Here is a 139226-nt window from a genome sequence, read left to right as displayed (position 1 = left end):
ACACTTGTCCTAATGACCGTTGGATGCTTCAAGGTATGAAGTGACTTCTTGTCCTTCTTTAATTGCCGACCAAATGGCCTTATTGCTTTTGATATTTTCAGTAGTTTTTTAAATGCCTCTATTGACACTTGTATAGTTTTAATAATGTATGTCGAACGATCATTATGACTAAGATCCATTAGATGTCGCTCGGGCTTTTGAATTGCTTTACAATGTTGAACGTATGCTTGAATAAATATAACTTAAATAAGTTCAGTCTTTAACAGATTGAACGTCGACCTGATACCTGGATCAATATGATTTAAATAAGTTGTGTCGAGCTTTAGATAGGTTGAACATTAACTAGGCATTGAGGATTGTTGTTTTAAGACAGTTTCCTTATTCGAAGCAAACTTTATTTTAACCGTTCAGGAGGGACTGGCTCAGGGATGAAGCTTCATGATGTGAGTTAATTTTAGGATTGTTCATTTTATGGTGTGACACTTTACTTAGATTGAGATTTTAGGAATTTAAGAGTAAAGACCTTAGGAAAATCCCCACTGGACATTAACTTAACCAAGTGGTTAAGTAGATGTGAAGGTTCATTTCACAAAGGCAAAAGGAAAAGATAATAATTATAAGGTGAAAATGATGGTAGAAGGTGGAATTAAAGAACAAGGAGAAGAAACCAAAATAGAATTGCTGAATGGAAACAAGGAAAACCAAACAAGAACATGATACAAAGAGTAAAAATGGAATGACAATGGAAGAATAGATGAAGGAAGGAGAAAGCTTATGTGGTGGATTTGAGAAGTGGAACATGCCACTTGGAGTGTGATTGGCCTCTAAGATAAGTGAAGATAGCCGCCACTTGAGAGCTCTCAATACTCACAAGATAAGACCTAAATGCTAAGAGGAATTCAAACCCCACTAACACCTCACACAATTTGTGCAGAGTAACTATTTTTCTATTAATTTCAACTTGTAAAATACAATGGGTAGACCTCTTATTTATAGGGAAAGGAGCCTTGGAAACAAGCAAGAGGGGTAGGATGGGAAAAGGGAAAAAGGGGGTTGCCTTAGGGTTTGACTAAGTCAATCCTGCATCCTAGGCTTGTCCTTCTAGAAACTAGGTCAAAATATCTTCCTAAAGGGCTAGGAACAAGCTAAAATGATACCTACACGCCCTATTATGCTAAAGGCACCTTATTTTAGCCTATGTTTGCTATTTAGACCCCTAAAGTGAGCCTAATTTATTTACATAATTTTTCTCTTGTGGAAAAGACTAGAAGGAAGAACTTCTGATGTTATGGTTTATAGCTTCTTCTTCCGTTGATGCTTTCTCGAGGTTTGGTGGGGCCTAAATTTGTATACTGAGATGACTAACATTTTTGTGAGGTGCTTGATATGTCCTTAGTCATCTACCGGTTGCTTTGGTTTGTATCACTTCCTTAGCTAAAGGGTGTAGATTTAGGATATCGGTAGGGATTGTTGTTTTAAGGCAAAACTTCCTTAATCGTATTGGCGCATTACGCATTCGTTCGGGAAGGTTGGCCGAAGAGTTCGTTCGAGAAAGGCTGTTAATTGTTAAGCAAGCTGACTAAGCCGAAGAGTTGCATGTAATGTGGCGTTCCTTCGGGAAGGGCTGCTAATTGTTAAGCAAGCTACTTTATGTGATGGCCAATTTGAAGGCAATATCTGAGTATGTGAACTCGTGGTTGGTAAGGGTTGTTTAAGCGAATCGTCTTGATCGAGTAGTTGTTCAATTTGGTAAGGGCTGCTAGTTGTTAAGCGAACTGCCTTATCCAAATAAGTGACGATCGGTAAGGGTTGCTAGTTATTCAACAGCTGCCTTAACCAATTTGTTGTGTGTTTTGTAAGGGCTGCTAATTGTTAGGCAAACTGCCTTGGCCGAAGAGTTCGGTCGATAAGGGTCGCTAGTTGTTAAGTGACTACCTTAACCGAGTTGTCTTTCGGTCGATAAGGGTTGCTAGTTGTTAAGCGACTGCCTTAACTGAGTGATCTTTCGGTCGGTAAGAATCGCTAGTTGTTAAGCGGCTGCCTTAACCGAGTTGTCTTACGATCGTAAGGGTCACTAGTTGTTAAGTGAGTGCCTTAACCGAGTGACCTTTCAGTCAGTAAGGGTCGCTAGTTGTTAAGCGGTTGCCTTTACCGAGTTGTCTTTCAATCGTTAAGGATCGCTAGTTGTTAAGCAATTGCCTTAACTGAGTGATCTTTCGGTCGGTAAGAATCGCTAGTTGTTAAGTGGTTGCCTTAACCGAGTTGTCTTTCGGTCGTAAGGGTCGCTAGTTGTTAAGCAGTTGCCTTAACCGAGTTGTCTTTCGGTCGGTAAGGGTCACTAATTGTTAAACAGTTGCCTTAATCGAGTTGTCTTTCGGTCGGTAAGGCTTGCTAGCTGTTATGCGACTGCCTTAACCGAGTGATCTTTCAGTCGGTAAGGGTCGCTAGTTGTTAAGCGGTTGTGTTTAACCGAGTTGTTGCGTGTAGTGACTCGTTCGTTCGACAATGGCTGCTAATTGTTAAGCAAGTTGCCTTGGATGAAGAGTCTTTGCGCATCGGGAGGGATTGTCATGTTAAGGCAAAGGTTACTTGACCGAATGGTGTTCAAAATTTTGTCATAATTGAAAACTTTCTAGATGTGTGATAGTCACAATGAGAGGGGGGTTTGACCTGTTTCCAATACTCCAACAATCAAGTGGGTAAGAGCATAAAATACATTAGTATTGCATAGAATAATACTTATCTTATTTTTTAGAGTCATCCTCTATTTACATAGTTTTGTCTTATGTCCTCTCATTTGTCTATTTTGACGAGAATAATATCACAACAAATTTAAATAAAACAATCATATATGTGATGAGGCAATTCCACCTTTTGTCAATACTCCAACGATCAAGTGGGTAAGAACATAAAATACATCAGTGTATTATGTATTGCATAGAATAATACTTATCTTAATTTTGGGAGTCATCCTTTAGAGTTTGGCCTGATCTCTTCTCATTTGTCTTTTTTGACGAGAATACACAACATATTTAAATAATAATAATTATATATGTTTTCTTTAGAATAATATGATAACATATTTAAATAACAATAATTATATTTGTTATCTACATAATAAGATCACACAATTCTAAATTATAATAATCATATATGTTATCTTCAGAATAATATAATAACATATTTAAATAATAACCATTATATTTGTTATCTTCATATGTCCCAATAGATTTAAATGATAATAATAATGTATGTTATCTTCAGAATAATATGATAACAAATTTAAATCATAACAATTATATTTATTTTTAGAATAATATCACAACAAATTTAAATGATAATAAATTTATATTATCTTCAAAATAAGATCACACAATTCTAAATTATAATACTCATATATATGTTATCTTCATAATAATATGATAACATATTTAAATAACAATCATTATATTTGTTATCTTCAGAGATCCCAATAGATTTAAATGATAATAATAATATATGTTATCTTCAGAATAATATGATAACAAATTTAAATCATAACAATTATATTTGTTATTTTCATAATAATATATATCACAACAGATTTAAATGATAATAATCATTTATATTATCTTCATAATAATATGATAACATATTTAAATACTAACAATTATATCTCAACATATTTAAATGATAATAATTATATATGTTATATTCAAAATAATATGATAACAAATCTAAATACTAACAATTATATTTGTTATTTCCATATTTGTCAATGTTCAAACCTTTTCAATTAGGAGGGAATTGTGCTTCCATGATTTGATCAGTAAAGGAATGTCCCTTAAAGTTCCTCCTCTAAAATAATAGTTTGTGTTCCCATTGCTCTATTTGATAATTCTATTCTCAGAAGATTCGTATCTCCTCCTCGTTCTTATGGCGCATCTTCGTCATATCTTTTTGTAAGGTCTGGAACATAGTCATTCGCTCAACCTTTGTCATTCTCTCTGTCTTGTTGATACCATTTGTTTGTACCTGTATAGACACAATTATATTTGTTATTTTCATAATAATATCACAACAGATTTAAATGACAATAATCATTTATATTATCTTCACAATAATATGATAACAGATTTAAATACTAATAGTTATATTTGTTATTTTCATAATAATATCTCAACATATTTAAATGATAATAATTATATATGTTATATTCAAAATAATATGATAACAGATCTAAATACTAACAATTATATTTGTTATTTTCATATTTTTCAATGTTCAAACCTTTCCAATTAGGAGGAAATTGTGCTTCCATGATTTGATCAGTAAAGGAATGTTCCTTAAGTTCCTCCTCTAAAATAATAGTTTGTGTTCCCATTGCTCTATTTGAAAATTCTATTATCGGAGGATTCGTATCTCCTCCTCATTCTTCTGGCGCATCTTCGTCATATCTTTCTGTCAGGTCTGGAACATAGTCATTTGCTCAGCCTTTGTCATTCTCTCTGTCTTGTTGATACCATTTGTTTGCTTTGACTTTATCTTGATCTTACGGTGGACGCCAATTGTATCTGTATAGATAAAGTGGGCCTAGAAAATATGTCAGTCGCCTTCTCGCTCCTTACTTCAAGTCTCCTCTTTTAATTGTTGGTGCTCGATCGAGGTTGACTTAAAAAAGGTACTTTGATGATCAAGTAAGTACACTTAGTGTTTAGTTATAGGTCTTTGTTGTAATGGATTGAATTTATTAAATATTAGTGTTAACTAATTTCTAGCATGATCACTGCGTTATAAGGAGGTATATTGATATATTGGTATATTGGGTGTCTTTAATGTATATTAATGCAGTCGGGTCAGTTATCGAGACCGAATGACATGACTTATCTGGTACCAATCAGATACTTAAACTTTATCTAGAATACAAAATACTTTTAAAATTGACAATATAATCACATAAATCAGAATATAAAATTTGTTAACTCTTATTTTAAGATAAAAAATAAAATAATTAATATGATATTTAAAAATATGATATTACCATCTCATTACAATATCCTTAAGAAAATTACTTGAGAAATCTTATGTGATATAAACTTCATCTAGAACAAATTTTACAAACAAATTTCAAATAATTTTAAAATATAATTCAATTTTTTGTTTGTTTTAACAATATCTTTTTATAAAGATATTTAGAATCTATTCCAATGCTATTATTAGCTTATAAACTAATTTAACTATCAAAAAAGTATTTACAAAGTATTCAAAGTGATTTATTTTTGAAATTTTAAACTTTATAACCTTAATTTAAGGTATTTAATTTTCTTACATTACTATCGTTATATTTTAATATATATTTGTATTATTCTTACTATTTGTTTAGAAAAATTTTAAATATATTTTTATTTTGTATGTAGTTCACTGATTTGACTATACAAATTGAAAGAAGTTAATATTTCATTACATAATTGTAAAAATTACACAGAACGAAAATTATAATTTTTTAATATAAAATAGTTTAAATTAAAAAATAAAATAAAGTATATAAAATTTAAATTTAATATTTATTATATCAATTAGTTTAAATAATTCAAAATTGTACAGATATAAATAGTAGTAATAAAAAAATTTAATAAAAATATGCCTTTTTTAGTTTCAAATTATAATGATAAAACTATTTATTTATTTTTCTAGAAAATAGAAATTTGATTTATATGAAAAAATTTATATAATAACATATTTTTTTATGTCATTAAGATTTCGTTTCATAAAAAAATATATAACAAGATAAAAAGGGTAAAAAAACAAAGCATGTGCAGTAAAGCATAAAGGAAACCTTAAAAAAAAGTATGTTCTTTACTTAAATCAATCACAAATAGTAAGTTTTAAAAGAATATAAATAGTTTTATAACAGCGACTTTTGCAGAAATGACATTAACTAATGATGGTTTTCAAAATTCATTATTCTAAAAAATTAAATATGTTACTTAAAATCAAGAAAGGTAGAAAAAGTAAAAATACTTGTATTAAGACTTTTGTTAACTAGTAAGAAAGGCTAGAAGTGTAATTTTATATACATAGTATACCATAATTCATTGTAATTTATCCCTGTCGTGTACCTCACTCCCCTTTTCTTAACAGAGTAAAAGACAAATTGGCATGAGTGTAGATGGTCAAGAATACCCTTTTCCTCGTTTTCGCAGCCAATGGTATTATTTCATCAGAAAAGTTTTTCTGGTATTCTCGGGATAGGTGAAGCATAGCAGTGTTGGGTGAATCCCCTCGATGGTAACATAGCATCAAACTACCACGAATAGTAACCACCGCAGCTGTTTTCAGACAGTTATCTCCAAAGTGAGTAAAATTAGTCTCTGAGCTCACCATTTTCAACATCTTGTGTCCGAAACAACTATTGTTGGCGAATTAGGGTTAGTGATTTGGGCTTAAATACTAGGAAATGGCGCACGATACCGGCTCCAGTCACGTACCGGAGAAAAGACCGATGACGAGGTCTTCGAGAGAGACATTGTCGAAGAAAGTCGCTGCGACTTCCTCCACCACTCCAAATCGCAAGTCGGAGCGTCTCGAGAAGAGGACTCCACCGTCGTCCGTGGGCTGGATGGATCCGAAGAGGAAGACGGAGACGCCAAGTCCGTTGAGGAGATCTGAGAGAACGAAGCATGTTTCTCCTTCGTCGGCTTCCAGGGATTCGGGTTCGAGGACGCGGCAGAAGAGGCATTGCAGTGGGAAACAGTTGTCGTTTGAAGCCAGCGAGGATGGACACGATGAAAATGAGGAACGTGGCGTGGAAGCTTCTTCGAGACCCAGAACTAGGAGAGTGACTGAGCGTAAGTATCTTGCTCTATCCGTTCTTAGTTCTTAAGCTAAACTGAAGAACTCTTTTAAATTGGACGATTTGAGGAATTTCATTTCTTGAAGAGAGAGTGGTTATGAATCGGTTTCAGATCAGTCGCAGTGTTATTAAAACTCGTGCAGTCAGTTAGAGTTTAGTGGGGTGGTTATGAGATGGTTCATATCAGTTACACTTTTATTCTAAAATATGGTGAGCTAGGTGGAGTTCTATTATTGGATTTTACTAGTACCAATCAATTTTAATTTATACTAAAAAAATGAAGAGCTAGGGGATTCTGTTATTGGATTTTACCAGTTTCAATCAATTATCAATGCCATAATTCCCTCCTAAATTTTCTGTATAAAAAAATATCAATCACATGCAGTTTTCTATCTCTCATACTCATTCACTCAGTTCACTTTGGCTGTTATAGATGAAGATGGGACTTAAAGCTAGTCTCTCAATAGTTTGTATTGTTATTAAAATTTGGATAGTTGAAAATGTGGCTGAGTGAGGTGTGCTAGTGTTAGTTAGTATATTTTTCATGTTAATATTTTAACTTTTGACTGGCAGATTGCCACGTGAAGACAAATGGGATGGATAGGTCAACTGAAGAAGGTGATGATGGGGTTGGGGGCAAGATTGATGGCTGTCTTAAAGGGAACTGTTTAGATTCTGCCAGGGATGATAAGGATATTGGGCTGCCTGCAGGTGCCACCGGTAAAGAGATGAAAGCTGAGCCTAAGTTGAGTGAGCCAGTGAAAGAACTATCAGATTATGATGTGACTGTAAATCCATTGGTACTGTCTAATACTGCAAGTTGTGAGCCCAGTGAAGCACGTGAAAAGGTTCAGTTTGATTCATGCAAAGAGGAGAGATCACAAATTTTAGGATCAAAGGATTTCATATCAAATGAAAATCTGATTAGGAAACGTATTGAGCATGTTAAGGATGAAAAATCAATATCTTCTAAGAGAAAAAGAACAATGATGGACAAGCATTCAGATGCTTCTGCTATGTTGGTGGAGAATAACAATAACAGTAACTTGTTTGAGGATACTCGCCCGTCAAGGATATGCAGCAATGTTGTGGAGACCAGTGGGTCATGTTCCAAAAGGATAAGGTACTTTATTTTTTAGCTAATGCTAGGGAATTAATCAATCTTATTCCTGAATTAATACAAACTAAGAATTTTAATCCATTCAATGCTCGTGCCTATTGGCAATTTGGCATGTTTTATTGCTTTTATTAAGTTTAACTTTCACATAATTTCCTTTTTTTCTTTCTTAGAAGATATCTTTCTCTGTATATTGAAAATACATATTTGGTTTTATGTCTAGGAAGATGTGAGATGCCAAGTAGGATTTTTCTACACATTGTTAAGAAACTCCCTGACCATTATAACAACCTAAAGTTTAGTTTGTCTGTGAAGATTGTATTGTTTCTGGGAAATGGGTCACATCCCATCAACACCTCAGATACCATTGATAATAATAAAATTTGACATGCAACTGAAAAGGGATAAGCTTATTTCGTTATCTCCTAAGCGGGTTTGAGTTTTGTTTTTTAGGCAGATCTCCTTATCAGATGTAAAAAAGGATTGGAGGAAATCGACCAATAATGTTGATCAGCCTTCTTCAAAGTTATCTACTAGGAACAAGGAAGGTTAGTTGTCCCCATCATTATTAAGTTTCAGTTTGTTCTGAGTTTTCGCAGTTCAATGACATTGATAAATAACAAGAGTTAAGAGAGAAAGATAGAGAAAATTGAATTTCTGAAAGAAAAATGTGATTTGGATGACTGTATTGAATCTATCTATTACATCAGATATAACTACTCTTAGAGTGCTGAGCAAGCAACAGAAACAATTAGTGAGAGCTGTCTATTTTGACTGCTGTCACAACTAACTTCTAACTATCCACACTAAGGACAGCTAAACAGCTGTTTACAACATATCACTCACACAGCAAGAGTTGTTGCAAGCTCATTGGTGATCAAAATGATACCTAAATTCTTACTGAATTAATCTTATCCTAGTGAGTGTGAAATAAGTTGTAGAGTAGTCAATCTGGTTTATCTGAGGGAAGATATAGGAACCAATCAAAGGAGAAAAGTTCTTCAGAGTTCAAATAGTGCCAAAGGAGGGAGTAATATAGGTGGCTTTTCCCATCTTTGGTGAAGATTCTTATCTATTTCTATGGGTTTCCACTCATCATAGCCAAGATACATTCTGCTCTTTTCTTTTTCTCATCTTCAAACTGAAGGAAATACGTACTAACTCCTGCTATACAGTGCTTGTTTCCTCCGTCCCCAACTTTTAAGATTTGAGTTAACTTGCCTTTCCTTATTCTTTTTGTCACAGCCCTAGAAATAATTTGCTTGATTCCCACCCTCACACACAAAACCAGGTTTCCTTACTGTCTCAAAGTGACAGTTTTTGGGCGTGCTGCCTCAACTGTCTTTTGTCCTTATCCCAGCATTGTTTGGTAATGTGAATTGCAGTTCCTAGTTCTTATCATTTGTTTGTTTGATCAAATGTCAGACTCAGCGAGATCTCAAGGAAACACTGTCGAAACTGACAAAATAAGGAAACAGCAGAGGAGCTTACATCTTTTACTGAAGCCAGAGATAGCAAATCTTTGTGAAATTCTGCATCTCCCTGTATGCTCTTGTTTTCTCTTTGCCATGTTTTACTTGCTGTTTGTTTGTCCTGCTATGGTCTTTTGTTGATAGTATTGCAATTTATTTACCAGTTTTTTTATTGATGAAATGCATTTATGAGACTATAAAAACATGTGCTCTTCAGTAATATTGATTTATGCATTCATAATTTTGTTGATTTGATACTATCCTTTCATTAAGTTCTGGATGTTATGATAAATTACTTATCATGTCACGTAAGTTTGCAATGCTGTAGTGTGAATCTTGTGAAGGCTGTCTTACAATGATGCGGGAATGTCGTCGGTTTTGGAAATGTGAAGTCCAAGTTTAAAAGGGTAGATCCAGGTTATGTTGAAGAACACCTGTTGACATGGAATTCGGATTTTGGTTGATATTGTAACATTATGTTTAGAAATTTAAGAGGGATGTCTGAAATAGGAAAAGTATTAGGTTGAAACTTAATAGTAGGTGTAGGCCTATATTACTTGTTTTAAACTGAGACAGTTACCATAAAGATCCACTAAGAAAACAACAATCAGTATATATTTCAACATAGCCAGGGGGGAGGGAGCTGGAAATAATTAATAATAACATTTCTCTGCCATGATGCCATTCTTTTGGTTTCTCCAAGGGTTTGTTGTTGATATTTTGATTTTATTGGAGTAGGGAAATGTGTTGGTGTTGCATTACATTTTGGTGAGTTACTGAACAGATTCAAATAGTTGTATGATGGTTAGATTCAAGGAACGTGGATCTATTTTTTCATAATATATTTTATTGTCTCTGACTTTGACTTATTAAAAATATAGCTTTGAATTCTTCGAATCCAACCCTGCATCCCCAGGGACTCATTTTTAAAACCTGTATGCTTGTACGAGTTTCACGATAGTTGATTTAGTATACTTCAATCTGGGTTCTAGTATCAGTTTGAATTTTGTTGTATTTTGACATTTTCTTTTCATGCAGGATGATGTCAAGAGTATGGTTCAAAATTGTCTTGAATATACTATGAACAATTACCAGATCTGTACAGAACCATTGCCAATATTACAGGCTTTTCAACTATCTCTGGTCAGAATATTTTCTCACATTTTTTTTTCTTTTTCCTTATTTTTTCCCTTTCAGTTTTCTTTGGCTGAGTCCTCTTGCTTGCTTAAAAAACTTCTTTTTAGCCTTTTTATAAATAACTGTTTGTAATCCCAAATCCAACTAAATCATAGAAGTGCACCATTCTTACAATTTCTTAGAAATAAGAATAACATAATAAATTAATAATCATTAGCATCCTTTATTCTGCATCAGTTAGCCTTTCTCTTTGGGAAGATCTAATACTCCATTGATGCTTGTTTTTTTCGTCCATTGATATTTTATCTGTTGCTGCAACCTAATGGCAGAAATTTTTTAGTCTGCACTTGATCTAACCAGTCAATTTCAACCTGTTTCTTATGGATGCCTTTTTGTATTTTATAAGTTGAGATTCTGATATGAGTAGCACAGTCAGCTGGTCAAATGAAGCTAGATTTAAGCTTCAATCTTAACCTGTTAAATTAAATGTAGAAAATTTAGTTTCTTAGGGTTTTCAGACTCTAAATTAAATGTGTTGTTCTCTTGGTTGCCTTTAATACGTACAATTGACAAGCTTTTGTGTACTTTTAAAATTTCAGTGTTTGACTGCTGCTGCTTTGCTAAATCACAAACTCAACTTTCAAGCTTCCCTTTTGCTTGCAAAGAAGCACTTGAATTTTGACTGCAAGAAAGAAGTTGTAGATGAAATCAATTCAAGACTTTGGGATCTGAGGGAAAGTTTTTTATCGCTCAAACGAAACTCTAATTTTGCTGGCTATGCAAATGCTTCTGAATCATCAAGTGGGGTTCATCCATATACTGAAGTGACACCTGAGGCTGAATTGGTAAAAACTGATAATTCTATAAATATTAGAGCCGTCCAGAAGCGTAAAAGCCAGTGGAACAAGCTACTTCTGATGCATCGGGAAGAGAAGATAAAGTTGAAAAAAGATATTGAGAATGAAAATGCTGAAATTCAGAGAAGGCACCAGATAGAGTGGGAAGCTGTTCGATCATGTTCTCCCAATGATTTGGTTAACGATGGAAAGCTTCTGGCTTTCAAAAGTGCTTACATGAAAAGAACTAGAGAATTGAATAGGCAGCAAGAAATACGTCTCAAGGATCTTGAGGTCAAGCAATTAAAAACAAGGCTGATGTTCCAAGAGTCTTCAGCGCCAGATGAATTGTTTAACTCAATTGATTTGGACAAACTTGGGACCATGGTCGAATCCTTACAGATTTGTTATCAAGCTCAGCATCATAATGCTCTGAAAGTCCTTGTGTCTGATCATGTTGCTGAAGGAAAGGGTTTCAATGATACAGTGGAAGTCACGGCAAGGACTGAATCTGTTGTTGGATTCTCTGAAGCTCCCGATGTCAATGCCTCAGTTGTTGCACCATTCGGTAGCACAGTTGAACTGCAAACTCGTCATGGGGAAGGGTGTGTAAATTTTAATCATGAATCCGATAATGATTTTGGGCAGGATGCTATAATACAAGTTCTGCCTTCACATAATGAAGACATATGTCACGGGGAAACACTAGATGTTCTTAGTGCAGAGGTGGCTCCTTCAGTCTGTAACACCAGCAGTTCTGAGAATGATCTTGTTGAAATTCCTTCTTCTAGGCTAGGGGAACTTGACGGGACTATACAGATCAAGCCTGTTTGTGGATCATCGATAGAAGTTGACGCTAATGGTTCCAATGATGGTGCAAAGAATATGACCCTCTTGAATTCTCAATCATCCAACGAACATATTCCAAGTGTAAATGCCATGTGCACACCATATTGTGAGAATACTGCACAAATCCATGACGCTGATAACAATAATGGTTCACATAATGCTGACACTCTGAACTCATCTTTTTATGATGAAAGAATTTCCTTGAGGAATTCAAAGTCACCTCAACATCGTGTCCATAATGAAAATAGCATGCTCACTCTAGATTGTGAAAAATTTGCACTTGATGGCAGTGGTTCAGATAATTTTATTCTTAATTCTCCTTTGGTTGATGAGAGAAATGCTGATAGGACCATAGTATTAAATAGAGATGAAAATGTGGGAATACATGAGTCTGTCAATTTGACTTCATCCACTGAGCAAATATCTGGAGGTGCAGTAGATGTCTCAGTTTTAGATAGTGTGTTGTCAAAACCATGTGGAGCCGATAGTTCCAGTAATAATAGCTCTGATGCTAATGCTATTCTTTCAAATCAATCTTCTATAGAGAAACAAAGTCACGATGGAGTATCATCAAGCATACCTGTTGGACAAATTCCAGGTGGAGTGTCAGAAACTAATGATAGAGCCATTGTAAATGTATTAGATGGGGAGGAAGCTAATTGGATGCCTGACGCAGTTAATTACCCTGACAATGTGATTCCTCAGAATTCTTCATCCATGGATCAATTAGCTAATGGAGGTCCAGTATTTGATGGCAATTTATCATCAGGGACTTGTACTACAAGCCCAAGCAATAGCCAGACCCTACCTGATGAACATGTTTCTGTCTTGATGCCAGAAAATAGCCTTGTAGAGGTTGAATTTCAATTAACACACAATGTGGTGGTGGATAAAAGTGCCACATTGGACCAGCAGGAAGGAGTATGTACAACCATGACTGAAAATAGTTTGTACCAGGAGACTCCAGTATCTAGACCAGTTGATTTTATGGAGCCTCTAGAAGTAGAGTCTCCACCTGACCTGGATGCTGCTAGAGAAGTGCAGAATTATGTAGTATTTAGTCTTGTTGATGTTGTACAAGCTAATCAATCCACTAATGATTCACTGGTCATGGAGACTCCAGAGGAGGGGCAATTTCCTTCTGCAGGTTTCCTCTCTTCCAACTGCGACCTATCCAACATGCCTTTGATGACTAGAACTGAAGATCAGCCATACAATGAAGATGATCTCCTCGACCACATTCCTGGAACATTAATTGAGATTCAAAATCAAGCTGTTGTGCAACATCCCTCAAATTCAGACCAGCAGGAAGGAGTGTGTAGTACTATGACTGAAAACAGTTTGTCCCAGGAGACTCCAGTATCTATATCAGTTGATGATCTCATGGAGCCTCTAGAACAAGTGCAACCACTATCATCTTTAGAGTCTCCACCTGACCAGAATACTACAATAGAAATGCAGAACAGTTTGGTACCAAGTTCTGTTGATACTGTACCAGCTAATGTATCTACGAATGATTCACTGGTCATGGAGCCTCCCGAGAAGGAGGGCCAGTTACCTTCTGCTGGTATCCTTTCTTCCAGTGATGGAGACCTATCTAACTTGCCTACGGTGACTGGAACTGAAGACCAGCCATCCAATGAAAATAATTTCCCCAACCACGTTCCTGAGACATCAACAATGGAGATTCAAAATCAAGTTGTTGTGCAATGTACCTCAAATGTGGAACTTGATTCTTCATGTTTTAGTCAAGATGTACATCCAGCCTCAAATGTGGACTTGGTTTCGCTTCTGCATTCTGGAGTTAGACAACAGTCTTCAAACACAAGAAATTTGTCTACTCTCGCAGCGATTAATAATCATCCTATACAACCTGCAAGCCAATCAGATCCCAGGATTATTCAACGGTTGGGCCGTGATCCGCTTAATTATGAAGTGGAAAGACTACATGTACTGACAGAGAAAAATAGGAAAGGCTTTGAAGAAAGGGTTAGCTTTTGGTTTACTGTTACTATGATGATTCTTATATTAGGTTATATACCCTCAATCTTTTCTTTACATTAACTACGTTATTTCTACTTGTTGGAGCAGAAATTGCAGTTGAAATCTGATTTTGAGGCAGAACTCGAGGAACTTTACAGGAAGTTTGACATTAAACATAAGGAGAATGAAGTTGAATTACAGAAAGTAAGGAAGGACTTGGATAGACAACATAGCATAGTTCATGTAAATATGAAATTGGCTGAGGCTTTTAAGGCTAAATCCATGGATTTTAAACTATCTGGTGCTCCAAGCATGCAAAAAGGTATATTTCTCTTTATACTAACTCTAGTGATGGTGGAAATTTCCATGCCCTTTATTGTTCTCCTTTTGACTGTACAAGTTTCTGCCGAAGTATATCTGCTGCTTACAAACATATCTAAACTGCTGATACGATTAATATTTTGCTAAGACTTCTTAACATGACAGTTTTGTGTTTCTTTTCTTCCATTCGTTATGTTCTTCTATAATTTAACCCCCAAATGGAAAAAAAAGAATCTGCACAAACGCAAATGTTAATGGACAGAGGGCTTTCCCTTTTGGTGGGGTGGGCTTTGTAGGGCTTTTGGAACCAAGCTCTCAAACTGTGCTGGCGTTTTCTGTTTTCTTTCTTTATACATAGTCAAAAACTACCAGTGCGTTTGGCGAGTGCAGTTAAGGAAGGTTGTTTAGATTTTTGCAAACATCAGGAAAGGGTTTATTTGTTAAATATGCCATTTTTATGCACGTCTCGATCTGCCCCAATTATTGTTTGTCTATTCTAACCACATTTTATATAAATGTCAGATGCAAGTTCTGTACAGCAATTATTTCAAGTTGCAAGTCCGCAAAATGGCACTCGGCCCAATATGATTCCTAGTCCATCTTCTCGTGTGTATTCTGCAGCCAGCTTGCAGACTTCCTATGGGACAACTACCTCTCAGACTACGGTACCACCAATACAAGCCATGTACAGTACGCCTGTAACATTCTCTGTTGGTTCTTCAAGACTACAACATATCAATCCCCTCTCTTCACGCTTGGGAAATGTTCAAACTGATGGGGAGATACGTGCCCCTGCACCACATCTCCACCCTTATAGAACACCAACACCCGTCCCAGCCTCCAGTTTCTGTACAGTTATGCGTGGGAGACCTAGTCAGCCTGCATTCGGTAATATTCCTGTAACTTCTCTCCCATTTTCTCACCAGACACCCCGGCCAACACTGGCAACCTTTCCATCTGTTCTTCAGAGGGGAGTTTGGCCACCCATTTTACCTGCCATTAATCCTCGCACTGATCCTAACAGTCAACACGGCATATATCTGCCAAATGTTCGGCCACATATGCCAGATTTGCCTTCGATGAACCTATCTAAATGTGACAAAAGTAGTAGTATCACCCGGGAAACCTCGGCTCATCCAGCTACATCATCTGATTTAGTCTGTTTATCAGATGATGAATGACTTGAGGAAGTATTTATGTATTGGTCCAACACTAGGAAATTATAATATCTCTTTCTTTCCCCTCGTTGAGGGGTTTCTAACAAGAATTTAGGAGGGTAGAAATTGTTGCGGTGCCAGTGCTCACCTGTTTCTATTGTGTTGTAATTATTGTGATTTTAAAAATTTATATGCAATGTAATTAGTTCTATTAGTCTCCTGAATTACAGTGATGTTTTGTGCTACTTTGTTGGTGGGGCAGATGAACAAGTGTTCCTTGAAATGAAGCGATTTGTTGTTCATAACGTCGTATCATTTTTTATGTTCTATATAAATACTTGTTAATGTTTTATGTAAATAAGTGCTCCAACAGTCCTCTCTAAGCAAAGTAATTCATTAATAAACAAGTAAAGAGTACTTAGACTGTTTTTCAAATTTATATTACTCTTTTACAACGGGTTTGATTGGGGTGATTTAGTTAAGGGGAAGGGAGGGATGGGAGAGATGAAATAGGTGAGAAATAAGTTTAAGAGTGTGTTTGGAAGGATGGAAATGAGGAGAAGAAAGTAAAAAAATGTGGGGTTTACATCTTTTTAATTCCTTCTAACGTAATTAAATGTGAGAAAGAAAAATATTAGTAGTATTATATTTAAAGGCCTGAAAATTTCTTGTTCAATTTTTTTATTTCTTTTTTATTCATCAGTACCCATCTGGGTCAGGTGGTCCGGTTGGCTTTGATACCTGACCTTGAGATTAGTCTAAATAAGCATCAGTAGTAACATCCAATTAGACGATTCTCAAGCATATGTAAGAGACAAAAGAATCTTGAGTACCTTGCAAGATTGTGAGATCGAAGGGTTGAGGATTGAGATAAACATATACACGTTAAAAGAAGTAATAGAGCTTAATAAGACATTCACTTAAGTGTACTAGTAGACATTATTCTTGTTAAAGTAAAAGTTTAATATCCTATGATTCTGATTAAGCGTTAAAAATAATACTATAAAACAAGATAATGTATTATCAGTATGATGAATATTGATGTTTCTAACAATAGATAGTGTAAGAAGCAAATATTTCATCTATCCGTTGATACAATACAATATAGTCTCCCTTTACGTTTTATAAAGAATCTATATGCTCAGACGATAAGTGCATAGTCTAAGTTAACCTTGTACTACAACGAACATACATATGTTTATTTTATGTTGTAAAAAATTCTGTCTAATTAAAGAGATTTGTTCAAAAGACTAGTCACATTAAGTAGTCTCTTGGATAAAGAATTGTTTAATTCAATTTTGTAAAATGGACTTGTAAAGTGATATTTGCATCCAATTATACATGAATTTTCTTTATCTCTAATCAATGTGAGAGACACATCCTCTCATGTTGAAACCTGTCAACTCATGCGTGAAACTATATATTTATGAGTGATGTGTTGCACCATAGACCCAACAAATTCTCCATAGGATAGATTCTAAATGACTTTGATACCATCTCGAGAAATATATTTTAAGCCTAAATCAACCTTATAAAACTTGTTTGTAAGATAAGGTTTGCACTCACTTAAATACTATGAATTATCCTTATCTTTATTCTATGTAAGATCTCCAACAATTATTATGTGAGTAATTTGATTAGTATTTAATTAAAATTTATTTGTTTATTTTAAAATAAAAATATGTGTTTTAAGTAATTAAGTGTGATTGGAAAGAAAAAAAATAGTGATAAATAAATAAAAGAAGTATTACTCAATAATGGTAAGTATAAAATCTTGCAATTTAAAATATGAATTTCTTTATAATTAATTATCTTTTTCTTGTTATTTATGTCTTGTATAAAACTAGGATCATGACGGAGAAATTTTATTTTTATCAATTAGAATAAATTTTATTATGCGAATTATATACTAAAGAACAAGCTTTATTGAGTGAATTATACGCAAACAAATTTTATTTTCCAAATTTTTCTCTCACTTTTTTTACTCTAATTCTTTAGGAAGGCTTCGAAACTCAAAGGAAATCATGCTCCAATTTTATCAAAACTTTTAGCCAAGCTTTTTATCTTGGAATTCAAAGTCAAGATAAGTTAAAAATGAAGTTCATCTTATGCCATATAAAATTATTCTCTTTGTTTTGGTTTGGTTATGATAGGACACTATTTTTTTATCAATTTTATATTTTTCTATTGTCTACAGAAAAATGTTTTTATGTATTGTTAAAATATATGATAGTATATGACAGGGTTTCAAACCTGTATCATAATCAAATTTTGGTTTTCATTTTCTATTTCTAAAAGTAATTCCGAGACATATAGATCATGTTTTCCTTTGTTTTTAAATGATCTTACAATAGAAATTAATGGAAAAGGTCAAAAAATTAAAGAAACCACAGTATTTTTTTTGTTTTTGATATTTATTTAGTAATTTTTTTTTAGTGTGTGTTTGGAATGCATCGTCCAACAACAACATCTTATTGGCTAATCAATATTCTCTCATAGCTAGTTCGATGCCAAATTATAAAACAACATAATAGTTTCAAATTGAGAACTACTGAAAGAAGAAAGGTGATGAAAAATGAATTACTTCACATCACAATTCAATATCATGCTCCCACAAATTACTATTATCACTAAGAGTTTTCTGAATAAGATTTTGATTCCAATAGTTGTTAGAGTGATGAATCAAAGTAATAACGGATAAATATGTTTTTCATCCATATACCTTTACATAAATTTGGTTTTCGTCATTAGTCTAAATTTGAGATCTCTTAGGTACTTATAAGTAAGAGAACTATTTGAATGAGTTCTTAATTACGAGTTTTTTACATGTGGCAAATAGATTTTCAAAGTAGATTATGATGTTAAAATATTTCATACAATTCATGGTTGATGTGGATGTTGTAATATTATAATACAATCCACACACTGGAAATTCGTTTGTTACTTAAAAAAAATACTCGTAAAGACTTATTCTAATAGTTGTCTAACTACAAATATCTAGGAGGTATAAAGTTTGGACAAAAGACAAAAACCAATTTCGTATTATAATATAAAGCGAAAAACATATTTAACCCAATATATTAGAGACCTTCCTAACTTGCTTCCAAAACTTGTGTATATAGAAAATTTACAAAGATAAACATTGTTTGTAAATTGTGATAAATTACATACTCAATTTTAGTAACTGTAACTTGTGTATTTAGGACATTTTATTGTATGGATGCATTATAAATTAAAAATCTATAATATTATAAGAGATTCTTATTATTGGAGTATGTTGATATTATATAAGATTTAATATTTTGAATCTTAAATAAGATTCTGATCATAAAAATAAAAAATATTTTTTTAGTATTAAAACATTTCTTTCTTAACAATGAAAAATAAAATATTGATTAGTATTGAAGTAAAAGTTCTGAAAAATAAAGTATCATATAATGGAGTTTGCATGCCTACTAGGTATTTACAAGGATACATGTTGAATTTTAATTTAAATTAAAGATAATGAAGTATGTATATGCCAAAAACTAATGAAGAATAACTTATATATCAAATGCAACAATGTTGAAATTAAACTTTATTCATACTCGTTTTGATTATATATTTTGCATTAGTTATTGATTCTAAAAGCATCTTGATTGCATAGGTAGGGTTATAAGATTTAAGACTTGGATCTTATAGAACTCCATTGGAATATATTAATATAATATAAAATTTAGGATTTCGAATCTTAAATAGGAACTTGAATCATAAAAATAAATTTTTTCATATATATATATATATTAACATTTTATAAGTCGGAGAATTTAATATTTTGAGAATAAGCTAACTTACTATAAGATTTTTTTAAAATTTTGAGTTTAATTTAGTAAATTAAAACACTTCGAAGAAATTGCAAGATGTACTAAAACATGTATTTTTTGTGATAATTGTAATAAATTGTACCATTTGTCTTTTATAAAATGATAGAGAGAGTTTAAACATATATGTATGACACCTCCAAATGTTCGATAATTCTTTGTGGTGGTAAATGCTACATTCTTAGGACTACAATGGAATGTGGATGTACATAACAATACAATTACCTTTAGAGGACATTATAAATTTTTCGCTATTTTTAGACGATAAGATTAAGAGAGGGATGATATCTAATCAAATGTTAGTTTCTATCATTTGATGAACAAAGTTTATCTAAATTGATGAGTTTAATTCATGAAATTATATAATGGATATAAATGAGAAAAGAAAAAATCTTAATTTGATGCCTATAGGTAACATTATTGAAGTATAGATTAAGTTCATACATATTATAATTTTGTTCAAAAAATTCTGATGTCCAAAATTGTAATGAAAAATTGAATAAATGAATGGTGACATTTCAAAAGAAATGATTAAAGGAATTTTGTGAGGAATAAATTTTCAATCTACATTTATCATATCAGATGAAATCCAAATAAAACTATGATAAATTAAATTCAAATAAGATTGTCCATTAGATAATAAACTTTTTAGTGTTTTCATTTTGCATTGATGATTAATTGGTTTGTGTTGTGTGTGTGATTAATTGGTCTGTGTGATTAATTGGTCTGTATTGTGTGAGAGAAACGATATTATGATCAATATAAACGATAAAAATTACTTGTCATTTTATATTAAATATAATATTTTATTATATTAATTACAAAATCTTACATTTCTTAACATATGAAGATAAGTAAGCAAAATGATGGGACATCAACTCAATTGAAAAATATCAAAACTTTGAAACTAGACCACAAAAGTTTAACAAAATACTCAATTAAAAATATTCAAATTTATTAGCATCTTGAAATTTAATTAAGTCAAAATATTAAACACAAAAATTAATCACTCACAAAGATAAAAAAAATACATAATAAAAAATAATACATGAGAGTTAGATGATTAAAGATTATAACTAAAAACATGATTATAAGGAATCAATTATGAAGACTACAAGAAACTTAATATAGAATTTTTTTTCAAGTTGTCTCGAAAACTTTAATGGAGTCTACTTTGTGTGTCCAAAATTTGTTCATTTTTTTAAAAAAAAAATTATATATTTAAATTTTAGGAATAGGAGAATTACATGTCAACACTTAACAATAATATATATGTACTTGTATAGATTGATAGGACTTAGATAGTATCCGGAACTATAACTGATAGTAACATTTGTCGTTGATGTCTCGGTCGCTCCTCGTTACTCGTTCTCTAGTACTCGATCACTTCTTCTTGGTGTTCGGTCAAGAGTTAACCTTCATAATATTCTTTGACGATCAAGTAAGTACTATATTAAGAGTATATGGTGTATTTGATAAAAACATATCTTACTTCTTTGTAAATTGTTTATTTATAGTATTTAATCATGAGTCCTCTGTTATGATGACCGAATCTATCAAAGATCAATGTTAACTTATTTTTAAAAAAGTTCCCTGATTTTCCAGGACATTATTCCAATTTGGTAAGATGTGTCTCTGATTATCAGAAAATCTCTACAATTGTCTTAACTTCTTTAAATATATTTTAACTCATCGATCGGACAGCAAAATCGAGTGAGATGATTTGTCTGGTACTAAAAAATAATATATATATATATATATATATAGATATATAGATATATATTTTGTAAAAGTTTCAAAATAAATTTATATGTTATCATTTTTTAAAGAAAATTTATTAAATAAAACAAGTATCATACAATCAGGTATACTTCTAAATTAAAGTTGTATTTTGTATAAAAGTATGTAGAGTAGTCATATAATATTCATAACATGCAGAGTTTTTATTAATCGTTTAATTAATTCTTGTAAATAACTTTACTTAATATTTTATACTCATAAAATAGAATCACAGTTGATGAAAAATGATTCGCTTAAATTCATTTTTATTTAGAGTTGTTAAAATTATAATAATTTTAAAATCATTTTCTTTTAATTAAGAATTACTTAATGCAAGGGGACAACTGTGACTTTTGCATTGTCGTATTTGTATTTGTATCTGTATTTAATGCTATTTAATGATCATCAATGAATATGAATGAAAGTATTTAATGAATATTTAATACTTTTTTTCTTCTATTCTATAATGAGTACAGTTTTATTTATCTAAACAAATATTAAATTTAATATTTTATTGAAGCAATATTTTTTTATAGTTTTCCTTAAATTGATTTTCTTTTTTATTCTATTTAAATTATTCTTTTACTAAAAAAAAGTAAACTATTTTGTAAAATTGCTTTTAAAATGATATATTTATTGTTGTTGTTAACATGACAAAAAAGTATTGAAATATAATCGCTGCAAAACAGATATAATAATATATGTTTTTAATTTATTATTTCTTGTTTCTAATTTGCAATTTAATATATGAATTTCTTGCATTAAACCACTATCTTTATCGATAGAGATTCAAACTATTTCAGTAAAACCTTTTTAATAAGTGATATATTTCTTATTATTTTGAATTTTTGTAAGAAAATCTAGTATTTATTGTTATTATTATAAAAATTCTATTGTAATGGTTTACTACATAAAATATATATTGAATTTTAATTTAAATTAAAGATAATGAAATATTTAGTTGTAAAAAACTAGTGTAGAATAACTTTAATATCAAATACAATAATTTTGGGATTAAACTTTACTCTTCCATACTTCTTTTATATTATATAAGTATTTTGAAAATAGTTGTAAGGTGAAAGATAAAACTAATTTATTTTATATATATATATATATATATAATAAATTAGTTTTATTTCTAATTGATGTCCATATGTTCAAGTTTGTACTCGTTCTAAGCAACAACCTAGATGTTTGAAGGACTATCACACGACTTTCTTCTTTTCAAAAATTGTTACCAATCATTCTTTAGGTACTAAATATCTTATTCAAAAATATTTACCATAATTCTTCTTTTACATATTCTTCTTTTTGTTATATTATTTCTTCTATCCAAGAATCTAACTCGTTTAAAAAGACAATAAAACATGATTTTTGGAAAGAAGTTATGCAACCTGGACTTGATGCTCATGAGTCTAATGAAACTTGATATTTGGTAGATCTTTCTCCTGAAAAACATCCTATTGGGTGTAAATGGATTTTTAGAGCTAATCATAAACAAAACAACATTCATATCTGCACCCACAACTCATCATCAGCAAGTTTGTCTCACGTCTTTTGCGTTACCTCAAGGGCACCCCTGGTGAAGGACTATATTTTTCTCACACTAGTTCACTTCACCTCTGTGGTTTTAGTGACTCTGACTGGGCAACATGTCCTACCACACGCAAATCTGTCACTGGATATTCCATCTACTTAAGAGACTCCCTAATATCATGGAAATCAAAGAAGCAGCCAACTATCTCTCGCAGCTCCTCTGAAGCCGAGTATAGAGCCATTGCCACCACCACATGTGAGTTACAATGGTTGTCTTACCTCCTTCAGGATTTACATCTTCCTCTCTCCCAGCCTGCAACCCTGTACTGTGACAACAAATCTGCCTTTCAAATAGCTTCCAATCAAGTTTTTTCATGAACGAACCAAACACATCGAAATTGATTGTCACCTAGTTCGTGAAAAACTTAACTCTGGTCTCCTCAAACTACTGCCCATTACTTCTGCAATGCAAGTTGCTGACATATTCACCAAGCTCCTTGCTTCCGCACAATTCTCTACTCTCAAATTTAAGCTGGGCCTGACAAATATCTATTCCCAGCTTGAGGGGGTGTTAATATATTTAATTTTCTATTTTAAATTATTGGGCTTTGTTTGTTTGGCCCAACTTTCCTTTTCTGTTTCAGCTAGGTCTGAATCTTTTTCTTATATATACACACCATGTATTTTACTCTCTAATATACAAGTGAATAAAAGTTTCTTTTATATTTATTTTTCTCTACAATTACAATTAGGGTTCATCAAAATCTCTTTTTCTTCATTACGATTATGTGCGATTACGTACGCTACATTAAAGCATCACATCAGACAAGGAATATTCATCTTTATTTACTGTAATAAAATCATTGATAGTTACAAGTCTCATTTGGTTGGGATATACTCAAAATGAAGGTATTGAGTATTGAGACTTTCTCATCCGTAGTTAAGATTACTATCATCCGGTTTATTCTATCTTTAGCAAGTGTTAGTTGATGGATTCTTCATCAACTAGATGTGAATAACGTCTTTTTTTCATAGTGATATTGATGAAGAAATTTACATAACTCCTCTTGCGAGCCTTAATCCTTCTCATACCGTACAAAGTTTGTAAACTTAAAAAATCTTTATATAGACTAAAGTAGACAAGTAAACAACGAAACTCAAAACTAACTCTAATTTGGTTATGTTCAAAGTGAAGCTAGTCATTCTTTATTTATTCGCATAATGATTCTTTCACAACTCTAATATTATCTAAGAAGTTAACTCAACTTTATAAAAATCAACTTGTAAACTGAAATTTACATTTACTTATACAATATAAATTGGTAATGGTCTTATCTCCATTAATCGATGTAAGATCTCTAAAAAAAATTATCTATGACCCTTCTATGAGATGAGATCAAAATTTAAAATAGATAAGATATGGAATGAAAAAATAATTAGAAAGAAGAAGGAAGAAATATGGGTGAGAGAGAGAAAGGGGTACGGGAGTTAAAAAGATAATTCTTCACCCTTAAGTTCGGTTCAAGATTCGTTAAATGAATTTCCTATAGCTCTATCACCAAATTTCGTAGCTCTGTTCTCACAATCTTCTTCATTTAGAATTCCTTGTTCTGTTTCCAATTTTCATATCCAATTTTATTGCGTGTGTATATATATTACTTCACATTTAAGGTGCACCAAATTAAGAAGTCTCGCAAGATTTATGTTCATCTCATAACATAAACCTAATTAATAATATATTTGAAATCACTAAGTTGATATAATCAATAAAGAGCTAATTAAAGCAGCACTCTAACATTATAGAAAAATAGAGCAGAAAATATGTCCAACTTTTTTTTCTTCACTTGATTACATTCTTATTGGCATCATGCATGAACATCATGCAGCTTTATTCATGAATATTTCAACAAGAAACTTCTAACTGGTTCGGCAGTTTTGTAAACAAGAATCCAGCACTTTAGTGACAGCACCGGTAGCATCTGACACAGAAAATGAATGATTAGAAAGATGAAAAAAGATATTAAGTGAATATGAAATATAGATATTAATGAGAGCAATGTTGTAAGAGTTTGAATACCAATATTGATGTTTATGGACTTGTTAATCCCACACTGACTAATGCAGTGGAAGGCATCTTTAGACATTTTAGGACAGTGTGCAACACAAGCGGCAAAACATATCGGATAAGCAATATTAGCCAAGAGACAATTTATCCCACATCTAGCAGGACATGTGAGTTGAGCCGACAAACCATAATCAGCTTCTGAGAAACCCAACATCATCATCATAACAATAACAACACCAATACTTTTCATCTCACTCTTTGCCATAACTTCTTTTCAACCACCTACTATATAGATATTCAATTTTTCTTCTATGTTTCAAGGGAAGACAAACACCAACTTATATATAGCCACAAAATAACTTTTAAGATCACAACCTTTGTAGCATATATATATATATATATATATATATATATATATATATATATATTAAAGTAAAGTGTTTAGATAGATCTAATTCGTATTGTTTAGAACTCGAGGTGAATTTATATATATTTTTCTTTTAATTTTTTAAAATATCTTTTAAAAATAAAATCATGATAGAGTTTTGATTTCCAAAAAGAATATCTTATTAATTTAATTTAATAAAAAAATTAAAAGAATAAAATATTTAAACTAAGAATATTGATTCATTTTTATTACACCGGTCATGTTTAAGTTATAAGTTTAAGATTTGTGTTTTATAAAAAAATTATTTTATTGGCCGTGCTAATACGATAAAATAAAAGTTAAAATCTTATACAAGATTATGAATTATAATAATACAGAATTATTGTTGACTTAATAGCAATTTTTCTCCTATTTTAAAAATAATATGATATAAAACTTACAAAAACTAAATTAAGGCATTATATCGTAACTTTTGAAAATCATCTTAACCATATAATTGTATATTCAAATGCAAGTAAATACTATACATTTTTTTAATATAAGAAATCTCATAAAATAATTGATATATATATATATATATATATTTATTTATTGATTCATCGTTAAGTGTTTAAGTTTAAGAATAAATGTATGTATTATCAAAATTGTTTATTAAATAAAAATAAGTATCATACAATTTAGTATATTTCTAAAAGTTGCATTCATTCTGTATAAAATTATGTACATTAGTTATATTCATGAGATACAGTGTTTTAATTGTTGGTATAATTATTTGTAGACATAATTTTACTTAATATTTTATATTCATAAAATAGAATCACAATCCCTGTCATTATATTAAATTCATTTTATTTGTAGTTATTAAAATTTGAATAATTTCAAAATCATAGTATTTTCTACTGATTAAGAATTATGCAAGGTGACAACGGTCACCGTTGCATTCTCATATTTTCTGAGTATTTATATATGTATTTAATGGTATTTAATGAACATCAATGAATTTAATGCATGAAAGTATTAAATGTATTGAATGAATATTTAATACTTCTTTCTTCTATTCTATAATGAGTAAAGTTTTATTTATCTAAATAAATATTAAATGCAATGTTTTATTTACTTAAATAATTCCTTTACTAAAAAAATAAAACTATTCGTAAAATTATTTTCAAAATGTTATATTTATTGTTGTTCTACTGTGAGAGAATAAAATATTACAATTGCTGCAAAACAGATAGAATAATATATGTTTTAATTAACATTATTTATTTTCCAAAATAAATACGGATTTAATTATATTAAAATTGATTATATTTATTATTAGAGAATAAAATATTAAATATTAAATTACCATCGCTGCAAAACAGATAGAATAATATATGTTTTAATTAATATTACTTTATTTTCCAAAAATAAAATACAGACTAAATTATTTTAAAATTGATTAATATTTTTTATTAATAATATTATCTTTTATTAGGTATCACTATGAAATATCATTTCTGGTTTCAATTTCCACTTTAACATATGAATTTCCAGCATTAGAAAGTACCGTATGTATATCAGAGATTCTATTTTAGCACTACAAGAAACTAGGTAAATAGTATGGGTTTGAAGCTGACACAAATAGTCAAAAATCTATGAAAATCATTATTAATGTAGGTCTAGCATTTTCCAAAATAATGGAAACTAATATTTTGGATTACGCAATTTGAGTAGGTTAAATCTACTCAATGTGAACGTAATTAAACTCATTGTCATTTTGGCCACCACAAAGTTAAAACTATTATTTTAAACTAGTGTAGGTTTAGCCTACACTTCTTAGATGCTAAACTAAAGTTATGAATGAGGTTGACCGACACTAAGTGGATATAATTTAAAATGTTAGTGTGAGCTAAGCCCACACAAAATGTGAAATAAAAGAAAATGTTAGTGTGGGTTAGACCTACACAAATTGTGAAATAAAAAGAAAATATTTAGACTAGGACATTTTGATTATTTGTACCATTAAATATATTTAAAAGTGAATTTAAATCTATTTTTCTAAATTAATACTAAATTAAATTTTAATCAATTTTCAATGAATCCAAATCCAATTTAAATGAATGTAATACCTCTAATTCATTGTAATAAAAATAAATAAATTTACAAATAACATTAAATTCAAAACTGAAATGAATATTAAAATAATTTTTTTTACAAATAACACTAAATTCCAAACTGAAATAAATATTAAAATTTTAAAATTAAATTATAACATATACTCACTAATTGAAATTCACATAAATCTGAATTAAACATAACACGAAATTAAGAAATAAATTTACAAACAACACCAAATTTACAAATTACACCAAATTAAATTTGGAACGTAGCTGGAAACATCAATTGGAATTTGAACGAATTTCAAGATCCTGCAAAAAAATAGCATTCCTGCCATTAAAACTAATGAATAAAATATTATATAAATCAAAATCGAAATATAGTTAAGTTAAAACTCACAATTCTTCTTACATTTATATTTTGTTAATATATAACATTTTTTTAATATAACACTTAAACTAAAACCTAATATTTAAAAAAAATTGATATCATTGGGAGCAACATGATGATAGTGTGTTTGACTAAGACATGTGTGCTCTCACTGTCTCTCACGTGTGTCCACTTTCACTCAACTCATGCAGTATATAACTCATTATCTTACCAATTTCTCTTAAAAAAAACATAATTATTTTATTCCACCACTTACCAAAAATTCCACAAATGTGTTCTCACTTTTCTTCTTTTCAACATAATTTGGCGCACTATATATAAGCAAATGTTTTCTTTCCAGATTTCTATGTCTGTATTTTTTTCTTTACAATATAATATAAAGCACCAGATTGATTAAGAGCAGATTGTGATTCTTTGGTGGAATCATCGTCTTCCTCATTCAACCAATTATTGGACAAAGATTGACCTTGACTGGATTCTGAATCGCCATTAGAGCATTCAAGTGAAGATGAATTTGATGCATTCACCTCTGACATTGCTTGCGGAAGAGAATTGTACTAAATACCCTCTTTATCAATTAGGTGAGTCTATAAATAAAACTGTATGACCGAAAGGACGACTAGACGACAAAACCGACTAGACGACAACAGGCGAAGCTAAACACGTAATTAGGTATAAACAACCCAACTTAAATGATAAGCACGGTTAAGGCACAATTGGACCTTCGTTTGGACCCTAAAGCAGGCCCACAGCAGCCATAGCCCACCTAGAGCAATATAAATAGCAGAAGAGGCACAACACCCAAGGTAATATTCACTCCCCACTCTTCTGGTACTTAACTTTCGGTCTGACTTGATCGTCGGAGTGTCTTTGCAGGTACTCCCCCTATCGTGTCCAGACCAAAGGAGATCCAACAGAAAGAAGACTAACCGAAAGGCCGGAAAGACGAGAAGAACCTCACAAGACATCACAAGAGGAAGTGTTCTACAGGGTTTAGATCTTGTAGGAACATTTTGGCGCCCATCGTGGGGCGAGAAGAAAAAACCCCACGAATTGTCCACATGGTGACTACGAGGAACATGACAGGTAACGATAGGAATGTGCAAGAAGAAATTAGTCATCCAGACCCTATGACGTTGATCTTGAAGATGTAGAAGGAGATGGAAGCTTTGAGGAAGGAGAATGCTCGGATGAAAGAAAGGCTTGCTGAGAAGCCAGAAATACCGGAAGCAGTGGATAATATCCCCTCGGGAGATCACGCGAACGCGGATACACATGAGGTCGGGAGCTCGTATCAAGAAAACATAAGACCGACCTCAAATAACGCGTTAGGCACAACACCTCGAAGAAGCCCCTTTACCGAAACCATCCTTGAAGTTCCTTTGCCGGGAACCTGGAACAATCCCACGTTGGATAAGTATGATGGATCTACGGATCCGGATGAGCATGTAAACGCGTACCTAACACAGGTCGGCTTGCATACGGCAGAAGACGCGTTATGGTGCCGAATATTCCCCACCTCACTTAAGGGAGCAGCCTTGAGCTGGTTCACTCGGCTACCAGCTCAATCCATAGATTGCTTTGACACGCTCGCGACTAAATTTGGAGCACAGTTCACTACCAGCCGACCACACCACCTCACTTCGATCGCCTTGGTGAATATTCGGCAAGAGAAGTCGGAGACCTTGAGGGCCTTCATGAATAGATTCAGCAAAACGGCGTTAGACATACGAAACCTAAGTCCCGAAGTGGCGATGCACCACATGATAACTGCGCTGAAGCCGGGACCGTTTTCGGATAGTTTATGCATGCAACCGACCACGACATTGGATGAGTTGCGCCAAAGAGCCACCAAATACATGTAGCTGGAGGAATTGAAAGTGTTCCGGAGCAGGGCTCAGGCACCCGACGAACCTGAGAGGAGGAGAGACAGAAGCAGACCAACACATTTTGGGAAGCCTGGAGACTTTCCCAAGGGACCGCGTTTCACCCGTTACACCCCCTTGACTGCCGAAAGGTCGAGGGTCTTAGAGGAAGCCCTCAATGCAGATCTCCTGAAGGCACCAAGTAGGACTCCCACCCCGTAGAGTGCCGATCAAACCAAGCATTGTCGATACCACCGCAATTTTGGGCACACAACGGAAGATTGTTGGGCACTGAAGGATAAAATCGAAGAGCTCATCCAAGCCGGTCATCTGCGACGTTTTGTCCAGACAAGCCGAGAAGACGGGAAAAATGAAGTTGACATAGAAAAGAGACAAGGGCGTAGAGACACACAGGTAAACGAATGGAGAGGCCAGAGAGGCCGGGAAGGCCGAGAAGGACGAGGAGGAAGAGATCGTCGAAGAACCATGCCGGTACGGGGAGTCATAAACACGATTGCTGGGGGTTTCGTGGGAGGAGGAACTACATCATCCTCCCGAAAAAGACACCTCCGAGCGGTCAATTTTGTGTACTCCATCAGCAGAAGCAACAGAAGAGACCTGCCTCCCATGCTCTTCACGAACTCGGACTTCAGAAACATAAACCTGAAGCATGATGACCCTATGGTAGTCACCATCGAAGTAGCCAACTTTGTCATCATGAAAATTCTGATAGATCAAGGAAGCTCTGTGGATATCTTGTACTGGAAGACCTTCCGAAAGATGGGCATGTCAGATGTGTTGGGTCTATTAGTGTCTAAGTTCAAGAGGGGAGGGGTGAATTGAGCTTATAAAATTTTCGCAAGAACACACAATTTTCAGTATATCAGAGGCAAAAGAACAAATTGTTTTTAAAAGAAACAGATTGATTCTTCAGAGCAGTCTAGCACAATTTGAATTTGTTCAGATTAAAATTGTAATCAACAGAGAGGTATAACAGAATCAGATTGGTTAGATTTTATGAGTTTGAAGAATACAGCTATGCCAAGAAATCAACCAAGTTCATCCAATACAAGGTTTTAAAGAGAATGAATTTTTCTCAGGTTTTAATGAGTAAACTATTTGTTCACAAACCAATTAAGACTTCATATACAACGACCTTGTTTGTGATTAGAGAACTTTGATAGATCAGGAAGAACAGTTTTTATTAAACCCAGAATTAACAGATTCAATTTCAAAAAAACAGATTTAGTTCTTGACAGAATTAAGCAAAACCAGAAATGAGTGCAAGGATGAGAAGAAAAGGCAAGCAAGTTTTTATATTGGTTCACTCATACAGAGCTACATCCAGTTTCACCTTACTCCAAGGTGGAATCCACTAAGAACAGTATCAAACACTTACAACCACAACAGTTCTTGAACACTACAAGAACAATACAACCAATGCTGAAAAACCCTATTTCAGCACACCTTGTACTCCAAGAAACCCTATCAAGGAGTGACTAACACTTACACCTTTACAAACCAGAATAAAGGAAAGATTACACCTGAAAAGAAGATGCAAGAACTCAAAACCAGTAGTTCAATTTGCTGCAGAACTGCACCAGCACCTTCACCTAGATCAAAGGTTTCCTAGAACAAGCACACTTGAAAATCCCTTTGGAAAACCTTTCAAAAATCTTTTCAATCCTTCTTCTCACATGGAAAGTGTTTGATCTCTATCAAAAACGTAATTGCTCAGCATCCTTTCATGTGAGAGAGGCTTTTCTTTATATAGAAAACAATTTCTAACTTCTTTTAAAAAGACCGTTGAAAAGCTGTTATGAAAACAACAGATTCAGTTTTGAACTTTAACAGATTTATTTTGTGAAAACTGTCAACTCAGCTAACTGAAATAACTGTCTGAGTTGTACCTTTGGTGCCCTAACTAACTTTCGAAAATCCTTTCAGCAGACCAAAGAATAAACCTGTTCTTTTACAGAGAAACAGATTTATTTTTGTGCAGTATCCTGATTTTAGGAGAAAACTCTAAAAAGCTTTTGGAAAAACTTTTAACCACTTCATGTGCTTATTCTAGGCTTGGTTAGGCATCTAGGATAGATCATGTAGCAAAAGGCAACCTTACACAACCACAAGCCTACATACAAGATCATCTAAACCTATTACAAACTTCAAAACAAACTAGCTATTTTCTACATCAAACACACACTAACACTAGGTAGAGAAGAGGCTTCATCCATCTTCAACAATCTCCCCCTGTTTGATGGAGACAAATCCCCTTTGCATAGCATGGTTTGATGATCAAAATATGTACTATACTAATTGCCAAAAACCTGCATGAAAATTTTTAGACATAAAACCAGAATTGAGCAGTTGTGATTTTTGTGCTACCTCCATGTAGCTTGAGTCAGAACATCAACTTTTATGAGCTTTCTGTGAGCTGTTCTTCTCCCCCTTTGGATTCATCAAACAGAATAAAGCATGGGATAAAACAAACCAAAACATAGACATTCATCACAGTTCAACCTATAAAGCCAGTATTGAGTTCTATTACAAACCAAAATAAAACCAACTAAAAAATAGTGCAGAATAAAGACAAACAGATTAAACCCAAATTGTTCAACAACATATAAAAGATAAAGACTTAGAAATAGGATCACTTGTTGTTGTAGTAAAGCTCAGCTAGCTGCACTTGAACTCCTTCAAGCTGGTCATCCAAGTGTTGAAACCTGACGTAAGTCATTTCATAGTGTGCCTTCTGTTCATATGTGAGTGTGTCCAGCCTGCTTAGTACTTGTCTTTTAAACATGGACAGAGGTTCACCTCTGTACTCAGGTTCCTCATATGCAACCATTGCATTTTGACTTGTAGCAGCAACATCTTCATGTCCAGCAGAGTGCACTGGTGATTCATCCATGTGCTGCACTCCATCAACATTTTCTTCTTCTTCATTTGCTGGATCAGCTGCTTCATTTTCAGCTCTGTTTGCAGCATTCCTTCTAAATACCTAGCTGTCATCCTCCTTTTGAAACCCCATCTTCAAGAGAGTAGAGTTGTCTATTTCACTTGCTGCCTTAATGATGTCATTTCTCTCATTTGTAGTGTCAACTTCAAAATAATCGATTAGCTTTGACACAAAAATAGCATATGGAAAACGATAGTATGGTAACCTTGTGGATTTGAGCATATGTTCCACCATTGTACTCACCCAATTTACCTTAAGTTGGTTCATGATACAATACAGCAGAATCAAGTCCTCTTCATGAAGAGTAGCATGATTACTTCCTCTTGGAGTAAGCTGCCAAGCAATGATGTAGGCTAGGAGTCTTGGAATGATTGTGAGATTTCCAGCATGGAATCTAGCTACTGGTTCAGTTGGGTTTCTAACACAACTTCTGTAAAACTGCATCTTGTTGAATCCCTAAATTCCAGCAGTATTCCCTTTGCTAACCTTCATTCCAGAGTACTTGATTCCTCCCACATTGCTCAATATTTCCCTTGTAATTTTCAGCTTCACACCTTTCACATGGGAGACCAAATTTTTGCCATCTTGAACCAAGTTGCTGTAGAATACTTTCACCAAGTCTGGATAGACATTTCCAGTCATTTCTAAGAAGTTCTTCAGCTTTTGATGCTTGAGCAAGGTTTTTGCTTCAGTCAGATTTTCTTCCCTCAACCAAGAGAATTCCAGCACTTTGTGCGCATTGACTTGTTTTCTGCTTGTCTCATGGATGAACCTTGTCATTGCTTCAGAATCTCCAGCAAACCATTTCTCCAGAATACCTTGGTTGCTGCTGGATTGCTCTCTGGATTTCTTCTTTCTGTGTGATGAGGATGCCATGCTCAATCTGTTGTTACCTGCACCTGTTTATTAATACACAATTCCAGCTAGAAAAAAAAATTGCAGTTCAGATTATCACTCAAAATAGAAACGAAACCTGTAGTGAAGCAAATGTGAACCTGGACAACTTATAGCACAGATGAGAAGGTGTGAGAGAAAAACTGATTTGTGCTAGGTTTATATAGAGTCTTTAAATCAGATTTCAAAAGATCACAAACTTTTAAAAGAAAATCAGCTTAAATCAGATTTCAGAAATTATTGATTATCAGAAAAATCAATTTGATATGCTTCAGATTTTATTCCTGTGGTGCAGCAGATGCAGGTGTTGATTTGCGCAAGAATATGTTGGAACCAGATTTTATTTTGATAAATCAAATCTATTGCACTTACACACAATCCAATCAGTTAGGATACCCATAAGCTAATTGGCATAGGCCTGCTGGTTAATAACCGTAAAAGCAGTCAAAGATAAAGTGAGAGAGAGAAAAGTAAATCTTTCTTTTTCCTAGTCACACCTGTGATTCTGAAACAGGGAGCAAAACATGTTAAAAGATAAAACAACAGATTGAAATTTCTACTGCAGAGGACAATTTAAGCTAATGATACCCAATTCATTTAGAAGAAAATAAAACTTGTCTTTAGCAAGAGGTTTAGTGAATAGATCAGCCAATTGAAATTCAGTGCCAATGAATTTTATATCACAAGTTCCATTAGCTATATGTTCTCTTAGAAAGTGATGTCTAATTTCAATATGTTTAGTTCTTGAGTGTATGACAGGATTCTTAGACATATTTATGGCACTAGTATTATCACAATTTATAGGTATCTTGTCTAACAAAATTCCAAAATCACTTAGTTGCTGCCTTAGCCATAAGGTTTGAGCACAACAACTTCCAGCAGCTATGTATTCTGCCTCTGCTATAGAGAGAGAGCAACACAAGCTTGTTTCTTGCAATGCCAAGAGATTAGGCTTGATCCAAGCATGTGACAAGTCCCACTTGTGCTTTTTCTGTCAACCTTGCAACCTGCAAAGTCAGAGTCTGAAAAACCAGTTAAATTTAAAGATACATTGTTAGGATACCATAATCCAACATCCTTAGATCCTTGCAAGTATTTCAGAATTCTCTTTGCTGCATTGTAGTGTGATTCCTTTGGAGCAGATTGATATCTAGCACATAAGCACACAGCAAACATAATGTCAGGCCTGCTGGCAGTTAAGTATAATAAGGAACCAATTAAGCCCCTATACTTGGTTTGATCCACTGATTTTCCTGCAGAATCTTGATCCAGCTGGCAGCTTGTTGAAATAGGAGTGTTGATTGCTTTGCGTTGATCCATATCAAACCTCTTAAGCAGCTCCTTGCAGTATTTTTCTTGGCTTATGAAAATTCCATCCTTGAGTTGTTTAACTTGTAGTCCAAGGAAGAAATTCATTTCTCCTAACATTGACATCTCAAACTCACTTTTCATTGTTTTCACAAAGTCTTCACACATCTCTTCATTTGTGGATCCAAAGATAATATCATCTACATAGACTTGCACAAGTATAATGTCTTCTCTTTTCTTCTTTATAAAGAGAGTTTTATCAGAATTGCCACGGCTATATCCTTGAGAGAGCAGAAATTCACTTAGCCTCTCATACCATTGCCTAGGTGCTTGCTTCAATCCATATAAGGCCTTCTTAAGCATGTACACATGTTCTGGATTTTTGTGATCTTCAAACCCTGGAGGCTGAGATACAAACACCTCTTCATTGATGTAACCATTTAGGAATGCACTCTTGACATCCATTTGAAACAGCTTGAAACCTTGTATGCTGGAAAATGCTAGAAGTAATCTGACAGCTTCAAGACGTGCTACTGGTGCATAGGTTTCACCAAAATCAATTCCCTCTTCTTGGTTATAACCTTTTAGCAACCAACCTTGCTTTATTTCTAGTGATAGCCCCATGTTCATCCATCTTGTTCCTGTACACCCACTTGGTTCCTATGATATTCATCTCATGCTTTCTTGGAACCAAGGTCCACACTTCATTGTATTCAAACTGGTTCAGTTCTTCCTGCATTGTTGTTATCCAATTGCTGTCTTGCAGTGCTTCTTCCAGACTTTTAGGCTCAATCTGTGAAACAAAAGCCACTGTTCTGCAGAAATTATTAAGTGAATTCCTTGTTGAGACTCCTTTCTCAATTTTACCAATTACATTATATAGTGTAAGATCCCTGGGTGTCTTCCATTCCTTAGGCAATCCTGCATTCACAGTAGATTCTTTGACAAAATTTTGATTAGTTGCATCAAGCTCAGTAGATTGATTCTTTTAAAATGGTTCTTAAATCATCCATACCAGGTTCATCCAGAACAGATTTGGACACAGAAAAATCTGTTTCATCAAATACAACATGTATAGATTCTTTTACTGCAAGCAATCTTTTGTTATACACTCTATAAGCATGACCATTTATAGCATAACCAATATGTATTCCTTCATCTGATTTAGGATCAAATTTCCCCAGATTGTCTTTACCATTATTTAGAACAAAGCATTTGCAGCCAAAAACCCTAAGATGACTAATGCTAGGCTTCCTACCTTTATACAGTTCATAGGGAGTTTTCTTAAGAATTGGTCTAATCAATGTTCTGTTAAGCACATAAGAAGCAGTGTATACAGCATCAGCCCAAAAATATTTAGGTAAACCAGATTCATTTAACATTGTCCTAGCTAACTCCTCTAATGATCTATTCTTTCTTTCAACAACACCATTTTGTTGGGGTGACCTAGGAGCAGAATAACTATGTGTGATTCCATGTTTTTCACAATATCTATCAAACTTTGCATTTTGAAATTCTCCCCCATGATCACTACTAATCTGTTTTATCCTATTTTCATTTTCATTATGCAGAACATTAGCAAGTTTCTTAAAGGCTTTATATGCATCATTTTTAGAAGCAAGAAACAAGGTCCATGTATATCTTGAAAAGTCATCAACAATCACCAAAGCATAATAATTTCCAGCTAAACTAGCAGTCCTAGATGGTCCAAACAAGTCCATATGCAAAACATCCAAAGCTTTATTTGTAGAAACCATATCTTTTGATTTAAAGGTAGTTCTAATCTGTTTACCCTTTACACAAGCATCACACAATCTGTTATTTTGAAATTTTATGTTTGGTAAACCAGAAACAAGTTCCTTAGACTTTAGCTTATACAAGTGATTTGTGTGAATATGAGCTAGCCTCCTATACCACAGCCATGACTCATCACTTTAGATAACAAACACTCATTTTCAGAACAGCTCTTTATAATATCTAAGAGATAGATGTTGTTTACCCTTTTTCCAGTGAACAGCACCTTACCAGAAATTTCATTTGAAATTGTACAAGTGTTGGCTTCGAAATTGACCTTGTATCCCTTGTCACACAGCTGGCTAATGCTTAGAAGACTATGTTTTAGCCCTTCAACATACAGTACATTTTCAATAGTGGTTGAGTCTTTAGTACCAACATCTCCTCTTCCAAGAATTTTTCCTCTATTGTTGTCCTCATATGTGACATGCCCTTCAGCTTTGAGTTTCAGGTTTATGAACTGAGTCACATCACCAGTCATGTGCTTTGAGCAGCCACTGTCCAGGTACCACTGGTTTTTCCTGCTGTTTTTCTGCAACAAAACAGATTTAGCACATATGGTACCCCTTTAGTCTAGGGTCCAGCATGATTAATACCTTTCCTTAGGAAGCCATTTGGCCAATCCTTTAGGAACAAGGTACCTCCTAGCTTTACATGTTTTAGATACATGACCAGACTTCATACAATAAAAACATGTTGCAGTATGCATTGTTTTTGAACAACTAAAAGAAGAAAAACATGTTTTGGAAGGAACAAAGAAACTGGACAGCTTTTTCACATTACTTTTCATTCCAGGATTATATCCTAGACCATTTTTATTGAAAACAGCATTCTGTGAACCTAATAAGGTTTCAAGATTTTCTCTTCCTTTAGTGAAATTTGAAAGTGTTTTTAACAAATATTCAACCTGTTTTTCCAGCTTTTTACAATTATCACAGGTTTTAATTGATGCATGCAAACATGTTAATTCAAGGCTAACCAATTCAGTTTTAGCTTTGTGCAGTTCTTCTTCAAGAGCTTTGACCTTAGGTTCAAGTACCCTATTTACTCTATTCAATCTGTTGCACATTATGGCCAACCTGTTTGCTTCATCATGTGTTTCCTTAAAAGCTATTAACAACTGATCATAGTTTTCAGAATCAGTGGAAAAATCACTTACTGAATCAGAGTTGGATCCTTCATCATTCACCATGAAGCATAGATTTGCTTCTTCACTTTCAGTTGAGGAATTACTAGATGAGGATACATCATTTTCTTCCCATGAGATGTATGCTCTTCTACCTTTGCCTTTGTCACTCTTCTTGCTTGCTGATTTTTCTTTATTTTGATTGTTTGGACAATCAGCTTTTATATGACCTGGTTTACCACATCCAAAGCACGTGTAATTGGAAGAATTTGAATCATTAGGTTGTTTGGAGTACCTCTTTCTTTGCTGAGTTCAGTCACGGTTTTTCTTTCTAAGAAACCTGCTGAATTTTCTTGTGAGCAGACTCACAGTCTCATCATGTTCAGGATCAACTTCTTCCTCACTTGTATCATGTTCCATGGTCGTTTTCAGAGCAATTCCTTTGGCCTTCTTCTCCACAGTTTCTTGTTCTTTCAATCTTTTCAGCTCTATTTCATGCTCTATCAGCTTTCCAAAAAGTGCAGCAGTGGACATCTTGGATAAATCTCTGGATTCTGAGATTGTTGTTACCTTAGGCTGCCAGCTCCTATCAAGGCATTTTAGCACCTTTATGTTAAACTCTTCCTTGTCAAAGACTTTACCAAGGCCAGTGAGGTGATTTACAATATGTGTAAATCGTTTCTGCACATCTGCAATACTTTCTTCTGATTGCATTCTGAAAAGCTCGTACTCCTGAATTAGTGAGTGCTTCCTTGCCCGTTTCACATCATCAGTCCCTTCATGAGTTACCTCTAGTACATCCCACATCTCCTTAGCTGAGTTACATTGAGAGACTCTAAAGAACTCATCCATATTCAGTGCAGAGGTGATGATATTCTTGGCTAAGGAGTCATATTGGGCCTTCTTCTTCTCGGTTTCACTCCATTCAGACTAAGACTTCTTTATTGTTTCATCTTTGACAACCTGCATAGGTATAAAAGGTCCACTGACCACTGCATCCCAGATTCCCATGTCAATAGACTCCATAAAGATCTTCATCCTCATTTTCCAGAAAGCATAGTTAACACCACCAAACATAGGAGGTCTATTAAAAGACGCACCTTCAGCAAAAGGCATTTTAAACTCAGACATCATGCATACACTTGAGCAAAATACAAGCCCTAGCTCTGATACCAATTGTTGGGTCTATTAGTGTCTAAGTTCAAGAGGGGAGGGGTGAATTGAGCTTATAAAATTTTCGCAAGAACACACAATTTTTAGTATATCAGAGGCAAAAGAACAAATTGTTTTTAAAAGAAACAGATTGATTCTTCAGAGCAGTCTAGCACAATTTGAATTTGTTCAGATTAAAATTGTAATCAACAGAGAGGTATAACAGAATCAGATTGGTTAGATTTTATGAGTTTGAAGAATACAGCTATGCCAAGAAATCAACCAAGTTCATCCAATAAAAGGTTTTAAAGAGAATGAATTTTTCTCAGGTTTTAATGAGTAAAATATTTGTTCACAAACCAATTAAGACATCATATACAACTACCTTGTTTGTGATTAGAGAACTTTGATAGATCAGGAAGAACAGTTTCTATTAAACCCAGAATTAACAGATTCAATTTCAAAAGAACAGATTTAGTTCTTGACAGAATTAAGCAAAACCAGAAATGAGTGCAAGGATGAGAAGAAAAGGCAAGCAAGTTTTTATATTGGTTCACTCATACATAGCTACATCCAGTTTCACCTTACTCCAAGGTGGAATCCACTAAGAACAGTATCAATCACTTACGACCACGACAGTTCTTGAACACTACAAGAACAATACAACCAATGCTGAAAAACCCTATTTCAGCACACCTTGCACTCCAAGAAACCCTATCAAGGAGTGACTAACACTTACACCTTTACAAACCAGAATAAAGGAAAGATTACACCTGAAAAGAAGATGCAAGAACTCAAAACAAGTAGTTCAATTTGCTGCAGAACTGCACCAACACCTGCACCAAGATCAAAGGTTTCCTAGAACAAGCACACTTGAAAATCCCTTTGGAAAACCTTTCAAAAATCTTTTCAATCCTTCTTCTCACATGGAAAGTGTTTGATCTCTGTCAAAAACGTAATTGCTCAGCATCCTTTCATGTGAGAGAGGCTTTTCTTTATATAGAAAACAGTTTCTAACTTCTTTTAAAAAAATAGTTGAAAAGCTGTTATGAAAACAATAGATTCAGTTTTGAACTTTAACAGATTAATTTTGTGAAAACTGCCAACTCAGCTAACTGAAATAACTGTCTGAGTTTTACCTTCGGTGCCCTAACTAACTTTCGAAAATCCTTTCAGCAGACCAAAGAATAAACCTGTTCTTTTACAGAGAAACAGATTTATTTTTGTGCAGTATCCTGATTTTAGGAGAAAACTCTAAAAAGCTTTTGGAAAAACTTTTAACCACTTCATGTGCTTATTCTAGGCTTGGTTAGGCATCTAGGATAGATCATGTAGCAAAAGGCAACCTTACACAATCACAAGCCTACATACAAGATCATCTAAACCTATTACAAACTTCAAAACAAACTAGCTATTTTCTACATCAAACACACACTAACACTAGGTAGAGAAGAGGCTTCATCCATCTTCAACAGGATGACGACATTGTCCAGTATGATGAACAAATCATTGGCTTCGCGGGGCAGAGAGTTAATACCAGAGGGTACATTGACCTGGACACCAAGTTTGGAGAAGGAAATCGACACTGTCGGACGATCAAAATCAGATACCTACTGGTCGACGCCGAAACGTCTTACAATATTTTGATCGGGCGATCCTCTCTCAACAAATTGGGAGCTATAGTCTCGACACCCCACCTGGCCATGAAGTTCCCAACCGACAACCCGAGTAGAGGCCGGGAGGTGGTCACCCTCCATGCCGACCAAAAAACCGCGAGAGAATGTTACGCAGCGAGTTTGAAGATTCTGCCACCGCGAACACCCACCCGGAGGGCCGAGGTTCATCATATATCCCTGAGTGATGACTTGGATCCAAGACCGAATAATGAACCTCAGGTGGAACCCAAGGAAGAGGTGGTGCTATGCCGGGTGGGCCGGGCAGGTCAGAATACACGTTTGGGAACGACTTTAGGAGAAGAGGGAAAGAACATTATTACAGCTGTCCTATACAAAAATACGGACTTATTCGCATGGTCAGCAGCCGACATGCCGGGAATAGATCCCTGAATAATCTCGCACAAGCTATCAGTCTGTAAGGAGGCTAGACCGGTAGCCCAGAAGAAGAGAAAGTTCGTGGGAGAAAAAGGACGGATAGTCGAGGAGGAAACCAGAAAACTCCTGGATGCTAGGTTTATCCGAGAAGTGCATTATACCACGTGGCTGGCAAACGTAGTCCTGGTGCAGAAGAACAATGGAAAATGACGAATGTGTACTGATTACACCCATCTTAACAGGGCTTGTCCAAAAGACGCATATCCATTGCCGAGCATTGACCGGCTAGTAGATGGTGCAGCCGGCCACAAAGTGTTAAGTTTTCTCGATGCATACTCCGGGTACAACCAAATACGCATGAATCCGACAGACCGAGAGAAGACAGGCTTCATTACCGACAATGCCAACTTTTGCTATGAGGTCATGCCTTTCGGACTCAAGAATTCTGGAGCGACCTATCAGAGGCTTATGGACCGAATGTTCCGAGACCAGATAGGAAAGACCATGGAAGTATATGTTGACGACATAATCGTGAAATCTGATAGCGTGGAACAGCATGCCAACGACTTGGTCGAGGTCTTCCAGCAGATAAGGAAGTATGACATGCGCCTTAACCCAGAAAAATGCGTGTTCGGAGTTGAGGGGGGCAAGTTCCTAGGTTTTATGTTGACAAGCCGAGGGATCGAAGCGAACCCGGACAAATGCCGAGCCTTGGAAACTATGAGAAGCCCGGATAACCTGAAGGAAGTTCAACGGCTGGTAGGGAGACTGACGTCCTTGTCCAGATTCATGCCCAGACTAGCGGACAAGATCAGCCCGATCTTGAGGCTCATGAAGAAAGCAGAGAAGTTCGCATGGAACGAAAGCTGCGAAGAAGCTTTTTAGATTATAAAAAAGGCGTTGGCCGAACCGCCCATTCTGAGCAAACCCGTCCATGGGACTCCTCTACTGGTCTACCTGGTCGTGTCGCCGGAAGCCGTAAGTGCCGCCATAGTACAAGGCGAAACATAACAAAAACCAGTCTACTTCGTTAGTCGAGTACTACAAGACGCCGAAACCCGGTATCAAATGATCGAGAAGGTAGCTCTGCCCTCGTCCATGGCTCCAGAAGGCTACGACAATATTTCCAAAGTCACGAGGTCATAGTGCAAACCGACTTCCCCATCAATAAGATTATGCAAAAACCCGAGTTGGCCGGAAGAATGATTGGCTGGTCAGTCGAGTTGTCCGAATTCAGCATTAAATACGAACCGCAAGGACCTATCAAGTCCCAATGCTTAGCGGACTTCACTTCAGAGTTGCAGCAATGCTAAGAACCTGAAACCATATAGATCCTGCATGTCGATGGCTCCTCGAGTAAGAAGGGTGGAGGAGCCAAAATTGTTCTGGAAGGGCCTGAAAATATACAGATTGAGCAATCTTTACGTTTTGGGTTCCCTACATCCAACAATCAAGCAGAATATGAAGCACTCATAGTCGGACCACTGCTTGCAAAAGATGTGGGAGCTCAGAAGGTGGAATGTCATACGGACTCGCAACTCATGGCCGAACATATCAATGGGAACTACCAAATCAAAGATCCTCTACTCCTGAAATACTACCACAGAGTGGTTAACATCATCATCCAGTTTCAGAATGTCAAGATAAGTCATGTGAAGCGACAAGATAACCTGAGGGTTGACACCTTGTCAAAACTGGCAACCACTAAGACGAAAGGCCGACATGCCTCTGTCATTCAGCAGATCTTATCGGCCCCGTCGGTCCCCATCGGGGAATGCATGGTCATCGAAAAAGGAGAAGAAGACTGGGTGTCCGACATGAAAAAAGTAGTCAGGGACCGCGAAGAAGGGAAAGACGGCCATGACTTGCCCCTGTCCAAGAAAGCGTCGCGGTTTGTCATAATAGGAGAAAACTTATATAAGCGAGGATTCTCAACCCCATTGCTCAAATGAGTGTCGAAAGCAGAGGCCGAGTACATTATGCAAGAATTACACCAAGGGGCGTATGGGTTACACTCCGGGGCCCGAACAATGGCAACGAGAGTCCTGAAGGCCGGATACTATTGGCCGACGCTAAGAACCGATTGCACCAACTTTGTGAAAAAATGTGTAAGCTGTCAAGAGCATGGCCCGCTAATACACCCACACCCTCACAACCTGCAAAGCAACAATTCTCCCTGGCCTTTTGCCCTGTGGGGAATGGACATAATAGGCCCCTTCCCCCAGGCAACCGGGCAAAGGAAGTTTCTACTGGTCGCAGTTGACTACTTTACAAAGTGGATTGAGGCGGAACCCCTCGCAAACATCACAGCTAGGCAAGTCCAGAACTTTGTATGGAAAGACATCATATGCAGGTTCGGAATCCCGCACACCATCATCACGGACAATGGGAGACAATTTACTGATCGCAAGTTGGCCGAATTCTATGAAAGCCTGGGTGTCCGACACAAGACAAGTTCTGTGGAGCACCCGCAAACCAATGGCCAAGCCGAATCTGCTAACAAAGTCATTCTAAACGAATTAAAGAAAAGACTTGGCAGTGCCAAAGGCAAGTGGGTAGAGGAGCTCGTAGAAGTTCTCTGGGCGTACCGGTGTACCCCCTACTCGGCAACTAGGGAAATCCCGTACAATCTCACTTACGGCACAGACGCCATGCTGCCCGTCGAAGTTGGAGAGCCGACAATCCGAAGAGAACTCCACAATCTGAAGATGAACGAAGAATGTCTAAGGGCAAAGTTGGATTTGCTTCAGGAAACACGCGACAAGGCCAAGATAAGGGAAGAAGCTTGCAAGCGAATAGTGGCAAGAAGATACAACTCGAAGACTAAACCAAGAGCGTTCCAAGAAGGAGACCTGGTTTGGAGGATGAAAGGAGAGGCTCGCAGGATCCCAGCGGAAGGAAAGTTCAATGCAAACTGGGAAGGCCCCTTCAAAATTAGAGAAAATCTCCAAAACGGCGCATATCGCCTAAAATACTTGGATGGCCGAGAAGTTCCCAGAACGTGGAACGCGAGCCATTTGAAAATGTATTATAGTTAACATGTATCATGGGTGTACTCTTTCCTACCTTCAATATTTTTTCCCAGAGGGCTCTCCCGAGGGTTTTTTATTGAAGAAGGTTTTAACGAGGCACCACAATCAATGAAATCATGTTTACCAACCAAAATTCTGACAGGTCATTAACACAAGAGTCAAATAAAAAACCTCTCGGCCAAGGAAGAATTCACCCAAGTGAATCCCTGCCGAGAGTCAAATAAAAAACCTCTCGGCCAAGGAAGAATTCACCCAAGTGAATCCCTTCCGAGAGTCAAATAAAAAACCTCTCAACCAAGGAAGAATTCACCCAAGTGAATCCCTGCCGAGAGTACGGGAGAAAAACCTCTCGGCCAAGAGAGTTGAAAGAAAACCTCTCGACCAAGGAAGAATTCACCTAAGTAAATCCCTGCCGAGAGTACAGAAGAAAAACCTCTCGGCCAATAGAGTTGAAAGAAAACCTCTCGACCAAGGAAGAATTCACCTAAGTGAATCCCTGCCAAGAGTACGGAAGAAAAACCTCTCGGCCAAGAGAGTTGAAAGAAAACCTCTCGGCCAAGGAAGAATTCACCTAAGTGAATCCCTGCCGAGAGTACGGAAGAAAAACCTCTCGGCCAAGAGAGTTGAAAGAAAACCTCTCGGTTAAGGAAGAATTCACCAAAGTGAATCCCTGCCGGGAGTACAAAAGAAAAACCTCTCGACTAAGAGAGGTCCCAAGAAAACCTCTCGGCCAAGAGGGTCAACTAGAAAACCTCTCGGCCAAAGAAGAATTCACTCAGGTTAACCCCGGCCGAGAACCGAAAAGAACACCTCCCAGCCAAGCGTACATACACCACCCAAAGAAAAAGTACAAGTGATATTGGCAAAAGATAATAATGATAACTTGTCATTTAATTAATCATAAGAATCGACAGGCCGGGTATGTGTACACAAAAAGGGGTCAAGTTCTTACAAAGCAAATCGCACATGATCTCAAAAGAGTAAAAGGTCTACAAAACAATTACATGACCTATTCATATCGGCAAACCTAGCTATCGAACTCAACAAGTTCAACATTAATGTTCTTCGTGGGAGTCGAGCCCGCCGCTTGAGTAGAACTCGGTATCTGGTCTATCGGCATGAGCTGACCCTCGTGAAAGTCCTTGTCCAAATCAAACTTCCCTTCGTCCAAGGGAACCTGATAAAAGAAGACCGCTTGTTGGAGAGCCTTTTTGAAACCATTCTCGTGTTCTTCTATAACACTATCCTCGGCCACTTCCAACTCCTTCAGCAACTTCTCTATCCTCTCTTCAGCTCGATGGTTGGTAAGGGTCATGTCCGAGAGACTCTCCTTCAAGCCTTTCACCTCGTTATCAGCCTTCTCGGCAATCTCTCTACCCGTCTTCTCGGCCAGCTTGAACTTCTCTTTCCATCTCATCACCTCGGCCTCTAAGTTTTCCTTTTGCGTCAAAAGTGCAGCATTCTCGGCCATATTTGTTTTCAAGCTAGCTGACGACTCGTTCAACTTGGCTCGAAGCCCCTCCACTTCGGCTGCATTCTTGTCCCTCTTCATCAAATCGGACGTCATCCGCTTGCCGAGTACCAAGGTCCTAGAACACAACTCCATGAAGGCATCATGTACTTGAGAAGGGCGTGCCGACAGATACGCATCTTGCTGGTAAGGATTCAGCATGATGCTCACCTTCTCGGCCACATTCAGATCGTGCCCGAGAAAGTCAGGCCCACTTGAACCCAGTCCCCCGGGCAATCGGCCCCTCTTGGGAGACCTTCCAGATGAAGAGTGCTCCCCATGGCGCCGAGAAGACTTGCCACGATCTTTGCCATGGTCTTCTTTTCGTTTCTTTGGGTTGGTTGGACGGTCGGCCTCGGCAGCCGGCACTACGGTAATGGGGATAGCGGCCTCGGCATCCGGTGTACCCGATCCTCCCGGCATATCCCCCCTTGCGGCCATTTGTGCTTGTCGCTTCAGGCGAAGCTCTCAGAAGTAGTCCTTCTTCCCACCTGGCGGCACCAAACTTGCCATTATACCTGAAGGACGAAAACAAAATCAGTCATAGTAAAGTGCGCGATAAGACAAGTAAAAACACATACCGTCAACATCGACACATCTATCAGGGGACAAGTAGGCACGGACAAGGGACCGGGTTGGAATCTTGCGAGGAAGGTGGTCCAACACCGATAACACTTCCAAGTCGTCATCGGTCATCAGGGACCTCGGCCATAAATTGAAATGTGTCGGATCCTTCGTCCAATAAAAAGGAAACTTGGGTGTCTCACCATCAAAGAAAAACTGTCGTCCTCCTTCCTCAATGACAACCTTAAAGAAACCCGTCTTAAAGTTCTTATAGGATGTCGTATAAGGAGCGAAAAGGCTATTTTTGGTTTGGCCGACAAGGGATAACCAACATATTCGGTCACCCGGCCTAGTGCCAAAGAAATGTAGAAAAGACCTAGCTGTCTGCCTAAGACTCAACACATCGTAAAGCAACCGAAAGGCCTGGATAGCTGCCCAGCTATTCGGATGCAGTTGCGTGGGGGCTACATTTAAAACACGCAGCACTTCCATGGTAAAACTATCAAGTGGAAAGCGGATATGCATATCCGAAAACAAACAAGAATAGAAATAGAAAAAATCCTTTCGCCCTTCCCCCCTACCCAAACAAACAGTCTCGAACTCTCGACACCTACGAAGAGCGAAAGCACCACTAGGCACACCATCTAATACAATATCTACGCTATCTACAAAATCCTGGAGCAACGAAACTTTGGTAAAATCGGAGAAGAACTCACGAACGCTACTATGTACCCATCTATACTCGGCCTCTCGGGTTTCCTCCCCTGCATAGCCACTCAATGATAACGACACTATGGGTTGCTCACTTTCCCGACTTAAAGGACCGACAGCCCGAGAAGAGCCTTCGGCATTCTCGGCATCTATGATAGGGATATCATCAGCCAATGGCCTCTCCCTATCAGACCCCCCAGACACAGACGGACATGAGGCACCAGCCGAAAGAAAAGACATTGTTACCTCCAGGAAACTCTTCATTCAATACACAAGGAATGCAGAAATATTACTCGGCTGTCGGACTCTCGGAGAAAGTTCACGGATCACCCGAAGAAATCAGAGCCCACTGTCACTCCTATTTATAGGTGAAAGAAATGAGAAGGCGAAGCGTCAGAACGCATGTCCACCGTTGGGTCCACATGCAATGAACACGTCAGATCTTACCCAGCGGTCACATCTCACAGTACCACGCACACACGCCTCGAGTACAAGCCAACGTACTCAACCTCAACCAACTGAGCGCTCACGTACACACTCGACTTACGAAGGCTCACGGCAATTCGACTCTACGTTACGTTTAAACCAACTCACTTGAGCCTGGGGGCATATGTACTACCAGATGACTGAAAGGACGACTAGACGACAAGATGACAAAACCGACTAGACGACAACAGGCGAAGCTAAACACGTAATTAGGTATAAACAACCCAACTTAAATGATAAGCACGGTTAAGGCACAATTGGGCCTTCGTTTGGACCCTAAAGCAGGCCCACAGCAGCCATAGCCCACCTAGAGCAGTATAAATAGCAGAAGAGGCACAACACCCAAGGTAACTATTCACTCCCCACTCTTCTGGTACTTAACTTTCGGTCTGACTTGATCATCGGAGTGTCTTCGCAGGTACTCCCCCATCGTGTCCAGACCAAAGGAGATCCAGCAGAAAGAAGACTAACCGAAAGGTCGGAAAGACGAGAAGAACCTCACAAGACATCACAAGAGGAAGTGTTCTACAGGGCTTAGATCTTGTAGGAACAAAAACTGTTTCTGCAGACAGTGAGCATGAGACTCCATAATGGTATTTTGAATGCCAAATCCTCATATTTTATCTTATAGAACCATTTTTTTTATATTCTTTTTAAGTGCAGAAAGCTCTGACCCCCTTATTTTGGTTGCTTAGTAAAAACTATATTGTAAGTGAACATCTTTTTAACACCAATACCCTTTTTATAAAAGCTTTCTGTGTTAATCATGGTTTTAATCATAGCCAGCAAATGTTTTCACTTTCTACCACCATATTCTACATCTTCATACATACATGTATATACATAACATACTACATAATAGAGTTTAACATATATGTGGTAAAAGATAGTTGTTATAAAAGTTAAAAAAAAAAATTACTTGTACAGAATTATATTAAGGATATATACTTAAATAGAATATATGTATATAGTAACTCCTAAAATTTGGTGTAAAAATTTAATAATGTATAAAGTGTGTTATGTTTATAAGAGTGACACCTGAAAACTTACTAGAGTAAAGCACATATATAGTTTGATAGAGTTGTTTACCTGATAGTGGAGAGAGTCACAGTGGCAAAAACAAGGTATGTGTATGTATAGATTGACACAATAGCTCATTGACTCAATGAGAGTGTTTGTATAATGTTGTGCAGGAACTGTTAATGTAATGTGTAGTTTTATAAAATTATGAGTTCAATGAAATTTTAAGCTTTGGTATGATTTAATTGTGTGATTTTGGATATTGTGAGATGTGGAATGTGAATTTTAATCAATACATAGTATTTTCGGGGAAGAAAATACCGTGTTAAGATTGTTTAGGATGTGCATTGACTAGGGATTCATCTAGAATGAGATATCATGACTCTCCTGAGATAATGGAATCATATAGATAAAGTTATTCAGGTGGTGAGAGTTGAAGAAGGTTCATATGAATGGGTAAGTTGTTTGAAAGACAAAATAACTTGACCTATTATATGAGTTAACCTTGTCATACTATGAGAGATGATATTGAGATTATTTATGAGCATAGCTGTGTGAATTTCACAGTGAGATAGTGTAACAGGTGCAAATCTCTGAGTCTAAGTCAACGTACAAGTCTTCCAGAAGTAGAGTCAAGTGTCTGAGTATGTTGGTCAGTAGAATTCTGACATGAGAAATGTGAATGATGATTTATGATAGACACTTGATGGTTTGAGAAATTTTATGAGACTTGATGAATTATGTTTGTTAAATTGAAATTGAAATTGAAATTTTATAGAACTATTTTATAGCTAGTTTACCCTATTGTTTTTTTGTATTTTTGTTTTCTTTATTTGTGATAATCGTGTTTTTACACGGGAGCATATGAGGTTGCAGGTAATAGAGCTTCTCAGTGAGCAGCTGAAAGATGAGATGACTTTATTTTGAATGCTCTATTTTTTTTTTAAACTGTTGTGTATATATTAAAATCCCTATGAAGAGGAATATCTTTTGAGATACAATTATGAGATAGTTGCATATATTCATAGGTTAATTAGTTACTACTTGCATTTTATTTTATTAAATATGGGTAAAATTAGGGGTGCTACACATAACCTGCATGCGGGTCAGGGACGGGATAGGGTAGGCTAGCTCAATAGCCCACTTAATAATAAAAAGTTTATTTTTCAACATCCCATCAAATTTCTTTCTGCATCCCATCAATTCCAGAAGTCAAAATAGTTATTCCAGATTCTGAAAGGTAAAATAGTTGTTTCGAAAAGCTTATTCTAGATTTTTTTTTTCTGTTCTAAATTTTCATTTATGAAATTCATTTTTATATTATAAAAATTAAATTTTAAAATTGATGAGGTGCACAGTTAAATATTTTACAGGTCAAATACGAGACAGACTAATATAAAACGGACCAACCCGTATTTTCACCCCTAACTCTAACCATACATTTTATAACCACCAAAACCAGAATTTCAATAATAAAAATGACACTCATAATTTTCACAAATAACATTAATATACATATATATATATATATATATGGGTTAAATGTAAATAAAATAATTTACTCTTAATCTTAATTTTTTATTTTAAATTAGTTTTTCAGATTTATTAGGGGATAGATGCACTTAATTCTCCTTTACCGAATGATTAATATATCTTGTAGGATGTGTTCCACCATACTTGTTACAATAAAATACTCTCTCTTTCTTTCGTTAATATATATATATATATATATATATAATTATAATTATAATTATATTCAATATGAAAAATATTGAGATCTAAAAGAATAATTTTTACAATAAATTACTTTAGTTAAAAAAATATATTTTTAATTAGATATAAATATATTATAATTATTTTAAAATTTAATTATAATAATTTTATAGATATACAAATTTAGATCTACTTATTTATAACATTGATACTATAATTAATATCATTCCAATAATTAAATATAAAATTTTAATGTAATCTTATGAATTTATTAAAATTATGAACATTTTTAATATTTATTTATATTTTTAATTAATTTTTAATAATATCAATTTAAATTTTTTATTAATTTAAATTGTAATTATGTAAAACAATAATTAGTTTTCACAAATAATTGTATAATAAATAATATATATATATATATATACAGTTTTTAACTTAATTTTTTTACAAGTATAGTAATTATTTACATAAACTGTGAATAAAAATATTATATTTATTAATTTAAATATTTCTGTTATAATTTTGATCTTATAGAGAAATACCAAACAAATTTATATTTTGATTAAAATAAATTTTAAATAAATATTTCAATATAATTATATAATTTAAAAATACATAAAGACATAATGAATAGAAACTAAAATAAATTTAAATATAGTTACGTTTAAATATTACTGTAGGTTTTGTTATTTATAATACAAAACTATAATATTTTAAAGAATTAAATTTAGATTATTAAAAAATCAATTTTATATTATTAAAAAAAATAATTAAAATATAAATAAATATTGGAGTCATTAATAATTTCAATTTCAATAAACTTATATCATTACATTAAAATTTCATAATACTTTTCTTTAATGTTATAATAATTATTAAATATATATTAACGAAGAGAAAAATTCCCATTAAAGATGTTAGTGATTACCTAAAAACGAATTAATAGCACCTAATAATTTAAATGCTTAATAAGGGAAGATTAAGGTTAAAAAATAAGTTATTTTACTTATTTATTTATTTATATATATATAACATTACAAGAAATATTATTGACTAAATCAAATATAACATTACAAGAAATAATAATTAATTACTATATTGACTAAATTAAAGATTATTTTATATACTAAAAGTATAATTAATTATTATATTGATTAAATTAAAGATTATTTTATATATTAAAAATTATTAATATTTTTAAAGTAGTTTCTAAATTTATAAATAGTTTTTAATTTGATATTTAAGTAGTTAGAAAGATTTTAACTACAAATTTTATAATTTAATTTAATTTAGAAACTACTTTAAATATTAATAATTTTTTAATCTTTAATTTTATAATAACTAATTATTTTTTGTCTTTAAAATTTACTTATATTTTTTTAATAGTGTAACAAACATGACATAATAAAAAATTTAGAAAAAAAAATCTAAAAGATTTTCATAATTTTGTAAACTAAATTCCTAGAATTTAGAAAAATGACTCAAAAATACCAAAAAAAAATAAAAAAACTTCTAGTAAATGAAGGAATGTTGGAGATTTTGGGCTCTAGTATCCTGTGGGTCTAACCAGCACTTTCATTTCTTTATTAGTTTCGATTCGAGTTTTCTATCAAGAATTTGATGTTTTTTTCTATCAATTTTTGTGTATATCAAAATTTATGATCATTCTAATTCTTACAACATCGGGTGAATAGTGAAATGAATACATTCATAAGAAAAATAAAATGGTAAAGAAAATATTCATACATTATCATAATTGAGATCTTAAAAACAACTGTGAAAAATATAGAGAACATCTGTTTTAACGATGACACACAACCATAATTCAGACCACAAAATGATCTCCAAAACATTCACAAACACTCATTCAACCACCATCAAAGAAAGAAAACAAGAAGGGAAGAGAAATCATATCAAAATCGTACGAAAAAGAAGAAATTAGAAATCTTAATTTAAATAAAAAAAATTTATGTTAGATCCCTAATAGTCTGAGATAAACAAATTCCAATTATCTCCCAAAATATTACCATACATCTTTTTATTTTTCTTTTAATTCAGATTTAAACATGTAAGGTGAAAGACTAATTTTACACTCCCAATCTTAATATTCATACACATTAACAAAAGTAATCATTTGTGTGAGTGAAAATTTATTATATGAAATGACGAAATTTAAAAAAAAAAACACAAGATTTTATTCATCACCATTATTATTTCTTTGATATAATGGAATATATATCCTCAAATTATTTCCTAATATCTCCTCAAAAGCTTTTTTTTTTCACACACTTTTGCAAGCAAGAATCCACGATATTGTTGACAACCCCACGAGCATCTGATGCACAAAATGAAATATTAAAGAAAATAAAATATATATGATAAAAAAAATGATAAAAACATAAAAAGAGATTAATGTTGTGTAAGAGTGAATACCGATATTGATGGTAATAGATTTGTTGAGGCCACAAGCACGAATGCAATCAGTGGGTGGATCGGGACATTTGGCTATACAAATAACTAAACATACTGGATATGCAAGGTTAGATAGTATACAACTTATGCTACAGTGTTGTTCGCATGTCAGTTTCGCAGGTTGAATGTTTGATACAACTTCCACACACAAAGCACTGTTATCACCCTGTCCCAAAATCATCATCATTATCATAACTCCAACTATTTTCATCTTATTATTTCTCATCATTTTTTCTATCAATCTCTCAAACCTATCTCAGCAACTTTCCTCAGGTGAAGCTTCTACTCTTGTCATGTCTAAGAAAAATAACCACCAATTTATAGATAACATAAACATATTGACTAATCAAATATAATAATACTTACAGATACAATATTCAAACAGATTCATATAGAAATTAAAAAGTAACAATTTATAACTCAATAATTAATTTATTGACCAAGGTTTTTTAATTTTCTATCATTGAATAGTAGAAATGTTATGTGCTTCTACGTTAATTATATATGTATTAATATATATATATATATATATATATTTAATAATGACATTTTTACATTCTAATTAAATTAATTGCAATTTATTGTTTAATTTATTAACGTGGTGTTATTTTTATGCAGTAATAATAAGTATTTTTATTATTATTTTAGTTTCCAAGTGTGAAGGAAATCACGACCAATAAGGGTGGATTAGTTGAAAAAAATCTCTTAATATTTAAAACCTGTCTTCTTAAAAACTATTGTATGAAAGGTTAAAACAATGAATTAACGTTGTCTACCACGAAACATGCAAATTTAAGATAATAGGATAGATTCTTCAATACATTTAATTAATCTTGTGCAAACAGAAAGTTACAACAGTTATTGGTCAAAGAATGTTGAAAGTGTATTACTTAGATAAATTAAATTTGAAGATTTTTTTTTTAAATAGGTTTGGAGATACTGATCGAAATAATCGAATATTATTAACTATAATTAATTATAATTAATCAATTATTTGTTAAATATAGTCTCACACATTTAGAGAGATTAAGACTAATTTTATATATTTCTTTCTTCCTTAATTCATTGAAGTGTCTTTTAAGGATAAAAGCATGACGAGCTTCAAATTCTAAGACAGATAATACTTCATATACGATAATTGATCGATGTTATCTCAACGGATTTAAAGTTAAAAAAGAAATATTTTACTCAACATAATTGATTTTTTTATGAGATAATCAATTATTTTTTAACTAATTTAAATTCAAATTTTGCTAAAAAAAATTTATTGAAAATTGAATCATATTTTAAATTTTTATCAATCTAAAACGGTCAATAATTAAGGAAGTAGGCATCTACTAAAAAAACATAGTGAGTACATCGATAAATGTTTCATTTTATAAGTATATAACTAAATATAAATATTCCATTTTATTTAACCTCCCATTTAAAGTATATAAATTATAATTTTCATTAATATACTAGTTTAATATTTTGATCTAAAGGTCAAAACTGAACCACTAACGTTCATGAAGATTCCTATGTTGATCATTTGTATTAGTAATTATAATGGCATTATTATATATTTAATAAATTTAAATTTCTATTTAATGTTTATTTTATTATTATATAATTTTATTTTTATATATTAATACATATAAAATAATTTTATTTATTCTAGTCTTCAATTTAAGGTATATAACTTACGAAGTTCACTAATATATTAATACAGTTTAGACTTGGGGTGAAAACTGATCACTACCATTTGTAATGGTTTTTTCTAACCTTCTATTGTTTTACATTTAAAGTGTTTTGTTCAATGATGAATATTCTTCTATGCTAATTATATGTATTAATATTTAATAATGATATTAATATTTATTAAATTTTTTGTTATTTAATGGTTAATTTTTTAAATATATAATAAATATAAATAATTAATTTTATTTTACTTTTCCTTTTTAAGGTATATAAATTATCATTTTCATTAATATACCAATATAATTTTGATGGCAGAATCACTAAATTTTAAAAAATAATAAAAGAATCACTAATATTTCATGAATTAAATATATATATATATATATATAACACTTAATCTAAATTATTTATAATAAATGAATAAAATGAATTTATTTATAAATCAGCTGTACAAATAATGATTAAATGGATTGTTTTGTCTTTTTCAACTATCATGTTGTTAATGATCTTGGGATAGGGTTTTTTTTATGTTATGTTATGTTTATATACTGCACTAAATCTTCCTTTATTCATTCTAATTTTATTGTATTGAATTGTTGTTTGAAATTTACTACATCCAATTTTGCCCATTGATTTATTTATATTTAATTCACGACTAATTCTCCCTACACCAGATCAATTGTAACTGCACCCAACAATTTTTTTAAAATTTCTAACTGTCCTTATCACTTTTATTTCAAAAAAAATTCTACAGAAGAGATCATTTGTTGTGGTGGTGGAGACCGAAGCATTACTGTTAGGAGGCATTACTATTAGGTGCGGTGGGATTGTGTTTTTATGTAAGTATTTTCGTTTTCATGTGGTGGATGCAGTGACAATGGTGCATGTCGTTTCTTTTTTCATTTTTCAGAAAATGGCTTACGGATGTATATAGGTAGTCAAAAGCATTCAATGTAAAATCTGAATATTCGTATCCGGAAGGTAAAAAATGTCTTCGGATCTCGACGTTTGAAATTTGAAATACATTATTTGTATTGCAGACATTAATATCCAAAATGTTAAAGGTAAAATAGTCATTTATTCTGAAGTTGTTCGATGAAAGTGATATGGTGCACGAAAATCAAGGTGGCACTGGTCGTGCGAGAACGAAGGTTGTTGGGTGTGTGATTGGGTTCACAATTAAGTTAACCTAATTTCATTTTTATTAAGGATATTTTCAGTACTTTCACATAAATAACTGGGTGTTAGTTTAATTTGATTGGGTGCAGGGAGAATCAGCCTCTAACAAGTCAGATTTGCAATTCTTTGATGGATTTATTATTGGGCTAGAACAAGCCCAACAAGTCTTATGATTCCTTTAGGGGTGTTTCTTCCTGCACCACTACACTTTTCTTCCTGCACCCTACATTCTTAAAAAATACCGAAATTACCTTTTACAGTTTTAGGTATTTTTGGAATAATGGTTCTGTAAGCAAAATATATTTTCAGACTAAAAAATCCAGAAGACAAAAAAATCATTATGGAACATCTTTTTTTAAACAATTTTATTTTAATTTCCGGATTAATAAATCTGAAATTCATAAAACATGTTCTGAAAAAACATAACAATCTGAGTCATTTTTTAAAGTGGGCAAAACAGTCTTTTCAGAAAGTGAGGGGGTGCAGAAAGAAATTTATAGAGGTGCAGGAAGAAGTTGCCTTCCTTTAGTCCGTCTCTCGAATTGAACATATAAAAGACACATGCAATAAATTGACTTTTGCTTCCTGCACCCCATGACTACTAACTGCATCCCATATTATAAGTAAAAAGACTAAAATATTTTTCCTCGTTACACTATGTCACCGTTATTGCCACCGTCGTCGTTGTACTCTTTAGGAGAAAAAAAAAAGAAGAAAAAAAAAAAAAAAGGTTTAGTTGGAAACTTGTTATGGAATTTTAGTTCCCAAAGGAATCATATATATTTTAAAAATTAAATCTCATTATTATTTCATAAGTTTTAGAGAGTTTATTCCAAAAAGTTCATAATAGAAAGTATTTCATATGTTTCAAAAAGTTTATTCTAAAAAATTTATTTCAGAATACATTTTGAAAATTTTGTTCTCCTGTTCTAGAAATTCGTATGGAAATCATGTTTCAGAAAACATATAGAAATTTCAGAAACCTTGTTTTGAAAGATTTCCAGAAAATATAATCTGGAAGTTACATTTGTAAAGACTAGAATGGTCATTGTAAACTATGGGAGTGTAATTAGAAATTATGGAAATGCAGAAAAAAAATTCAATAGATTTCTGAAAAGTAAAACAATAATAGAAAAAAAACAGTACGGGTAAAAACATTGGGAATTGCTTATTAAGAGTATATGATGTATTTGATAAAAACATACCTTACTCCTTTGTAAATGGTTTATTTATAGTATTTGATCATGGATCCTTTGTTATGATGATCGAATCTATTAAAGATCAATGTTAACTTATTTCTAGAAAGGTTTTTTGATCTTCCAGGATCTTATTTCAATTTGGTGGGATGTGTTCCTGATTCTCAAGAGTCTCTACAATTATCTTTAACTGCTATTTATTATAACTTCTTTAAATATATTTTTTTCTTAGTTTTTTAAAATGTCTTTTAAAATAAAATCGTGATGAAGTTTTTACCTCTAAAACAAAGAAAATCTTATCAATTTTAATTTAATAAAAAAATTTAAAAAAAATAAAATATTTAAACTAAGAATATTGATTCATTTTTATTACACCGATCATGTTTAAATTATAAGTTTAAGATTTGTGTTTTATAAAAATATTATTTTATTGGCCCTGCTAATACGATAAAATAAAAGTTAAAATCTTATACAAGATTATGAATTATAATAATACAGAATTATTGTTGACTTAATAGCAATTTTTCTCCTATTTTAAAAATAATATGATATAAAACTTACAAAAACTACATTAAGGCATTATATCGTAACTTTGAAAATCATCTTACCCATATAATTGTATATTTAAATGCAAGTAAATACTATACATTTTTTAATATAAGAAATTGTAAGTTATTAATTCTGAGTTTGTTATTATTAATTCTGATTTTATCATTCTTAAATTATTTTATTACCGTTATTATTGCATTAATGGTCAGTTTACAGACATGTTAGTATTCCTATTTTATAGCAGCTTCAGTTTTGCAATCTTGTGCAATTACGTTCCATCAGTTTCTACAAGCTTTTGTCTTCTCTTATTTATGTCGTTTGAGAGTGGAGTGTCTGCATTGAGTGATAATGCAACTGAGGCGCAAGGAGTAGCGCATCGTGACCAGAAGAAGAAGGACAATAAGACTTTGTATCTCATCCATCAAGGGATGAATGACGAGACGTTTGAACAGATAGAAGAAGCAACAACTGCAAATGAGGCTTGGACCATTTTGTCAACCAATTATAAAGGTGATGACAAGATCAAGAGGGTGCATCTTCAAACCCTAAGACGTCAATATGAATGGTTGCAGATGGAAACCACAAAGACTACTGATGTATATATAAATAAAGTTTTTGCCTTGACAAATCAGATGAAGACCAATGGTGAAACACATTCGGAACAGGCAAAGGTGGAAAAGATTTTAACATCTTTAACTCCCAGATTTGAACATGTTGTTGCCGCAATTGAAGAGACCAATGACATTTCAAAAATGACAGTAAGGTTATTGTATGGTTCCCTACGAGCACATGAGCAACGGATGAATGACAATAATATTGAAAAACCAATTGAACAGGCTTTACAAGCACAAGCCTCAATTAGTAGATCATATCATAAACACGGTAGTTCACGAGGCAGAGGACGGGGACATGGTGGTAGCTATTCTAGCAAAGGTTGTGGTGGCCAGAATCATGGAGGTGCTGAGCAAAACAACACTGGTTCCAATCGCAATTCAAGTTCAAATAACTCTTGGCGCGGAGGACAAGGAGGCATTTATAATAAATCAAATGTTGAGTGTTATAATTGCCATAAACATGGCCATTATGCAAATGAGTGCAGATCAAAAAGTGATAATCATGCTGTCAATTGTGCTCAAGAAGACAGTAATCATGTACAAGATGAAGAGGATCATGCAGTACTAATGACAACCACATCAAATGAAACACCAAACAATCAGACTTAGTATTTGGGATACAGGTTGCACGAATCATATGTGTGGTCAGAAGGAGCTGTTTGCATATTTGGATAACTCATTTCGCACAAAAGTGAAATTCGGTGATGGCAGATTAGTTCCGGTGACTGGAAAAGGGCGAATTCTTATTACATTGAAGAATGGTGATCAAAAGTACATCTATGATGTTTTCTATGTACCTGATATGAAAAGTAATTTGTTGAGTATGGGACAGCTAGCAGAAAAGGGTTACGTGATGCACATAGTTGAAAATAAATTCTCACTTTTTGATAAAAAGGGTAATTTCATTCTTAAAACATTTTTATAAAAAAATCGCAAGTTTCCAGTATATATTCATATGGATGATTTCAAATGTTTGAATGCAATAGTAAATAATGAATCGTGGTTATGGCATTTAAGCTTTGGGCACTTAAATTTTCAGAGTTTGGAATTTTTTTCCAAAAGAAATTTAGTGAATGGTTTACCCCATATTCATCACCCTGATCAATTGTGTGAGACTTGCATTTTTGGAAAGAATCGCAGGATACCATTTGTTAAGGAGCCTTGGCGTGCAAAATTTCCTTTGGAGCTTGTTCATACATATGTTTGTGGCCCGATGAACATATCATCAATTGGAGGTAATAAGTATTTTTTAACCTTTATTGATGATTTTTCTAGGAAAACCTGAATTTTTCTATTGAAAAACAAGGATGAGGTATTCCACTGCTTTAAAATATATTTAAAGCATTTGTTGAAAGACAGAGTGACAGACAAATTAAGATGATGCATAGTGATGGAGGGGGTGAGTACAAGTCTAGTGAGTTCAAGAGGCACTGTGAAGAACTTGGTTTGCAGCATAACATAATTTGTCCCTACACACCTCAACACAACGAAGTTGCTAAGAGAAAGAATAGAACAATCATGGACATGGCGAGGAGCATGCTTAAAGCGAAAGGTATGCCAAATTATTTTTGGGTTGAAGCCATAACATGTGCGGTATATTTGATAAACAGATCACCCACTTGGAGTGTTCCTAACACAACTCCGATTGAGGCATGGAGCGGATTCAAACCCAATGTGCAGCACTTGAAGGTATTTTGGTCAATCACTTATGCTCATGTCCCTAAGGCAGCAAGATCGAAGTTGGATGATAAGGCAGTGAAGACCATTTTCATTGGATATAAGCATGGAGGATACAAACTGTACAATCCAATGACAAAGAAGGAGGTGATTATCGGTCGTGATGTTACATTTGTTGAAGATGAGGAATGGCAATGGAATGCAGCAACTGAAATGGATTCGAAAAAACGATATATTTACGTTTTGAACGATGATGTGAAAGATGGAGTCACTCTTGAAGCACCTACAGTTCAAGTTGAAGCTGTAGTTCAACCTGAAGCTGTAATTCAATATGAAGTTGCAGCTCCAATTGCAACTATGATGGAGCGACCAAGAAGGCAACAACGACAACTTGTAGGCGAAGTAAATCTTGATGATGAAGTTGATGACAAAGGAGATTTGGTTCACTTTGCTTTTTTTTTTTGCAGATTCAGAACCTGTGAGACTTGCAAATGTCATTCAACACCCCAAATGGCAAGAGGCTATGAATGAAGAATTGATGGCGATTGAGAAAAACAATATCATGACTTTAATCTAGATGTTCTAATTAAGATTTATGTTGACAATGTCTCTGCAATTAATCTTGCAAAGAATTCGGTCTTCGATCAAGTTAAGACCGAATTAATAGTCAGTTTACAGGTCTGTTAGTATTCCTATTTTATAGCTTACACTAATTGTAATTTTATTATATATATTATTGAAGTAAATCAGTTTTGCAAGTGCAATTACCTTCAATCAGTTTCTACAACCTTTTGTCTTCTCTTATTTACTTCAATTACTTCCTAAAGAAATCTCATAAAATAAAATAATATATATATATATATATATATATTCATCGTTAAGTGTTTAAGTTTAAGAATAAATGTATGTATTATCAAAATTGTTTATTAAATAAAAATAAGTCTCATACAATTTAGTATATTTCTAAAAGTTGCATTCATTCTGTATAAAATTATGTACATTAGTTATATTCATGAGATGCAGTGTTTTAATTGTTGGTATAATTATTTGTAGACATAATTTTACTTAATATTTTATATTCATAAAATAGAATTACAATCCCTGTCATTATATTAAATTCATTTTATTTGTAGTTATTAAAATTTGAATAATTTCAAAATCATAGTATTTTCTACTGATTAAGAATTATGCAAGGTGACAACGGTCACCGTTGCATTCACATATTTTCTGAGTATTTATATATGTATTTAATGTTATTAATGAACATCAATGAATTTAATGCATGAAAGTATTAAATGTATTGAATGAATATTTAATACCTCTTTCTTCTATTCTATAATGAGTAAGGTTTTATTTATCTAAATAAATATTAAATGTAATGTTTTATTTATTGATTTTTATAGTTTGTTCTTAATTGCTTTTTTATTCTACTTAAATAATCCCTTTACTAAAAAAATAAAAATATGCGTAAAATTATTTTGAAAATGTTATATTTATTGTTGTTGTACTGTGTGAGAGAATAAAATATTAAATTACAGTCGCTGCAAAACAGATAGAATAATATATGTTTTAATTAATATTACGTTATTTTCCAAAAAAAAAAAATAGAGATTTAATTATTTTAAAATTGATTAATATTTTTTATTAAAAATATTATCTTTTATTAGGTCTAAGTATGAAATATTATTTCTACATGTCCGCTTTTAATATATGAATTTCCAGCATTAGAAGTACCATATTTATATAACTATTAAATATTAAGGTTAAACCACTATGATATGATATGAGGTGATTCTATTTTATTTATTTGTTATTGTCGATAAAAAAAAATTATTAAACTAATGTGAGGATAATTATTTTTTGTAAAAAATAGTTGAATATCTTAGGATTAAAAGTAATAGGTAAAAGATGGAAAGTTATTATGTAGTTTTTTTTTTCAATTTAAACTCCATATCACTATCAACAAATACAGAAGCAAATCAAATCATTTAAAGTTTAATTTTTGTATCAATTTCAAAATTATCTAACTTAATAGTATAATGATTACTTTTCACTAAATATATGTGAAACTTTAAAATTCATACCCACACCTCTTCAAGCATTTCTGTCATCTTTCACTAAGAGTCCAAGGAACATTAAGATGAAAAAGAAATAGCTTAATACACTAAATAAGAATTACCCTCTAACTAGAGCTAAATAAGAATTACACTCTAACTAGAGGTGACAATATGGGAGTGAGTCGTGCGAGATGTATGGATTCATGGGTCTACATGTCTATATAGATCATGTTCATGGATTAACGAAAATGTGCAAAAGCTCTATTTGCCTCTGTCATTCTATGAGACTCTTCCTTTTTGCGTATGGCATCGCCACTACCTTTGGCAACATCCACTAATTCGGAACTTAATTTGAAAGCCATATTTCGACCCGGACGTTTTCGGGATGCCCCCAATAACCCTCTTTCACTAAGAGTCCAAGGAACATTAAGATGAAAAAGAAATAGCTTAATACACTAAATAAGAATTACCCTCTAACTAGAGCTAAATAAGAATTACACTCTAACTAGAGGTGACAATATGGGAGTGAGTCGTGCGGGCTAGTCCACAATCCGTTACAAAGAATTACACTCTTAGGTTCCCTATTTTGATTCGCAAACCTACTTAGGTATCCTGCATATTGTAAGGATCTAGAAAATAATCTTAAAGTAGAAGTCGTATATTTTAAATGACACCTAAATATTTTATTATTAAAATAAAAATAACATATAAATAGAAGACTATAAAATAATCACCATCTCTCTAAAAGTTTCTTTTTTCCTTTTCTCTCTCTTCTCTCTAAGATTTTGACTTCCTCGCTCATCAGTTTGACGATCAAAGTACGTCATTAGACTCCTGGCAGCAAAGACTACAAGATTGTCCGATCAGAATCTCAATCTCTGATGGAGTAAGTTTATTTTTTTCTCTTCTCTCTGAGTCAAATTTTGAACTTCTAGGTTTGTTTCAATCTAGGTTTTTGCACGTGACTCTTTTAGCTTCATAACTAATCTCTGTTAGCTCAGAGTCTTAGTTATATAGTTAGATTTTTTATTAAAACTTTGTGGTGCAAGTTAAGCTACTTTTAAGCTTTTGGTAGAATTGGAGCTCTTAGTGAGCATCTGCTCATGTAAAGGTAAGGGAAACTAGTTTAAATTGCTAATAGAACCCTAGGCTAGAAGATTTGGATGTTAGAGGATGGCATTGTTACTAGTCTCAAATTTTCTTACAAAATTTCTTGTTTTTTAGTAGATTGGAATTTGTTTGAGATTGAATTGTGAAATAGATTAACATAATAACTAATTGACTCAATGAGAGTGTTTGTATAATGTTGTGCAGGAACTGTCAATGTAATGTGTAGTTTTATAAAATTATGAGTTCAATGAAATTCTAAGCTTTGGTATGATTTAATTGTGTGATTTTGGATATTGTGAGATGTGGAATATGAATTTTAATCAAGACATAATATATTTTCGGAAAAAAAAAAGAAAAAAAAAACACCGTGTTAAGATTGTTTAGGATGTGCATTGACTAGGGATTCGTCTAGAAGGAGATATCATGACTCTCCCAAGATAATGGAATCATATAGATAGTTATTAAGGTGGTGAGAGTCGAAAGAAGTTCATATGAATGGATAAGTTGTTTCAAAGATAATTAACTTGACCTATTATATGAGTTAACCTTGTCATACTAGGAGAGATAATATTGAGATTATTTATGCGCATAATTGTGTGGATTTCACAGTGAGATAGTATGACAAATGCATATCTCTGAGTCTAAGTTAACGTACGAGTCTTCCGGAAGTAGAGTCAAGTGTCTCAGTATGTTGGTCAATAGAATTCTGACATGAGAAATGTGAATGATAATTTATGATAGACACTTGATGGTTTGAGAAATTTTATGAGACTTGATGAATTATGTTTGTTAAATTGAAATTAAAATTTTATAGAATTATTTTATAGCTAGTTTATCCTATTGTTTTTTGTGTTTTTGTTTTCTTTATCTGTGATAATCGTGTTTTTACACAGGAGCATATGAGATTGCAGATAATAAAGCTCCTCAGTGAGCAGTTGAAGGATGAGATGACTTTATTTTGAATGCTCTATTTTATTTTTTTAAAACTGTTGTGTATATATTAAAATCCCTATGAAGAGGAATATCTTTTGAGATACAATTATGAGATAGTTGCATATATTGATATGTTAATTAGTTACTACTTGCATTTTATTTTATTAAATAGGGGTAAAATTAGAGATGCTACACATAACCTGCATGTAGGTGAAGGACGGGGTAGGACGGGCTAGCTCGATAGCCCACGTAATAATAAAAAGTTTTTTTTTTCAACATCCCATAAATTTCTTTCTGTATCCCATCAATTTCAGAAGTCAAAATAGTTGTTCCAGATTCTAAAAGATAAAATAATTGTTTCGAAAAACTGCACACAAAAATTTTATGGGGTGCAAGAAGTAACAAGTGGACCAACACTTATAAGAGATGGACTAGCAAATTCAATCCATGTCAATTTTATAGGACAACCTAACTCAACACATATTTTACCGGTGAAATACGAAACATGCCAATATGAAACGGACCCCGGCCTGTATTTTCACCCCTAACTCTAACCATACTTTTTATAACCACCAACACCATAATTTCAATAGTAAAAATGACACTCGTAATTTTCACAAATAACATTAATATATATATATGGGTTCGCTTAAATGTAAATAAAATAATTTACTCATAATCTTAATTCTTTATTTTAAATTAGTTTTTCAGATTCATTATAGGGGATAGATGTACTTAATTCTCCTTTACCGAATGATTAATATCTTGTAGGATGTGTTACACCATAATTATTATAATAAAATACTCTCATATTCGTTAATATATATATATATATATATTAATTATAATTATTTCAATATGAAAATATTGAGATCTAATAAAATAATTTTTACAATAAATTACTTTAGTTTAGAAAATATATTTTTAATTAGATATAAATATATTATAATTATTTTAAAACTTAATTATAATAATTTTATAGATATACAAATTTAGATCTACTTATTTATAACATTGATACTATAACTAATATCATTTCCAATAATTAAATATAAAATTTTAATGTAATCTTATGAATTTATTAAAATTATGAATATTTTTAGTATTTATTTATATTTTTAATTATTTTTTAATAATATAAATTTTTATTTTTATTAATTTAAATTGTAATTATGTAAAACAATAATTAATTTTCACAAATAATTGTATAATAAATAATATATATTTACAGTTTTTTGCTTAATTTTTTTACAAGTATAGTAATTATTTACATAAACTGTGAATAAAAATATTATATTTATTAATTTAAATATTTCTGTTATAATTTTGATCTTATAGAGAAATACCAAACAAATTTATATTTTGATTAAAAATAAATTTTAAATAAATATTTCAATATAGTTATATAATTTAAAAATACATGAAGACATAATGAATAGAAACTAAAATAGAATTAAATGAAGTTACATTTAAATATTACTGTAGGTTTTGTTATTTATAATACAAAACTATAATATTTTAAAGAATTCAATTTAGATTATTAAAAAATCAATTTTATATTATTTAAAAAATAATTAAAATATTAATAAATATTGGAATCATTAATAATTTTAATAAACTTATATCATTACATTCAAATTTCATAATATTTTTTTAATGTTAAAATAATTATTAAATATATATTAACGAAGAGGAAAATTCCCATTAAAGATGTTAGTGATTACCTAAAAACGAATTAATTGCACCTAATAATTTAAATGCTTAATAAGAGAAGATTAAGATTAAAAAACAAGTTATTTCACTTTTATTTATATATATATATATAACATCACAAGAAATAATAATTAATTATTATATTGATTAAATTAGAGATTATTGTAAATACTAAACAAAATTTGGTATCTAAAGTAGTTTTTAAATTTATAAAGAGTTTCTAATTTTATATCTAATTAACTACAAAGATTTTAACTACCAATTTTAGAATTTAATTTAAAAACTACTTTAAATATCAATAATTTGTTTAATCTCTAATTTAATTAATATAATAACTAATTATTTGTGTGAGTGGAAATTTATTATATGAAATGACGAAATTTTAAAAAAAAAACACAAGATGTTATTCATCACCATTATTATTTCTTTGATACAATGGAATATATATAAAAGTAAAATTATTTCCTAATATCTCCTCAAAAGCTAATTTTTTTCTTCACACTTTTGCAAGCAAGAATCCACCACATTGTTGACAACCCCACGAGCATCTGATGCACGAAATCAAATATTAAAGAAAATCAAATATATATGATAAAAACATAAAAAGAGATTAATGTTGTGTAAGAGTGAATACCGATATTGATGGTAATAGATTTGTTGACTCCACAACCACTAATGCAATCAGTGGGCGGATGATCGGGACAATCGGCTATACAAAGAATTAAACATACTGGATATGCAAGGTTAGATAGTATACAACTTATGCTACACTTTGCTTCGCATGACAGTTTCTTAGGTTCAATCTTTGATCCAACTTCCACACACAAAACACCGTTATCACCCTGTCCCAAAATCATCATCATTATCATAACTCCAACTATTTTCATCTTATTATTTCTCATCATTTTTTCTATCAATCTCTCAAACCTATCTCACCAATTTTCCTCAGGTGAGCCTTCTGCTCTTGTCATGTCTAACAAAAATAACCACCAATTTATAGATAACATAAAACATATTGACTAATCAAATATAATAATACTAATCAAATATAATAATATTTAGAGATTTCACATCGACTAGAAATGAGAATATTTTATTGTATATAAGTGGATGCAAACCTTATTTCTATGAATCAGTTTTATGGAGTTGAGTTAGGCTTAAAGTAATATTTCATTGTATATAAGTGGGTGCAAACCTTATCCCATGAGCTGATTTTATGGTCTTGAGTTAGACTTAAAGTCCGCTTCTTAATAGATAAAATATTCAAACATATTTATATAAAAATTAAAAAGTAACGGTTTATAACTCAATAATTAATTTATTAACCAAGGTTTTTTAATTTTCTATTAATGAATAGTAGAAATGTTCCGTTGAATGTATGAATGTGTTTCTACGTTAATTATATATGTATTAATATATATTTAATAATGACATTATTACTTATTGATTGCAATTTATTGTTTAATTTATTAACGTTAGTTATTTTTATACAGTAATAAGTATTTTTATTATTATTTTAGTTTCCAAGTGTGAATGAAATCACTACCAATAGGGGTGGATGTATGAGGATTTGAGGGAGTGGATGTGTGAGGATGTGAGAAGAAAGTGTGAGGATGTGAAAAGAAAGTGTGGTTGTTTGGATTGTGATATATTAGGGCTTGTTTGCTTCAAGGGATGTACTATTCACAAGGATCGAAGTGCAGTGATATCCCTTGTTTGGATCTGCTGATGTGTGTGGAAGAGGAAGAGAGGATCATTGTGAACAGTACTTCCCTTACTTCTTCTAGTATTGTAAAGAACCTTGAAGAAAGCCACATAAGCAAGTGTGTTTTTCCCATTTTAGCCTCATTTTTTTGTCTTTGCATAAAACTATAAGATTACTCAATATATAACATAATATAATACAAATAAAATAATATTAAAATTATCTAAATATAAATATTAATTATTACAATAAATTTAACCAACACAAATATTTAATGATATTATTAATAAAATATATTTTTAAAATAATGATAATAAATATAAATTAAATAAAATTATTAAATAATAGTAATATTAATAATAATTATTTTTATATCAAATATTTAATAATTATTATTTATTATTAATAATAAATAAAATTATAATATAATAAAATTAAATATAGTTATTTATATAAATAAATAAATTAGTTTTTTTAAATATAAAAAAAAGTTGTAATTTTAAGTTTTCATTAATTAAAAAAAATTAAAATTTCAATCATACTCATCATGTGACTTACAAATTTATTATTTTTATGAAAAAATTTCATGTGTTAATGATAAAAAATTCGTGTTTTTTTTTAAATAATTATTCAATGGTATTGGAAATAATTACAAAATTTTAATTAACTCAAATTTACGCAAAAAATACTTCATATTTTATTATTCAAATATTTTTAAATATAAGGGTAAACTTGTAAACCTACATTTTACACATTTAAAAAAATCAAAATTTCCTCACAACCATCCCATCACTCACAAATCCCAATAAATTTTTCTCTCACATCCACTCTAACATACCTCAATCCAAACAAGTTCACTTTCTTCTCACATCCTCACACATCCACTCCCTCAAATCCTCACACATCCCCTCCCTAGTCCAAACACACCCTAGAGTCGATGTGTGAGAAAAGTTTATGGGAATTTGTGAGTGATAAGATAGTTGTGAGGGAGTTTTATTTATTTTTTTAAATTGTTAAATGTTACTTTACATATTTATCCTTGCCTATTAAAATTTTTTAATAATGAAATGAGTTATTTTTGTTTAAAAATAAAAAAATTTCACATATTTTGTAGATTTAAAAATTAAAATTAAAAAATAAATATATATTAAATATAAATAGATATAATTTAAAAATTATAATTAGAAAAAAAATGTATTGAACAAATTAAATAAAAATAAAACTTCAAATAATTTATTAAAATATTAAACATACATTATAAAATTAAAAAATAAATCAAATCTTATATAAATAAAATATAATATTTGTTATTATTAAAAACCCTATTGTAATAAAAAAATAAAAAATACTAAAAAAAAATATAACGTAATTAACAATAGAAAATAATTTCATAAAAACTATTATCAAATAAATTACAAACTCATAAACATAATAATTATAAAAAAAATATATTAATATAAATGCAGCAATAAATTAAATAAAAAGAGAACTTCAAATAATTTCTTAAAATATTAAATATATACTATAAAATTAGAACAAAAATATAATCTTATATAAATAAAAAGATATTGTTTTTTATTATTAACACTCTTGGAGATGAATGAGGGTAAATTCGGAAATAGCACATGCTGATGTGGTTTTCCCTCTACATCTCTTCATTTTAAGGGGAACTGATATTTACTATTTACAATATATCTTCTCCTCCTCTCTCCTGCAAAACCCTGAATCCAAACCATTGATATCATCTCACTTATTTTCTTCTTGTAAACAGTAGATCCACTGTTTGCTTCCATGGATGTACTGTTCAAGAGGAAGGATGTGAGTGGATATCCATGGTTTGGATCAAGGGATGTGCAGGGAAGTGAAGGTGAGGATATACCTGTGAACAGTAAATACCCCCTCCCCTCAAAATGAAGAGATGTAGAGGGAAAAACATGTCAGCATCCCTTATTTCCAAATTTACCCTCATTTTATGTATCACAATGCTTCATTTGAATGTATTAGTATTTTAAAAAAATTATTGTACAATGTTTAATATATATATATATATATATAATATTTAAAATGAAGAAACAAATCATAAAAAATTTTAAGGAAGTTTTAAGTTTGTTTATTATTTTATAAAATATTATAAATCAGTGTAGAAAAAAATATAGTTAATATATTTCTATATATAGTTATTATGTTTATGAGTTATAATTTATTTTATTATAATTTTTTATAAAAAAAAAATCTATTGTTAATTACGTTATATTATTGTTGTTGTAGTATTTTTTATTTTTCATTTCTAGAGGGTTTTTAATATTAAAAAATAATATCTTTTTATTTATATAAGATTTTATTTATTTTTCAATTTTATTACTTGAAGTTCTGTTTTTATTTAATTTGTTGAATACATATTTTTTTTTCTAATTATAGTTTTTATATTATACATATTTACATTTAACATATATTTTTTTAATTATAATTTTTAAATCTACGAAATGTGTGAAAGTTTTTCATTTTTAAACAAAAACAACTCATTTTATTATTAATTTTTTTAATAGACAAAGGTTAATCTGTAAAGTAAAATTTCACACCTTTAAAAAAAATTAAAATTCCCTCATAACCATCACATAACTCACAAACTCTCTTAAACTTTCCTCACACATTCATCCTAACATACCCTAATCCAAACACCCTCACTTTCTTCAAACTTTCCTCACACATCCACTCCCTCAAATCCTCACACATCTCCTCCCTAATCCAAACAGAACCTTAAAGTATTTTGTTCAATAATGAATATTCTTCTATACTAATTATATCATATGAATTAATATTTAATAATGATATTAATATTTATTAATTTTTTTATTTAATGTTTAATTTTTTAAATATAATAAATAGAAATAATTCATTTTATTTTATTTTAGTTTTCCATTTAAGGTATATAAATTATCATTTTCATTAATATACTAATATAATTTTGATAGCAGAATCATTAAACTTTAAAAAATAATAAATGAATGGGTAATATTTCATGAATTAAATATATATACTCAATCTAAATTATTATTTTGATATTATTTATAATAAATGAATAAAAAGAATTTATTTATAAATCAGCTGTACAAATAATGATTAAATGGATTGTTTTGTCCTTTTTAACTATCATGTTGATAATGATCTTGGGATAGGTTTTTTTATGTTCTGTTTATATACTGCACTAAATCTTCCTTTATTTTTATTCATTCTAATCTTATTGGATTGTTGTTTGAAATTTACTACAACCAATTTTTGTCTATTGATTTATTTATATTTAATGACTGTTTATTCCTTCACTTCCATATTCTTCTTTCATCTTCATAAATCCTTGTATTTCAAAAAATATGTATGCAATATTTCGGATTATTTAATTTGAAAGTTTTTTTTTTAAATTCATAAATCGCTTTCAGATTACATAATTCAAAAATTTGTCTTTTTTTCAGATGCATTATTAGTTTCTTGATTACATAATCCAGAAGTATTTTTAACTTTTGAATTATGTAATCCATAAGTCTTTTTTTCAAATGTGTGTCCAGATTACATAATTCAGAAACTAATCTATGGGAGTGACACAAGAAGAATAAAAATATATTCTCACGTTTTGTATGGGGGTAAATTCCCTATCTAGCACCATTTACACTTTTATTTCCCTAACTAGCACCTTTTTGTTTTTATTTCCCTATCTAGCACCCTTTTGTTTTTATTTCCCTATCTAACACCCTTTTATTTTTTATTTCCCTATCTAGCACCATTTCAAAAATAAATTAAAAAAATAATAAATTAATTTTTTTTATAATTTTAATTTTGAATGCATTAAAAAATAAATATTTTTAATGTTTAAAATAGTTAGAAATATAATTAATGAATAAAGAAATGAGTTTTTACAAAATAAAAATAAAAAAGTAATAAATTTAAAATGTTTAGTTTTAATTTTTTTAAGAATGAATAAAATAAAAAATTAAACTCTACAACAACATAAAAGTTGAATCTATAAACATAAATTAGTATTTATTTTTATTATTATTATTATTGATGATGTAATCATGTTAATTTCAAGTAAAAAATACAGGACATAATTATAAAAAAACCAAGTTAAATAAGGACTGATATGGACATAAAAGAACAACATGATCGAACAAAAAAAATGTTCATATTGTCAAACACCAGGACACACATAAAAAATATGTCTCAACATTACTGGATTGTGCACTTCTCGTCATTAATTATGTTTCATTTCGCACAAACTATTTAATGTACCATTGAAGAAAATATTAAATGAATGATCATCTTTCATTTATTTTCATTTATATGATTAACATATACTTATTTAGTATCGCCTTATATCTCTTATATTTATCTTATTTGAATTTATTTTTATATATTTTATCTTTATCTTAATTTGTTTTGCCTTTATTTTATATCTTTTATGTTTTTAGTTATTATTTTTTTTCTACCATTCTTTTTTTTTATTGTTGCTGTTTTTATTTTCTAGACTTTTTTTTTCACTTTTTGCTTCTCATTTTTAAGCATTAAATGTAACATCTGCATTAATTTTTTTTTAGGATTTTGCATTTAGGATAGACACTTCAATATTACTTGTGTATCCACTATTAATTAATACTAATTGACTTTGGTTTTTTTGTAATTATGTCATGTATTTTTTACTTGAAATTAACATGATTACATCATCAATAATAATAAAAATAAATACTAATTTATGTTTATAGATTCAACTTTTATGTTGTTGTATGGTTTAATTTTTTATTTTCTTCATTCTTAAAAAAAAATTTAAACTAAACATTTTAATTTTTTTTTTATTTTATAAAAACTCATTTATTTATTCATTAATTATATTTCTAACTATTTTAAATATTAAATATATTTATTTTTTAATGCATTCAAAATTAAAATTATCAAAAAATAAATAAATTATTATTTATTTATTTATTTTTGAAATGGTGCTAGATAGGAAAATAAAAACAAAAGAATGCTAGTTAGGAAAATAAAAGTGTAAATGGTATTAGATTGAGAATTTACCCTATGTGTGGAGGTGACAAAAAACCATATGAAGGTGCAAGAATAAACAGTCATACTTAATTCACAAGTCTGATTTGCAATTCTTGATGGGTTTGTTATTGGGCTAGTACAAGCCCAACAAGTCTTCTGCTTCCTTTAGTCCGTCTCTTGAATTAAATATATAAAAGATACATTCAATAAATTGACTTTTACTTCCTGCACCTCATGACTACTAACTGCATCCCCATATTACAAGTAAAAAATACACCAAATATCCTCCCTCGTTGAACCATCATACATATTTTAAAAAATTTGTTTTGGAAAACTTATTCTATAATGTGTTTTCTACGTTTTGGAAAGTTATAAATGATTTTTTTTTATAAATTAACTACTATATAACTTAAAGAAAAGTTATTTCATTTTTATTAAATTTTTTCATGTTCATTATATATATAATATTTTCTTTTACAAACAAAAAATAAGTATCCAAAAGCATAAGAATTAGTAATAGCTGGTGGTCAAAGGTTTTAAAGTCAAATTCTATCATCACTTCATCTTGTTTGGTTTCTTCAGTTTACACTCTTCACCCTCAAATAAATGATTTTAAACAAAAGTTATATTAATTAATAATTATTAGAAATCTCACATCAAATAAATATAAGGATATTCATAATATATGAATGAAAAACTTATTTATAAACTAATTTTATAAAATTGAGTTATACTTAAAAATTCACTTTGGTATTGAAATCTATTTTATAATTCACTTTGGTATTGAAATCTATTTTATAATTCACTTTGGTATTGAAATCTATTTTATAATTCACTTTGGTATTGAAATCTATTTTATAAGTTGATTTTTTCTTAAAGTCTACTTCTTAATTAATATAAAAATATGAAAAGTTAAATATCTTATATTCATGTGGTAAAACATCTAAGTAATTTTATTAAATTATTCATAGTATTATGAGTGAGGTTAATATTTGATTTAATAAATTGAAGAATCTATAATAGAAAAAAAAACCATAATTTTTACAGTAACAATATTTTTTTAATGTATAATTTTTCAATAGAGAGACTAATATTGTGTTAGTTGAAGTAGAATAAGAGACAACGTCTTCAACAATATTTTATATATTAGAGTTTTTTAATAAAGAAATATAATTAATGATCTAAATTAATCTAAGATAACAATATTTAGTAATTCACTTAAAATTATATACCTTTCTCTTGTTTTCTAAAAGAGGTTGAACAAAATTGACAAAGAGTAAATTGGTTATAAGGGTGATAAGTTTAAAAAGTGAATTATTATGTATTTACGTATTTTTAATTTATATCAAATTGTCTGGGAGATTACTTGATTAAAGATGAATTTAAAGATTTTTTTTTTTCAATTCAGACTATTACTATATTATGACATTTCACTTAGACTTGATAGTTCAACAATACGCAAATAAATCAAACCACTTTAAGTTTAATTTTTTATCAATTTCAAATTAACTACTTACTAGTACAATGATTACTTTCACTAAATATATGTGAAACTTTATAATTCATATCCCACGCATCTTCATCCATTTCTATCACCTTTTAATAAGATGAAAAAAAAAATTGATACACTAAATAAGTATTTTACTCTCATTAGAGGTAGCAAAACAGAACAGGTGAGTCGTCCGTAGCTCGTTACAAAAAGTGTAAGATGAACTCACTATTTTGGTTCGCTAATCTACTTATGCAGCATAACCTGCAACCCGCGTAATAATAAAAAGGTTTTTTTCTCAACATCCCATCAGGTTTCTTCTTTCATCACATCAATTCCATAAATCGAATTTCAAAAGTCAAAATAATTGTTTCAGATTCTTAATGGTAAAATAGTTGTTTGAGAAAGCTTATTCTAAAATGCTCTATTTTTCTCTTCTAAATTTCGATTTATGAAATTCATTTTTATATTTTAAAAATTAAATTCTGAAATTGATGAGGTACATGAAGAAAATTGATGGGTACAAAAAAAAAAAATCTTAATAAAAAATATAAATTTAATAGAAAAAAACAGTACAGGTAAAAACATAGGGGCAATTTCTTTATGTACCATATCAATTTTGACCTAACCCTGTCATTTTTACTGAATTCCAAAACTATCTTTATTCCAGATTTGAAAATTCAAAATAGTAAATAAAATAAAAAAATACAATTTCAGAAAAAAAATATGGAACACAAAATTAAAAATGTATTCTGGATAAAAAAAATTTAAATTAAAAAATATGTTATGATATCAAAATCTGAAATATTTCCGAATAAAAGATTTTGGAAGTGATTTTTATTTACACAATTCTTTTGTGTAAGGTTATTTTTGTCATTTATGAAAGATATTTTTGTCATTTTCAATATTTAGATGGGGTGATTGATATGGTGAAGGGAGAAATTGCCAAAAGGCATCTTTCAGTTTTTGACCCAAAACAATGGTTCTATTAACACAAGTTATATAACTTAAAGAAAAGTTATTTCATTTTTATTAAATTTGTTCATGTTCATTATATATAATATTTTGTTACTATAAACAAAGTTAGTGCTTGAAAATAAAGAGTAAGTATCCAAAAGCATAAGAAAGTAACAGCTGGTGGTCAAAGGTTTGGAAGTCAAATTCTATCATCACTTCATCTTGTTTAGTTTGTTCAGTCTGCACTCTTCACTCTCAAATAAATTAATTTAACTACAAATTATAATATTAATTAATAAAATAGTAATCAATATAAAAATATGAAAAATTAAATATCTTATATTCATATGTGTGAAACATCTAATGAGAAATATGTGTTTCATATCATTAAATGAATCATAGGAATCATAGTATTGCGAGTGAGATTAATATTTGATTTAATAAATCGAAGAATTTATAATAGAAAAAATAAACATAAAAAATGTTACTTTTTACAGTAATAATTTTTTTTATTAATGTATATTTTTTCAATACAGGGACTAATATTGTGTTGGTTGAAATAGAATGAGAGACTACATCTTAAACAATATTTTTTGTATTAGAGTTTTTTTGATAAAGAAATATAATTAATTATCTAAATTCATCTAAAATAACAATATCTAGTAGTTCACTTAAAAGTGTATACTTTTCTTTTGTTTTCAAAAAAGGTTGAACAAAATTGAGAAAGAGAAAATTAATTATATGAATGACAAGTTTAGAAAGTGAATTAGTATATATTTGCGTATTTTTAATTTATATCAAGTTTTATGAGAGATTACTTTATATCAAAGTCTTGGATTGCTGCAAAGTATTACGAAGTGGACTTTAAGCCTAACTCAACCCTATAAAACCGGCTCATAGGGTTGAGGTTTACACCCACTTATATACAATGAAAGACTCTAATCTCTAGTCGATGTGGGATCTCCAACACACCCCTCACGCCGAGACTGTCAACTCGTGCGTGGGACTATATATTATAGGTGGTCCGATAGCGGCCCGATAGCGGGTGGCCTGATAAGCCCAACAAATACTCGCTAGGATAGGCTCGAAATGGCTCTGATACCATATTACAGTAAATGAAGATGATGAATATTCCTTGCCTGATGTGATGCTTTAATGTAGTGTACGTAATTGTACGTAATCGTAATAAAAAAAAAGGTTTCGATAAACCCTACTTGTAGAGAAAACTGAATATAAAAATAAACTTTTATTCACTTGTATATTAAAGAGTAAAATACATGGTGTATATATAAGAGAAAGATTAAGACCTAACTAAAATAGAAAAGGAAAGTTGGGCAAAAGAAACAAAGCCCAATAATTTACAATAGAAAATTAAATATTGTAACACAAAGTTCCGCGAAGTTTATTTTTTCTATCCCTGTTGGGTTCTGGATCCTTTGGCCTGTATACGGCTGATTCGGTAAAGTTAGTTAGCGCTTGATTTGGTTGGTCATTTGACCGACGGTTTTGGGTGTCGAGTTAGGAGTTGAATTTTATGTGTTGTAAAAGGGTTGGACCATCCTTAAAGTGGTTACCATTTATTGATTTTTTATTCCTGATAAAAAAAATGAAAAATTACTTGATTAAAGATGAATTCAAAATGGATTATGATTATTAAGTTTTTAGAAATCAATTATGTACTTACCTATCATTATCTAATAATATATAAAAGTATGTGATAATAATACAAAAACACAGCTAAGCCACCTCAACAACCTAACTTGAAAACGAAAGAAAGAAAGAAAGAGGATAAGAAAAGAAGATGAAGCACTCACAAAAACCATAAATGATCGTACTGATAAATTTACTAATTTATGATTTATTCATAGGGAATAATTTTATTGATATAATAGACTTCAATCTGGTCTGTTTTTAAAATTTTTCGTTTTTGGTAACATATGAGTTTTGGTCTACTCCTTCTATATTTTTGTATTTTCTTTCTTTTTCTCTTTTTTAATAATATTATTTTCATGTGATGACAAATGATTGTTGTTACTTGAGGTGTCAGCCTAACTGAGATGTCAAGTAGCACAATAGTGATGTATAAGATGAAAACTTTAAAAAAAAATTACAATAAAAAATATTTGTTTGCACTTGTGTGTTACCCTACAAGAAGGGGCCCTTCCTAGAAGAGAGGGCTATGAGTTCCAATAACTTTATTAGGGGCAAAAGTTATGTCCTTTTGGGGTGTGGCTGCAACACAAGAGAAGGTGAAGAAAGGGAGAATCCAATAGTCCTTTTGTGACCATATATATATACTTGGCAGTAACCAATTGCCATAGAGGATGGGTTACCATCTCTATAGAATCCTCCAAGATTCCTTCAGGGCTTCAAATGTCTTTCTCCTATCCTACATTTGCAGGACTTTATAGGGCTGAGTCAACAGAATATGCATTCAGAATAATGTTTAAAGAAAAGAAAAAACAAACAAAACCATACCAAAGGAACAATCAATCTAAATCATCTTCCCAACTAATGATTCAATGCCAATATTCAGTAAAAAGGTTTTAAGATTAGGGGTTATAATTAATTACATATACAAATAAGTATTATATCCTCATTAAAATACATAAAAAGGACTCTACACCTTTGAATAATAATACTTTACATAATCAAATTCATGTCAAGTTTATTCTAATGTAATATTTTATAGGAAAAAATATAGTTTATTATAAGATTGTTTGGTTCAGTGAAAGAGAGAAGAGAAAAATGTAAGTAGACAATTTTACTAGATGTTTTGATCATTAAAAAATTATTAAATAAAAATTAATTTTAAAAATAAAAAATATTTAGTAATAAACTAAATTAAATAATATTTTAAATAAATTGGTATAAATTAGTATTTAATTAGCTATCAAGATTCTAACTATTAATTATGTAGATTCTAAAATTAGTAGTTAATTATATATCAATTTATAATTTTTTATTAAAAATAGAAACTAATTATTTTATATAAAACTTTTTATATTAGGCATCACTATGAAAAAAAATAAAAACTAATTTAGATATTAATGATTTTTTTAATTTTTAAATAGTATTTAATTTAGTCAGTATAATAATTAATTATTTTTTTATTTAAAGTTAGTTTTTATTTAATGATTTTCTTGTAGTAAATTAGGAGGATGACATTTTTGTTTCATAAAATAAAGAAAAAAAAATGTTTTTTCTATATAAATGTTATTTTTTTCTATGCATCTAAAATGTTTTATAATCCTCTCTCTTACATTTATTTCACCAAACAATATATAATTTTTATCTAAATATTTTTTTAAAAGTTTTAGAGAATTTGTTGGTATTACTTTTCATAAGCTTATAGGGTATACCTGCTTTCTAGTGGGTGATTAATTCAATACTATTTTCTCATAGAGCAAAAACTAAAAACAAATATATGTTATGTTTTCATTGGCTAATTTTTAATTAAGATTTGGAGAATGGTTATATCTAAAAACATGAGTTTCGTATCTCCATGATTTGCTTCATATATAGATAACACACGGTTACTATTTTCTCACCACTCACTTTTGACAAGGAATTTGAGCACCCTCGCTAAACTTCTTATTTATAATAATTAGTGTACACAAACACAGTTCTGGCATTTGATGGTGCATTAAGATTTGGGGTGGCTGCAGATAATTTTCTATATAAATACCAAGGAGAAAAAATAAAATATTTTTTCAACAACCAATAAATAAATAAATAAAAGATTTTTAATAATATAAAAGAATTTCTACAATTAATTTTTACTCTCTAAAATAAATAAGTTTTAAGTTTTTTTCCATAGTTTTGGGTGGAAGATATGATTATGAAATTGAAGTGGTTAAGGTGAGGGAAAGGCATGCATAGAGATAGATATGGATGGAGTTGGAGTAGTGATTTGTGATGAGTGAGTGTTGAATATTGGTAGAGGAATATGGTATGGTCCATAGGACCATGAGTGGCAATTATGCTAAAAAGCCACTCATCTGTGTTCCCCAACACAACTTTTTTCATTTTGACCAAACACGGTATATTCTTTCTGAAGCCTTTTTTTAGTGATCGAGCAAAGAAGCCTTCTTTCCAGTGGAGTCTAGATGGGATCTGCATAACTCTGTCTTTCCCTCACCGACAGACAACTCAGTTGACTAAATGCTTCAACAACAAATATCACCTTACAATGTTTCTCCACACCCTGCTTCATGCTAGCTACTCACATTACTACACACAAAACTAAGATGCATTTCCTCAAACCTAGGCTAATGCAATTCTATTTCTATTTTCTCATTAAGTTTTCTTCTAATAAATTATTCTTTTTCACTTTCAAAAATATAAGTTTGATTTGACACTTCTCATTATCTTGGACAGTTAGTATTATTGTATGTGACGATAAGGAGTAATTTTTTGAAATAAGAATATTTTTTTATCAACAAGAAAAAATAAGTAAATATGAACTAGTTAGGAGTGGTCTGACCTTTTTTATAAATATAACTCTTTTTTGAAGAGAGGTTTTAAAAATTTGCCAAAAGCTATCAACTCAAAACTAATAGGAACAATTAAAAATAAAACACCACAAAACTAACCTATTCAAACTATCCAAGACTCTTGATCATAAATAAAGTTACCCATCAAGACACTAATCAAAAAAATTAAAAACAAGTAGAGACAAATTTAGTTATAATTCAGGACCAAACCTTTAGTTGAACCTGTTGGAGATCCCACATCGACTAGAGATGAGAGCCTTTCATAGTATATAAGTGGGTGCAAACCTCAACCCTAAGAGCCGGTTTTATTTTTTAAAAATAATCAATCACTTCATCTTTAAAAATATGTTTATTCTTATTACAAAATGAACTTTAAACCTAACCCAATCTCATAAAACCGACTCCAACACATCCCCTCACCTGATAGGGGGTGGCATAAGGCCACCAAACACTCCTTAGAATAAGCTTTAAATGACTCTGATATCATATTACAAAGTGGACCTTAAGTCTAACTCAAGAGGTTTACACTCACTTATATAAAATGAAATATTATCATCTCTAGTCGATATGGGATCTCAAACAATTCTTATACCTCCAAATTTCACCAATATGAATCCAAACACTTTTAATAAGCATTTGAATACTTTGTTCCATAAACTGCATTTCAATACTTTGTCCCATAGAACCTCTAACTGTAGTAGTGGAGGTATCTGGAAATTTAATTTGCTTTTATAATTTCTAAAAGCATGTAGCTGGATCCCACACGAACTGGCCAACTACTATGTCAAAACTTCAATTATATATTTAATGTAGCTACAAGAAAACAATGGCAACTTTTTAATATAAAGGAATAATTAAAAAAAAAACTATTTATATAATATTAATAAGCTATTAATTAGATTAAGCATGTAATATGCATCATTTTATACTCACGGGGTTTTTGACAGAAGGCAACTAGGCAATGAAATCTTTAATCCATATTACCACACATAAGCACGTATAATAAAAAAGAGCATATAATTGTTGTTTTTATTTATGACCTTACGTCATCTCCTACTTAACCCAATATATTATGAAGCTTAATTTCCTTTGGTTAGACTAATAAAAGTGCTTTTCCCTTTTCATCTTACCAAAACCATCTATACGAGAAATCACTTCCATGGTTGGCTTTACCATAATGAATGTCAACTTGCTATGTTGGTGATATTCATATTTGAAGGTTATTTAGAAACCTATATATGGCCACAAGTTGCGTGATTTGTTGAACTTCTTTGCTTTGTTTTGGGATTTCATTTAATATTAATGAGAGGTGGTTGAGTCTAAGACGTTTCCTTCAAATAGGTGAAGACTCAACAACTTGCATTTAATTAACTAACTATCTAAAACATCTTATTGAAGTTTCTCTGTTTGAATATATTTCTCACAGAGGAATATTTTGATATTACTTACACCGCAACTTATATATAGCTAATCATTATAATAATCAATAAAGTTTTCCATGTCTATAGTGTTGACGTTTTGACCAAAGGTTTTGATATTTGTATGAGAGCACGAAGCTTGGTCACGGATTAGATGGTGCAAAAGCAAAAAAGAAAAAACTGTGAAGCTTTTTTTTTTTTTCTGATGAAAGATAAATGAGGGTTATGAAAGATTGTTGGAGGAGGATAATGACAATGCAGTATTCAAAAGAAAGTTGGGTGTGCATTGTTGCATAGTACTGTTGAAATTTGATAATGAGAATATGAAGCAGTAGTCAACTGAACCACGTTGAATTTTGATAACTTGGACAAAGAAAACGATTGGCCGGCAATGGAGTGGTTGGCCTTAGTCTCTCTCACATTCTGCACTGCTCAAAGCTTCTCGAAAAATCATTCATTTCATTTTCATATTACAAAAATATCTCATTATATATTAGGGTTAAATATATTTTCTTATTTTTACTTTTATGAAAAATTGGTTTTCGTTATTAATATAAACTTTAAACTTTCTTAATAGTTATAATAAGAAAATTATTAGAATGAATATTTGTCATTTTTGTTACGTGTCAAACAAATTTCAGTGACATGAATGTTATAATATTATTGAACCAGTCAAGGCTGGACAACCATCCGGTATCGAAGGCTCCTCAACCGGCTAATGTAAAAAGGAATATGCAACAAATCAAGTATTTCCATTTTGATGACTATAGTCCATGACAAATTATATAAATAAACACATCAAACAAAGGAAATGTATGTCATTAATACAACATTCATTACGCACCAAATATCAAATACCTACTTGAATATCGTAGTACCTTTTGCAGGTACATTGTCGACCGAGAGTTGAGACTTAGGAGTAAAGGAAGGAAAAAGTGATGCACAATCAAAGAGTAAGAATCAATTCTTCAATCGGTTACCCTTATTGTCTCAACCTCATGTAACAATTATAAGTTTCTTGTTGATAAAAAAACAAGAACAATTATAATACCGTAAACAATGAACATTCATGTCTTACATAAAACAACCCGAGTTTCCTTGATATAAATATTCAATGGATCTAAAGTTTTGATTAGGAACAAAAACCAATTTTATAATATAGTACACGACAAACAAACAGATTTAGCCCTATATATTATTTTTTTAAATAAAAGCTTTTATGTTAGGTATCACTATACAACTTGACATCTCAGTTATGCTAACATCTCAAGTAAAAACAATCATTTGTCATTGCATGAAAAAAAAATATTATTAAAAAAGAAAAAAGAAAGAAAATACAAAAATATGGAGAGACTAGACCAAAACTCATATGTTAACAAAAACGATACATAGGTAGACTATACATATTTATAAAGAATTATAAGAACATAGCCCTGTATATTATTAGTTTTGTTACTTTTTTTTCTCAAGTTTTCTCTATTGAACTAGATTCTAATGTCTTTCACATTATTTATAAAAAATTCTAAGAACATAACCTTGTATATTATTAGTTTTGTTACCTTTTTTTCACAAGTTTTCTTTATGTTCATTGAACTAGATTCTAATGTTTTTCATATTATTACAATACTAATTCAACAATTTTATGCCTAATCAAGATCAATATATAACTTTTTTGTTATAATTTTTTTTAATATGTGATTGATATTTTAAGATATTCAACTACTATAATTTGTTAAATTTATTACTTAGTTTTGTAGGTTTGTCTAAATATAATACTTATTAATTTTATGTAAATATAGAAAAAATTAAATTAATTTTGTAAATAAAAATATATGATTTAAAACAGAAAATTCATTCAAAATATCAATTAGATTTCTTAGAAGAAATTTATTGTAACCACTAACGAATATATTTCACCTCTATATTTAAAATACTCTTGAGGTTGTGGTTGTTATGTAATTGTTCTATTTAAATTATAAGAATGATTTTCTAAAAAAAATTATAGATGTAATTTTTAAATTATAAGAATAATTCTAGTTATCATAAAATAGTGATAAGTTTACATCTAATTATTATGAAAAAAGTTCTATTCATAAAAAACGCAACTTAGAGTTTCATACAAGACAGTGTGTTGCTATGCACTAATGACTATATATAAATGTTCTTTTGAGGGTTTTCTTTAATATGACTTTCTTTTGAGTCTTTGTTGTACATATATATTCGGAAAATAGAAAAATCACTATATATACATATATATTTTGAAATATTAGTTTTTACTGATTTTTTTGTTATTTTATTTTTAATTAATGGTGGGCTCGCAATTCACAACATGTTTAGCAAAACTATGTGTGCATAGGTCGATCTTATGATCATAATGTTTGAGTAAGTATTTATTTGCAAACTTGATTTGAATGATTTTTTGAATATCTATCATTAAAATTGAGTTTAAAAAATGAAAACAAATTACGTTTGCAAAACTTTTTTTTCTCTCAAAGACAAATGTATTAGTGAACTTAATTTTGTTTCTAAATGTTTATGGAAATTTTTAAAAACTCGAATACATTATAAGAGTGGATTATTATTATAAAATTTTCTATTCGAATATTGTGATAATAATTAGTGAACAAGAGGTTCATACGATTGTCTGAGGAGTGAAGGTTATATTTTTGAAAGCAAAACTCAAAATGAATACTTATATACAAATTATGTCTTCCAATAATTCTAAATTAACTTTTTACACCAACACAATATATTTAAAAAAATAGTATAGAATAGTTTATTCAGTAAATGTTTTTCTAATTACGCAACTTCAAATACCCAATTAATATAGTTTATTATAATTAATGAAGAAAAAAATACATTTCCCCTTAGATAACTTAAGAGATTATTATCAAATTAGTTACATCTTTAAACTTGACCATGATTTTTATAAATGGAAACATATCCAAATCCACGCACTCAAAGTATATTTTTTCTTCAAAATCATAGGATAATTAGAATTCAAATTTGATTATTATATCCATACAAGACGTGTAAGAAATAACAAAACTTAGAAGTTATTATTCCAACCTAAAGATTGAAGGAAGACTCAATCTTGAGATTGAGTACTTGCTAATAAATTGCCTTAAATATAACATTGCTGACCAAATGAACAGTCTCAATTGCCATTTTTTTCATCTTGGTTTCATGCAATTTTATATGCACTAATTATGTTTATAGGGCACTAATTTTTTCCAACACAATCACCACACTTTTTGGTGATACTCAATTGTTTCCTAAAACACATAATTTTGCATATGGCAATATGGAATCACTGCAAATTATTTTGTTCACTTTGTTGCTTCCCACGAGACTCCCATACAAGGTGATCACCACTGTAAATTTCTCTTTAAATTCAATTACATTAATTAATATAATGAGATTAATGTAATATAATTAGAAAAAAAAACTTTTTTGTGTCATATACCAAGTGCACGAGTAAATAATAAATTTTTTTCTTCAATAAAACTAGTATTTGGACCTTATAACTTATGTACTTATTGTATAAGATGAAAAAAACATAAAAAATAAAATAATAAACTTTTATATTAAAAAAGGTAAAATTCAAATTTAATTCAATATGATATCAGTTAAAACTGATATTTACATTAAATATATACACTACAATAAAATCATCAAATAAAAACCATTTTTTAGACACCAAAATAATTAGTTGCCATAGTAAATTTTAGAAACTAAAAAAAATGATTTCTAAATTAGTTTCTATTATTGTTAAATAGTTTCTAAATTGATATCTAATTAGCTACAAATGTTTTAACTACCAATTATTTAAATTTTAAATTTGGTAGAAAAACATTGATTGATAGTTAGATACCAATTTAGAAACCATTTAACAATAATAGAAATTAATTTAGAAACAAAAAATTTATTTAGTCCTAAAATATGTCTAATTTAGTTACTATAACAACTAATTATTTTTTGTCTCTAAAATTGGTTTTTATTTCATAATTTTCTTGTAGTGATATATGACACTGATATATAAGTTTAATAAATATTATATCAATTTTAATATTATATTAAGAATTAAATTTTAGTCTAATTCAACTTTCTTACATTATAAATTCTAAATCCTAACATTACATACTATTATGAAATGTCTTATTTTTATTTAACTATGACAGTTTTTATTAATTTGATAGAATTGAAATAAAATATGATTTTTTATTTTATTTTGAAATTTCAAGTTTTCTAGGTAAAACTTATCTTTCTCTTTATTGTGCAAAGACATCGAATTCAACGGAAACACCTAGGTGCTTCTGTTTGTGCTTATGGTCTTTAAAAAAGTCAGTTCATGTAACAATGGGGGCCTGAAAATATGGATAGGGTGAGTGGCTCATTCATTCGTGTTTTAAAATTAAGTTTTTCTTTAAGAAAAAAAAATTTTCCCTTTTGTTTTGATTTAAAATGTAAAGATTTTTTTATCTTTTTTTAACAAATTATTGTAGAAGTTAAATAGTAATTGAATTTTTTTTACATTAAAACTCAATGTACTTTAAACATATCCATTAAACTAAATAGTTGAAAACAACAATAAATTTAAAATTAAAATTAAGCAATCTAGATAGAGTGAACTATAAGGGAGTTAATAATTCGCTTAAAAAATTTAATTACATTTGTTGAGTTTTTAATTAATTTTAATTTTTTAAAATTCATGTTAAGCAGTGTCGTCATATAAAAACAAGTATAAAAGAAAAAAAGAAAACAAAAACCTAAAGGACTAGACTAAACCCATAAAAAAACTTCAAATATTAACATAAGTAACTAAAACAAAAAATAAAAATAAATAAATAAAAACAAAGGGGAAAAAAAATATTCTCTGATGCTAAAACTCTTTACAAACTCGTTTTTTTTTTACTTTCTATATATAAAATAAAACAAGAAAGTCTATTTTCTCAAATTAAACAAAATCACTACGAACCTTTAAATTATTATTTTTTCAAATATTAAGGACCACTATTTACCAATTAAAATATGGTGGTTTGTAGAACTTGTCCATGATTCAATGACGTAAAGACGTTGATAACGATAGAAAAGCATTATAGCAAAAGACACATCTGATTTTCGTAATAGTAAGATACTTTTCTAATTAAGACAGGATAACTTCTATAGACAAAAAAAAAAAAAACTAGAGAAAATTCTTGCTTGCAATGTTAATTTTTGTATCTTAAATCATTCCAAATAATCATGTTGAGACAAATAAAAGTTATCTGAATTTAAAAATTTATATTTCTTTTAAAGCAAAAAATAAATAAACGAGTTCTAAAAATGGAATTTAAATAAACCATATAGGCACGACAATACACAATTTATACAAGATTTTTGGTTTATTTTAAAGTAATAATACTATTTTTTTCATGTAACTAGTTTTATATCCACAATTTTTTATTTATATTATTTATATATATTTATGTTTAATATTAAAATTTAAATAATTAATATTTTTATTCATACACTTATATTAATAATATAAATTTATAGTATATTTTAATAAATATAAATATATACGAAAAAATACATAAATTATGTAAGTGTACCTACTAAATAGTTATATGTGATAAATTTATAAATAGTTATATGTGATAAATTTATAAATATTTTTAATTTTAAAAATAAAGAAGAAAATCAGTTTAAAATAAAATAAAAAAGTACTTTAAAAAACAAATTAACCAAAATTCAAATCAAACTATTTCGTGATTTTAAAAATTAAAAAATTGATAAAAAATATCAATTAAAAACGGACAACGTAAAAATTAATAAATTTAGAAGTGTATAATAACAATTAAATAAAATAGTCTAAAACAGTCTACTAAATTCTTCACTCTCTTCAAATAACGTGATTCACATTGACAATAAAAACATAAATTTTCAAAACTAAAAAAACTATTTTTGTTGACTCTTGAAATTACAAAATAATAAAATAACCAAAATAAAATAATAAAATATTAATAAAAATAAAATAAAGCCAAATTTAATATATAAAAAACAATTATAATAAAAAAAATTCTTTATATTATAAATATAAATTTTGATAAATTGTATCTTATTTATCTGATTCAATTTAATTTATTTATTATTAAAAATTTAATGTACAGTATAAATACAGTATTGTGTAAATTTTATAGTAATATATAAATCTATACCTATATATAAAGGGGATTCCCCTCTTAACTGGTCATGATTTTTTTTCTATTCCTTATATTAATATTTAATTTTATTATTGTATTATGGCTATTGTGTCATTTCTTATTCCCCTCTTAACTGCTCTTAATTTTTTCCCCATTTTATCCTTATATTAATATTTAATTTTATTATTGTATTATGGTCCTTGTGCCATTTCTTATTTTTTTTTTACAATATTTGGTATACGTAGTGGGGCGGTTTTGAATTGAAAGAAAGGTGGAAAAGCGGTTTTGAATTGAAAGAGATGTGGAGGAACAATTATGAATTGAAAGAGGTGGAGGAACGGTTATGAATTGAAAGAGAGGTAGAAGAGTGATTATGAATTGAAAGAAATAATTTATTTTGAAAATTAATTGCATAATGAGAGAGGGTCTGTGTTATGAGAGAGAAATAAATATTAGGAAATGTGAGTAGTAGCCAAACGTGAATAATTTGATTATTACTTAGTGGTTACCACTTTTTTCAATAGTTTTCACCGTCACCATTTACATCCACTTTCTTACGAATGTTGACACATTTTGAACCCTCTTTCTTCACGCTCCATGTTCTTCTCCTACTCTCACCCATCTTAGTCCCTCTTCAATCACCACTGTACAACAACAACCACCATTGCTTCCTCCTTCTCGCACTTCCCAGAGAGTTCGAAGCAGATACGTGTCTCATTGTTATAGGATTTGAACATTTTTGTTTCTATTGCTTTCTTAATTTTTTTTTATATTTTTTTGTATGAATCCTAAGCCCAGCTTTGCGGGCAAAGTTTTTATGTCCACTGGTGCTTTGATCTATTAGATATTACATAAGTTGGAAGTTTGGTAATTTGTATTTAGTTTATTATTTTATTTTTTTCAACTTTTTTGCCATAGAAGATGTGGATTCAAGTGATATGGTTGATAGATTCTACAACTTCAAACATACAACTATTTGTATTATGTTTTGACATTGTTGGCTGGTTCATTTTTTTTAAACCTTAATTTTAATCTTGATAACCTTACAAAGTTCAAGATTACACCCAAGTTAAATCAAAATTTAATATTCAAAAACAATAAAATAAAAATATAAAAAAATTAACATAAAATCTTAATAAAACTATTATTAATGGTGTATTTGGATAATTTACGTATCTTCTCATATAATTTAATATTTATTAAAATTATATAAATATAAGATGAATTGAGTTTGGTTGGAAAATAAACCATCTTCAAGAGAACATTCATTCATTTTCTTTCCCATCTTAATTACCTTTGTCCTATTATAACATCATGTTTTAGATTTATCATTTTCTTTTTATTTCTTTTCTTTTTACCCATACATCTAGAAAATGAAGGGCATGTGGTTTTGTTGTAGAGTTGGTACTCAGTACAAAAAAAAACAATAATATTGAATTCCATCTCAGCTAAGAAAGCTGCTGCTACTTTGCCTCTCTACCCTATCACCACTCATCATCTCATGCCTTCACTCCACTCCATCAGTTGAAAAGGGCCAAACTCTCTCTCATTGATTACAGCCACCGTTTTCTCTCTCTTCTTACTTCTTTTTCTTCCTCTCTTCCATACCCAAAGCCTATACCCTTCATACCCATGTCCATTCGTAGCATGTTTCATCTTGGGCACCCCAAAGTTCAAATTTTTCTCACACACTCCTTCAATTTCAAGCTCTACACCCTTTTGGGTCGCTTCTAGAAGATCTATCTCTGAGCCCTTTTGGGTGAACAGAACCAAGAAAAAAAATGGGAAGCAAGTGGAGAAAATTGAAGCTGGCTCTTGGTTTGGATACCTGTGTTCACATTCCTAGAACCTTTGATGATTCCACCGCCTCAGCCAGGTTTTCGGGCAGCGTCTCACCCACCGTCGTGTCGCCGGCCGGCGACACCTCCAGCTATCGCCCATCGACTCCCACACCGTCCTCATCGGGTCTACGGTTACCCAAATCTGGACCAAAATCTCCCAAGGTTAGAACTTAGCATTACCCTTTGAATCTTTGCATATAAAGTTCCATTCTTTATCTTCTATTTTTTCTTGGGTTAATTTCTGCAGTTGCCCTTTTGCTTCACCTGCACCCGTGAATCTCCCTCGGAGATTCTGGTTTTCACTGTTTCTGTTGAATCACATTCACTACATTTTTTTTTTTATCTTTTATCATTTTTATTTTGTTTTCTGGGTTAAATTGGCATATTAGGTATTTTTATCCATGCTATCCATCCATTAGGATATGACTTGATGGACATCAACTTCAGCTTTAATCACACTTTAGCATTGTGGTGGAGTGTGACGCGTTCTGACTATTGCCGAAACGTTTTATTCTTTTGTTGTGTTATTTTCAACTCCATTATGGGTGGGGAATGGCATAAAGTGGAATACTGTGCCTACCCTTTTATGGACCAGTTGCTTGGCTCATCACAACATGCTTTGCATTTTACACCCTTCTTGTTTCGTCCATTTCTCAATTTTACTCTGCACTGTTCAATTTTGTGGGCACATTTTTTCTCTCTCTCATTTCCCTTCCCCACTTGAGACCCTATAGCCTTTGATTGGAAATTTCCCAGATACAAACAAAACAAAAAGTTGCAGGATAATCAATCTACTGAATGAAGATGAGTATAAACTAACAAACTAATATTAATGATTTTTTTTTCGTGTCAGGTAAGACTTTATACTAGTAATCAATAAGAAATTATCATTAGTATGATTTGTAAGATAAACATGGAAAGATGTACTAATTTATAATTGGATGACAGTGCATAGATTATTTAATAGTAATATATAATATATATGATTATGATACAGATTAATAAAGATAAAGATGGTAGACCAGTGAATAAATCATCTTTGGTTTCGCTTTCTTTCGATGACATTTGCAATTTTTTAGTTGTGAATTTGTTTTGGTGACTTTTCTAAAAGTGGGTTGCTGATTGTTGTTATTTGTTTTTCCTTGGTGAGCTTAAAGTCTTTGACCAGGGAACGTTGACCTAGTGTTACCTTTGTACTGTATTAAGATGGGGATTCGGCTGAGAATCTAGGCCTCTGTGGTAAAAAGATGGGTTGCATTCAATTTCATCTTTTTATGCAATGGTCTTACTAGTGGACCTGCATCGGGACCGAAGAGTGCAGTGTGATACACTATAGTGTAACAGTGACCTTTGCAAATGATACATTTATCAATGATTACTTTATTTAGGCACTTTTCAGATTCGCCTATTCAATCCATTTAGTGCTTTTTCTTTTAATTATTAATGACTTGCTAATCGAGATACTAGTATGTATGGATTGTTGGATTGATGCCCCCATTCATACGTTGAGATATATCTGTGTGGCCACGTTTTCATTATTAGAAAATTTTAATGATAGTAATTTATTTTAATTAAAAACCCTCATCTATACATATAAACAGTGGGATTTGAACCTGGGATTGTTGTTTCCACTGGCTTGGTTACTTTTTAACTAGTCTAACTTTTAGTTAATTTAATTTTAATTTGAAAAATATTTTAAAATGAGTTAAAAATGATTAATATGTTTGTGGGGTTTTTAGAGAATACACCAGGGAGATTTGATACCAATAATTCATGATGAAAGCTATGTAAAAGACTAGACATTATCTTCAACCTAGAAGCTTTAAGCAATAAGTTTGTGGTTCTTTCTACTTATATATTGTTCAGCTTAATATTTTTCTGGGACTTTCATCTCACCTTGAATTTCTAACAATATTTGTGTGGAAGATGTTGATTCTTTTCATTTCTGACAAATGATAAAGGATTAATTTGATAGTTGGAGAAGGATGAGGATGTTTGTGTTGACATCTTTTGAGTTCTTAATGCTCCAAGACTCAATGTGTTGACATCTTTTGAGTTCTTAATGCTCTACGACTCATGTTTCTGATTTTTCCTTAAACTTGGATGTGATTTGAAAGGAAAAGCCAAATCCATGGTTTCCTCGATTTAGTCTAGACTTTAAGTTAACAACACTTGAAAGCAACAACTTTTAGTGGGAACAATGTTTATTACTTTTTTTTTTCATAAAAATACGGTGGATTTTTGTTTGGTCTTCAATATGAGTAATTTTAATGGGAGCATCCTTTTCTTTCTTCAATGTGAGTAAATTTTTGTTATGTTTCTTTGATTTCGATATTCAACTCAAATTAGTATTGAGCAGGTCTTAGCTGATTAGATGACTGTGGCGAGTTTGCATTTTGGATTTTTTGTATGCCGTGAACATATTTGTTTATCATAGTCGATTATTTGCTTAATTGGCAATCAAGTCTTCTGGTTCTGTGTTCACTGTATTACATTCCCAAGTAGTTTTGTAGATGACATCAACAATGGTCTTTTTTTTTTCCTCATTGTTTGAGGTGAGCCTTTTTGAAATATATTTTCTTTTCATGTCCGCAGGGAACTTTGTTGATAAAAATTGCACCATTGTTTTCACTACGTACAATTTTCCTTCTGCAACTATTTGCTTCATTTGCTCTGAAAGCTTTGTTACCTACAAGTGCATCAATATGGCCATCTTTTCCTAACATTTTTTTCCTCACTGTGTGCAGGGTACGTGTGCAATATGCCTCTACACAATGAAACCAGGGCAGGGCCATGCCATTTTCACTGCAGAATGTTCTCACTCTTTCCATTTTTACTGCATCACTTCTAATGTGAAACACGGGAACCAGATTTGCCCTGTCTGCCGAGCAAAATGGAAAGAAGTTCCTTTTCAGAGTCCCACTTCTAACATGCCCCATGACTTGCCTCGACTCAACCATGTAGCTCCTCGAGATGACGGCTGGTCGGCTGCCATACGGAGGCTTCCTTCTCCTCAAGGTGATGGTGCTCGGCTGATCTCGTCACTTTATCATGTTACCGAACCAGCTATTTTTGATGATGATGAAGCCCTGGATCAACAAACTTCAAGTACCCATCAGAAAAATGAAACTGATCATGATATGACAAATACAGTGGAGATCAAAACATTTCCTGAGGTTTCAGCTGTTCCAAAATCAGCCTCTCATGATGCCTTTGCTGTATTAATCCATCTCAAAGCTCCTCATTCAGGGAGAAAACAAAATATTGTCCAAAATATTGAATCATCACCTCCAGTTGAGAACTCTCGAGCCTCAGTTGACCTTGTTACAGTTCTTGATGTGAGTGGTAGCATGGCGGGTACTAAGCTAGCGTTGCTAAAACGTGCAATGGGTTTTGTCATTCAGAATCTTGGTCCATCAGACCGGCTGTCTGTCATTGCCTTCTCCTCCACAGCACGCCGCATCTTCCCTCTTCGGTTGATGACTGACACCGGACGGCAGCAGGCATTACAGGCTGTCAATTCCTTGGTTTCAAATGGGGGGACAAACATTGCTGAAGGCCTGAGAAAAGGTGCCAAGGTGTTTTCTGATCGCCGGTGGAAGAACTCCGTTACCAGCATCATATTACTCTCTGATGGGCAGGATACATATACAATCAATAGCAGGCCTAATACTGGAACAGATTACCAGTCACTTGTTCCAAACTCCATTCATCGGAATAATGGTGTGGGCATGCAGATACCAGTGCATGCATTTGGCTTTGGCTCTGACCATGATGCCACTTCAATGCATTCAATCTCTGAGATATCTGGGGGTACATTTTCTTTTATTGAAGCTGAGGATGTCATTCAGGATGCATTTGCACAGTGTATTGGAGGACTCTTGAGTGTGGTGGTACAAGAATTACAAGTGGAAGTGGAGTGTGTTCACCCTCATTTGCAACTTAGCTCTGTAAAAGCAGGAAGTTACCAAACAAGCTTGATGGCGAATGCAAGACTGGCTACTATCAGTGTGGGAGATTTGTATGCTGAAGAGGAAAGAGACTTTTTGGTGACGGTTAATGTTCCAGTTGATGAGTCAACTGATGAGATGCCTCTGTTGATTGTAAAAGGTCTTTACCGAGATCCCATAACAAAGGAAATGGTGGCTTTGGAAGAAAACAGTGAAGTTAAAATTCAGAGACCTGACATAGTTGGAGAACTAGTGGTATCAATAGAGGTAGATAGACAGCGAAACAGGCTTCGAGCTGCTGAGGCAATGGCTGAGGCTAGAGTTGCAGCTGAACGTGGTGATTTGTCTACTGCAGTTTCAGTCCTGGATAACTGTAACAAGGCACTGTCTGAAACTATTTCTGCTCAAGCCGCAGATAGGTTATGTCTTGCTCTTTCTGCAGAGTTGAAGGAGATGCAGGAAAGGATGGCAAATCAACGGGTTTATGAGCAGTCTGGAAGGGCGTATGTTCTGTCAGGATTGAGTTCACATTCATGGCAAAGGGCAACTGCGCGTGGTGATTCCACAGACAGCACTAGCCTTGTGCAAGCATATCAAACTCCTTCAATGGTTGACATGGTGACGCGCTCCCAGACCATGGTTTTTGGGACGCCACAAAATAAACGAGTTCTCAGGCCTGCCAAATCATTTCCTGATAGACAGAGAAGACAATAGGAATGAAAAACTATGTTTGGAAAATACTATTTGGCCTATACATATACTTTCTGAGGAAACCTTCATGTTTCTTCATATCTTAAGCTACCCTTTTGTTTTTGGTTTTGTGAAGGTGGGGTATAATGGAAAGGAAGGAGTTTTAGGTGGATAAAATTCCTGATTTTGCCAATATGAAAAGTGTAAATGCATAGGCTGGAAACGGGGCTCTGCAGAGAATGAATGGATGGCGAAAAAGGATGCCACAGGTTGAATATTTTAGTGTGATTCCGAGTGATGTACATAACAACCTATTGTTTTCAGTTGAATTGTGCGGGTGAATTTCATCACTTGATTATATACATATGGTATAATATGTGCTTCTCATTCTTTTCATTAGTGGTGATCTTCTTTATGCTTTACCTTCATCTTATGTCACTTTAATTTGCATGCTTTCATTTTATATTATTATAGTTCTTTTCAAATTCAAGAGAACCACTTGTGGATTCTAATTCCCCAATAATCTGGCAACAATCACGACTCTCTTCCTTCAGTCATACACTCCATGGAATTTGAAAAGTACGTTAAAACACAACGCACAATGGATACTTACAAGGATGTTTTTTGCATTTCAATTAAAACATCTAAACTAACTTTCAGTTTTCATTAAATATTGTATTAGTATCATTGATATTTTTTTCAGATCTAGTTATAAGGAAACTTTAATTACAAGGATTTCTTCTAAAATTCAAATCCTATATTATATTCCCACTCTCTCCCACGTTGGATAGGGTTTATGACCTGCTTTTTATGACATGGGCCAGAAAAATAAAACTCCACCAACTGATTTTCGGTTCTTTCATTGCAAACCTAGATATACAGTGGAGACTCTATGGACAATAGGATATACCTCGTAACGTGAGCCTTGAATCACGTGAGTATCATACCAATTTATGTATAAAATTTGTTTCACAAATAATTAATCTGTTTAATCCAAGATAGAATAGCTATGATGTTGGGGTTAGATATCTAATTCGTAATCAAGTGAGATTAACATGATATAGAAAGTTAAACTACTGGTTGTATGTCGGTAATAATAAAAAGTTTCATTTAACTATTAAAGTGAATTTATTGCATGTATGACAAAAACTTGGTAGGACCACGTGTTTGAGAAAGCAAGCAATGCTTGCCACCTTTGCATCACTTGCTTCTCTCTAGCTATGGAGCGCCTCATCAATCTCTTCTTCTCTGTGAGTTCATTATAAGCCCTTCGACACTCCCACAGACTCACTTGCACTCAAATTCTCATTTCCCCAACGTTGCATGTCTCACACTTAGCAGATCTAAGGCTTTCATATTGATCCCTTCGCTTTGAGGTACGTGGTGTGTCCTAGTTTTTTTTTCAAAACATAGGTGGTGGTATTATTCTCGTACATGGTTAAGGTGGCATTGTGGTTTGGTTTGGTTTGGCACATCAACTCCACCAAATTAAGGGAAAAAGTTAGGAGTGAATGTTTATTGTTAGTGTTGGACATGATTGATTAAGGATGCATGACAGCATAATTTGATTGCATTTTTGGATTAACATGCTTTCTAATAACGATCTCAGAGTTACCGCTGATTAAGATTGTCCTTGAGGGATGGAATGCTCATTTTGCTGATTGATTTCTGTGCTGCTGACCCTCTCCTTCACGATTTGGGCCCACAGTGGCACTGACCTCACACACGACAAAGCAACATGTGACTGGGTCCACACTTTAGATCAAAACAACTCAGCGTTGAGTTTCTTCTTTACGGGGATTAAGTACATCTTAATTAACCGTATGTAGGTAGCTCCATGTCTTTCAAGCTAAGTTATGTTATATGGTATGTATAGAGACAGTCATGAACCAGTAGGTTTATTCAATTCTCATCTGGATTCTCTCACATTTTCACTGGCAACGGCTAAGTTACTAATTAACATTTATTGATTAAAAGGATGTGGTTTTGGAATACATACTATTATAGCCGTTATTAATGTGTGATCTGTATTCTGTCACATTTTCAATGGCAACTTAACACATTTATTGATTCAAATTTATTAAGAGACTTACGGAGGTTTGTGGTTTTGTATAAATTAACTGAGTTAGAAAAAGTCTTCTACTACCTCAGACTACTACTAACATTTCTCTTGTAACAGGAAGCTATGGTATGCTTTATTTATCTAAATCCATTAAACTGTGTCTACCGTTTTTTTTTATTTTCTCACGTCTTTTCATTCAAGAAATGACAAAGCAGTACTTTATCTTTTTGGTTGTTAGCTATACCCTATTATTCTATTCTTTTGAAGTAAGTAAAATTTGGTGCACCAAAGTAGAAACAATCTTATTCCACTTGGTTTTTCATGTTTGTGATAAAAAGATATACTTGTCCCTAAATTTTTATTTATTTATTTTTAAAAAAAGTACAGATTCTGTTAGGACTACAAGACAATTCTGTAATTCAGTGGGTCAGTTTGTTTATACGAAGGAAGAATGGATCAGGAAATGAGTGAAAAATCAGCTGAGCTGTGAGGTGATTTTATTGGATAGATGCAAGTAAATTTGGAAGGGAGGTTGAAGTGTTGTTTTCAGTTAGCAAGGAGTTACTTTCAAAGAGGTGGAGGATTAGATGGTTCCTTTTTCAAGCTTCAATTGAATCAATTCATATCTAGATGTTTATGTTGTTTTTATAGAATAGACTCATTTAGATAGGTCTCTATCCTCCATATCTGTTTACCATTTGTGTGATCGATTTTCTTCCAATTGCTCTTTATTGTTCTCCAATAATGAAACTTGGAGGTTGGTGAGCTGGGGTTCCCGTTACTCTAGTTTACTTCTGTTTTTGCCTAGTTTCAGTTTAGTGAACTCGTTTAGTTTCTTTCCAAATCAAAGAAAGTGTGCATAATTTGAGGAGAAATTACAAAAATTTGCAAACCCTCCTAGCTATATTATTAGTCTTTGTCTTTTGCTTTCTCAGGCTCATCATAGCTTTCTTTCTTTTTTTGTTTTGTTTGCTGCTTTGACTTAATTTGCACCAAAACCCTCTTCTCCTATCTCCAAAACTCAAAAGCTTTGCAGAATTGTGGGTGAAAACTATGATGGTTTCTTGTGGTACATTCCATTTATAGAATTTGGAGGCTGTTCTCAAGCCCTGCTTCTACCAGTTCACTACCTGCACTATTTTTTTTTTTGTGGTTTAAGATGTAACAATTCTGTCGGTCCATCTGTCTTCCTGCAATTGAAAATTATTGCAACCATTTTTGTTGACTTCCAAACACTTCATCTACTATTTACTCTACTAAATGTTCACGCCTTCAATGCTTCTGAATACAATGTTTTATAGATAATAACCTCCCCACTACCACAGCTTTATGTTGTTTCAATACATGGTACTGAGGGTGAATAACCTTGACTCTGATGTTTTGTCGGCCAAGCCAGCATTTGTTCCTTTCTACCCTCGTTAACTTAATTGCATACATGGCTGTGAAATTAGGTCAGGAAACGAGACTTTATATCCCCTTACTAAGAATGAAATGATTGACATCCATTTCCTTGCTGTAGCACAGGGTAGAAACTGAAAAATGGGGGTGCTGTTGGCTTTCTTGATTTATTTGTGTGAAGCTTGCAATTTTTGGAGTAGTTTAACTGGTGGATCACTTTTCCATTTTGCTTCCACAGATGCGGATTGGACTCGGAATATTTGAAGACTAAGCCTGTTCTTAATACTGGTTTACCAATTGATGTTACTTTTTTTCTCTTTTTCAACTGTGATCACTAAAATGGCATAGTTATTTCAATACAGAGGATAAGTCATAATTAAATTTTGTTAGTTGCTTCAGTTTCATGTTTGCGTGCCTCATATATGCTTTTGAAAGTTGTTCATATATATTATCATACATCTTGATAGTTTGACCATCTATATAGTGCTTAAAAATTTTCAGATGGACTTTGATGTTGTTCTTGAATGCAGATACGTCAAATACATTAATTTGTAGTCATTTAGTTAAACCTCTTGATCTCTCTGTGATTCGCTGTATGGTATCGAAATTATGTAACTACGTGTTCCTCATCATCTACTCATGATTTCTTTTGGGGTCTGCATATGAATTTATTGTCTTGGGAAATCATTGAACATTTGTGGCTCTTTAATTGTTTTATAACATGAGCATTCTCGCTCAAGTATTTGTATTGTAGGCATCTAATCTAATTGGTTTCCTTTCTTTTACTTGCAGTGTATGGGTTGGAATAAATGAAGCCACAGCTCAAAATTGGTCTTGTTTTAGTTATTAGCTTGCTTTGGATTCAGAGCTCATTTTGTGGTGAGTATAGCAATTCAGAAAATTCTATGTAATTGGCTCTCAATTGTTTTTAGTAGCTTATCTCAGAAATTTAGGTGATTTGCTGCTTCAATAAAAAATATGAAGAATATAGCAGCTATATGCTGGGAATACCGTGGACACTTCGAGGAGTATTTGATTTCAGTTTGCTCTGAATATAGCGCTAGTTATTTCACAAATTATAAAAAATATTTATTTGTCTTTCTAATTTTGTCAGTAGCATAGCATACCTTGAACACTGATATTTAGGTGCTTCCTGCTTAAATAAAGAAAAAAGGGAAATAGCTGTATTTGATATCATACACGGGACATTACATGGACTTCTTCCTGCAACATGAGATAATTGATACTTCATAATTAGTTTCACATTCATGTTCCTTTAATATGGAGTTTTTGAATTTTTCTGTTCCATATTTTACATGTTTCATCTTAGTGATAAATAAAATCCAAATGGGCTAAACATATTTTTTTTGCCTACTATTGTTCGTTACAGATGAAGCTTCTGCTGCCTCTAACCTAAACAAGTGGAGATGTAGATGTTCTTTTGGAGGGAATCATAGCTTCTCTCTGGCTAATTGTTCTAAGTCATGTGATTGCCACTCAGGTATGCTGTTAATATTTCTTTGGAATGAAGACTGAGCCTCCTAGTGTGTTTTTTTAGGAACCTACAAGCAAGACAGCTGAGAAAAGAAAGAAAGATGATCTGCAAACTTTGATTAAATTTTAGCAAAGAAATTCGAGAATTCTCTTTCATAACAGAGCTAGTGCTCAGTTTTCCAATACAATCAAAATTCAGAATGAATCTTTTTCTACTCCCTTCTAAGCTAACCACCTAAGCAATTCTTTAAGGAACTACTCTTAGCCAACTCAAGCTAATTCTAAAACCACTCTGATTACCTTGCTTTGTTTTCCTTTATTACTGTGTCCTATCAGTTTTTACCCTTCTTTTCACTTGTTTTATTCTAACACTTGATCATTAGCTTGGTCTTTGACTTTGGGCATGATTAGTAGATGCATTTTTGAAAACATTTCCTGGTAAATTGAATTAATCTAGATTTAGACAAGTTGATTTTATTATAAATTTCAAATTATATTTGTTGATTGCAGAACACCCTATAGAGAGGCAAAAAGTCATTGGATATTAGTAGGTGTAGGTTAACTTTAATCCTCCAAATGTTTAATTGTAGAATTCATGTTAAATGTTGACACAAGCATAAAGAACTTTTTGGAAGTAAGATGCTAAAGAGGCTAATAGTGATTGATAACCAATATGCGTGCTAGTAATGCATGTATTTTTCCATTTCGGTTGAAATGTGGATACCGTGATCACAGCTTCAGTATTATATAGTGACTGCTTTGCCTTCCATGTAGATGCTGACGAGAGTGCATCCATATGGACATGCATATGTGCTTCCAATGGGTTTCCTCAAGTGGCAGCAGATGGTCATAGCCCTAATTGCTTTAACGCTTGCAACTGCACCTGGGGTACTTTCCCTTATCTCCTCCTCTAGCCCTGAATTTTCATCTTAAGTTACACTTGCTCTTTTTTGGGGATAATACAATTTTTCTACAACAGATTACTTCTTACTTGAAGATTGGTTTTGTTTCTCAATATTTTGACCTACTTTTCATCATATTCTTGTCCAATTGATGATACTGGAAAAAGATTATACCATTTCATACAAAATTGCTGAGTTATTCCTTTATCAAGCAACTCAAAAACTGAATATATGATTTCTTACAACAGATCACTTCTTACTTAGAAGATTTTTTGTTTCTTCTCTTTTCATCGTATTTTTGTCTTATTGATATTGGAAAAAGTTTATACTGTTTCATACAAAATTGCTGTCTTGTTCCTAGATCAAGCTACTCAGAAACTGAATATATGATTTTTTTATGTATTCTTCAGGAACTGTCAGCAATCTGGGAGGTTCTAAGAAACATGTTTCCATCAAGATTGTTGTAGTTATCCTATTAATATGTGTTATATGTACAACCATGGCGTTTCTTGTCTCACTCTTATGCCATGTATACAGAAGGGACAGATGTACTATTCAATCACCCGTATTCTCAACATATAAGGAAACAAGTAGTGGTAGTACCACCAACTTAATTAGTCATAGGTCAGGGGCTTCTTCAGTGCCTGAAACAAAATTTGCAATAAATTCTCCAATTTGTCATATTACAGGTGAGTTGGTTTTAATTTCATGCTACAAATGTGTATCCCTTTTCAATTTTTATGAATGTATATGCCATTCCAGGGCTTTTCTATTAATTTGCATTTTCCTCTTGTGTAGGATGCTTTCAGAAAGCCTCTTTCTTATTTGGGAGCCCAAAAGAAACGTATCATGGAAATATTTTTCCATTTTCCTTAGCTGAACTGGAAAATGCCACTGAAAACTTTTCATCTTCCAACCTAATTGGATTAGGTGGAAGCAGTTATGTATACCATGGTCGGCTGAAAGATGGTAGCGATGTGGCGGTTAAAAGACTAAAAGATCAAGGAGGGCCAGAAGCAGACTCTTCATTTTTCAATGAGGTTGTTCCTAATGTTGCAATATCAGTATTCTTTGGCTGCGCATTTGATGTTATAATGTCCCATTAGAAGTTATTGCTGTACAGCATTCATAGTAATTATTATTAATCGTTTTTGTTTAGCAGATTGAACTATTATCTAGACTTCATCATTGTCATTTGGTGCCTTTGCTGGGATACTGTTCAGAGTTAAAAGGAAAACATGTTCAGAGGTTACTTGTATTTGACTACATGGCTAATGGAAATTTGAGGGACTGTTTAGACGGAGTTTCTGGAAAACATATAGATTGGGCTACTCGTGTAATGATTGCGTTAGGTTCTGCAAGGGGCTTGGAGTATCTCCATGAAGCAGCTGCTCCAAGAATTCTTCATAGAGATGTCAAATCAACTAACATTCTTCTGGATGAAAATTGGCAAGCAAAAGTATGAATCCTGTTTGTTCTGGATGCACGGAAGTAGTAAATTGGGAATAAGATGAAATAATTTACCTGAATTTGCTTATGATACAGAGCCAGTAAGATACTGAAAGCAAATAAAAAATGGTGGTTTTGAACTAGAATCCTGTAACACATTTCTTTTATGAATCTACTATCTTTAGAAAGTAGAGTTAATGATTCATAGCTGGTAGTTGTCGCTCAAATCAAAAGGTATACTTCCATAATCTTTTCAAATATTCAACTTGCAGATAACTGATCTTGGCATGGCCAAAAACCTGAGATCTGATGACCTCCCTAGCTGTTCTAATTCTCCAGCAAGAATGCAGGGTACATTTGGCTATTTTGCACCTGAGTATGCCATTGTTGGTAGAGCTTCTCTTGAGTCAGATGTCTTTAGTTTTGGTGTGGTTCTTCTTGAGCTTATCAGTGGTCGGCAGCCCATCCATAAATCTACTGGCAAAGAGGAAAGCCTTGTTATATGGGTATTTTAAATTATCTTCGTAACTAATAACCATAACCTTGATCTACATTTGTTCATATTAGGAAGATCTTCAATGTGCTAACTCGATGCTCATAACTATTTCATGAGGATCTTTGACTTATAATAGCTTGAACTTCTTTTGTTTTTTGTATTATTCCAATCATTGATTCGTCATGTCTTTTGCATCCTCATAGTATATCTCATTTTCCATTTACAATCTGAACTAGGATGGTTGTGTTCTTGATAATGACCAGCTTCAATATAAACTAGTTGCATAGCTTAGTGCATTCAACTACAAAAGATTATGGACAGTCAGCATTGATATAGGTTGCTTAACTTCTGTTTTAGGCTACTCCTCGCTTACAGGATAGTAGGCGAGTAATAACGGAGCTGGTTGATCCACAATTAAAAGGAAATTATACAGTAGAAGAGGTGCAGGTGATGGCATACTTAGCAAAGGAGTGTTTGCTGCTGGATCCTGACACTCGACCAACCATGAGTGAGGTTGTTCAGATTCTTCTAAGTATTTCCCCGGGAAAATCTAGGAGGAGAAGAAACATTCCAGGCAGCCTCTTTCAGGTAAGCACATTCACTATCCTGTTTTGATTTCTAATTGTAATCTTTCTAGTTTCAGGTTTCTTATTTTTCAAAGTTTTGATGTATACTTTGCTTATCTGGTTGTTACATTTGCTGGTATCATCATACACCATTCTGACGTAGCATGTAAACAGAAAAAAAAAAAAACCATAGACTGATCTTTTTTCTTGATGGACTTATAAAGGAACTGCAGGATGCAGAAAAGAAAAGGCAAGCCACACCCGGTAAATTTCCAACGCATAGTTCACTGCCAATATATATTGATCATAGTCTTTCTGTTGAGGACAAAAGTAAAGAAGCAGATCCAGTTTCAGCTGAGTATATGGAGAGTTTGATCCTCTTGTCTTCAAAATCTGATAGCTCTTACGTATCAGAAGAGGAAATAGTAGACTTAACTGAGCCTAGGTTTGAATCGTTTTGCATCACAACTGGCAAAGCCCCTTGAAAACATCGCACCTGGCATGTTCAGAGATGCAGATGGCAGAAGTCTGAGGAGTTTATGTTGTGTGCACTAGTGCTACAGCTCTGTTGACTGTGCATGGCTCAATGAGATATCATGAGAGATTCTGCAATTAATCTGTTGTGGAGAGTATCTTGGTCTACAGATTTTTTCACTTTGTTTTGAAAGGAAGAGCACATAGGTGGTGTTAGATAAGCACTCAAAATATATTCTTTGTTTCTTGTACAGAAAAACATAGGATGATACAAGTTTCTGGTTTTCTTTATGTGCAAAAGAACTAAAGAAGAACCGGATGACATACACATTAAATTAAATGTTTTTGGTCGTAGAAATATTTATTCTACAATTATATTTGATACCAAGTCTTCTGAGATGAAGTACTGGAAATAAACCTTAATATTTGATACCATATCTTTTTTCTGGGACTTATCCAAAGAGGGCAAGTGTCATAAAATAAATGAAACTAAGTTTTGTACAGTGAAAGAAATTCGTATTTTAACCAGTTTCATCCATTCAGGATTCAAATCAATGATATGGTCCTCTTTTTCTTAATCTTTGTTGGTATGTTTATGTATATACATGGTCCTAAGGATGTAGGCTCAAGTGATGATAAAACATGAAACATATGGTATAACATGAATTTTTTTTATGATTATCTTAGGCTAAACTATTCCAATGAGAAGACTTGAGAAAGAAAGGAGAAATTATTTGTTGAAATAGAAGATGACTCTATGATTCTCAAAGATAAACTCTTACTTTGATTTATCACTTATTTCATAAGAATCAAAATAAGATTATCTGAATTGTTATTTTCACACACAATGCACCCCAAATGAATCTTTGAGTCAATATCTTTAAAATTATTTTACAAGAACTAGGATAAGTAATCCTCAAATTTAAATACTAATTACACTGAAATGTAATTCAGAACCTGTCATTTTCTTGTCAAACTCTACAAAGAAAATAGGAGGGACAATTCAATGTTTAAAAACTTCTAGATTTAGATCAAGGGACAAGATCATCTCCATACTTTTCATGTTTCACACTATATTTGGCTCACTTTGACCTTGCTTTTTCTACTCTTTGACCGGAATTCTATGGTTTGGGCTTGAAAGGTTATTCTCTTATCTCTATAATTTTTTTTTATTTTAAAAAATGTCCCTTTGTTATATTTCTAGATTACTGAAAGTCATTTTTCATATTTGTAATTAGCTTCCAGATTACTTATTCTGAAAGTCTTTTTCCATATGCATGATTAGCTTTTGGATTATATGATCCGAAAGTTTTTTCTAACTTTTGGATTATGTAATTTGTAAGTCTTTTTTTAAATGCGTGTCCATATTACATAATTCATAAGCTACTATCAAATTCAGACTTCTAGATTATATAATTTGGAATACCATTATGGATTATGTAATTTGAAATATGAAGGGGATACAAGGAGGATAAAAAAGTTTTTTCATATTTTATATGGAGTGTTAGAAAAACATATGGAGATGTAGGAAGAAACACTCTTCTTTGCTTGCACTCCTTTGGTCGACCCAGAGACTTTTTGCACCCGATGAATTTTTACCTACACCCAATCAACTTTCAAAATTTTAAAATTATCCTTCATTTCGCAATTGAAAATTTGGAATTAAAAAATACATTTTAGAAAAGAAAATCTCAAATAGATTTTTGTATGAAATTCCAAAATAGAATTGGAAAACCAAAATATCATTTTAGAAAAAGCAATTTTAAAATACAAAAAATACATTAAAAAAATTAGAAAAAAAATTCAAGAAAAGGGATTACAAAATCTAGAAAAGTGTTATGGAAATACAAATTTAGAAATATATTCCAGGATACCAAATCCAGAATGTATTTTGATCCACACCCTCCTCTTATTTAAAAACTAAAATAACCATTTTTGTTATTTCACATAACATGGGGTGCAGGAAGCAATTTCCCCTTTGGTCACACCCCTAGTTTCTTTTGAGCTTAATAAATTCAATTACAACCCAAGCTATAATTATTATTTACACCTAAAAATACACATGAAAGAAAATGCAATGAATATAAATTATAATATAAAAATTAAGTATATTCTATTCGAAAAATTAAAAAAAATATTTTTATTTATTTGAAGCAAATTAAGATTATTCTTGTTAATGCACTCATAATTAGGAATGACCTCAGATCAGGGTGGGAATGCGCAGTATCTACCAATCCTGACTAAAAAGTTCATCCTGTTACAATTTAATTAATGGTAAGGTAAAAAATTATTGACCAACTTTTTTATAACGTGAATAAATATATTTTTTAAATAAAATTATTTAAAAATAATCACTTAAAATGCAAACTTAGATGAAAAAAATGATTTCAAAATATAATGTAAATAAAATTGCGTCATAAGATATTATAGTGCAAATAAATTTGGTATTTCTCAAAAATAAATTCAAATAAGTTGGCATTAATTACGAAGTGTAAATTTTAAACCATTCTTATTTCACTACCAATAACTTTAAATTGTAATAGTATTGGTGGGTTAGATAGCATCATGGCCTTATTCTTCTCTCCTAACAATTGGATTATTAATACACCTATATTTATTATGCACATGTATCCTATTAAAGATATTATTTAATAGAATTAAATATAGTTGTCATTCCTCTATATAATTTGTAAAAGTATTGGTGGGTTAGATAGTCTTATTCATCTTTAACAATTGAATAATTAATACACCAAAATTCATTAGGCATATGTATCGATTAAAGATATTACTTAATAGATTAAATATAGTTATTGTTTCTCTAGTAAAATTTTTTTTTTAGTATAAACTTTAAATCTCATAATTATTCGTAATAACGAAATTATTAGAATGAATCTGATCAATTAAATAAGAAATTAATTTTCAAAGTAGATTATATAACATCTCCTCATGATTCAACGTATAATATATAAACATCTATAAAAAAAAATACATTTCAATAGTTTATTTACTATAAATATTTAAGAGATTTAAAGTTTGAACTAATAACAAAAATCAATTTTGCTTTATGAATAGATATACGCTAATATAATTTTTTTTTTTGCGCCAATCATGTGCACTACCAACATGAGGAGTTTCCTTTACTAACTACAAGTAAATCATTAAATAGAAATCAATTTTAGAGACAAAAAATAATTAGTTGTTATATTCACTAAATTAAAGACCATTTTAGAGACTAAAAAAATTATTGATTTTTAAATTAGTTTTTATTATTGATAAATAGTTTCTAAATTGGTATCTAATTAGTTACCAAGTATTTTTCTACCAAATTTAGAATCTAAGTAATTGATAGTTAAAACCTTGGTAGCTAATTAGATATCAATTTAGAAACTATTTATCAATAATATAGACTAATTTAAAAATCAGTAATTTTTTTAGTCTCTAAAATGGTCTCTAATTTAGTCAATATATTAACTAATTATCTTTAGTCTATAAAATTAGTTTGTATTTAATGATTTTTTTTTTTTGAAAATTTTGAATCTTGTTCTTTATGTTTATTTAAAATGTGAAACAGAAGAGTAGTTACTACTCATATTTGCATGATGTATATAGTTCTAAGATCAATTAATAAGAAAGAGTGTATATTATGCAGAAAGCGTGTTGGATAATGTGTTCTTTTAAAATGGGTTAGTTAGGGTTGTCGTCTGTGATAATGAATCTGCATCTGAATGGATTATGAGGAAAAGGATCTCTAATAAGTGTTTGTTGATGGTTGAGTGTTAGTTAGAACTTAAAAACGTAGAAGTAACCATTTAAGATCCTGTTTTTCGAAGAAAGTTTGACCACATGATGAAACCAATTCACCAATCTTACTAATATTAGTATCTTAGACGGATCTTTAATTATTTTCAATATCCGTCACAGAAGAAAAAGACATGAAAGAGAGAGAATATTAGATCTCTTTCTCATTATATTTTCAATCCAATAATTTATCTTCAACATCTATGATCACTATACGTAACTCATAGTGCATCTTCTGAAGTTAACCACTAACATGTTCTCACAAAACATGTTTTATAAGTTGTTTCTTTAGCTGATAAACTGCTAAATTTATGAACAGTGTAAGATTAGAAGAACGTGTTTGGATTCATCTCCTTTAAGTTAAGGTGCATATCAATCTAAAGCTGTTCACTCTTGTTTTTGTGTCAATTTGATGACTTGGACGTGACTTTACCACTTTATAGAGTCTTAGAAGTATATCCAAACACACTAATAGTCTTTTGGCCGTCAAACTCATTCATATTATTCAAAAACGATAATGAACAGTTTTTAACGGGTTTAGAAACCAAATTTAGAAACTAAATAATTGGTAGTTAAAACTTTGGTCGCTAATTAGATACCAATTTAGAAACTATTTAATAATAATAGAAACTAATTTTTTATTGAGTTTCTAAAATGGTATCTAATTTAGTTAATATTGCAACTAATTATTTTGGTCTCTAAAAATTAGTTTTTATTTCATGATTTTCTTGTAGTGCTAACTCTAATATGTAGGTAATACCTACACACTAATATTACTTATCCACTGAGGTCCATAGGTAATACTCATCAACTTGAGTTCATAGGTAATACCTATCAACTCCAGTTCGTGGGTAAATTTGTAAGTAATCTTTCATATCTTTCTTTAATTTTTTTTCATTATTTTTTTTTATCTTTTCTTATTATTTATGATTATTATTTATAATTATCATTTACCATTATTATTTATGATTATTATTCATGAATATTAGTTATAATTGTTATTTATAATTATTCATATTATAATAATATTTTTAATATTATGTATATAATTATTATAATTAATATTATTCGTATTATTAAAACTATTAAGATTATTTATATTCTTAATATTTTCAATATTAATAATATTGTTAATATTATTAATAGAAATATTTATATTAATAATAATATTGAATTTACTTACGGATATAGATTTGTGGATAATGTAAAATTTACTTATTGATAAAGATATGTGAATAATAAATTGTAACCTTTTGTTATTATCGCATCCTAATCTTTAATAGATATATTTTTCTACCCTTTAGCCATGTTTAAGTAAGGAGAACATACATGCAATAAATATAGGAAAGGGAATGGTTGGTTCTAAATTTTGAAAGTTCAAAAAGTTGAAAATAGGAATAATTTAGTCTTATTGATGGAAAAGAAAAAGAAAAAGAAAATCTCAAAGAGAAAAAAAGAAAAAATCATGTTGAAAATCATGAAAAGATAGAAATAAAAATGAGGAAAAGTGTGAACTAAAAAAAAAATGGTGATTAGATAATATATATGTTATTCTTCTTTAAGATGTGTATTTTGTTATATAAAAAACCAATATTTTTGCCTCATTACAACCCTGTAAAAGACCTCAAGATTCATGTTTGAAATATGTTTGTGATTTGAAGATGAAACGAAAAACAATTGTGATTTGTTATGATTAAGTAAAAATAGAGAAAAACACCTACCTATGAGCATATACGAAGAAATTTCTTGATGAATTGTCATTTATTTATTTTGATTTGATCTAGAAGTTGATTATGTCTATATTTCTCTATATTTGAATTTGGAAACATCATAAGTTGAAGAGAGTGATAAGTGTCTAATTTCAATAATATTTAATATTAAAATATAGATACTTATGATTATTAATTGCTAATTTATATATAAAACAATTCCTAATTTATGAATTTATACCTTTTACATTTTTAATGATATTTATTTATTCCTATATTTAGTGTTAATTTGAGGTTTACAGAGAAAAATAAAAATTTATACTAAAGAAAAATTATATAAACTAAAAGAAGAAAGTGGAAAAACCTAAAAACGCACAATAACTCAACAGCAAAGGTTCTCCCCAATCTCTAGTGTCGGTTTAACGCATTTTAAACTTTATAATTATTAGTGTGTTAAGTTAGAGGCAGTTAAACTGATTATAATAGTGTATATAATTTGGCCCGCTTTATATTCTTGTAGTGTTTGTATTTTATATATTTTTAATTTAATTTGATGTAAATACATTTTAGTGTATTTAAAATTTTATTTTTTAATTAATTTTAACGTACAATTGTTATGCACAGACTAGATCAATTTTAAAATTAAGTAAAAATATCATACCTTTAATACGTTAATTAAAAAAAGTGTAATATTAATTTCAATATCTTGAAGTCTAATAAAAAAGAAAAAAAAATTATAAATAGTCTAATAATCACTATAAGAAAATCATGAAATAGAAACCAAATTTAAAAACAAAAATAATTAGTTGTTATAGTGACTAAATTAGAGACCATTTTAAAAACTAAAAAAAAATGATTTATAAATTAGTTTATATTATTGTTAAATGGTTTCTAAATTAGTATCTAATTAGCTACAAAGGTTTTTGTATCAAATTTAGAATCTAAATAATTAGTAGTTAAAACTTTTGTAACTAATTAGATAGATACCAATTTAGAAATTATTTAACAATAATAATAGAAACCAAAAATATTTTTAGTCTTTAAAATATATTTAATTTAGTCATTATAGCAACTAATTATTTTTTGTCCCTAAAATTAATTTCTATTTCATTATTTTCTTGTAGTGAATGAAAATAAATAGTATAATATAAAAAAATTAGTATAAGATTTTAATTTGTTTTTTAATATTTATTAGTTTTAAATTCTTGACGTTATATGGCCATTCCTTTTTTATGGGATTGGTTCATATGATTAACAATTAACGATTTAAAAGAAAGAATTATCTAGTAGGGAATCGTTAAATTTTAAAATATTTAATTTAAATATTAATTTTAAAGTAAAGTATGAATTTGATTTTTTTCTCAACATAAATTCAATTCATTATAAGAAAAATCATTAAATAATAACTAAATTAAAAATAAAAATTATTATTATATTAATTAAATAAATATTGTTAAAAAAATATCTATAAATATTTAGTCTCACAAACGAGTTAACAAATTTAGACGTAAAGGAGTGGGTTGGAGAATTCAAGTTTATTAGAAATAAAAACATTTTATAAAGTGAGTGTCATTTTATGAGTCGATTTTGTAACATCGAGTTAAGCTTAAAAGAGCATTTCCTAACGCCTATCTAACATCTACCAAGACTTGAACTACTAACTAGTTTAGATTATAAATTAATCACTAATTTAATTAAAAATTAATTTAAAACATATAATAATTAGTTTAAATACTAATTTAGAAATGAATTTATAATTTTTTTATTAATATTAAAAAATAATTTAAATATTAATAATTTTTTAGTTTATAAAATAATATTTGACTTAATTAATATAATTAATTATTTTTTATCTCTAAATTAGTAATAGTTTTTTTTTTTATAAAATTGTTATATTTATGATAAATTTAATATTACTTTAAAATTTTTGCGGTAATTGAAAGTCTAAAACTTGTTTGTATCTAAACTCTATATTAAAAACAATGATAATAATATTATAAAAAATCATGGAAGTTCTTGTGCATAGAAATTAGTATAGTTTTACAAATGAAGTCTATATTCGTTTTGTTGGTAGGACCACAACTTATACCATAGGGAATCTTGTTTAAAGTATGCACCAAATGTCAAACTTTATCTTAGATATTATTTGCTTACGAGAATATACTCATTATAAGAAGGATATGAATTATTTAAATTTAGAGTTTTATGAGAAAAAAAATAGGGATAAGTATTAACAATATATATTTTTTCTTCTTAAAATGAAGAAAATAAAGGGAAAAATATGTTAGTATGAGATTATTTTTAAATTTATCCTTATTAAATAAATTTAACTAACATAAATATTTTAATAAAATAAAACAATAAAATTAATAATTAAATAAAATTGTAATAAAAAATATATAGTTATTTATAATAAAAAGAAGTATACAATAATAATTATTATAAATATAATAATATTATTTAATACAAAGGATTTTCTAATTATAATTTTTAAATTTATGAATATTTAAATTATTTATTTATATATAACAATTTACAATTTTTATATATATTCAAAATTTTACATGTAAATTATTTTTCGTCAAGTAACTCATATTTTTTCTGAAATTAATTATTCAACTATATTGGAAATAACTTACATAATTTTAATTCACCCAAATTTACACAAAAATACCTAATATTTGATTAATATATTTTTTAAAAAATAAGGGTAAACTTGTAATCATTACATAACTCATAAACTTCAATAAATTTTTCTCAGAAATCCACTTTAACATATCTCAATACAAATACACTTACTTTCTTCACACTTTCCTCTCAAATTCTCACACATCCACTACTCCCTCAATCCAAACACAATCTTAGGGTTTGTTTGTTTATAGTGATTTATTGTTCACGAATAAGATTAAGGAGTACATCATTCATTTGGATTTAGGGATTTGCACAGAAGAGAAGGAGAAGATATACCCGCAAACAATAAATATCATTTTTCCTTGAAATGAAGAGAAGGTCAGGAAAAGCCAGCTCACCACTGGTTTTTCCAATTTTTCCCTTTTTACATATATTAATTAATTATTAAATAAATTTAACTAACACAAATCTTTTAATAAAATTAATAATAAAATAAAATTTTAATACAAAAATATTTAGTTATTTATAATAAAAAATTATATAATAATATTAATAATTATTATTATAAATATAATAATTGTTAGAATATATGACCTTTAAACCAGAGGGGGTGAATTGTTTTTAAAGGATTTTCGCAAACTTTGAATGTATAATGAAATTCAATGCTGAATTACAGAGAAAGAAATCATCGAGGAAACAAAGAACCAAAACTGTTTTAAGATGATATCAGAAAAACAATCGGTTGTTTATTCGAAACAATCGGTTGTTTATACCAGTTAGAACTTTAAACAACTTAAAAACAGGATTTAAAGAGTTAAGGGTAAGAGATAAGCACACAAATAATTTATACTGGCTCACTCTTACACCAAAAGCTACATCCTGTCCCCATAAACCACTAGGTAATTCACTATGCAATCAAAACCAGATTACAAACACCACACACCAAAGTAGTGACCTTGAACCCCTCAAGAAACACACTACCTTTGACAAACCACACCAAGAATGTTGATCTTGAACACCTCAAGAACACAAAACACTCCTTCGCAACACCACTACAGAAATACAGTAATCAAGGAAGAAGGGAATAAAATACACCTGGGTATTATTAAGCTTAAAGTTCAGAATTGCAACCCAATCCTATTCCACACACTTAAGAATGATCCAAAGCTCTTTCAAATCTTGGAAAAACTATTTTGATAAACTTTTTCTCTTACTCCAAGATTAGGAGAGCGTAAAACCACCTTTATATAGACCAACCAAGTGGTCAAAAACATTTAATAAAGGAGCCAAGTTAGTTATGATCATTTAAAACATATTAAAACTGCTTAACATAATTCTGTTAAGGTTTTCAAAAAAACAATCGATTGTTTTGTCGAAACAATCGGTTGAATTGACTTGACAGCTAAGGTAAAACAACCTGTTGTTTCGAAAAAAAAAAACCTGTTGAATTTTTAACAACATTTTAGAAAACTCATCTTTTCAAAAGGTTACAAATTCAAATGAACTTGGATCATCTTAAGGAGTGAATTAACAAGTTTCAAACAACTAGACAACACACACCTAGCAACAAGGTCTTCAAGCTTTTCTTTTGGATTTGGAGACATCAAAGCATCTTGTTCAACAATAATACTATTTATATTTAATATCAAATTATTTTCTAATTATAATTTTTAAATTTATGAATATTTAAATTATTTATTTCTATATAATAATTTACAACTTTTACATATATTTATAATTTTACACGTAAATTATTTTTCATCAAGTAACTCGTATTTTTTCAAAATTAATTATTCACCAAGATCGGAAATAACTTACATAATTTTAATTCACCTAAATCTACACAAAAGTACCTAATATTTGATATTTTTAAGACAATGATAAATGTGTAATCTTATATTTTACATACTTAAAAAAAATCAAAATACCCTCACGACCATCCCATCACTCCCAAATTCAATAAACTTTTCTCACAAATTCATTTTAATATACCACAATCCAAACATACTCACCTTCTTTATATTTTATTCTCAACTCCTCACATATTCACTCTCTCAAATCTCCACACTTCTCTTCCTCAATCCAAACACAATCATAATAACATGGAGTTCACATTGTTACACATATCCTACATCCTACGAAATTAGCAAATAAAAAAATATATTTGCAACTCAAAACAAAAAGTTTATATATCCTTTAAGAGATGACAAAAAAATTCAACTTTTCCATGTTGTAAACTAAAATCGATCTTGCAGTATCTCATTATTAATGTATAATGTTTTAATTTAAAGTTATTAATTTGTGATATGATGATAAGGTTAAGACTTGTTAAAAGAGAATAATAGAAGTGTATTTACAGTCTAAATAATAATATTGGGCTTAAATGATATTTCAGCTCTAATTAGTCTGAACATTTATATATTACAATATAATATATAAAATAATGGATTTGTTGCTCTTGACAAGACTTCTATTCTAATTCCACCCAAATACGTCTCAGCAATTTAAATTTGTGCAACTAATATACCACTTCCAAAATTATTTCCTTTCTTGAACAATTATTGATTTCCGTATATAATTACGTATGAAGATGAAACTTTGATATTAATGATTCATATTAAAGTGTCATGGGTCGTAGTCAGAAAATTTTCTGAGCCACATCTAAGTGCATGTCTTGTTAAGAACACAATTCAGTTTCCAAGAATGTGTGTGTATATATATGTACATGTTTCAAGTGATCTCAGGAACCAACAACTCAAGTTTCAGACTTCACCAAAGTGGTGCAGTTTTCCATAATCAGTCACTGCCATGGCCTTCAAAACACTATTCCATAGCACTTTAGCATTGGTTATTGTTTTTGCATTTTGTGCTTTGGAGGCCAATGCTCGCACTCTCCAAGATGCTTCAATGCGTGAAAGGCATGAGCAGTGGATGGTTACACATGGAAAACTCTACTTGGACTCTTCTGAGAAAGAGCAGAAATACCAAATATTCAAGGAAAACGTGCAACGCATAGAGGCATTTAACAATGCTGGAAACAAGCCATACAAGCTTGGCATAAACCAATTTGCTGATCTCACAAATGAGGAATTCAAAGCCAGAAATAGATTCAAGGGTCATATTTGCTCCACAATAACAAGAACACCCACTTTTAAGTATGAACACGTGACAGCACTGCCTACTTCATTGGATTGGAGACAGAAAGGTGCTGTTACACCTATTAAGGACCAAGGCCAATGTGGTATGTGTTTGGATAACTTAAGTTTGTTTTAGTTTACGTAAGAAACTTAATTATTTTTTCTACTATTAATGTCTCATGCATTTATCTAAACAAAACTCTTGTTTGTGTTTTTATCTTTAGGATCTTGTTGGGCATTTTCTGCTGTGGCAGCAACAGAAGGAATCACCAAGCTTAGTACTGGCAAACTGATCTCTTTATCAGAACAAGAGCTTATTGATTGTGACACAAAGGGTGAGGACCAAGGTTGTGAAGGAGGTTTAATGGACGATGCCTTCAAATTTATCTTGAATAACAAAGGACTTACCACAGAAGCTACGTACCCTTATGAGGGAATTGATGGAACCTGCAATGCAAAAGCAGAAAGCAGCCATGCAGCTAGCATAAAGGGGTACGAGGATGTCCCTGCCAACAGTGAGAGTGCACTGCTGAAAGCTGTTGCCAATCAACCAGTTTCAGTAGCTATTGATGCAAGCGGATATGAGTTTCAATTTTATGCAGGTGGCGTCTTCAATGGATCATGTGACACTAACTTGGATCATGGTGTGACTGCTGTGGGGTATGGAGTGAGTGATGATGGAAGCAAGTATTGGTTGGTGAAGAATTCATGGGGAGTAAAATGGGGTGAAAAAGGATACATTAGGATGCAAAGGGATGTTTCTGCTAAAGAAGGCTTGTGTGGCATAGCAATGTTGGCATCTTACCCAACTGCATAGTTACTGCTATATCTATATATTTAATAATCTGTGTATGTAATGTACAAATTAAGTACAAAAAATCACATAGGTGTGTCGATACCGATATTTATAGGTATGAACAAATTAGAAGTGGTTGATTCAAAGCTTGTAAATAACATGAAGTGGTAGATTCTGTACCACAATTGTGTAAAAATATATACAAGTATACTTGTTTATAACTATTTATTTATTTATTTATATAAAAGTAATCACTACGAAGAATCATCAATGTAAAAGTTGATTTAACCCATTTTAATGTCACGTAAAAGGTTATTTTAAAAAATAAAAAATATTTTTTTTAAAAATAATTTAGTTGTTGATAAAGTTGATTGAATCAACTCTAAATAACACTAATTATTTTAACTATTTGTAATAAATAAATATATTTGTGTTATAATATCGGAGTAAAGTTTATCCAACTAATATGAATATAGTTCGTTTAGTGTTACGATGTTGAATCTTAGTTAATTCTAAAATGATACTAATTATTTTTAACTTTTTTAATAAGTAAAAATATTTATATTAATGTTAGTCAGTATTAATTAAAATAAATACGTTCACATTTATTTGATACTTGTTTTATTTATTTTAATATTTATATTTATTAAACTAGAATCAATTAAACTGACACAATTTATTAATTAATTTAATAAATATTTTTTTTTGTTTCAAAATAAATAAATAATTTCACTTTAAAAACAACGAAAATATATTTTTTAATATAATTTTTACTAAATGATATATATATATATATATATTAAATTGTATTAACTTTTTAATTAACTATTCCTAAAAATAACAACTATAAAAAAATATAAATATTACCTCTTTTATTTTTATATTCATTAACCAACCTTTCAGTTTCTGTTATCTAATTAAATTACTAAAAAATGGAAAGTATTTTATTGTTATAATTATAATAATGATTTTCTAAATAAAAATTAGAATAATTTATAATTAATTTTTATACACATTTTCTTACAATTTAACCTTGAATTTTGATATAATTTTACATATGTTCCTATTATATAATTATAACATTATAAAAATCAATAAAAAAAATTCTATATTTATTTTTATGTATATAATTTAAAATTTTAAAAATATTTTTTAATTAATTTTATCAAAATAAATTAATTTTTCATTTTTTTTGTTAACATACAAAAAAGTAAATACACAACTTGGTCAATGCATTTATGCTTTAACTAGTATAGGAAATATACTTTTAGAAATATAATGATTTTGAAAAAACATTTTTTGTCGTTTTACTGTAACGGGAGGGGCATGAAGTAATTATGGGTGAAAAAGCAAAAGCCCAGGTTAAAATCCATGGGCTTGAAAGTAAGAGGCCCAGGCCAAGAAACAACAGTTCTCTAACGTGATTCTTAAAGTGAGCCTTCCATGTGTACCCTATATAAATAGCATCGGGAAATGAAAGTAACAAGAGAAAGTAAAGCGAGGCATAGTGGTGCAGAATGGCCGGCAAAGGTGGGGCGACTCCGGCGACATACTCGCCGTCTCTGACAGTCGATAAAAAGAAACCACCGCTTTTCAAGGAAGATTGGGTTCGGCCCGATGGCCGCGGTTTCCACCAGTGCAGACCCGCATGTAAGTTCCACTTGCTTTCAAATATAACCATTCGGTCTCTTTCTTCTCAATGCATTTGCAATCTCAATATATGCTTCTCCATTATCCATGATTATGATTTTTGTTATTAAATGGACGTTATTTTATGGTTTTTTCTGCGGACTATTGAGGTTTTCATATGTATGGTGCTATAGTGATTTCTGAGGCTGAGCTGTTTGAATAAATGCCGTTTACGGATTACAATGGCGCTTTTGGGAGAATGGTGAACTCAGTAACATTTTGTGAATAGGTTTTCCTCGTTCTTTTCAAATTTACAACCAATGCTCCACGATGTGATTTCATTTGGAGAAGTGAAAATGTGTAGAATCATGGCAAAGATTATGTATTCATGCAGTCAGGTTGGACATGGCAAAGATTGCCTTGGGTTTTGTACTGGAAGTAAAGGGTCTATACCTGATGAATTAGTTAATTAGCTTTCATTTCGACTACTACGAACAGATGTATTTGGTCATACTAGTCCTGTGGTACCAACTAATTTTCCTGGACTATTGACACCGTGGACCTCATGTCCCAATGCGACCTTTTGGTCCTCAAGGTCTTCAACCTCTTACCTGATTTTAATAGATGTGCATGCTCCAGAAGTTTCAGGGATTATGGTATTTGTTCTTTGGTGTTGCTCCATTTTCTGTAAAGAGGACAGGTGATTGTGGATTAGGACTAGAACAGCCATTTGCAATTGATCCAGGGTATTGATATGGTGGTGGTTCTGTTCCAAACACCTTGATCCAGTCCAGGCACTAGGATAGCATCTAGTACATGCTTCTGTCCAACCTGATATTGTTAATATATGGCATGGAGTTATTGTGAAAGAGGAGCTCCTATTTCTCATGCTATGGGTGCGGCTATTGGAAAAAAAAGGATGGGGATTGAGAATTAGGTTTTTCATGTTGTAGATTGTGCTGCTAGGACTGGATAGATTCCGTAACTCAACCCTCTAAGCTGGCTAAGGTGAGGGATGTGTATTGCTTAGTAAGCTCTAATACTGTTTCTAATCAACGTGGGATTTAGTTTTTTCCAAATACACCCCTTCACATCCTACACTTATTGGTCATGGTGCATGGATAATATGGCAAACGGGATAACGATCGATCTATAGGATATGATACCCTGTTAAAAGAACTTTTTATGGTAGTAAAAGAATACATTTTCATTCATCAATAGAGTTTGTCTACACAGTGAAGTACATCAATGCAAATGAAGTAACTGAACTCTAACTGTCATCAAAACTGATAACTAATCATCTAACAGAAGACTCAATAACGTCTGATAATTTAAATAAAAAATCACTTATTTTTATTTATATGTTGATTAGTTGACCTGGTTTTTTTTATAAGAACATCAATATTTTTGCGACTTGCAGTTTTCAGGACTGGTGCTGTGAATGCAGCATCTGGATCTGCTTATGCCGAGGTTGGAAATACCAAGGTCATTGTATCTGTGTGAGTGTTTCTTTTGTCTCAAAAATGTGTCAGTTAGCTTGTTGAGGTTTTCTTTTTCTGACTTTGTTATTTGTTATTATGCTCTCCCTAATGTGGATATTTTATTTGTAATTTTTAATATAGATTTGGGCCAAGAGAGAGCAAGAAGGCAATGATGTACAGTGATACAGGGCGTTTGAATTGCAATGTCAGCTTTACAACATTTGCAACTCCAGTGCGAGGGCAGGTATATGAAAGGCTGTGTAATTTTTTCTGTTTCTTCCATCTTCATCGCTAGTTGAAGTGACCTCTAATATATTAAACCTCACGAAGCTAGGGTTCAGACCACAAAGAGTACAGTGCAATGCTTAATAAAGCTTTGGAGGGTGCAATAATACTGGAAAGTTTCCCCAAGACAACTGTGGATGTTTTTGCATTGGTGCTAGAATCTAGCGGCAGTAAGTATTATTATAAAATTTCATATTTATTTTCAATCTAATTTGTAATGATATTTTTTTTATGGTTATAAATTTACAGACAAAAATTGTGCGGGACATAAATATACTAAAAAATATTAGTAAAGAAAGTTAATGTATATTTGTCTTTTCATCTACCTTGCTGTTATTTAATGGGTGCTTTGTGTCAACATAGGTTTGTTCTCTTCTATTACTGTGAAGAGGTATTTTGCTTTAACACATTTTTGTTTAGTTAATCAATTAGGTGTGATTCAATTGATGGTTTATATGAATGAACTTACCTGCTATGCATGGGTTTGAATCCCAAGTACAGAATTTGTGATGAAGACCAAACCAACAGGTGCTTGACTGGGGATTATTCAAACAACTATTAGGGGTGGAAACAGCTTGTCAGAGATTAAAAAAAGTAGTTTCTTTAAGTTCAGCTATTTCTCTAGTTTTTGTGGCAAGAGATGTCAGCTAGAGCTTCTGTTGTGTGAGGCTTTTGTTGCTTATGATGTGAATTGATTGTTGTCAATAGCAGATTGCAAAAAGCCCAAAATCTGTCACAGCATACCATATATAAGATAGAATGAGTATGACGGGCAATAAACTAGAGGAAGAAAACATGAGTAAATTGGAAAGAGCAAAACACTATAAAACAAGACGAACGTGAAAAAAATGAAAGAGGAAGGAAAACAAAACTTAAAATTTGGAATGAATCAAAGGATGGAAAAAAATCCAAGTGAAAAGAAAGAGGCAATATTTAGAATGAAAAAAAAAAACAGAATAATACCAGTTACCTGAAGTCTTTGGGGATTGCAGGAGGGGTGAATAGAGGACTGCTCCCCTCCTTACTTGATGAGTCATTCCTTGGCCCTTACGTTAACTGAAGGTGACTTGTAAGTAGAACACAAATGTCATTTATCTAAGCCACACTATTTTATAGGTTTTAAGTGGGGATAAAAGGCATGAGCTGGATGAGTTTAATGCTTGCAGATTTCAAGTGTAGCTAGAAGATTTTATCATGTGTTTAAGACTTCAGTTTTTGGCATTTGTTGAGTAAATACCCAGCAAATCTTATCAGATCTGTGACCCATGCTGCAACTGTAAGACTTCTTTTGGCTGTTATGACCTTTCTTGCGGGTGGCAGAGATGCAGTGGTGGATCAGCTGTCATTTATAAAGCAATAGTGTTGTCTTATTTATATTAAGGTTACAGTGACAACACTGACGAACACAAGGAACGTATGATTTTTCCGTAATTTAGCAGTTTTCATGAAAGTCATTTAGAGTAGTCTAATTTGAAGTGAATTTGTTTCTGATGAAGTATTGTGCCTTTGGATTTTGGAATTGTAGGAAGTAATGATGAATGATCCTATTTAAAGTTTGGAGAAGTCAGTGATGCAATATAACTCTAATATTTTCTCAAAATTATTAAGTTTCTAGCAGGTAATAATATTAGTGAACATGTTGCAGGTGATCTCCCAGTTGTCATATCGTGTGCTAGCCTTGCCCTGGCGGATGCTGGAATAATGATGTATGATCTTGTTGCCTCGGTTTCTGTGGTAGGATCTTACTCACATTTGCAGTCAGCCATATTGTCACTAATATGTACTTGTTTTGTAGTGCGGATAATCTTTTTCTCCCATTTTAAACCTTATCTTGAATTTGTTATTATAAATTCGTATAATTTCATATTCTATTAAAATTTCTAACATAGTACCTGCCTCTCATTTTGTGCTTTATTAATTACGTTTTCATGAAGAGTTTTGTCTTAGCCTAAAAATATGTTTTTAAACCATTTTTTGTTTATTCCAACTTACTTTCTGTGGATACCAAAATGTATGGCCTAATTCCATGCTAGCGAGTGTACAATTTTACCGGATGATCTTCTGGAACCAGGTCATCTTCACAAAACTCATCATGATAAAATGAGATCATAATTATGAAGTTTAATGGCATTTAACCGATTAGGACTGCTATAAATTGTTCCTTCATGATGCGGTTATCTTGCTACTGAGAGTCTAATTATTATTTTCTAATGATTGTAGTCAAGTTTTAGTAAGAACCTTGTCATTGATCCTATTTTGGAGGAGGAAAACTGCCAAGATGGTAGCTTAATGATTACCTGTATGCCTTCTCGCTATGAAATCACCCAACTCACCGTTACCGGGGAATGGTCTTCTCCGAGGATTAACGAGGTTTGCCTATTTTTAACTTTCTTTTTAAATCTTTTTATGTAAATGCGTATTTTGAAGTCGTGAATTTATGTCTGGATATCTATTGTTCCAAATTGGTTACTCTCAGTGACATTTTGTATTCCCACATGCAGGGAATGCAGCTGTGCTTGGATGCTTGTGCAAAGCTAGCGAAGATTATGAGATCATGTTTGAAAGAAGCTGCTTCGGATTCCAGGGAGTAGAATGGAAGTTCTACATTAATACAAATCACGATATGTGCTTTTAATTTTTTCTTATATTGAGAGATAATTTTGTGTTGGAGGTAGTAGAGAGAGGTGCTGTGCATATCCTGAAAATTTTGTGCTTCTTCCATTTTTCATATCCTTTTAATGGATTTAGTTACTGTTTTGGTCTTTTGTTCTGTCTCAAACCACCAAATTGCCCACAGCCTAAAAAGTGAAGACCACAATGGAAGGTAAGGAGAATTAGAGGTGCTAAAAATATTAATTGAACTGAATTAACTAACTGCATGAAAACTGAACCAAATTGGAAAAATGGTTAATTTGAATTGTACCAAGCTATTTTGTGTACTGATATTAGAAGAGGGAAATTTACTTTATACAAAGGTAAGTTTTCAGAGTTGATAAATCAAAATAATTGAGTGGGTTACTGGACCAATACAAATTGACCGGTTTATTGGACAAAATTAACCTATCCTATTGGACCCGACCCGTTTCATTATCTCTAATTTTGCCTAATTTTATATAAGAAAAACACTAATCGAATATTATCATTGCTTCTAATCAAACTTTGAAAGTTAATAAATTGTGTCTAAACTGATAAAGGATGTTTGGTTTCTTGAATTTTTTGACACCTATGGTTTAGTATTATGTAGTTTATAAAATTCATTGAATTGGACCGTACAAAAGTGATGAATCTTGACCTAAACCTTAATTTAGCCAAGGGAGTCAGTAGTTTTATCATCGAACAGTGTAGTGGTATGTGTTTGTGTGAAGATGTTATGGGTCACAAACTCATCCTCATCAATGAAAGAAAAGAAAAACAACTCATTATGGGTTCTTAAATCCTTGGCTGCTTCTATATCATAGACAGTCTGAACATCTTGATATCATTTGGAAGGTACACTCAATCATAGTTCTTCATTTAAAGCTTATACAAGGGCTGTCAAGCCCTTATTTATATAATGATTCACTTGTTTGTTTGTGCACTTTTGCCATATATAATTTACTTGATAGAGAGTGATAGAAAATTAGAAACAGTGGATTTTCAATATAGTTTTCAGTTTGTTTTTTTTCAATCTAGTGTATCACTTTTTTATCCTCATTTTCTGATTCTTTTGTCTTTGTATTTGATATTTTTTTAAGCATTTATTCATTATTAAATGTACATATTATCTTGATAACATTTCATTCTTCCTTTTAAGTGCTTAAGAAACATCAATAAGATTTATTTATATTTCTTGAAACGATTATTCATTTAGATATTTTTATATGTATGGGAGGTTATCCCTAACACCACACAATCTACAAAATCTTTGATTAAGATTAAGAGGTTTTACGATCGAAATCTATACTGACACCACAATTTTAAATGTAATTTTTTCAAAACTCTTTAATTCTGTTGATAGAAATCTTTAATTCCCCAATTTCATGAAAGAGTTTCAAGATGACTTTGTCCTAGCAGCTAGTACTACAACAAGAAACAAAATTTGCTTGCTGAATGCTTAATTCTCCGTATCCTCTTCAAATTACATGCTAGATAGAGATTGAGCCTTAAATCAACCTCAAAAACTGTTATACATTTAGTTAGCTGCATAACTTTGAAATGTAAGAGAATACTTGAGCACCATGAATGGACATTGTTGTTCATAATTATATTTTGCAGACATATCTCCAATCAACAACTGTTCGCTTAGAAGAGTGGAGGGTGAGTAGAACTGATACAGACCAATGGATGCATCACAGGCAGCTGCCCTCAGAACTTAGACAATCTGTGCGCAAATATAACCAATATAAATGGCTGGCCACACAAGGGGTAGATGATAGGCATTTTTCCCTCAAGGATCTCAGAACTCTTGAAATAAGAAAACAAAAAATGACCATTATCCACTCTTTACAATTGCAAGCAACTAAACTGTTAGTAACTACAAATGAATGGCAATTTATATTAATATCTCCCAGTTAATTTTACTTTGGTTTTATGTTGAAAATATCTTGAAATTAAAATCAGACTGTGGTAGACAAATGTCAAACACAGAAAACACTAATTTATAATGCCTGTGATCAATAAATGGTAATTTATCTAAATAAGTGAGGCTACAAAACTGAGACAGCTGCCCTCTTTGCATTGAACCCAAGTCATTTATTAATGTGGCTTCGGCACAAAACCATCAACAGCGAAGTTCCGAGTAGCAGCAGGAATGGCTAACCGAATTCCATCAAGTTCGGGTTTTGCAATAACTTGGCAACCCAGACGTGATCTGCATATTTTCCACAGTTAGTCAATGTCGAATTTGAGGGTGGTAAAAACGGAAAATGAACATTTCAAATCATAAGTTCATGAAACCCACGTTTCACTAAGCCCAAAAGCTAGATCTAACATGTCATTTTCCTCATCAGTTGGATCTTCCAATTTATTGTAATGTTCTACGTCCTGCACGAAAATCAAATAATTTGTCCCTCTTGTATATGGAAAACTGTAATTCAAAAAATAAATTAATAACTTCAAATAACATTTCACTATATAGATCACCCATGATGTACCATGACTATAACATGGCAAGTTGAACACGCAAGTGAGCCCTCGCATGCTCCTGCAATAACATCAAGTAAGAAATCATCTCAAGCAAAAGGAAAAGTAACCTGAATCAATTATGAATACGCATGGCCACTTCAGAAATGGCCCTACTTGACAGGATTCAAATCAAAACGTTGTCAGCAGAATTCAGAAGACTATAATCTCGAGGAAAATAATAAAATTCTAAAATTAAAACTCTTGCCTTCTAGTTCAATGTCATTTTCATGAGCTGCTTCTAACATAGACATTCCAACAGGGACTTTGATATGGTTTTCCTCACCATCCTTATCAATAAAAGTTACAGATATCCTGCACAATGTTGCCTCAAAGAGTAAGGTGCAAAATGACAACTGTGCAAGATTTTAATATACTCAAATCGTGAACTATTGTCATCTAATAAAGTATATGGCAAGATACGACAGTAATGATGTAATTTGTTCTAACGGAACTAATCACTAATGGTGTAGGGAAGCGACCAACTATAACAACTGAGGCTTACATATTTTGTTATTGTTGCCATTTTGGTTAAAGTATCAGAATCACACAGCAACCTAACTCCTGCTCAGAAATCATACCATACCTCCCATGGTAAACAAAATGAAATCATGGTTGGCTACACAACAAACATGTAACGGTAGAACAGAGTGTCAAGCCTCAATATTTATGTGATATTAACATTCTGTGCACTTTGAAGTTCTCACTTGAATGCCTCGAAAAGTTTAATCATTTGAAGAAAAATATATTAAACTCCCATCAAGCTCACTACAAATGTCAGTTCTTAAGTCTTTTATTTTGGGGGATCAAAATATTGCATATATGACAAAGGAGTTACACAACAACTAACCTTATATCGTACTCTCATCTCAACAACCACTTATCTAGCTACAAATTAGACAATTAGAGAAACGGTCAATTTATAACACTTAGGAGGGTCCTTGTTAAATGATTAAATCATGATATGATTAACTAGAAACAAGAAACTGGCAGTTAACAATTAGTCTGCATGGTGTACCGATGCTGTGTGTCAAAATATAGTATCAACACTAAAAAATTACCAATTTTGCATGGGATTTTTTATTCAATTCAATGTTTTGTTTATTGAGTGTCTCTCAATCACATAAAAACATTTCTACGTCAAAATTACAATCATAACACAAACCCAACATATAGTAAGTTTTTGATCGCTATATTGACGTGGTATTTACACATACAAAAGGATCACATACTATCACAAATCTGACATCTCAAATAAAAAGAACTCACGTTTCTTTTTGTTCACTCCCCTCCTCAATAGTGTTGTTAGTAGTCATTGTTGAAAGGAAATTATGTCTTTCCATCATGGCTCCCTTGTATATCATGGCTCCCTTGTATAATTTAGTAAATGAATGCCGCTGAAACTAAATAAAAAGACACAAAAATAATTACTCATTAAAACAGATTATCATAAACCAATGTCATAAGAGAGTCAAATTGCAAAATCGCTGCCTTGTCCGAGTTTGGAAGCCAAACCGAGGTGACTCGGCCGGCGGATCGGTGTCGGAGCCGTACCGTGGCGCTGCGCAGCTCGGTGCATAGTTGCATCGGAAGGCGTCCTCGATTCCCATCGTAATCTAGCGCGACACGTTTTTGTTCCAAATTTATTTGACCTAGAGCGGCCATTTTAAGGTTCATGTTCTCCGCTACCGCCCACGCCACCGCCGGCGCTAGCTTTAACCATCGCCGGCGCCAGCCATCGTCACCGCTACCGCCAACATTTTCCATCGCCGCCGCGAACGAACGCCACTGCCGCCGCATGGAAGTGAAGAGATGCAGCGGAAGTGAAGGGAAGTGAAGAGATGCAGGGGAGTGAAGAGACAGCGGAACTGAAGTGATGCAGCGAAACTGAAGTGATGCAACGAAACTGAAGTGAAACAGGGGAGTGAATTGATGCCCTAAAGGCAATTGCTTTCTGCACCCAGCACTTTTAAACCTCCATCCAAAATAATTTCAAAATTCCAAATATACTCTTTATTCTTCTAGAAATAAAAATTTGAAATTAAAAATAATATATTTCGAAAAATAGAGTCGGAAGATATTATTGTGTTTTGGATATAAAAATTTTAAAAAAAAATCAAAATTTCATTCTGATAATAAATTTGGAATTAAAAATAATACATTTTAAAAAAATTTATTCGAACTCCAGAAAATGGACTCGGAATGTAATTTTATATGTATTTTTTTATCTTTTCGTCGTGCACTGATATGGTGCAGGAAGCAATTGCCTGCCCTAAATCCTAATTGAAGCTATTTTGTGTACTGATATTAGAAGAGGGAAATTTACTTTATACAAAGGTAAGTTTTCAGTGTTTAAATCAAAATAACCGAGTGCTTGTAAAAAGGTTAAGGTAAAATTAAGTGAAACCGAGAAAGTTACGTAATGGTTGATAAAATATTGAATTAAATATTAATATTAACTAATTGTATATTTTAATAATTATAAATTTATATTTTTTAATTTATTTCAATTTTTGTAACAATCTATTTTTTTATGTAAAATTAAATTTCAAGTAATGTTTGTATAAATATATTCTATAAAATAGTTATATATTCTCAATTAATAAAAATATACTTTATTAAAAATACAATTATTAAAACAATAATAATCAAATTTAATATTAAATCGATAATTCAAAAGATGTAACATTAAATCAATAATTTAAAAAAGTGTAATAATAAGATAATAATTAAAAAGTTGTAATCATAAATAGGATTTTGAAAAATGAGAGTTTTCTATATTATTTTTAAGAGACAAAATATTAAAGTATAAGTTTTGTTTTGAAATTGAAATAAACTAAACCCTAATAAAGAAACTACATAGTCAAACGTAAATGAAATAATTTTTATTAAAATTTTATCTGTCAACTTTATTTATAATTTAAATAAGATGTTCTTCCAAAATGTTTTGTTCAGAGGTTGAAATTTACTTTAACAGGTAGATGATAGGGTTGCTTCTTCCTGCAACTACATGTCTTCCAGCCACCCCATAAGTTTTTTTAATTCTAAAAATATTTTTTAAATATTTTTTTTAATATTTTGGATTAAATAATTTAAAAAAAAAATTGTAATTAGCTTCCGGATTACATAATTTGAAAGTTTTTTCTAAATATGATATTGACTTCCAGATTATGTAATCCAGATATATTTTGGATTATCCCGATTACATAATTCATAGGCTTATTTCAAATCTAAAAAAGAGTTATGGATTTTATAAATCTAAAGAACACTTTCGGATCCAAAAGCATCTTCCAGATTATGTATAAGGGTGACACAAAAAGGATAAAACGGTATTTTTACATTTAGTATGGGGTGACGCAAGAAGGTATGGAGGTGTAGGAAGAAAGAGTCGGATGATAGTTGGTGTGGGCGAAAAGACTTTGGTTAGATGTCCTGAAAAATGTGGGTTAGGTTGGTATGTCCTATATAGAATATGTGAGTTATTTTTATTGGCATGTCTCATGGGTATGTGGGCTAGTTTGTATAAAAAATATCTTTTAAAATTAATGATTTTTTTAAAATATAAATTTAATTTTTTATTATTTAGATGAATTAGGTAAATGTTCACATAGTATTATTTTCACGACACTTGGCTAATAAGATATGAGTAAAGATTCTGGAGTTATAGAATTTAAAAGTTAAAATTTGTGTTTTGGATTATACAATATTCTATATTGCATAAACCTTAATACAAATTTGTATTCCAAAAAGAATTTGAAATGGATAATTTTATAATTTTGTAAAATATGAAGATGCATGAAAAAAATATGGGGGTGTAGAAAGAAATTTTTATATTTTTAAGTTAGCTGGTTATGTGGGTCAGCCCGCCACGTGCTGCGCTTGGCTAGCACAGGCTGCAAGTTATGCGAGGCGGGCCTAAGCGGGCCAACGAGTTGGAAGACTCTTCCCTACAACATTCCTTAGTAGGCTGCATGTTGACCCGCACGGTCCGTCCCACTTTGCCATCCCTAATGTCAAGGTTGTGCGTGTTGAAAATAGTAACCTGTCCATTATAAGGTTGGTTGATGGGCTGTCTTACTACTTTTCAAATTTTCTTTTGTAATTTTTTGTTTGTTTTTTTTATCTATTTATTTGGTTATAATAATTAATATCACCTTTTGGATAATAAAAATACAAGATAGAGCAATAAAATTAAATCAAATTTTAATATTGCTCTCGTACAAAAAGGGACTGAGAGAACTTCTACCTCCTGATTTGTGTTTCGGTTGGTCGGTTCACCTTTCTTCATGTACTAAACGGATCAAACTGCTTTACCCTCTCCTCCTCTGCACTCTCTCCTTCACTTCAGTCAAACTCTCCTTTCCTTCGTGTGCTCTTGGTCAGGAGGACACCTGTAAAAGGTGTTCTGACGCTCAAGTGAGTATTCGATATTTGATGCTTAGTGTAATTAATACACGATAATTACATACATTTTTCTTGAAAGTTGTGTCTATTTATATGTTAATCATGAGCCCATTATTATTGGGTTGGATTAGTGTTTGAATCATGATTAAGAACGTATTACCTAGTGTTTCCGTATTGTTTAGGCTCACTAATCTCCTTCTGAGCATAATGCATTATGGACATGTCGGTCGATCAGAATCGGATACGGAGACTTCTAAACCTCGTCCGGTTGCGACCGATACAAATATTTTAATGAAAGAATGTTTAATACCTAACAAAATAAAGTAAATATTAACAATACTTTGATGAATCAAATTATGTATAAAAAATTAATGTATAAAAAAATTAATGTAAATAAAGTTCTATATAAAACATTGACCAACATTAGTTTTTATTCCAAAAACATGAAATCCCTTTTTAAAAGTGTCAAAAATACAAAAGGACATGTTGACCCACCATGCTTGTGTCCCGCCGAGTTGGTGAGTTAGGTAGACTGTTCCAATACAGATTGACGGATTCAAAACAATTAATCCGTCCTACCGGATTTGACCCGTTTTCTCATTCCTAGTTTTGCCTAATTTTATATAAGAAAAATACTAATAAATATTATCATCGCTTCTAATCAAACTTTGAAAGTTAATAAATTGTGCCTAAACCGATTAAGGATGTTTGGTTTCTTGAATTTCTTGACACTTATGGTTTAGTATTATGTAGTTTATAAAATTCATTGAATTGGATCGTACAAAAATGATGAATCTTGACCTAAACCTTAATTTAGCCCGAAGGAGTCACTAGTTTGATCATTGAACCAAGTGTAGTGGTATGTGTTTGTGTAAAGATGTAAATTATGGGTCACAAACTCATCCTCATCAATGAAAGAAAAGAAAAACAACTCATTATGGGTTCTTAAATCCTTGGCTGCTTCTATATCATAGACAGTCTGTACATCTTGATTTGATATCATTTGGAAGGTACACTCAATCATTGTTCTTCATTTAAAGCTTACACAAGGGCTGTCAAGCCCTTATTTAGTTATTATATATATATATATATAATAATAATAATAATAATAATAATAATAATAATAATAATAATAATGATAATAATAATAATAATAATAATAATAATAATAATAATAATTCACTTGTTTGTGCCCTTTTGCCGTATATAATTTACTTGATAGAAAATTCTGTATCTGCCAAAATTTGGGTAGTATAATACCTATATAGTTTTTAGTTTGTTTTTCTTCGATCTATAGTGTATCACTTTTGGAAAATATTTTGTTGACACCCAAAAATTAAAACACATACATTTGTCAATCTATTATTAAATTAAAAAAATTTAAATATAATTCAAATATTAATTTATTGGTATATGAAGTAAATGTTTGATTCTTTTGTTTTTTATATGATATTTTTAAGCATTTATTTATCATTAAATGTACATATTATCTTGATAACATTTCATTCTTTCTTTAAGTGCTAAGGAGACGTCAATAAAATTTATTTATATTAATGTTTGATATTTTTTTAGACGAGATCATTAATCATTCACTTAGATATTTTTATATGCATCGAGATGATCTCTAATACCACATATTTGATTGAACTTAAGAGACTTTATAAAGATAAAAGTAGGTTATACCACTCATCTGAAAAGAACAATATAATGGTACACCACCACCTAATATTTTCTTCCTAAAATTGTTTAGTACATTTAAAAGTATGAAAAAATCATAAGAAAAAATCATAAGAAAAAGCACCATACACTAAAACATAATACACCATATACAATTAATTATCTTAACATATTGCAAACTGGTGTTGGTAACAAAATTTGATAATCTATAAGCATGCCTATATATTAATAATGATGAGTCTCTCACTAGAATGATTTTTTAAAATAAAAATCAATTTTAGAAAAAAAAATATAATTAATAGTGATTAAATTAGAGATATTTTAGAAATTAAAAAAATTATTATTTTTTAAATTAATTTCTATTATTGATAAATAATTTTAAAATTGATATCTAATTAAGTTTTTACTATCAAATTTAAAATCTAAATAATTGGTAGTTAAAACATTAGTAACTAATTAAATACTAATTTAAAAATTATTTATCAATATTAAAATTTTTATTTTTTTAATTTATTAAATGATCTCTAATTTAATCACTATAATAATTAATTTTTTATTTTAAAATAAATTTTGTTTTAATGTTTATTTTACTTTCTTGTCACAACACCCTGGTGTTCTTATTTATTTGTGATTTCTGCAGGTGACACTTGGCTTTATAGTTCTGATAGAAAAAAAAATTTACAATATTAAACAACATGAAGTGTCTTTGTGGTTACTTGTGACTGTGTCCCTTTCAATGGGGCACTGTGTTTGTGATTGATGCTACTTCCTTGTCATATCTATAACAATATAGTAATATACTAATAAGAAATATGAATTATTTTTTTTTTATAAAAAATTTTAGGTTAAACATCATTATACAATTTCTAATACCTCAAATAACAATCATTATCTACATCTTCTAGCTGATACCTCAAATAACAACCATTATCGCAATGAAAAAAAGAATATGAACTAATTTACTACAACTATTTAACTTATAACAACTTTGTAACGTAATATAATTATAAAGTACATATATTCCAATATATGGTGAGTATCACATATATGCATTTTATTTAGCATGGAGAAAAATACTTAATTTATAATATTTTATTAACTTTTAATTTTACTGAATTACTCTTATACTAAACCAGGGTAACCACTTTAATTTTGTTAACAAAATTCTCAAAATAAAGCCAACAAATCTTTTATTCAAACCATGTATTAAAAAAACCCAAACCCTGGCTAAAGATAAACCTTCAAATAATATAAAAAATAATTCTTATTTTATAAATAAATTTTATAGAAGTTCAGTTAGACCTAAATTTATATCCTAAAGTATATTAATTAAAATCTACCTTATATTCATTAAATCTTATTATTTACACACCAAATGCAATATACTTAATAGAAATAAGTGAAGGGTAATTTATATCTTAAAAGTTAATTTTATGGTAATTGAGCTTTGCCGTATTTTTCTAAAACAAATTACTTTGTTTTATGATTATTTTCAAAAATTTCAGATAATATTATTTTTTTCATTTATATTATTATCTTTTATCTAATTTATAATTAATTTACACATATATTATATATTTTTAAAATATTTATCAGAGTTAAGAAAGTTTATTATGTTTCTTAAATTTTTATAAAAAATTAAACTATACTTAAAATAAAATATTATTTAAAGAATGACTTTATATGTTCGCTTACAAGATAAATATTGCAGAATTCTTAATATAACGATTGACGTTGAAATTAGTGTTGATAGATAAATGGCATAAAGGAAAAGCATTGATAATTTTAAGAAGCATTTAAAAGATAAATATGTGTAGTTTAAACGGATAATTTCTTCATAATAATTATTTAAAACATTAATAACATTGTTTTCATATGAACTTGTCATGAAACAATTTTAATACAATGTCAAGATTTAGATAATTTAAATAGTCTATAAAAGGAATAACATAAATAATATTGTAACATAAATAAATAGATTTCGTTTATACATAACTAAAGAAATATTTTTATAAAGGTATGCATAAATAAACAAAGATGATTTATAAATATTAATCTAAAAGAGGAAGAAAATAAAACTATAACTTAACATAAATAAACAGAGATTCTTTACGCAGAAATAAAGATATGCATATTACTTAAAAGTAAACTTATTTAATAGATAATACAAAAATTAAAAAGATTCTTTAAAAATAAGATATGCATATTGATTGAAATACATAAGAATTATGAGTCATAATAAATAGAAAATTCAACAGTGAATAGTTTTATATTATAATTCTTAAAAGTAGAAAAAAAATAATCTTTTACTTAAACGTGGTGATAAGATAATTTTTTTTTAAAGGTTATAAGTTGATTTCACACGAATTCTTACTACTCTCACTATTATTAGTGGTGGCAATGTGCAGAACAACGTCGTGGTAACTCATAACGTCGAAAAAGGAAACTACAGCACACCGACAACCACTTTGTTCCGATAATTTCGTCTAACAATGTCGTAAAAGAAATTGCTGTCAAGTGCCCCACAACGTTTTTCATGTCATTTTCTTGTTAAATTATTAATCATTTTAACTTTGAAAACCTTATCTTAACTTGCTCAATTTTCTTATAGAAATGTTGTTACTGTGTTTATTTATTTGTTTTGTTGAAGATAGGAATTTCCTTATGGTTTTGAATCATAGATGTATGATATAATGAGTTTGGCTGAAAAGTGGGAGTGAGTGAGTGAGAAGAAAATGACACATGTTAAGGTTCCCTGAAAACGTATCTAACGTAGTCAACTTCACACGTTCAAGAAAGCAAGAAGCAACTGTATCCATCCTTTCTTTGGACCATCTTTTCCTCTCTGTCTCCAGCCAGATACCTTTCTTGGTTGGACTTTCATACACCTCTCTGCCTCATCCTCATCCATGTCCATTGCTTCTACACGTTTTTCAAACACTACTTTTTCTCCCTATTCATTTATCTTTATTGTATCTGTGTGTGAGCTTTTATTTGCATTAAAGTCATTTTCTTTCTATTTGCATTGCCTCTTCCGTCTTCAACTCTTTTAAATTCAACATTTGGGTTGTGAATACGGTTTTTTGTCTTTCCTTTTGGCTGTACTTGATCACCCAGTTTTTAGGGGGTGTTATGTGATGTAAGCAATAACCAATGAGGAGCATAGTACTCTTCTTTCTCTCATTTTGCAACCGACCCTTTAACTCTTTCTTTTTCAATCCTCTCACATTTTTGTCTTTATGTTAGATGTTAATCTATGTTAAACAAGGGGTGGAACTGAGAAGAGATTGTTATTAGAAGTGTAAATTGACAAATTGGTTGGTTTTATGTGCAATGGCTTTGCTTGCAGCGAAGTCAAATGCTTTGGAAGTTGTGTCACTGTAACTGCTGCTCCATGACTGTCTGTCAATTTGAATAGCTGTAAGGAGCTAAACTTTTGCAAAAAGTACATTTTCATTCACACAATCCGTGACTCTTTCTGGTTTAATTTATCTATATCCTTTACCCCTTCTAAAGTTCCATCTTTTGGCCACTATTGTTTCAGTGGTTGATTTGTATTAGCTCCTACTTTTCATAAGCATTGATGGTAATACATTCAATGTAACAAGTACAATTTATTATTCATTACTTTTCTTTTCTCCGTAACGCAGATGCTATCATATAGGGAATTTTTATTCTCAATTGGATAGCTTCATCTCCAAGTTTCATGTATATTTTATTTCATTGTTTCACAAAAGTCCTGGTCCTAGCAAACATGGATTGGTCTTCCATTAGCCATGGTCTAAATTTGGTCATTTGTTAATTTCACTTTCAAAAGGTCTCAAAATCATTGATTCAACTAGTGATATATATACATGCATATTGCTGACTGAGAGAAGTTGATACTTGCGGAAAGTCAGAATGGCTTCTGATTGTTCAAGATTTGTAAGGTGAATCTCCTTCCCAGTTTACCCTTCAAGTTCTAAGTTACTATGTACTCTTTCTTCAGATTGTGCAATTTTTATTCTAAACAAGAGTCAATTGCTGTCTTTCAGCAATTGAATAAAACGATTTTCATAATCTATACTATTAGCCTCTAATGTAAAGTCTCACTTTACAGATTTCAAGATGACCCTGAATTGGTAAAATTGCCGACAACAAACAGTGGCAAGGGAATCAGGCGCAATGGAACACGATTAGTTGAGACAAGGGGTAAAAAGGGTCTGAAGGAGACAAGGAAGTTCTTGAAGGCTAGAGTATTGTCGAGAGTATTCTCAGAGGATTATGAGAGAGTTAGAAAAAAAACATTATTAGATCCCCGGGGACAAACCATTCACCGATGGAACAAAATTTTCTTGGTAGCATGTTTAGTTTCTTTGTTTGTGGACCCTCTATTCTTTTATTTGCCACTAGTTCGACATGAAGTGTGCATTGATATTGGAACAGCTCTTGAAGTTTTCCTCACAATGATAAGATCATTGGCAGATGTGTTTTACATGATTCAGATTCTCATGAAGTTTCGAACGGCTTATGTTGCTCCTTCTTCTCGTGTATTTGGGAGGGGAGAACTTGTCATAGACACTACCAAGATAGCTACTAGGTACCTGAGAAAGTGTTTTGGGCTAGACTTCATTGCTGCACTGCCTCTTCCTCAGGTAAGTTACTGTAGTTTTCCTTTATCTTGATCAAAGTCAAGGTGTTTTGACTTGCTAAGTAAAATTGATTCTGTTATGTTTGTCACAGGTGTTAATTTGGATTGTGATCCCCAATCTTGGAGGTTCAACCATGGCAAACACAAAGAATGTGCTTCGCTTTATCATCATTTTCCAATATTTACCAAGGCTGTTTCTGATTTTTCCACTTTCATCCCAAATTGTAAAAGCTACGGGGGTTGTGACAGAAACAGCATGGGCAGGGGCCGTTTACAACTTGGTTCTGTACATGTTGGCTAGCCATGTGAGCATATGAAACTTGCATTTCCTTGATTGTTGCTCAAGCAACTTCACGTTGCCACTCCCACTGTATATATGTTAGCATTTTCCTTTTTATTCTTTACAATTTTTTTAACATTTTTGTGGAGGAAAATCTAGTTTTACATTTAGAAAAAATGATTTTGATGTGAACCAAATTCGATGTTACAAAGTGGTGCGGTGAAGACATCAATAGCAAATTGGGCAAGCTTAGCTGAGTTTCTTAACTAAATAACTTTTATTTTCTTGACTCAAAATAATTGATAAACTAAGCTAAAATTTGATCACATTTATATGCTAGTGAGAAATAATTTATGCGTTGTGTGTCATTTATATAAAGATCTGTTTTAGTGACATCTAAAGCTAGTGTATATCTAACAGTAAATTCTTCATCCACTCTTTAATTTCTAGTATCTTCAAGTGTGATTATGACTCATTTTGTTTTGGTTAAAGTTTTTAGGAGCTAGCTGGTACCTTCTATCAATTGAACGACAAGAAGCGTGCTGGAGGAGTGTCTGCGATATGGAGCCATCTTGCCAATATGGATTCTTTGACTGCAAAAGGGTTGAAAACTCCCTCAGGGTCTCCTGGTTTATAGCAAGTAATATCACAATTTTATGCTCACCAAAGGCTAACTTTTATCAGTTTGGTATATACGGTGATGCTGTGACATCCCAAGTTACTATCTCATCATTCTTTCACAAGTACTTCTTTTGTCTTTGGTGGGGCCTAAGGAATCTGAGGTATGTCTTATTTGGGGTTCTCCACTATATCACTTAGGCTTGTAATATTTTACTTTGTGTAAACACTAGACAGAAACAAACATTTTAGTTTTTCTATTAACTGGATCTAGAAATAAGGATTTTTTTTGTTATTGAAACAAGATTAAAATCCAACTAAGGTAATCTTTAACTAATTGGAGTTTTTCCTTTTCTGATTAAAAAAAATGTTGATTATAGTCAAGTTTAATGGAAGGATTATATGGGTAACTAAAAATGCAGAGTCCTATGTAACAAAAGAAAGTTGGACTTTTTAGCCTTAAACATTTAATTATACGTTTCAAAATGCTACTTCTCTATTTCATTTTGTCTTCTTGAAAAAATTATTAGATCTCTCCCCTAGCAAATAGAGCAAAATCTCTCATCTGGGTGACAAAGACTCACTAAAAAAAGCGTTTTATTTTTTATCCCTTCAACATTAATAGTTTGTGATATATATTCTGTGCAGTTCATTGGGACAAGGTCTTCTTACTAGCACTTTTGTTGGAGAAATAATGTTTGCCATTGTTGTTGCAACCCTTGGACTAGTTCTTTTTGCATTGCTTATTGGCAATATGCAGGTAAGTGTGTATAAATTATCTCTCTTAGCCAATTGCTGCTTAATTTGCATATGTCAACTATTAATTTCTCTTCTAATGTAACAAAATAATTCCTCAACATAAGGACCACAATCTGCTTCGTATTATCCAAACTCATTGTTAATTACTTGGAGGGTATTCCCAGTTTGTGCCTCGTACATTTTCCTCTGAATTCTCATTTGTTTCATTCTTAGAATTCTGTTGATAGAAATCTTTAATTCCCCAATTCATGAAAGAGTTTCAAGATGGCTTTGTCCTACCAGCATTGAAATGTAAGAGAATACTTGAGCACCATGAATGGACATTGTTCTTCATAATTATATTTTGCAGACATATCTCCAATCAACAACTGTTCGCTTAGAAGAGTGGAGGGTGAGGAGAACTGATACAGAACAATGGATGCATCACAGGCAGCTACCCTCAGAACTTAGACAATCTGTGCGCAAATATAACCAATATAAATGGCTGGCCACACGAGGGGTAGATGAAGAAGCTCTTCTCAAAGGACTTCCTGCTGATCTTCGGAGGGACATCAAGCGCCACCTTTGTCTCGAACTAGTTCGACGAGTAAGCCACTCACTCATCAAATTTTACTTGAACAAACCCTCACTTCGCCCCCTAAAATTATGCATTAGTCACTTACTTATGGGCTTTATCCACCACTAAGTTGATAAAACTTCATTACTTACTTTAATATGAAATGAATCTTAGAATAACCTCTTTCACTTAAAACATGTTTGTGATTTTGATGATGACGACGATGACGACATGTGAAACATATGAACAGGTGCCACTGTTCGATCAAATGGACGAGAGAATGCTTGATGCAATATGCGAGAGGCTGAAGCCGGCACTGTGCACGGAGAACACATACCTAGTTCGCGAGGGCGATCCCGTGAACGAAACTCTCTTCATAATCAGAGGCCACCTGGATTCCTACACCACCAACGGAGGCCGCACCGGTTTCTTCAACTCGTGCCGCATAGGCCCCGGCGACTTCTGCGGCGAGGAGCTGCTCACATGGGCCCTGGGCCCACGGCCCAGCTTCATCCTCCCCTCCTCCACCCGAACCGTCAAGGCCATCTCCGAAGTGGAGGCCTTCGCCCTCATAGCCGAAGACCTCAAGTTCGTGGCGTCACAGTTCAGAAGACTACACAGCAAACAACTGAGACACAAGTTCAGGTTGGAGAAAAATGATAATATACAATTATGAGTTTGATGTTGAAATATATATTAAATATAGAATTATTATTTAGGTTTTACTCGCACCAGTGGAGAACGTGGGCTGCATGTTTCATACAAGCTGCATGGAGACGCTACAAGAAGCGAAAGGAAGCTGCAGAACTGAGAGCTTTGAGCTACGTTCAGTCTAAGAGAGAGGGTGAGAGCGTAGGGTTGGTTGCGTATGGTACGAGGATGACTAGGAAGGGTACTGTGCATTCTGATGAAGTTGTCAACTCTTTGCAGAAGCCAGAAGAACCAGATTTTTCTGTTGGTGAGTGATGAGTTTGGATTGTTACATACCCTACATAGGCTTATTCTTTTATTGGTTATTCATCTAAGTTAGGAAATAGAATTTCTTGCATGGTGCTGAGATAATTGTTCATAATGCATTATAAAAATATGCTTTTTGGAACACAGTTTGAAAGTGAGAAACAAGTTTACTGAACAGTAAAAGCTACAGTGATGTATGTGATTGTGGTCCACTAGTTTTCCATTCCATCTCTCTCGTTTTCCCCTAATAGTGGAAGACCTGTCATCAAACACAAGAAGAAACATCACTTTTCACTTAGAAAAATAATACTTTAATAATTAAAACAATTATATTATAATAATATAAATCGATAATTGATGAGTTAAATGAAATCCAATCTGATTATATTAAATGAAATTTGTCAATGTTATTTCAATTAATGAGCTGAAAATAGGGCTTATAACAAGGAGTGGCAACTTGGAGCGGGCCGACCCACTACCCGCAGTAAAATACGCGGGACGGGTTGACGTTTTCAACCCGATGATCCGCATTAGTCCACGGCCCACGCGGGCCAGTAGCGGGACGGGACGGGCTGGCCCGCTAGTCCAAAAAAAAAATTAATTAATTGATTTTTGATCGCTATAGTTCAGTGGAGGAGAACTTTGAATGAAAGAAAATTAAGTTTTCACTAAAAAAAACAACGCAGTTACGCTGTTCCAAAAAACGCACACAACACACGACGTACTCTCCTTTGTAGCGCTGCCGCTCGCTCCTCTTGCAACTCCGTGTGGTTTCGCCTGCAATTGTCGCGCGCTACTACCGCTTTGCTGTTGCACACTGTTACTATCTCCACTCCTCCTCTACGTTAAAGAAAAAAAAAGCGGACCGACCTGCAAGCTCACGGGCCAACGCATGCGGAACGGGTCATGAAAACCAGCCCACATTTTATATGCAGGGCGGACCAACCTGATTCGCATTTTGCGGCCTATGCGGGGCGGGCCGGCCCGGCGCGCTTTGCCACCCCCTACTTATAATAGAACTCATTTGTTCTTTGGAACTCATAGGGCATGACAAAAATCTGTTAAGCATTTCAATTGGGCTTTGCAAAGTCAATTTCCAAATGAAAAAACCGAGTTCAAAATTTGACTTCTGAATGTTAAATAATCTCTTATCTCTATTGAAAAGCATCTATTTTAGTTGTTAAAAATATCATTTTAGCATCTGAGTTCTTGGATTTAAACTAGAAGGAGCTAAAAGAGATTAAAAATAGTACACGGAAAGATTAAAAGTTTGGTACAAAAAGTAAAAGGTGAACTTTATTCAACTATACAGGCTAAATAAATAATTTAACTAAAAATCAATTCCGTATATAAGAATATTGTTAAAATAAATTTAGACAGAAAATAACAAAAATAAGTATAATTAGAAAAAGAAAGTGCAAAAAGAAACTCCCAAACCACATACAGTCAAGGCCCACTCGTAACTAGCACAGCAACTTTATTTCTAAATTTGATATAAATTATGAGGCAATTACTTCCGCATGAAATTTGAACATCTATTCGATTTTGAGGTGAAATTTGATTTTTATGTCAAATGATAAAAATGTTCTTTAAGCAAAGGAAAAGTGTTGAATAAAATTTATTATAAAATTCTTTTTCTTGTACAGGTTTTTAAATTTGGATTTCTAGAATATTTTTTTATATAGATCTCTTTTCTGAAATAGATTTCTAAATTTTGTTTTCTGATTTTTATATGATAAATTTTTTTATTCCAAAATTGTTATATTTTTGTTTTTTAATTCTATTTTCAGAATATATTTTTTAATTTCAGATTTTCAATTCTGAAAGACAATTTTACAAATTTTAAAATGTACAGAGTGCAGGTCACAATTTATAAGACAAAGGAAGAATTTGCCTTAGAATGTGTAAAAGTTGGTTCAATGGTTAAAGTTAGAGTGTCTAATAGAAAATGTGTATCTTTCATTATTAGTGTGGATAATCTTAATTCAACGTGGAATCCCTTAATATCTACACAAACGGATACATATATATATAGTCCACTACACCAAAAAGTAAAATTAGCTGCAAAAGGAAGTGAAGGTGATGTTAGGAATCCTAAATAGTGTCCACTAAACCTTTATTATTAAAAAAAATAAAATAAAGTGTGGATTATATGGACATAAACTAAAAAAAAAAGAAAAACAAATTGTGTGGGTCAAACGGTCACAACTGGAACTATAAATAATAAATAATAATAATAAAAATTTAAAATTTTGTAGGTTAAGCCCACGCAAACATAATATATATATATATATATTTTTAAAAAAATAAAAAAAATTAAATATGTAATAAAATTATGAAGATTAAGTCCACGCTTGTTTAAAAATTGTGTGGCCAATCCGTTGACTAAGCCCACGCTTATTTGAATAAATAATATAAAATATAATTTTGTGTGGGCAACATGTAGGCTAAGTCCATACTTGTTTAAAAATCATGTAGCCAACATGTAGGCTAAGCTCACGTTTTTTTAAATAAATAATATAAAATATAATTTTGTGTGGGGAGCATGTAGGCTAGGCCTATGCAAAAAAACACATCACTTATGTCCCACACACCCGCCACTATTTTTTATGTCGAGCATATTAGCTTCCAAATTTTAATGATAACTACACTTTTGCATCCATTAGCTATAGTTAATGTCCCTTTTTGACCCATGCTAATAAACATATTTTTTGTAGTGGTCTAATTGATATTTTAACTTAGTAGGTAAAAAGCATTTTTGTGTCTTTTCCATTAGTTTAAACATTATAATAACAAAAAAAAATGATATTTGAATAAGAGTTGTGAAAAGAGAAATTTTAAATCGTAATTTCTATTTATTTATGAATTCTATAATGGATTTAAACTAAATTTTGTTAATTCTTTAAGTGAATACATTACTTCC

At 31.3% G+C, this 139226-nt stretch overlaps 8 protein-coding genes across 27 annotated transcripts; 7 read left to right on the top strand and 1 right to left on the bottom strand.

The window, feature by feature from the left end:
• Positions 1–6115: 6115 nt before the first annotated feature.
• Positions 6116–16009, top strand: LOC137836404 (uncharacterized). 3 transcript variants are annotated; one of them, XM_068645152.1, is made up of 8 exons: positions 6116–6827; positions 7406–7955; positions 8403–8497; positions 9375–9493; positions 10460–10564; positions 11158–14232; positions 14335–14548; positions 15070–16009. In XM_068645152.1, the coding sequence occupies exons 1-8, from the start codon at positions 6437–6439 to the stop codon at positions 15726–15728; spliced, it is 5208 nt and encodes a 1735-aa protein (XP_068501253.1). In that variant the 5' UTR covers positions 6116–6436; the 3' UTR covers positions 15729–16009. The 3 variants fall into 3 exon arrangements, with proteins under 3 accessions (XP_068501253.1, XP_090153518.1, XP_090153519.1); XM_090297393.1 differs by lacking the exon at positions 8403–8497 and having other exon boundaries at positions 6305–6827; XM_090297392.1 differs by lacking the exons at positions 8403–8497; positions 9375–9493 and having other exon boundaries at positions 6219–6827.
• A 12973-nt stretch (positions 16010–28982) lies between these two features.
• Positions 28983–29687, top strand: LOC137823369 (uncharacterized). Its single transcript, XM_068628477.2, has one exon. It carries the CDS (start codon positions 28983–28985, stop codon positions 29685–29687), a length of 705 nt encoding a protein of 234 aa, XP_068484578.1.
• A 58006-nt stretch (positions 29688–87693) lies between these two features.
• On the top strand, positions 87694–93351 carry LOC137811177 (Zinc finger (C3HC4-type RING finger) family protein). Its single transcript, XM_068612813.2, has 2 exons — positions 87694–88477; positions 91063–93351. The coding sequence occupies exons 1-2, from the start codon at positions 88256–88258 to the stop codon at positions 92977–92979; spliced, it is 2139 nt and encodes a 712-aa protein (XP_068468914.2). The 5' UTR covers positions 87694–88255; the 3' UTR covers positions 92980–93351.
• Positions 93352–94231: 880 nt separating this feature from the next.
• On the top strand, positions 94232–102231 carry LOC137835227 (receptor-like serine/threonine-protein kinase NCRK). 16 transcript variants are annotated; one of them, XM_068643970.2, is made up of 12 exons: positions 94232–94331; positions 94565–94780; positions 95405–95592; positions 97208–97294; positions 97806–97916; positions 98684–98797; positions 99222–99500; positions 99610–99851; positions 99974–100270; positions 100533–100766; positions 101114–101344; positions 101547–102231. In XM_068643970.2, exons 4-12 carry the CDS (start codon positions 97225–97227, stop codon positions 101805–101807), a joined length of 1839 nt encoding a protein of 612 aa, XP_068500071.1. In that variant the 5' UTR covers positions 94232–94331; positions 94565–94780; positions 95405–95592; positions 97208–97224; the 3' UTR covers positions 101808–102231. The 16 variants fall into 16 exon arrangements, with proteins under 16 accessions (XP_068500071.1, XP_068500370.1, XP_068500590.1 ...); XM_068644269.2 differs by lacking the exon at positions 95405–95592 and having other exon boundaries at positions 94565–94784; XM_090297077.1 differs by lacking the exons at positions 94232–94331; positions 94565–94780 and adding an exon at positions 95097–95143.
• Positions 102232–112586: 10355 nt separating this feature from the next.
• LOC137829444 (senescence-specific cysteine protease SAG39) lies at positions 112587–114091 on the top strand. Its single transcript, XM_068636249.2, has 2 exons — positions 112587–113175; positions 113296–114091. The coding sequence occupies exons 1-2, from the start codon at positions 112743–112745 to the stop codon at positions 113886–113888; spliced, it is 1026 nt and encodes a 341-aa protein (XP_068492350.1). The 5' UTR covers positions 112587–112742; the 3' UTR covers positions 113889–114091.
• Positions 114092–115341: 1250 nt separating this feature from the next.
• On the top strand, positions 115342–120027 carry RRP41L (3'-5'-exoribonuclease family protein). The gene is made up of 7 exons (XM_068632913.2): positions 115342–115517; positions 116917–116995; positions 117119–117221; positions 117312–117432; positions 118908–118996; positions 119483–119632; positions 119764–120027. Exons 1-7 carry the CDS (start codon positions 115385–115387, stop codon positions 119851–119853), a joined length of 765 nt encoding a protein of 254 aa, XP_068489014.1. The 5' UTR covers positions 115342–115384; the 3' UTR covers positions 119854–120027.
• A 1653-nt stretch (positions 120028–121680) lies between these two features.
• LOC137825119 (adrenodoxin-like protein 2, mitochondrial) lies at positions 121681–124362 on the bottom strand. 2 transcript variants are annotated; one of them, XM_068630794.2, is made up of 6 exons: positions 123977–124362; positions 123692–123825; positions 122631–122737; positions 122395–122444; positions 122202–122284; positions 121681–122111 (listed from the first exon to the last, which is right to left on the bottom strand). In XM_068630794.2, exons 1-6 carry the CDS (start codon positions 124220–124222, stop codon positions 121997–121999), a joined length of 735 nt encoding a protein of 244 aa, XP_068486895.1. In that variant the 5' UTR covers positions 124223–124362; the 3' UTR covers positions 121681–121996. The 2 variants fall into 2 exon arrangements, with proteins under 2 accessions (XP_068486895.1, XP_068486902.1); XM_068630801.2 differs by having other exon boundaries at positions 123692–123819; positions 123977–124356.
• Positions 124363–131167: 6805 nt separating this feature from the next.
• LOC137827848 (protein CNGC15b) lies at positions 131168–136478 on the top strand. 2 transcript variants are annotated; one of them, XM_068634205.1, is made up of 8 exons: positions 131168–132432; positions 132603–133137; positions 133226–133438; positions 133906–134195; positions 134680–134791; positions 135140–135376; positions 135597–135991; positions 136066–136478. In XM_068634205.1, exons 1-8 carry the CDS (start codon positions 132404–132406, stop codon positions 136310–136312), a joined length of 2058 nt encoding a protein of 685 aa, XP_068490306.1. In that variant the 5' UTR covers positions 131168–132403; the 3' UTR covers positions 136313–136478. The 2 variants fall into 2 exon arrangements, with proteins under 2 accessions (XP_068490306.1, XP_090153697.1); XM_090297571.1 differs by having other exon boundaries at positions 131273–132432; positions 133913–134195.
• Positions 136479–139226: the final 2748 nt, after the last annotated feature.

Source organism: Phaseolus vulgaris, chromosome 11 (assembly GCF_051622355.1).
Source record: "Phaseolus vulgaris cultivar YP4 chromosome 11, ASM5162235v1, whole genome shotgun sequence".
NCBI lineage: Eukaryota > Viridiplantae > Streptophyta > Magnoliopsida > Fabales > Fabaceae > Phaseolus > Phaseolus vulgaris.
This window is presented reverse-complemented; position numbering and strand designations above follow the sequence as displayed.

What these genes read in the sequence shown, in the direction of transcription:
- LOC137836404 (XM_068645152.1), top strand. Translation starts at nt 6,437, where the DNA reads ATGGCGCACGATACCGGCTCCAGTCACGTACCGGAGAAAAGACCGATG. An exon ending in AACTAGGAGAGTGACTGAGC is followed by an intron (nt 6,828 to 7,405) that starts GTAAGTATCTTG and finishes TTTGACTGGCAG; the next exon opens with ATTGCCACGTGAAGACAAAT. An exon ending in TCATGTTCCAAAAGGATAAG is followed by an intron (nt 7,956 to 8,402) that starts GTACTTTATTTT and finishes TTTGTTTTTTAG; the next exon opens with GCAGATCTCCTTATCAGATG.
- LOC137823369 (XM_068628477.2), top strand. Translation starts at nt 28,983, where the DNA reads ATGGAAGCTTTGAGGAAGGAGAATGCTCGGATGAAAGAAAGGCTTGCT.
- LOC137811177 (XM_068612813.2), top strand. Translation starts at nt 88,256, where the DNA reads ATGGGAAGCAAGTGGAGAAAATTGAAGCTGGCTCTTGGTTTGGATACC. An exon ending in CTGGACCAAAATCTCCCAAG is followed by an intron (nt 88,478 to 91,062) that starts GTTAGAACTTAG and finishes CACTGTGTGCAG; the next exon opens with GGTACGTGTGCAATATGCCT.
- LOC137835227 (XM_068643970.2), top strand. Translation starts at nt 97,225, where the DNA reads ATGAAGCCACAGCTCAAAATTGGTCTTGTTTTAGTTATTAGCTTGCTT. An exon ending in TCCAATTTGTCATATTACAG is followed by an intron (nt 99,501 to 99,609) that starts GTGAGTTGGTTT and finishes CCTCTTGTGTAG; the next exon opens with GATGCTTTCAGAAAGCCTCT. An exon ending in AGGAAAGCCTTGTTATATGG is followed by an intron (nt 100,767 to 101,113) that starts GTATTTTAAATT and finishes CTTCTGTTTTAG; the next exon opens with GCTACTCCTCGCTTACAGGA.
- LOC137829444 (XM_068636249.2), top strand. Translation starts at nt 112,743, where the DNA reads ATGGCCTTCAAAACACTATTCCATAGCACTTTAGCATTGGTTATTGTT. An exon ending in TAAGGACCAAGGCCAATGTG is followed by an intron (nt 113,176 to 113,295) that starts GTATGTGTTTGG and finishes TTTTATCTTTAG; the next exon opens with GATCTTGTTGGGCATTTTCT.
- RRP41L (XM_068632913.2), top strand. Translation starts at nt 115,385, where the DNA reads ATGGCCGGCAAAGGTGGGGCGACTCCGGCGACATACTCGCCGTCTCTG. An exon ending in CCACCAGTGCAGACCCGCAT is followed by an intron (nt 115,518 to 116,916) that starts GTAAGTTCCACT and finishes TGCGACTTGCAG; the next exon opens with TTTTCAGGACTGGTGCTGTG. An exon ending in CAACTCCAGTGCGAGGGCAG is followed by an intron (nt 117,222 to 117,311) that starts GTATATGAAAGG and finishes TCACGAAGCTAG; the next exon opens with GGTTCAGACCACAAAGAGTA.
- LOC137825119 (XM_068630794.2), bottom strand. Translation starts at nt 124,222, where the DNA reads ATGCGGCGGCAGTGGCGTTCGTTCGCGGCGGCGATGGAAAATGTTGGC. An exon ending in CCGAGCTGCGCAGCGCCACG is followed by an intron (nt 123,826 to 123,976) that starts GTACGGCTCCGA and finishes CTTTTTATTTAG; the next exon opens with TTTCAGCGGCATTCATTTAC. An exon ending in CTTGCCATGTTATAGTCATG is followed by an intron (nt 122,285 to 122,394) that starts GTACATCATGGG and finishes ATTTTCGTGCAG; the next exon opens with GACGTAGAACATTACAATAA.
- LOC137827848 (XM_068634205.1), top strand. Translation starts at nt 132,404, where the DNA reads ATGGCTTCTGATTGTTCAAGATTTGTAAG. An exon ending in GTCTCGAACTAGTTCGACGA is followed by an intron (nt 135,377 to 135,596) that starts GTAAGCCACTCA and finishes ACATATGAACAG; the next exon opens with GTGCCACTGTTCGATCAAAT. An exon ending in CAACTGAGACACAAGTTCAG is followed by an intron (nt 135,992 to 136,065) that starts GTTGGAGAAAAA and finishes ATTATTATTTAG; the next exon opens with GTTTTACTCGCACCAGTGGA.